Source organism: Acanthaster planci, linkage group LG18, assembly GCF_054643075.1.
Source record: "Acanthaster planci isolate LZ-2023a linkage group LG18, COTS_SCS, whole genome shotgun sequence".
In the NCBI taxonomy this organism is placed as follows: Eukaryota; Metazoa; Echinodermata; class Asteroidea; order Valvatida; family Acanthasteridae; genus Acanthaster; species Acanthaster planci.
The window spans coordinates 11,144,324-11,254,471 of record NC_141794.1 but is presented as its reverse complement, the minus strand read 5'-3'; the positions used below and the strand labels follow the sequence as shown (position 1 = coordinate 11,254,471).

At 41.5% G+C, this 110,148-nt stretch overlaps 2 protein-coding genes across 11 annotated transcripts; both read right to left on the bottom strand.

The window, feature by feature from the left end:
- Window positions 1–2,558: 2,558 nt before the first annotated feature.
- Window positions 2,559–92,445, bottom strand: LOC110978747 (high affinity 3',5'-cyclic-AMP phosphodiesterase 7A-like). Of its 9 annotated transcripts, none has more exons than XM_022233988.2 (15): window positions 91,911–92,445; window positions 33,214–33,274; window positions 20,066–20,155; window positions 18,875–19,029; window positions 15,976–16,039; window positions 13,791–13,886; window positions 13,226–13,323; window positions 12,972–13,103; window positions 12,461–12,552; window positions 11,531–11,612; window positions 10,933–10,995; window positions 10,360–10,456; window positions 9,174–9,254; window positions 6,222–7,592; window positions 2,559–5,328 (listed from the first exon to the last, which is right to left on the bottom strand). In XM_022233988.2, exons 1-15 carry the CDS (start codon window positions 92,064–92,066, stop codon window positions 5,123–5,125), a joined length of 2,844 nt encoding a protein of 947 aa, XP_022089680.2. In that variant the 5' UTR covers window positions 92,067–92,445; the 3' UTR covers window positions 2,559–5,122. The 9 variants fall into 9 exon arrangements, with proteins under 9 accessions (XP_022089680.2, XP_022089686.2, XP_022089681.2 ...); XM_022233994.2 differs by lacking the exon at window positions 91,911–92,445 and adding an exon at window positions 75,222–75,368; XM_022233989.2 differs by lacking the exon at window positions 91,911–92,445 and adding an exon at window positions 64,581–66,316.
- A 1,424-nt stretch (window positions 92,446–93,869) lies between these two features.
- LOC110978750 (myosin regulatory light polypeptide 9-like) lies at window positions 93,870–101,864 on the bottom strand. 2 transcript variants are annotated; one of them, XM_087148758.1, is made up of 5 exons: window positions 101,727–101,864; window positions 100,404–100,623; window positions 99,541–99,702; window positions 98,292–98,506; window positions 93,870–97,406 (listed from the first exon to the last, which is right to left on the bottom strand). In XM_087148758.1, exons 2-4 carry the CDS (start codon window positions 100,585–100,587, stop codon window positions 98,322–98,324), a joined length of 531 nt encoding a protein of 176 aa, XP_087004884.1. In that variant the 5' UTR covers window positions 100,588–100,623; window positions 101,727–101,864; the 3' UTR covers window positions 93,870–97,406; window positions 98,292–98,321. The 2 variants fall into 2 exon arrangements, with proteins under 2 accessions (XP_087004884.1, XP_022089689.1); XM_022233997.2 differs by having other exon boundaries at window positions 93,870–97,388.
- Between the last annotated feature and the right edge of the window lie 8,284 nt (window positions 101,865–110,148).

Sequence of the window (110,148 nt, the reverse complement as noted above, 5' to 3'; positions counted from 1 at the left end):
GGCCTGATTTCAGCCTTTTTCCCCCATGATTTTCAATTACAAATTTGGACCAAACATAAGGAACCTTTTCCTGCATACTCAAAATTTCAGACAAGTGTCAGAGCCCACATACATCTTCAAGATGAAAAATGTCGAGGTCCCTGTCACAAAAATGGACTCTATACGTGGATTTGAGATTGGAAAACGGACGCTCCAAGCCTAAATGGAGCTGACATTTGAGAAATGGACACGAGCTACCCACAATAATGTTCCTGGCATGAATCCTGCGATCTGTCTGGTGTGCCCATGCATAAAGCCTCAATAGCCCTATGTACCGATGACGTACAGCAGTGTTTATAGCAGTGTGTGGTTGGATAGAACAGGAGTCATCGGTGCATACACCCCCCCCACACACTGTTATCATAAGCGCACAGACTAATCCTATTGGACACCATAACTAGCACAGCATTCATGCGCACATTCTTTAGCTTGACGTGCACATGCATTTGGCAAATCACGACACCCTATTGGTCAATGAGTCACGTAAATCACGGGTACCACCTGTCCACGAGTGTTGTGCCACCGCAGTAATGGCCTTCTAATTCTGACGGTCAAATTACACCCCGAGTGTGTTCACCTCTGAGTCCAAAAGGAAATTTTTGGGTAACCATCATTTTAAATCTTCCCAGGAATTACCGTCCACTACTGGAAATGGTGATATTGCACCTTGCACTTTTGTGATTGAATGTAACTTGTCCATCTGTCATTTCCCCTACTTGTGGCAAACAACGGCCATGTAAGTCGCACCAATAACCCCAGTGTATCCCATAATGCACTGCAGTAAATACGTTGGCATACCCATGCATCATCTGTACATTGGGCTGCATATACAACATAGCATCATGCGAGACACCTCTGATATAACACAAGACTTGTTTAAAATTACTTCTAGTGTAAACAAATAATATCGCTGGCATGTCAACTTTTTATGCAAGGTGCATTGACGGAAATCAAGGGAACTTGACGGAAATCAAGGGAACTTGATGGAAATCATGGGATCTTGACGGAAATCAATGTAACAGAAAGATCCTTTTGCTGAGTCTTGGGAATTTCTCCAAGTTGATTGCAGCCAGTGTTTGCAATTCTTGTCTTTCAAAAGCTAAAGCAAGGCTCACGAATCAAAAATCAGCTGGGACACCGTGCAACATGAGTGGATCCCTATCTAAACATAGGGTGAGCTCAGCAACAAGTGTGACCTTTTGAAGGGACAAATTCTGCAGAATTTGGCATGCTTCTGAACCAATCTTTACATAAACACTGTCTTGAAAAATGCCATGGAAAAAATGGAACACACAGTAAAAAATAACAGCAGTTTCAAATAAACGACAACAGTTGACACTTTTTGTGTCTAATGTAATAATGCTGGCAAAATTTCAAGAATCTTATTAGTTTTTTATCTCTACACTGTTCACAACTGTCTTGGCAGTGACTATTACGAAGCTTTGAAATTTGCTGCAGACCTCAGGCTCCTCTGAGTGTACACCAATGCTTATCCCGTCGTCGTGAAGACCTCATTAGAACTACATCATGGATGTTGTGGGGACCAAACCGCACAACTTGGTGCCAATTTTTGGAACATAAGAACAGTCCCTCAATGTGGTGAAGGCCTAACCATTCCCACTTCAAAATGGGTCAACCTCTGTCTTTTTTTTCTGACAAAACAAACACCAAGTTGTATGGCTGAGGAACGTGCGATGTTCCAGACTAGTCCAACACTGAGTGTCATGACATGTCTAGTGGAACTGTGTTTCCAGATATTTCGAGATTTGAAATGCAGATTCAAAAAAACAGTTTTAATACCAAACAACATTCTTCTGGATCAGGTGGCGACAAAAGTCATCCAAACTACCAATGGTTAATTTTTGACTAAAACCTGCCAAAGCTCCGCGGAAATGATTAAGCTCATCAAATTTGCTCAATGTTCTGACAAATATGGTTGGCAGGACTGCCAACGAAAAGGGTGCTGGGAATTTGGAGAAGATTCGGATTGGCCTTCCCGTTTGGTTGCGTCAGGCTAAAGAGACTGACAAGCCGGTGAGATCTTACGGGGAATGACACTATATCTGTTCGGCTGAGAAATTCCAAGCAGTTCTCGTGGCACACATGGGCAGTGTCTAGTTGACAGCCGGTTAATGACTGGCATACCACTGGTAGAGCAGCAAAGAACCGTTCATGAATTTCACTCCTAGCATCTCTGTTGACATGGCGTGCACTTTTACACAACGTGACCAGCAGCAAAAACGCACGGTACAAAAAAGTGCATGAACTTGTAATACTACAAAGGCATAATACCTCATCGAGACTATACAATACTTGTACGAATTTCTCTCAATATGTACAATCGTTTGATACAAAATGCCAAATATTACTTGTCAAAAATTCCTTGGAATGTATTTGATTTGTGCCACATCAGGCAACAACAGCCAAAGCGTGTAAAGAAAAAACAGTACATTCAACGATAAATGGTTCAACAGTTTTCTTCCACTGTGACAAAAAGTGCTTCATTTTTTTAAAAACACCAAACACTAAAACACCCAAAGGAGATACAGCCAACTTTGGCCGTGTCCACACTGCACACTTCAAGGGCCACCGCTAAATGCATGTTATTTGCAACAGTCAAACACATAGCCTTGTCCAAGGCAGTGTCAGTGGTTTTTTTTTTTGGAGGGAGATTATCAGGCCTGGCACTCAGGACCCACAGCAAACGAGCTGCCATGCACTATCACGGTGCACCAACCTTCGTATGGTATAGCTACAGGTGTACTCTGGGAAATCCCATATACAGCACAGTGTATGTGGCACAATCGTGCATGTTACGCATGACCTGTTAGGTTATGGACTGGTCGTGGGGCATGTACATGAGAGTGTGAGTCGAAGCTATTGGCACACAACACATGCAAAAGGCAGGCAGACCAGACCCCTCTAAGTGGGTGCACGCACCGTTTACAGGTGTACAGTAGGCTAGATTTACCCAACGCCTTGGTGAAGGGTATTGAAACCTGAACACATGCAGCTCCAGACTTAGACGTGGCCTCGTGTTGGCCGTGAACATTTGACAGACGTGTACGCACTTTGAAAAGCAACTGCGATATTTCAAGGGAACCACTTTAAAATTTTCACTGACACTGCAGTTTTTCTAAAAAATTAAAAATTCACGTGCTGTTTTCTTATCCTATTTCTTCAAAATCTACCTAATGCATGGAAATCCAACAGCAGCAACATGAATAGAAATGTACATGTATAACAGAAACCCATGTATCGAGGTAAACTTTGGAAACAAACACAATTGGCAGTGAACCATACTCAGAATACAAATCACATTGAAAAACTTCTGTCAATAGAGGGCAGCAAGCATCCTGGCCTCAGCCATGTGCAATGTACTGTTCCACGTTGCAGCCCTTCTGAACACTTACTTTTATTAAAAATAATGAACTCGACAAGACCACGCACACTGGCACCGTAGCTGTGGGGGCTACACAAGTGTTTAACGATAGTAGTTATGAGGACAATGCTTTGTCCCCACAACTTGGTACCAAACTTCTGAACGCAGGAAACTGTCCCCTCAGTGCAGAGCTCGCCAGGGCGTTGAGATACCACTCTCATGCTGGACTCATACTCAGTGTCTTTTAGTACTTATACTCAGAGCAGCGAATCTTTTCATTAAGTAATTGTTCCTACTCAAGGAACAGCACTTGTTCCCAACGTGGGTGCATTTAGACTGCCAGTTTGAGAAGAAAACAGTTACCAATTCCTACATTTAAATAAACTAGTTGCCAGAGAGTCCTGACTTCTGAAGTCAAACCTCATTTTGCTTTTACAATGTGTGGTTGGTGCATCAGTTTCTTTGTGGCACTAATGACATTCAAATGTGAGAACCGAGATCAAAACTCAGCTTGAAGACTCTGAATGAGTATTTGAGTAAACGCTTGCACCAAACATTAGCCAGAATTTGGCATTTTTAGAACAAACGACTTTCTTTTATTCACAAGTAAATGAATGACTCACCTACAGAAGGCTCAAGACCAAGTCTGTATTCACACACATGCGTATGTATACTAAATACTGAGACTTGCTTTCAAGGCTTCCGACAATTTCAGAAGACAAATTGGACAAATTAGACGTAACATTTTGATACCACCATGACTAAACATTTCTGTATAACTGTACTTCGTTTGACTTGACCTAAAAGCTGACATACGCTGATGATACCACCTTTTATCACATACACGCAGCTTTCAAAAATCACTCCCTTATTAAAATAGCTGATGCAAAAAGGAACCAAAAACTGCAGCACTTTTTAGAGTTGACACTGTCCAACCTGTCCTTGGGGGGGTGTTAAGATTTAAAAAATGCAGCCACGTCACACAAAAAGTTTCTGTAGCCACCGTTGACAAAAAAGAAATGAAATTTGGCACGGTGCAAAATTACTTTCATGAAAATTTCAAGCTATGCTTGCAAAAAAGCCTATTTCTTGCCTTTACGCAGTTCTGCCAACTTCCATATCCTCAAGAGGTTTCTTTGTCACTTTTTTCCCTTGCTGTGTGGAGTCCGCAGAAGAGAGTGAGCAAAGATTTCCACGACAACCAGGGAATACGCCACCAACTCCACAAGTGGACAGTAATTTGTGGCTGCGGTAAAATCTTAATGATAGGGTGCACGGCCAAAAACGACCGAAGACTGCAATTCTTGACCAAGTTACATGTAGAAATGCTCGCCTCAATGTGACATCCACTTTGCCGCTTCAGAGCAGGGTAAACTTTAATCGGTCCCAAACAACAGTCAGGAAGTTTGCCGAGGAAACCTCAAATTTGTTGATACCCTGCACGTGAAGACGTCTTGCATCAAAGGTGGCTGTCGACAACCAGTGACGTGACCACCTTGGTCTCAACTAAACTGAGTTGGTCAAACGGAACTTCCACAGTCACTCCTAGTCGGTTTCTCGGCTAGCGGGTATCTAAGATAAGAACTGGGAGCAAACGCTGAACATGCAAACAGCGCCCTCATGCAACAAGTTCCTCCCTAACGCAGACCGTTATGAACGCAATCCTGAATGCTGCAGAATCATGGCATGGCAATTGTCGGCCTAAAATGAATCTCCCTTTGTCGTCGGAGGTACAGTCTTGGACTGCATCTCCTTGGACTGCTTTTTATGCTGTGCGATGGAGGCCAGCTGGGATGAGGTGAAGTCCTGTATGACGGGGCCGAGCGCCGGTGGTACCGAGTACCAGCTACTGGTGGCTTGACCCAGCATCCGGGGTGGGGGCCGAGGGGAAAGACTAGGGGGGATACCTGGGGGAAAAAAGTACCGGTAAAAACTTTATTTGTAATTACAGGACTTGAAATAGATCAAATGGTTGACTTCTCTTCATTTTGTAACCAAGTTTAATAAATGTACCTTGATGAAAATGGATATGGTGCGAGTTTTCCCCATCATCCTTTGGCTTCAGTTTTATGAGTTTAGGCCCGTAAAGACCCACAGGCTCAACAGAGCTCACAGCCTTTTCCTGTTCAAGGGCCCACTTGTCTGAAGCAAAGGTCTGAATAATTTGAAGAGGTTGGGATGAGGCTCGTCTAAGACAGAGACATGGCCGCAATTTGGGGGGAAAAAAAAGGCCACAGTAGGGCATGAACCTCCTCCACCCGAGAGAAATGCCTGCTTCATAACCCCACAAAATTGAATGAATGTGATCAAGCTGCCGTCATCACACTGCAAAATAATGTATGCATGCAGACTGTGACATGACAAGGGTTTATTAAAGCTCTTCTATACATGTACATGAAGGAACGTTTGGTGTCACGTGAAATTTGAACTCCTCTGAAACCTGGTCTCTTTTGCCTAACAAGCAGATTAATCCCTGTCCACTGAGTCATGTGGAATACAGCCACTCAGCGGCTATTTCAGAGGGTCCAAAATTTCACACCACGTCGGCATGGATTGTGAATGAGTACTGAAAATGGCCAACTCACATGCACAAAAGTAATTCCACCATGGCCAAAGATTTATAAACACTCCTCACACACCTCTTGCGATTGAAAATGAGATGACATACTGAGGCATGTTAGCCAATCAAAATAATGCATGAAGATGAAATCATGGCAGTGATTGGCTGATGAGTGCTATGATGTGACCAGTGGAATCTAAAAGTAAAAAAATAAAAGGGGGCTGTACAGTACCTACTTACTCGAACTCTTGCTAATCCGCCTTCGCTGATCTCTCTCCTCCATTCTTTTCCGTATCCATGGCGACCCCATCTCAGCCAAGCTCCTCCCCGCCAATGGCCCCCTTCCCGGCTCCCGGTGAGGGGCCTCATCTCGCCTGTTCACGTGTGGGCTCAGCCTGTGCCCGCGATCCGATGCTGAGCTGTGCTCGTAGGAGACTTGCAGCTGGTGCGTGGAATGACTGAACTTGGAGCCTGTCGAGGAGGTCGTCAGTCGGCTGTGAGCAATGCTGCGATTGACTGGCGACGGTGACGGGACCGAATAGAGGCCGTGCCCTCGCACGCTGGTGGTTTCTAACCGTGGGGACCCAGGTTGAACGTGAACACTGAGGTTGTTATTGATACCAGTGGTGAGTTCGTACCCCTTGGTGTTTGACCCCTCCTTAAATGTCCTCCCCCTATCGGAACTAAATGGTTGAGTCCTGTGGCTACCTAACTCCTTAGACACTGTACTTGACTCAGGTGACAGTACTTCCTGGCGGGGGCTATTGTGCATTGAGATGGACAGATTAGTTCTGTTTGGGTCGACAGTCCGCACGAGCCAAGGGTCTTCATAACTGGTAGGTTTGGGAATGGCCTGTTCGGGTGAACGGTGCAACCGTAAACTAAACTGTCGAACAGCTTGTGTTCTAGAAACCACTGGGGAGCCAGGGTTGCTATGCATCTTCGAGGGGGCGGCCAGTCCATGTTTTTCGTCCCTCGAGACAGAAACCTCCTCTAGGTTTCCCACAGACAGAGGTCTCTGCCTCCGATAGTCTGATGACAATGCACTCCTAGATGGCATTTGGGACAGTGTTGGATTCTCTTGTGGTGTCACGCCCCTGCTTGACCTATTCTGCGGCTGGGCGCGGCCTTGAGTGTCTGTTTTTCCCTGAGTTACGCTAGCTGATGACGGCTCCTCAGCAATACTCTCAGTGACATGTGACGTCGTATTGTATACATCCACCGATCTGTTGTCCACATCCATTGCACTTGAAACCTGCACGTCTCTCAGCACAGCACCTGCTGAGCTTAACACAGTGGTCGCCATGGTGACTCCAGCTGTGGTGGCGTTGTTGTTGTTGTTCAACTGCGCTTCTTTCGAGGCGGACTCCGATTTGGCCGGTGCCGCTTCCTTGGCGTTCACCGCAGACTGGCCCTCCACTTTCCGCAGCTTGCTTGCCAGCTTCTGATTGGCCAGTCTATCGTTCTCGGCGGCTGCTTTCTCCTGCTCGCCAAATGCTTCCCAGGAGGCCTTGTTCTTGTGGACATTGGAGAGCATTAAATCCGAGAGCTCAGTGGGCATGAAACGGTGCCACTCCGTAAAGAGCGGTTCCACCACAAACTTCATGAACCCTGCCAGTAACGAAAACAGACAAACGTTCTAAATAATCTGACGCGCATTTGGGTTCCCCTTCAAAAGTCGATGTAAACCACTCTTCTGAGTGAGGTCACATTTCAAGAATGTTCAAACCCCACAATAGTTCCATTCCATTTTGCTAGGAATTTCGAGGAACTTTTGACAGATGAATGCAAGCGACTGCGATAAAAGGAACTCAAGATTTTGTACAACTGGCCACATTTGCACGACCTGTGACCTTAGAACACCAGGAGTCTCCCACTGTGAGGCTCCAATGGTATCAATATTCTCTAGTTTAATAGCATTTGTTTCGCGTAGTTTTAAAGATAATTGTATTTTGTCACTTTAATTCTGTGTGCTGCTGCTTTCACAGTAACTCTTTATGTAACTTCAATATTAGCATTGTACTTGAAGTTGTTTTATGTAAATTTTGCATTATGAAGTGCCATAAAATATATAAATGGAAAGGGTGCTAGATACAAATGTATTATCATTATTTTGTGGAACAAAGCCAAGCCCGTAAATTGTTTCTAATTGGGCACAAGGAGCAATGTGTACATGAACTTGGCCAAACTGTCTCAGGAGATGAGACTCTGATGAGGTCATAATTGGCGAGGCTGTTCTGCCATGAGATAAGCCCATGTTCCTGACTTCAACAGTCAGTGGTTCTACAGCAGTTCCATTGAGCCTTGTCATCTACTTGAAAACAACTCAATGCCCGGCCCATCACAAGTCAATCACAGGAAACTCAGAAGCCCATCACAAGTCCATTATACTGTTGCATATCAGTCCGTCAAAGGTCCATCAAAAGTCCGTCAAAAGTCCGTCAAAAGTCCATCAAAAGTCCATCAAAAGTCCGTTAAAAGTCCATCATACATGTACATTCATCGCATTCCACGGTAACGGACCGTCAAGTATCGCTCCCATTTCTCTCACTGCAGCATACAGAGATGTCATTTGACTTGTAATGACCGACGGGACAATTTTGTGCAGAATGCATCTTGGCACAGAAGGGGTTTGATGACCAGCCAATCTGAAGTCCATCAAAAACCCATCAAGAGCCAATCCCAAATCAAACTACGAGCCAATTTATCAAACAAGTTGGGCCACAAGTTGGTTTACACACCCTTGTATTTGTATTCTTGTGGGGTATTTGACTTTGTTCTCGTACACTTTCCATATCGCTCCCATTTAAACCCGACTATCACTCCTGGGTTGATATTTCAACCAAATGACCTTTACATAACCTTACACATTATTTTGCGACGTATAAATTACACACTGGAAATTCCATCTTTTTGAGCAAATGCCAAAACTCTATTTTCGTGAAATTCTTGTCTATGTGGGGTTCTTCCTTTTGTTTTGGTACCCCAAGAGGTACCTTAAACACATGCACTGGAGTTAACAAAAGAGGGATAACAGTGTTGAGGAGTGTTACTCAATAGAATCAAGCTTCAAACTTGGCTTTGGACTAGGTGACTTGCATTTGACTCATGAGGACTTGCAACTAACATTGCGAGGACATGTAATCGACGTGTGAGGACTTGTGTGGATGTGTGAGGACTTGATTCCCTGACCTGCTTGTATCTGCTGTATGGTGTTCTTGTAACGATCACAGTTCATAGTCAGAGGTAGTTTCAGTCCCCGCTCTCTGTCGCCTGGAGAAAGAGGGAATGGCCACAGACAAATCAGTGAAACACTGCTTAAAAATGACCACTGCTTAAAAATGTTGGCCGGAACAAATAACTCCATCGATCCAAGATTGTTTTGTTCGATGCATTCCACTCATCAAAACACAACACAGCCCCAGAGTGATTGTGTGTTTGCTGTGCGCAATATATTCCAAATATTACAATGAAAAGCTATTCTGTTGTAGCTCGCGTTCAAGCAAAATATTTTTCGTATCACAAAAAGGTTTTGCTGAGGTTTACCCTTACCACCAAGAGGTTATCAACCAAACTACGAATTGTTTTCAGAAAGCTACCCGAATGCTCAAAATCCAGTTACATGTTTGTGTAAAACAAACCAGTGGCATGTTCTTCACGCGTAAGAATTGGGACATCAAATTCTGCCTAAGGCAGTGCCGAAAGGTTTGGCTGAGGCAAGAATTTACATGTGTGTCTACGAAAGCCATTGAAAAATGACACCAGCCACTTCCCACAGGTGCGCATGTAAGTCCCAGCCACAACCTTGACTTCAGAAAGCAGCCTAGAAGAGGCTGGGCTCTGCCATCTGTATCACCAAACCTCATCCACATTCATGATTGAGAGTCAAATTCTCAATGATCCATTCAACATCACATGCTATATTTGCTGTTTAACGGGCCTACATCCAAGGATTCAAGCAGAAGTCAAATATATACAAGCATAGTAAACTGTTCCCGTGGAATAGTTTACTATGTGTGATCTTTATGACGCAATCACAGAACTGTCATCCAGGTGAAGTGCATGCACGCAAGCATCACCCTGGCTACACACGGAAAGATGGCAGCGTGCATGAATATTGATAAGTGTTTTCAGTGAATCCTCATATTGTCATGGCAACTGAGTATGTATAAGGCACGGTAAACAAATATAAGAACTAGTTTCTCAAATCCCAAAACCGAGGGGCACAACCGTGGACTGTCTTCCACAAGTGTTACAGCATATTTGATTAATTAATGCTTCACTTGAGGGCTTTTGGGTCATTGGGGATTTAGGTAGTTCAACAGACGAGACTCCGTGATTTGAGCGATGACAAGTTGGAGTTCGGAATGGTACATACCCTGATTGTAGAATTCTTCTGTGACCATTTCACTCCATCGCCGACTTATCTCCCATCTCCTGCAGGGATTACAGATGTCGGCACACTTCAGTGCAATCTAAAAAGAGAGAGTTCATAATTACATACATGTAGAGTTCGGAAACATCAATTTCAAAACAGGAAAATACTGTTTGTTCAATGCAAATAGACTGTAATTATGCGTCGGCCATCTTGAATTGAAAGTGAGGTTAACTATTCATTTTGGGACCCGAGAGTGAAAATAACTATGAAATAAAAGTTAGTGCCAGTTTACAGGTAGAACAATTTAAAATTTGTGATAAATAATAACTACGTAACGTTTTAAGCCACATTAATTGAAGGAATCTGAGAGCGAGGCTTGGAACCCAAAATAGTCTGGCATCATCCCATTTAACATGAAACTGAATATGATAGATTCAGGGCACAAGATCAAAGATGGCTTCCACATGAAGAAGGTATAGCAAAACCCCACCATTGGTTGACAACACGTACATTGTCTTCTGCTCAGGATTTAGTTTCAATGCTCCGGGCGGGGCTTAGTTTAGGGAGGCTTACCTGCAAGATGAAGTTTTTGTGCCCTGCATCTTTCATGTCAAAGTCATTGGCACTGAGGTGATTCTGTGGGAATGGGCAGATCAAAAGTTAACTGTAGTTTATTTACAATACTTCAGAACGATCTTCAACAATAACCACCAGATATAAGTGAAAAGAAAATTAGCAACAATAACAACAATAAATGATATTCACTTATGAAATGGAAAAAGAGAGTTAGCCCTAAATTAATTGTGGGCTTTCAGATCAGATTCATACGTATCTCTATCAGCAAATTTGTAACATTTCCACAATTTTCATGGACAGTATTTTCCTTTTTCTCTCACCGTGAGATGAAACAACAGTCCCGTCGAGAATAAGATGAAAAGAAAAGTAAATGCACACGGGACAATAATTCCAATAATCTTCCTAGAGCAGGAGCACCCCCTCATTGGTTGAAAAGAGCCATGCTGGTCGAGGGTGTTCATTTTGCTGGCAGCGACGTGTCTGTAACATGTGCATTTCGTAGTTGTTGTGAACCAGTGAAGTGCAGTTCTAACCAAAGGAGCCGCAATTGCTAGGAAAATTGCGCCCTCTCTTGGTCCAGCTTGGGGCTCATTACCTTGAAGTTTTGCAAGAATTCCTGCTGCCTGGCAATGTCTGTAGCTAGAATGAGCGAGCTGATTTGTTCAACGACGCAATCCCTAGGGAATGGAAGAAAGAAATGCACAACGTTAAGGCGCAGCGAAAGCAGCGATGACAAATCTTTAATTTGTGAAAGAAATATGTACTTGAACAAGAGTGAAAGAGCCAAATTTGTCATACAAAACTTTGCCCACAATTCTCAAACAGACGTCTCTTGCAAACTATGGACCCAACGTACATGAACGAGTCTACTAGTTGTTTTTACGCCTTGTTTTTCTTACCATTACTGTGTATTTCCTGGAAACTTCTCTAAAAGGTAGCAAAACTATCAAATAATGGAGCACTCGAACCTAGCAATTTATACTGTGAAAGATTCTAAACCATTTCTTTGCACACTCAGTAGGGGTATAAACTTCGTCACCCATGTGTGAAACGACTTGTTGATTAGCAAGGACTGTGAAGTCTGCAAAATTTCCCACACTGCAGGGAAAAAATGCACACAATTGCTGTCAAGATATGGAAAACTTCCCTGGTACATGTACATGTGTGTACTCATTCTTGAGGTGTAATCACAGTGCATGGGACTGAACAAGGCAGGAGCTCCGACTGAACACCTGGTCCCTCACCTCCCACTTTCAAAACCAACGACAGAATGTAATGCAGAGGGTGGGGAGCTGCCTACTTCACTACCGTGAGGTCAAATCTGAAAGTTAAGGATTTGGCTGAAGGTAATGCACGCGCATATGGAAGTTGCCTGAGATCGACTGTGACTGCTTCCCATAAACACAAGCCAACCGCGGCCGTTGGAATCAGACATGGCCTGCCCTTTCCACTCTTGGGTAGCCCAGCTATAGAGTGCCCTCAGTAGGACGTGCATGAACTCCAATGTATAAAAAAGTGATCATACCACAGCTTCTTGTCTAAGTGATCTAGCAGTTTTGACTCCCTGAGCACGGATATTGCTGCACGCCAGTGGTGATTTTCGAGCACCGATGAATTCTGCAAATAAAAAAGGAAGAGCAAAGATGTCTTTCAAAATCGCAAGTATTCTGTAAACATGCAGACTGAATTCTTTTACATAGCAGGTATTCACATATCATTCATATCCTGCAATTATCTTGTTCAACCATGGTCAAAACACATCCTCTTTTGGCCCGGGGAAGTACTTGGCGAAAAAAACCAGACGTCTGACCGAAACTTTCTTTTGAATATTCACAAGTTTCAAAAATTCTTCCCCTGAATACAGCCAGTTCAATTTTTCTCTTTTACCTTCAAATTTGAATATTCGCTTTCAACATTTGAATTCCCAACTTCCAAAATTGAATTGAATTCCCCAAAATTTACTCCCAACACAAATGGGTAAGAACTACAAACAGAATCAGAAATTTGTACCTTTTTCTGAGAAGCAGACAACTTACCCCATACAACTCTGCTAAGTGATTACTAGTTGCTATTAGAAACACCTGGTTGACCCCTGGATGGTCTAGGTCATGGGTTGCCGATGCCAAGATGGCCGACATGACCTCGATGGGTGTCAGAACCTCACGCAGCTGATGTAGGTTTCGAAAGAAAACAAGACAGACAATGCGAAATATTAAAGACAGAGGCCAGTTCGGAAAAACTTATAGCATAAAAGAACTGAAATATAAACACTTGTGATCAAATGTTATACCTTCATCTCTTGAAGATAACAGTACATAGCCTGTGTGACATCTGCAGCATGCAATGCATTATGGTAGGGGTTTCCATGATAACCAGTTTCTATGGCAACTGTAAAATAAACAAAGTTGGTCCAATTTCATCACAATACATGTATAATAGTCACAGTAACATTTCCACAACAAGTCACATAATTATGTGATTAAAATTGGTAAGATCTTGATTATTATAAAAGAAGTTCACATCATGTGAACATTAATTTTTGAAACTTCCTCCCAGCTAACTACATTTCAAATGAATCTGTAAAACATTACCAATCACAACCGTACTGTAAGTGTACAGACAGTGGTAAAACTGGTTTCAAACAAGAAAAATCAAGGAACTTCCAAACTCGTTTATCACAATTGGTACTTTTAAAATTGAAACCATTTTGATTTTGTGAGGCCTGTGAAACCTCAAAAAAGCAATAGTCGTGAAAAGCAGACGGTAACAGGATTTGGCATTCGGGAGACAAAGTTTCCCATCATCAGGCAGAGGGCGGGCTCACTCGGGAACAGTGGCGCTCGACTGAGACCCACCTAAACACTTCCACAAATTGGTTGGGTCCAGCTGAAACTTGTGGATCAAATCGTACTTCTGAAAGAGCTGCATGCCCAGAAACCTCAGGGAGTGGCCTGCATTGTAAAACACGCACAACAGAAGCCAAGGGGTGAGACGGCAGGATAATGAAGTATCTACCAAATACATGTACCGGTAACCAGCAGAGGTTTGGAGGGCCCCACGGTTGTATTGCCTTGAGCAGGGGTGTGAGTGGTCACTTCAAATTAAAGCTGAAACAGCCAGCAAAAAGCTGAAATGTAAGGAGTCCCTGTACGTTTGTACATGGCAGGTGCACAATAAAACTGAAATTCAGGGTCAACATATGAACCGAAAAAAAGCTGAAATAAAAAAAAAGCTGAATTTCCACACCTCTGCTTGAGGTACCCCTTAAAATGACCATTCCTTGTGTTCTGTCCCAACTTTAACATGTTAAAACACTTTGTTGGTAAACTGAGGATTCAACAGATTTTTAATAAAGGTTGTTTGAACAAAAACTGCGAAGATCCTGAAATCAGGAAAAATCCTGACAAATCCGACCTCTCAGACCCTAAGAAAGGTTTGCTGAAGACATGACACGAGAGAAAGATCATCTGAATGGAGGAAAGATGAGTACCAAGAGGAACGATTGCGGGTTGAACACTTTATCAAGAATGCCACTCAACATTTCTAACTAAAACAATGAGCCCAAAGTGGCCCATAAATAGATTTAATAGTCATAAACTTTTAGATTCAGATGGTCATGTTTTGGGAAAAAGAGAGATCTGTTTTGAAGACTTCTATTTTCAAAGCTCCCCTCATTCTGAATTTTCCATCTGTAATTTGCAATTTACAAACTTCACAATGTGCTGAAAGTCTGTTCAGTGAAAGAACCGACTCAATTGTGCACTTATTTGTAAATCCAATAAAAGCTCTCAATTAGCCAATGAAAAATACCAGCCCAGTCAATCGTTTCAATTCAATTTTGGCCTCGACAAAAACAACGAAAAGTTAAACAATACAATCTGAATTAATTATTTTTTAATTCCTAACTGCTGTTCCTTGAGCAATGCGAGTCAATTTAATAGGCTTGTCAATTTTATTTCGAGGTTGATGGTACGGTGGTGTGTCACCTGCTGGCTGAGTCAATTTAGCTCCGTGCGAGTGTTTTACCAGCTGTCACGCTCGGCTGGGTCCGACTCACTAATCGCGCGGAAATTAAAAGACAGAGATGTCAGACTGGCAGTCCGCTAAATGAGTCTTAACAAGCCATCCGTGAACTGTAAATCCGGACGGAGAGATTTCGGTCCTGCCGCTGAAGGATTTGGCAGGTAGGGTTTTTGTTTGTTAATTGCGTAGTGTCAGTCCACGTTCTGATGTTGATTTGTTGAGAAAATGCTCAGTGGCACACTTCATTTGAAAGCTGTTGCACACAAGGAACGGTGAACACGTCAGAAGATTTGGCTTGATCATTTTTCACAAGAGTAAATCGGGTAGAGAGGTGCACACGGTTTGTCCATTCGGGCAAGAATCAACCTGCTTGTCCCAAAACTGTCGAATAAATTCCACGCACGAATATTCTAGATGCATGGAATAAAAAACAAAACGTTTGGCGGACACGACCTGATGAATGTAATAATTTGAAATGATTACTTCTCAATCCAAGCAGGATGTATGCCGTTCTACATGTAATTAAGCCTCAAGTGCATGGCCCGTTCATCCCTCAATGGATTTGATCTTCCAACATTTACCTGTCTGGCTTCCAATGTTTGCCTTCGCTTCATTATCTGGTCACTTAGACCATCGCATGGCAGACATTTTTGTTTTCATGAGTGCTTTGCCTGCTAATTTGGGTTTGGTTCCATCAATGCCTCGTTGGACTTCACTGCATTTCATTCATAACTACCACTTACGATATGATAAGAGGAACATGTTAGCTTACAATGCGATATATTTAGAATTTTTTCTCTCCATTTTGAGAGGGGAAAGCTTAATTTTACAGGTCAAAAATGCTGGTACTCAAAACAAACACATTTCAATTTTCACTTTAAACGTGCTCATCGTTACAGATGGTAATGGAGCATTATCAAACTTAAGAAATGGGCTCTCTGTGAGCAGCCCCACTGAAGTTAAAAAGTCTTCTGAAAATGGCAGGATGGGAACGAGGCGGGGCGGGGGAGAACGTACCTCCAGTGACTTGTTCCAAGTGAAAGATGTTGAAATCCCAGCACGAGAGCCTAGTGAGAAGTTGCTGCAAAGCCAAAAGACACACACACAAACAAAAACAAAAAAAAAAAGGAAAAACAAATTACTTTCCTGCAACATCATTATTAGACAGTTGGACTGGTTGAACCAAGGGACCTCCTTGATAGACAGAAATGCCCCTAGCAACGAAGGTCCCAAGTCGGATGAAATTGGCAGGGAAGTGATCGCAGAGATAAAATCAAGTGTAAAAGTAAGGAAAAAACCCAAGTCGGACTTTCTGAAGAGAGCCTTTAGAGTGCTGTTGAAACTGAAACTCTAAGCGCTCACGCTCAGTAAGCCTGAAGGGATTCGAACCCGGGGACTTTGAAGTTGAAAGCAAAAATTTACCAATGCCTTTCATTCTACTGTATCTTATTCTCTACAGACTTGGACATCTTTACTTGAGTAATTTTGTAACCAATGAACAGAACTAGGACAACGAACATTTGAACAATGTCAAATTATTTTTCTCTTTGTTCTGGATATTCCATGAACTGCAGGTATGTGAAATCCAGTGTTGCGGTTGAATACATTTCCTTGAGTGTCAGTACGAGTACAGTATGTCACTACGACAACCAGTTTGAGTAATTCTGTGTTAGTGCAAATACTAATGCATGGAACTTTTGTCCAAATACAAATACATTTTTATGAGTCCAAGTGTGAGTATGAGTGCCAAATTATACTCAAGTACAAGCACTGGTATAAGGGTGAGAACTACAACACTGAGGAATAGGTACCGGCCACCTCACCGATGAGTTCCTCTCGTAGCTTTTACTGAGTCATTTATAAAATGAGGTCACAAAGAGAGGTTTCTAAGTTTATCAGTCAGTTCAGAGTTTGAGATGAGAACGATACGAAATCGGCATAAAGTGATGATTCGTGACCTAGCCTTTGATGTGATGCATCGAGACACTTGGACACAAACTTTCCTTGGAAATATACTCAGGTATGAGGTACTGTATCGGCACTAAGAAACCTGTGAGTAATGAGCTTGTGCCCTGGTACACTGCATTCGCATGTACGTGTAATTCAAGTCATTTTATCGAATTCATGTTGTGTTATCAAATCCAAATGTCAGACTCAAGGCCAAACATTTTTCAACAGGGAGAATTCTTTTCCCAGAAAAGATAAAAACAACCTCTTGGGTTTCATCCTCTTGCCTCTAAACACCGACAACTGGGTTGGTGTGAATGACTTGAAGAAAGTAAGATCTCCAAGGACAGCATTCACATGATAGCATACTATTAGAGTCCAAATTTTTGTCGTTTGAAATTTTTCCGGAGTCCAGAAATCAAAATTTCACATGATGGACCCTACAAACCTACCCGTAATTGTCACAATTACGAGATTTTCGAAGATGTGAAAGATTCTGTGAGTACCGGTAGATTGTTGCCACAATTTTTTGCAATTAAAATTTTTTTTAAATCCCTACATCAAAATTTCTAATCAGTAACCCTAAAAATCTTCTCCGACTTGTAAGAATCACCAAGATTTAAGAAGATTTGGAAGATTCCCCAACTACACGTACATGGACATGAACATGTTGCTGTCAAAGTTTTTGTTGCAAAAGAAAAACTTATTTCTTAAGTCCACAAATCAAAATTTCACATCATTAAACCTCCAAAAACTTCCCCTATTTACATGTACATGTAATTGTCCCAAACCCACCAGATATGGGGAAAATTTGAAGGGTTAAGAAGAAATGCGCATGATGGACATCCAAGGAATAAGTACTACCTAGAGTGTGGTGCATCTTTGAAGAAAGTGGAACATTTAGAAGATTAATGCAAGTCTCAAGCAACCACGTCTGACGAGATAAAATGTGCTAACGGAAATTTATGCCATGCTTTGATATTCAAAAACACACTACAGTACGTGGCACATTATGTCTCCAAATGAAATGTATAAAACAATATATTTGCAGCAAAGGACAATGCTTGGGCCGAACGCTTTGAAAACCTAGAAGAGGTAGCACTCTTGATAGTGGGTTAAATACAAAAATACAATTCATGTAGCATGTGTCTCATAGGATTGATGAAAGGGAAAAAAATGGGTAAGCCAATTAATGGGTAATTTTACCAGCAGGTCGTTTTCACAATCGTCAACACCTCCCAGCCAATTTCCATCAGTCCAACAACATCTAGTTACCCTCTGAAATTGATTTTTTGTTTTCGCTGCAGCTGTTTTTACGGCCTGACGCCTAGGAATCACATTGCCGTAGGGTCAGACAAAACACGGCGCCGGACGTAAAACGACAACAACGCCAGGCGGAAGAGCCTGGCAAATGGAGGGACGGCAAAAAGCTGTGATACACCTGAGAATTGGGGAGCTGAACATGAAAGGAGGGGATCAGGAATGTGACATTTACTCGCGCTGTTTGTACAAGGTCCACATTTGACAGCATTACTCCAACATATTCTGATTGCTTTGATATAATGCCTAGAGTTAATAGCCATTTCCCCTATCAGGGTATGAAGATTTCCTTCTTAATCAAAGTGATGATTTTCCAAAGTAATCTCATCACTTCTTTTATGATGGCGTCAACATTAGGCATTTTGCTTTGATCTAATCTCTGTATGTAATTGATACCATCGATGAAATCTCAGGAAAATTTCACAGTAAAAAAACACACTAGACAGCAGAGCTGGGGAACAACTATGGTACTTCTTCTTTGGTGCTGAAGGAGCAGGCAGAGTTTGGGAAGGAATTGAATTTTCTTGGGAAAATTTTACCCAAAGGATTGCTACTGTATCTCTACGGATCAGAGGAGAAAACTTGTTTTCCAAAGGGGTTTTGACAGGATCTGGGAGATTTCGGGGGAGGGGTGGGAATGGAAACTTACATTTGCCTGCCCACAGTACCAGCTATCAAGATGTGACGAGGATTCCGGGATAATTGGTGGCCGCGACTTGATGGCCGTGGCTTGAACAGTGACCTTTGGCAAGCTCAACTCTCGGGAATGCTTCAGACTGGTCCTCCTCACATTGTTGTCAATGGCTAGGATTGGGAACACAACAACTACGTCAACAGCCCGATTGAGAATACAGCAATATACACAACTAAAGTGAAATCCCATTCAGATTACTACAGTTTGATGAACAACCCAATTGAGAATACAACTGAATAAAAAGTCCAATCGCAAAATTACAGAACTGAATGAATAGCTCAATGGCCTGATTGAGAATGCAACTTAAATGAACAGATGATTGACACTAAAACAGAATGACCAGCCCAACTGAGAATACAACTGAATGACCTGCCCAACTGAGAATACAACTGAATGACCAGCCCAATTCAGAATACACAAAATTGCATAATAGTCCAATAATGACTAAAACAACTAACTTTTTCACTTCTTAAAGACACAACATCACATTATGGAACTGACAGGCTGACGTACCGTGGTACCATACAGTACGTCACCTTTGCCTTACATTTGGGTTCGAGCCCCACCCTGACCTCTCCGTGCCCAGTTCTGTGAATTTCCTTGGAACATCATCCCTGGGTTTTCCTCCCTACTCAAGACCTCCACAATTTCATCCTTGTTTTTTCCCCTCTCTCTCTGGGGTACAGTGCCAATATGCTATTGAAGAAACTCTTGCTTTCATTCCCAAAAGGAACGATATAAAAAAAAAAAAAATTGAATTTTCACAACCCGGATATTATATTACAGGCTGGTTCATACATGTTCTTCAAGTTATTCTCATAAAGCAATAAATTTATGTTAAAAACATGCTGTAAAATTCATGAGTTGAATGTGACTTTTTCAAAAATATTTGAATACTATCTACATCGCAATTTCGTGTTCATGTTTACTTTCAAGACAAGTACCAACCAGCCTTGACATAGACCCTACATGTACATGTGCACGTGTCTGAATCAGCTTTTTCATAAGAGCTCCACATCCTCTGTGTTTGAAAAAGTGGGACAAGTTCCATTTCATACATACGTAACAGTCACAATAACAAAAAAAAAATTCAAATCTTAAATTGGACATCTTCATGTCTCCTCCCATTCCCTGTTGATGACTTACCTTCAATGATCTTGTACTCACTGTCGGGAAGAGAGCCGCGTCTGCCATCGGCACGTGACATCAGCTGTTTGGATTTTACACGGACATCGCCTGTCAAACGGCAAATGAAAAAAAAAATAATAATAAAAAACCAAATGAGCTGTCACTGTCAGTCCGGGTAATCACTGCTCTGCGGATGCCGTCACCACGGCAACCGGGGAATTACTGTCTACCGCGTGGAAATGGGGGAATAATTGGTGGCTTGCCCTGCCAAGGAGCTGGATTTAACCGCTGGAGCCGTGTCTCTCTATTGAGGAATTACCTCTAAGTAAACTGCAGAGAAGGTGTTGTAAGCAGGTGCCGTACCTGGATAGAGCAGGGAAGCTAAAATCACATGTAACGGTACATGTCCGTGTATATGAAAACCATCCTCGCTACCACTTGAATTTTTCATCACTGAAAGATCCTTGTGGAAGTGTTTGAATGAACTTCCACTCGACCACAGTGCAATTTTAAAACTCGATTGACGGTGCATCCACCCTTTAGAACTCATTCTAGAGTTTTAAACAGAGAGGTGCTGGAGCATGTAGTAAAACTCACTCACTTCTGGGAGAGATGTAACCCCAACTAAGCACAGGTCTTGGGTTCCATCCACTTAGCAATTACATACATGTGCATGTGTGTGGCTACATGTAGCACTGTGCTCCAATTTGTAAATTTCTCTCAAATTCTTTTTGCCAGACCAGACTGGTCCCAGACCAGTTGGCAAGTCAAATTACAAATAGCATATTGGCATTCTGTTCTACAGTACATGTTGTGTACTCGAATCAATAGCAGATTCAAAGATGGATACGAGTGGTCAGGTAACCAGTATCCTTCCATCTGATCAATATTAATTGTGCTCTGACCTAACGCAGTGAGGCTTACTGGTACGTCGGCAAGTCATTTTGATGACCTAAGGGTCTGTTTTTACAGAATCTTGCATCTGTAACCAATCTAAGAACCGCTCAACATTTTTCACCCTCATAATCTCCATTTTTGCCGGGCTGCCAAACTGAGTGATGCATCAAAACAGAGAGCACGCAAAGTTTGATCTTTCTACTTCAAACTTACACAAATTACTGGCAGAAAATGGCCTTTAGACTGACTTGGAAGAAACAGGTCGCAATCAATTGTTATACATTAACTAGCAAATTCCAGAAAAAAAAGACAAACAAAAGCCTGTTATTGCTCTAGCAAGGCCTTTGATCTCTGCGCACACTGACTTCAACACCCTAACCACCTCATCCTCCCCTTTAAAATGCATCAGCCACAGCCCTTGGCTGACTCTCAGATCTGCCATGGAGTACACTTTTTGCCTGCCAAGATAAGAGAAGCTGACCATCTCAGCACAGCATGACACCACACATTCACTCTACAATGGCCCCGTGGCTTTGAAAAAAAAGAGCGCCCTGGGTTAACAAGACCCATAGTTGAATTCTTAGAAGCTACAGGTACTCCACCAATTCCACCACCTCCCATGCTAACATTGATTGCCATCGATTGTAAAGATTTCTGGTGTGCGTAGGGTACTTAAGGAAACGCTGCACTCCGTTGAAGAGAGGGGAAGAACGTTGAAGGCAAACTTCCCAGAGGCACACGAATATTCATCCCCAGTTGATATCAACTGCGGCCTTAGGGCTGTTGGGTATTCGCACACTGAATACCCAACCAAAAAATGGCCGGTGTCTAGTCCAAAAACTTAAAAAAGGTTGGATGGCTTCATGGCAAAATCTGTGCAGATTTTGTCATGCCCTGTCCACAAGGAAAGCTCAACTTCTCATCAAATTCAAATAAACTTACAGACGCAAAATCTGTTTTACACATGAATTTATCTGACACACTACCATGAGACTAGTCTCTTATTTCCAAGGTTACGGTTGCCAATATTTTCATACCGTCGTCTGCTTCTCTTACAGCAGCAGTAAGCTTCCCACATGAAGTGCATGCATGTTACACCTGTACATGTACAGGAATGTGCCTGAGACAACCTTCACACAGTTGTTCGCACATTTCAAAATTAAAATTCACAAAGCCTGACAACTACGGTACACGCACAAGTGACTCCATAGTTTGACAAGTCTGTTCTTACTGTAGTTATGCGCACATGTAACGCTCTCACATGTACATTTACTTCTAAATTCTACATTTGTTCATGCATTACTTTAACTCTAACTACATGTACATGTATGCCGCCTGCGGAAAGATTGTACCACAGAGCACCGGCAGGGTTAGGGATAATGAACGTGAATATTCTGATTGGAATGCCATGAGCTGAAATAATCATCAAAGCCAAGTGGAATTCTACGAAGAGAACGCTCTGAATGTCTTTATACGCATCTGCTTGCTGTTTAAACTGAGGTGAGATGCCCAACCTTGAAATACATGGAGTATTTTAGTGGTGGGAAGGGGGATGGTCGGAGGGGTGTTGGCCAATTACAGGCACACGGAACACTGCGTAGACGCCCTGTGCTCTCGGCAACACCTGCCTTGAGTATGCTCCAGGAACTAACACTTTCCTTGTTTGTTCCCAACCAGGAAAGCTGACAAGTGCAGACGCGCAATTCTGCTGCTGATTTGCATATCACAATTAGGCGTCCAATAACATACCTCTACATAATACAACGTAAGTATACATTCAACACCTCTCTGTGCATGTACATGTACACGTGTATGGATATACATGTACATGTACTATTACATGTACATTGTACATATGTATAGTACATGTACATGTATAATTAACATGAAAACTTAAATTTTCCTATAGACCTACTGGCAAATGGAGACCCATCCAACATGTAATTCCAAAGTGAAACTAAACTAACATTTGCAGCAATGTTCTTGGGATTAAAACCATGAAAGACCAAGGAAGCCTGAAACATTGCACTGTCCACTGCACTGTCTGTTTTCTAGTCTGCTGTATGTACATTGTGCAGTGTGTTCAGGTATGCAGCACTCACACAACGCATCAATGGACAGGTACATGTACGGCTTCCCAAAATTTCAATTTCATGTAACCAAATTTAGAATAAGTTATATTCATAAATGCTAGCCAAAATATTCCTAAAAAGTTACGTATGAAACTTGAATTGTTTCAAACTCCTTTTCAGTAACATGGATGAGGAAAGTAACAATCGTGTTACCAAATTCACTCCTAAGAAACCTGTTTTAAGCAAGTCCTGAGAAATTATGAGCATATTTAAGACAAATCCTACAACAAGCCGGAAAATACTTTGAAGTCTGCTCATTAATTTATGCTTTCTGACTCCGTGTCCAATGTGGACACCTTCTCCTCTTTCCACAGGGTACTATGAGCATGTACATGTAGACTGTGTGCCCAGGTCACAAGCTGGGCTGGGAATCGATTCTGACCGGTAAAACTAACATGGGTGCCTGCGTTGCCGTGGAAACCTTCCAAGTGAAAAAAATGTGTGGCGATGGTCGGGCAAAGCGGAGCAAATGAGGCAATTAAAGCAGACACGTTCAATGAAGAATTCTGCCTGGAATTCTAGAGCAATCGGAAGTTGGCGTTATCACGTGCATAAACTGTATGTATGGGAAGCATTCCCTATGGTGAGTGGTGCATCGAGAAAAACACCCTTAGCAGCAAAAACCAGCGGCACACTGAACAGTGTGTGTACGTGTGCTGTGTTCTGTATGCTTGTGAAGCTTGTGAGATTTTCTCATTTGACAAAAAAAAAAGTCTTACTCATGCCTTTTATAATCTTACCTTGTACAGCGCTTCACACGGTACAAGGAATTTAGTGCTTAATAATTCAATGAATGTTAGAATTTACAACTGATCGAGGTACATGTACGTGTATGCCAGGAAAAGCCTGCCTGGATACGAGTAGGACATCAAAGCCTACAAATCAGAAGGACAACGACCACACAGATATTTTTCCCCAAGACAAGTGAGCATAAAGCATCCATTGATTCAAGAAATCCAGTCGTATCGGGGGCATGTTCTGTGCCAGTAAATTCTACCGAAACTCAAACATTCCACCACAGGGGCTTTGGTCCATTTTGTTTACACTTAGATGTAGTTTCGCACTACGCAGTGTACAAGTACATTGTACTAGCACACTGTCTTTACAATGCGTGCACTCTCTTAGAAACGGAACCACGCTGCTGGCATTATGCGGACTGGAAAAGCTTTACCGAGAGGTGCTTCTAAGACGCATGCCGGTGTGTAAATATTGCATTCTGAAGGACCTGAAGTGATGCAGCGTGTTTATTGCGTACAGAGAGATCACAAGATGATCCAACTGACGGACAAAGGGCAACCAAGCCACTGGTTCTATCTTGCTATTCAGTGATGGTCCTCTGCCCCATGAGCTACATGTATAAAATACGGCTTTAACGGGTCACCATGTCTAATCGATTTTGATGTTTGCTCAGTTATTCCTGGCCGGGTTGGCAGGGCTCATTGTTAACAGTTGGGCTTATTTTTCGAAAAGGATAACAACTGTACCATTTGCTCTTCTAATTTGTAACCACTGGCTATGGGCTTTGGAGTGCCCCATGCTGTCAATGTTTGCACAGTGACCCTGCCGATAATCCGCGGCCTGACTCTTCAACTGTTATCCCGCAGGCCCACAATGGCCCACGCTGACCAATTCACGATTTGCCGGTCCACAATCTTACTCAGATGAGAGCGCTTGGCAGCCTTGGCAAGTGAGGGTCGGTGAAACTTGAGCAGAGTCACCAGTTCTGAACCGTGCAGTTCATTTTAATGCAGAATTATTGTCAAGCATTACCGGGTACTCTGTCAATGCCAAAACCGCAAATGACATCTGTCCATGTTAGAAGACCAAAATCAACTGGGCCTTTGAATCTTTAATGACTTTTCAAATAAAATTGAGACAGAAGTACTTGTAAAGTACACAAAAAGCATTTACCAAGTACTTTATAAAAGCTTCTGCCCTGAGAGTTTAAGGTCATACAATATTTTGATTGTCCAAAGCTTTACCTTTTTTTGGTTACGTATTTACCATCCAATAGAGGCTTTGTGCGGTAGCCATCTAGCAGGGCAGTTCTTCTGTTCCACAGGGAAACCTCCTTTGTGCATACCCTGTGGAACAAAAGCACTGACCTGCAAGAAGGCAGCCATGCAAACCCTCTACATGGGGCATTATGGAGCCTTCTGACATACCATCTTAGTGTCTGGCAGTGAACTTTGTACCCACACAGTAAGTTGACTACAACTTGGCTTGTACAAGTACACCTAATTAAGTCATTTGGATGAAACAAGTGCCCTACCATGCAATGAAGAGGAGGAACCACTTTTCAAAATGGAAACGGGCTTCTAGGCTATGCGAAGTCACAAAAAATTCACTTCTGAAAAAAAAAAAACTAGTTCCCTGCTAATCCAAGAACAGAGTTGCAGTTCCAGATTTGGCAATGACTGCAGCGGAAGTGAGATTGGAAGAAAATTCAACATCTGCAAAGTCATCACCACAGGTGATGACTACTGTGCAACACATACATTTGTGTTTGCCCCATAAGGTACCCCTTAAAATACCCATCTACAACTGTAAAAAGTCCACAGGGGCAAACGTAGGACATTCCTACGTTTGAAAAGAGACTGCTTGAAAAATACCAATGAGCAAATTCCTGATGAAAAAATTCTGAAATCAGCAAAAATCCTGACAAATTTGTTTTCTTGTCTGTAATATATTGTATGCATTATTCTGAAAAATGAAATAAATGAAATGAAATGAAAAAGGATCACAATACCATCAGTCCATAATTTGTACATGTGTATACCAGTACATGTATGTGTACATGTGCTGGTTCACGTACACAGACAGGAACAGTACATTGGTATGTACATAAAACATGTTCATTGCCAAATCTGACGTTTCTTTATACATGTCCATGTACATACATGTACACCTGTGCAGGCTTCCAATATAAGAAGTATCCATGTTCCATAAAACCATTCAAGTTGACACAACATTAATGCTTCATTTTTCGCCATTTACATTATACAGGTGTATATTGGAGAAGATCACATGGCAATGATAACATACATGTACATGTACATGTACACCTGTATGTGTAGGGCTGTACAGTGAGCATATTGCTTCATGTCCCAGGTATACATGTAACTTCACCAGTACGTGTACATGCTTTCCTTATCTTTGTTGTCACTCATCAACACGTATTTCCCTCACCCCACAAGAAGGTGTTTTGACGACACATCCACAGAAACATTTGAAATATTTGTTGTTTCCAAATGTTGCCGGCGCAAACGTGCCACGAGTGACATTCTTGTGATGTCAACCAAGCTGGCATGATGCGCCGGCCGCTCCAATGTGGACCACATGTCCGTGCAGAACAACAGAACTTCCACGCAGCATCCAACCAGCCGGGGCGGTGAGGGTTCGTTAAACCAATCCCGGCCGGCAGATCCCCAGCAATTATGCCATATTGGACACGATGCGGACAGCAGGTCCACGCCCCCCCTCCCATCCGACAAAAGGCAAAGCGCTTATCCAAACGAACTCGAGAAGATCGGGCAAGCCGACGTGAGATGTTGGCAAACATTCCCTGGGAATTCTTGGCTGATTTTTTTTTTCATCTGGGCGTGATGCGTTTGGCTAAGGCAAAAAGGACCCTGTTCTGGCCTTTCTATATATACAATCTTCACTCCAGTTGAGGTAGGGGCCCATTATGGTCACATCTCAGGGAATCCAACAGGAATGCCCTCCACGAGATCATTCAAGATGATGATAAATGTATCTTTCCAATGACACTTTTCTTCCCCTTGAAGGTCACCGGTGAAGCATGACCTCATTCTGAATAATGTGTTTAAGGTTGAGGGCAATTCCTCACAAATATGAAAATTTGGTCATGCTGTAATCATAGCTGTTACTAATCTCATTACTGATCGTAATTCAAAAATGAAATAATTTTGGATCTTTCAATTACTAAAAAAACTTTCCCATCTTTACATGCACAAACTGAATATGTGTGATGGTTATTTATTCAAATAAATAGAATAAACATAAATTATGTACATGTACATAACATGTACATGTAATAACTGCCTAACTGAAAAGGTGTTTTTCTCGAAAACGGTGATTTTTCATATGAATCCGTCCATTTGTCAGATATGCGACGACGTGTACATGTACAGTGTACTGTGCATGTACATTAACATGTAGCTTTCATTGTGATCGCCGCAGAAATCTTGGACATACACATGTGGATACAGGCCATGAATTCTGTTCTTCAAAATATGGAAATAGCTGTGAGAACATACATGTACAATATACATGTACACACGGCATGCAGTACAGTCGAACTGTACTGCAGCTGTACACCGGAACAGGTCAAGTCCAGAAAACACCGGCCCCTTATCAATGGCCTATTTAATTACCCAACATTGCTTGCGCACTTTAATAAGTAATTTCTGAACTTTACTTGCGGAACGTAACAACGTTCAAGTTTGCCCAATGATACGGTAACTGTGCTGTAGGTGCAAAGTTTAAATAATTGCATAAATCATCCTGGAATACAATGCATAAAGGCATTGCTTGCACTATTTCTGTTTTAACATTGCCTTGGTAAAATGTGTGCAACCTCAAATGTGACAGTCAGAACTGATGTTGGCTTTAAAAAATAAAAGGCTTAAGAATACAAGTTCAATTAATGTACTGGGCAGTATATGAACGAGACATTTATTTCCACATGTGTATGGTGCATGTTCATGCATCTTGCAACAACAAAACTTTGAATGTAGATTGCAGCACTACTTGACAAGATAACTATAAAAGCAAGAACAAACAAGTGTAGAGAGGTCACTTCTTCAAAGGCAAAGCAGGCTGTGGTGAAGCGAAGTAACTCTGTTTGGAAAAACTATCAATAATTTTATACTCGACAAGAAGTGACAAGTGGTACGGGCTGCTGAAACGTTAAGCTTTTGTTCTGCATAAATTTACATAACAGGAGCCCAAAGCAGTCTACGGGACAGTCAGACAGAAACCAAGGCACCAAAACGGGATAAAACTCAGGCCCCACCCCAGCCCACCCCCACCCCGATAAAACACTGCCACGACAAGTGACAAGCTCGCAGGGAAAGTCAACTCAGGATTGTAAAGTTTCAATTGAAGATGGGAACATGTTCCCATCGTCAAGACAATCCGCTACTCCTATCCACCTTACATCAAGTAGAAATTCCCTCTTCAAGGTTGCTCTGTAAAAGAAGAGTCCTGGTATTCGGTCCCTGAACTTTTGCGGGCGGTGCACATTTCTGGTAACTCCAGGCCATTCAGTGTGCCAAAGCTTTTACCTCAAACATGTATTTTTTACCGAATGACAATTTCTCAGCAAAGAAGAACACTTACCAAACACTGTCATATTCGGCTGTCCAGTTGGAATGCACACACATAAATGTATCATGACGGTAACTGGGAATGCTGAGCACTGGGAATGCCACATGTAGCCCACTCCGCTCTCATCCACTGCCCAGGGAACACTGCCCGGGTGCAATGCCAAAGCAACTCAGGCGGTAGTGGGTGCTTTTTTCCGTTCATCTCCCATTCACTGATGATTTGACCTTTGCGTGTTCTGCATGGGTGACCAAAATTCTGAGAAAAACTCGGCTGGGAAACTGTTCAACATCTACGGGGAGTCCCACAGTGTGAAACTCCCTCAGAAATCAGTGCAACACAAGATCGATAGCAGATACTATGTGCAGTCCCGGGAAAAAAAGTGTGCGCACTGATACATGTATCTCTATGGCAATACTGTTGACATCACATCAGCAACATTTGTCTACTTTGTTGGTACATGTATCATCACAAGGGTAACATCCTGTCCGCTTCTCTTCTGATGCTGGTACAACCCCTTTCTCCACGTTTACAGAAATAGCTGTGTTTCTGTCCAAGCAGCAGTCTGACTTTCTGAGAAGCTGCACCAGAAACAACTTACAGTCACCACCCACACATATGGCAGAGTACACCGCTGCCGAGTGAGTTACTGTCTGCTTCTCCGAACTCTTTGGTTGTGTTGGCCCAAACAGGAACTGCCAAGTTATACAGTCCTTGCTCCCTGACAGTTCAGGTAACGGAACGGTATCCCTCCTTCAAAGAAAAATACACGTCAACTACTGTTTTCCCTGTTTTTCTGAAAGAAAGAAGTTTCCAGTTTATACATGTACACCAGGGAGTACAACAATTGTATCCGACATGGGACACACAACATGGAGCTCATTACTTGGTATGAACTGGTTTTTTTTTTCTGAATAAGATTGTTTACCATTAGTGAAAAGAGTGAAAGTAACTTAGAGGATTAGGCAGAGAATTTCAACACCCCAAAACAATTGTCCTGAAATGTCAGTGAGTGGAACCACAGACTGTGTACGACATCGCAGCAACAAAGCAAGTTGGGGCTGATATATGTACACACATGAATGTTACAGAAACAGTGATCAAAAGAAACCAATTCAATACACACAGCCCGGACAGAAAACCACTGAGACGTAAAGCCGGGTGGCATCAGTTATGAAGGCTACCTCCGTTAGTTGTGATTCAGATGCACGGCTTTGCTCACTGTTGCATCAAGGCATCTGTATTTCCTACTCCAGAATACTGTTTGCAGCTCTTCTATGTACAAATAGATGTACATGCAAATGTAGAATACTCACCACTGTTGCATCTGCTTTTACATGTAGAGCCTTAGGAACTGAAACAGCAGCAAAACTGACCCACCTTTTGGCAAACACACTGGGCTGAGAGCATCTTTCCAAAATACGAACCTGACAAAAGCCAGAGAGTTGCATGCATGGTCCAAAGCTGCCTTTTGTGTTAATAAAAAAAACCCTCCAGTTGTTGCACCCGATAGATCAATGGCTCTTGTTCTTGATTACGTCAGTGGTGTTATCCAATCCCAGCAGCTATTGTGGCTGTTGTGCGTGTGGGCCTTTTGTCAGCTGTAACGAGAATCCAGGGTACACTGTAACTGACTGCTGGCTGGACAGAAGCCAATGCCTTCAACTGGTGTGGTGTTAGAAATCCCTCTCAAAAACCTCCCCCAACAGACAATTACCACAAAAAACCAGAACCGTCGGAGAAGCTGTCGACGTGGTGGAAGTTGTACAGGTTCGCTGGAAATGTTGCAAACACGTCACCCCCGAGGATGTTGTTGCGATCACCTGATATGCCGTCTCTTTATCAAGTTTTACTTGTCACGGTGTACACGTTGACTTCAGACTGGCCTATTGTCGTCAGTAAGCGTGTACCGTACAAATCTGGCTAAAAGACAATCCACCTGTAGTGAACTTGAACCTTTGCCCGATCCAGCTCTGGTTGAGTCAATACATGGACATGGGTTTCGGGGGGGGGTAGGGGAAGGAGAGGGAATCCACATACAAGCAGATTGCGCACAGCTGGTTGACAAAAGTACAGCTTACAGACTTTCCGAGTGATGACGCCATCTGCCACTTCCCACTGAACACGTGGGCCGGATGGACACACGGCACGGGCGTACATTCGTATCGATCGGACCGGTTGTTTCCTCTAACCCACATGCCAAGTACCGGTATGAATGCTCACGTGTACACATTTTGGCCAAGCTTCAAGCGTGATTTGCTTAACATGTTCGTCAAGCTGACGAGACAAGAAACCTGATCTGTGCCATTTTTCAATGTGCATTCAGCGAGACATGAATTGTACTCAGCAAAAGCCAACTCCTCCGTTAGTTTAGTCGAGTGAAAGAGACAACAATTTTGTCCAAAATGCATCACGGGAAAGACGGGCATCATGGGAAAAAAAGGCTGTCACACCACATGAAATGAAACACACTGCAAATTTTTTTTCACACACAAAAAAATACTGGAAGGTACATTGTACAAGTACATACATGTACATGTATGTACTGGTTATGCACATTTATCATACAAGTACATGTGCTACATGTACATTTGTAGTTGACTTTTTCTCTGCTAATAACCATTTTCTTATCTCTACAAGACTATCAAATGTACATGTACATGTACATGAACAGGTGCGTGTTCTTCTACATGTACATGTACTACCGTACGCACTTGTACATATATGTACATGTACATGTATTTAACCCAAGACGTATTACTGGTACAGAATGAAACAATGTCCAGTCAACCCAAATACACCTTGCATACCTGTCCGGAACCATCCACTTTCAGTGTACAGGTGCATGTCCATTCAGACACCTGTGTCTCGTGCCAGATCCTCTAAATACAGAAGGGTGCTGTTCCCCTTCCCTCAGTTATGAGAGAGTAAAAAACAAATCAGCATATTACTGTACATGGACTTGATAAATTTGCTGTCTCAAACCTCTGGTATCCTTTGGACAACGCGGTCATCATTTTTCACAGAAATCCCCAATGTGACAGCTACCAGTAAATAATTTTATTGCAACATGAGGGTTTCTTTTGTAAAACATGCACGTGCTATGAACCTTTTCCTTCATCAACCACATCTCCATGGCAACCCATTAAAACAACCAAATTAAAAAGCTTCCAATCAAAAACTGACACTTGCACTGTAACCAACACCAGCAGTTGACGTCATTATAATGTCACTGGTTTATGGCTGCAATGTGTCTCAGGACACCGAAACTAGATTTTCATAGACTGCATGGTTTGAGATGAGACAGGTAGACACAGATGTAACGGTACATGTAGCTACACGTACAAAGCTAAATAAACCCTCCTCCTGTTGCATGGATCTTAATACAAGTAGATTTGACACTTCATAAATTCCACAATCAATATGAAAACCACATGTACATGTAAATGTGCGTCATGCGTCATGCCTCAAACAGGGAATTTTCCTTGAGCTACAAAAGTACATGTAATTCGTATAGTACCCGGTATTTGATGACTATTGTATCCCGTTACACCTGAATGGTGTAATTTGATAAACATATCACTAAAATTGATTTCAAACTTTTTCTAGTTTTTTGGGCAGGTACAAGTAATTTGCATTAATCCATCACTCTTGGAAATTACAGAATTTGTTTTGAACTTACAAATCCGACGTGCCAGGGACAGGAAAAAAACTGGGCCCCTAATTTTTGGAATTACCCATATCCTATTTTATCTGTAGTGGCGGTACCTGTACATGGAAGTTATAAGACCTAATCGCTATTGCTATTTCTTCAATGAAGATGTCCCTCTATCACAGAGGTTTCTTTTTAGAATTTGGACTTTACAAGAATCAGATAAAGCTTCCAGTATGTGTTGCCATGGTAACCTTTGTAGCCTTCCCTTTTGGGTGTAACACTACGAACATCTAACAAAAGAAACACAGTGCACTAACAATGAGTATCGACGAGAATTTAATATCAAATCAGTGCTCAAGAATTTAATATCAAATCAGAGCTCAAGAATTTAATATCAAATCAGAGCTGAAGAATTTCAAATCAAATCAGTGCTCAAGAATTTAATATCAAATCAGTGCTCAAGAATTTAATATCAAATCAGAGCTCAAGAATTTAATATCAAATCAGTGCTCAAGAATTTAACATCAAATCAGTGCTCAAGAATTTAATATCAAATCAGTGTCCAAGAATTTAATATCAAATCAGAGCTCAAGAATTTAATATCAAATCAGAGCTCAAGAATTTCATATCAAATCAGTGCTCAAGAATTTAACATCAAATCAGTGCTCAAGAATTTAATATCAAATCAGTGCTCAAGAATTTAACATCAAATAAGTGCTCAAGAATTTAATATCAAATCAGTGCTTAAGAATTTAATATCAAATATTTCAGAGCACTGATTTGACTGATTTGGTATTAAATTCTTGTCGATCAGTGCTCTGAAATATATTTCAGAGCACTGGGGGAGGGGGGAGGAGGACAAATGTTTCACAATTTTAGAAATGAATCGTCATTTTCCTGGATGGAAATGTGTGAAAATTGTTCCCCTTTTGAGGTTAACTTTCAATTGGAATGTACTGTACCATGGACCTCGATTTGGGTTTGGTTTGAACCCACATTGCCATGTGAGTCCAGCAATGTACGGTAAGTAATACACCACAGCACTTTCCAAACTTTTTTTTTCTAAGTTATACAAACAGAACTCTACCTCAGAATTGGAAATTTACATTTTAAACTGTACAAAATGTTCTTACCGAGCATGCGAACGTAAATGGCCGCTTTGTCCGTCCGATCAAACGATATGCCTCCCCTCCTCTGAAACAAAACGAAAAAATCAGAATCGAAAACTGAAATTAATCATTTAAAAAATTCAAAATTGAACCATGAGAAGTTAGTCAACACATTTCAACATATATACGGTATGTACATGATCAGTACTGTGCAGGGAACCAATGGTATTGTTCTTTCCAATTAAACTTTCAGCAGACATCTATCAAGCCCATTTAAAATAAAATGTGCCAGGGTTTCACCTTCCTCAATCCTGCCGCAGATCCTTCAAAACCAGAATGGACTTTGAACTTTGACCGTTGAACGTTTGGGTTAATTTCTTAATGGGAAAAATCCTGTACATTTCATGCACCGGCACATCCAAAAGACAACAGAGGGCATGTACACAATTCTCTACATATATTGGTAAAAAAAGGGTGCAGTAATACATGTGTACATGTTTGTATACACGTGCCTCACAGAATGGCTTCCTGTGACAAAACAAGTTCTTTTGGGAGAGTCAAGTACATCGTAATTTCCACAAAGCACAAAAAATATTCATCAGAGGGCCTGGAGGACTTGAGGATCACTGATCCATACATGTACATATCAACGTGTACATGTACATCCATGCACTTTGAAATCGGCTCCATTTCTGAAGCAGACACTACAGGCCATAGCACACTTCTATTCCCCATCTACATGTACCACATACGGTACCTGTACAATGCCGGTAACCCTCATTGATTAATCAATTCCATCCCCGATTGTACTCAACTGGGACTTGAGTATGTCTCAGGGACTTTGGCTTCATTAAAGCCTGCTACATGTATGAAGTCAACAATCTCTGTCGGGCTTGACTGTGAAGCGAAGATGAACGCCGCTCAAGTATCATGAAGGAGAGATTTATGCAAGAAGCAACGCTGACCCCCTGCATACCGTATATCGGAACAATTACCAAACTGCTTTCGCCAATTTGAATACTGATTGGCACTGCATGTTATGCAAATAATGTGCCTGTTTTGTACACACTGATTGGGAAGGACACCTGCCAAGGACTCTGGGATATCTTAAGGAAGAACTCAGCACACTGCACAACCCTGGAATCCTGATCCTACCGAGAATTTGTGTCACACTGAGATACATGTACATACATGTACATTGTCCAGTGTCATGTACATGTACAGTGAACATGTGCCATTACAAATGCTCACCTGTGTTGACAGTGATTTACACTACACATGTACAGTGTATGTATAATGTCACACTTCACTAGATTACTGAAAATGGGTCACTTGGGAGACATTCCCATAGGAACGTGCACAAAATTTTTCAAACTTTACTGTCCCATAATTCAATATTCCCTAATCCCACCTTAACCAAACTTTGCATGTTTTCCTTTCAGACCCTAATCTATCATCTCTCAAAATGTGGACCATCAAAATTTTCCTCCTTTTGGTAGTTGAAGCATTAGGAGACCGATGTCTCCCGAATGTTGAAAAATTTACCACAAAATGTCTCCCAAGTGACCTACAGTATTTGGAAATATACACGTACTGGTACAATGTAGCTTGGTAACCCACCAAGTTTTGCTCTTCTCCTAAAGTGGCCACCCAGTTTTCAAAATCTGGTGGCTACAGTAAGTTTAGCAGTTACAACAATGTACATGTATGGTGCTACATTGTACATATAGTGCAGTACAGTGTACATGTACACTGTATTTTTACATGTATGTGGTTACATCAAAGAATATTCATTTCACAAAGGCAAAGCAATATCTTCATGATGCATGTAAAGCTGTCCACAAATGACAGAAAATGCTTTAAATCTATTCAAAAACATAACAAAACCAACATGTTCATGTGCCGCTAAGATGCTCAATCACCTAGGAGACATTAACTCAAAACAAGTGAGAGAGTCCTTGGGTTATAAACATGTACCTGTATAGACACGTACATCCCACACTACATCCATGCCTGTATTCGTATCAGTCTCCATCAAATTTGAAATTTAAAATGGGGTGAAAACTGAGATACAAGGCATTAGCAGGATTAGAGACACTGGACAGCGGAAATTGGGAGGGGATCGGGGAACACCAGAAGACATACATGTACCAAGCACAAGGAGACCCATGCTCATGTGGGCCGACTCAACGTGGCATGAATTCTCTAGCAAGTGGCGGGTGTATCAGTCCTGTGGTCGGGTCTGGGCACAGAGCACAAGATAAAGAGCCTACACCTGAATGACTGAACCCCTTGCAAGTTCCACGGGGATGGAGTTGACAAATCGGGAAAAAAGAAACTCATGGACCACAACCCTGATTGGAAATGGTGGCTGATTGTAACACTTTGCAGTCAAGGTCCAGTTGAGACCTTTACTGAGTTTAATCTAGGTCAAGTACTAGAGTTCATGATCGGGTACTGTTCATGGGTAGTATGCAGGACAGCCTTTGTGCATGTACCATTTTGTACCTTAACATGTAACATCATCAGTACATTCAGATCACACATGTATGCAAGTGATAGTTCAATCCTTCAAGCTCGCTCTAAATGCAAATCACTATGGCAACATGGCCCACAGAGAAGCTATAATGTAGGGCTGATGTTTCTATGAGGCCAGCTTATGGGGCCCATGTGCTCATGTATCATATCCTTGTGCATTCCTATCACATCGGACAGAGCTGCACCTCTGTGGAGCCTCTTCTAAATGAAGGCGAAAGCAGCTAAGCCAGCACCAGCAGTTTGAGATTTCAAACCGCGGCTTCTGTGGTTGCAATTTATGCGCCGCAGGTCCCCAAGAATCAATGTGGAGCAACAACGACGGGGTAACTGGCCAGACGGAAAAGCCAAGGTTTCATGACCTGCATATCAAGCCACCGTTTTCAGGGCGATTCGCTTGTGATCCGAATGAAAGCCAACACTGCGCTGTGGGGAAAAGCGCAGACCTAGAATTGAAAAAAAAAGAGGCTACAATTTCAAGGCAGGACCAGACAAGACAAAACATGATGAGACGGACAGAGCACAGGATAAGACGAAACAGGTACAAGCAACTGCAATGAACTAACAAAGTGCTGGCACTAACATGCCTACTCGCAAGCTGGCGCCACTAAAAATGGACTCATCACAATGCCCACTGTCTGCCCCGAGCTGAATTGCACCCCCAATTGGCAAAAAAGAGACAGCTGGTTACAAGCGAGTTCTTGCACGTGTTCTGCGTGTTCCGCAAAGACCATACATGCACATGCGGGAGTAAATTAGTTATGCGTACTCAGCCTGCTCCGCATCAAACGCGCATGTACTTGCACACCTCATGGCGCGTCTATGCAGTGAGTACCCCAAAAAGCACGCCCTCTTTTGTTTCGCTGTTCACTCCTGTACATATACCGTATAACCTGCAAGGTACAGTACATGTACAGTAAATGTTTCAACAAATGTCTGATGCTCTCTCAAAACCCTCCTATGCACGGATGCACATTCCATACCAAATTTCTGATCGAGCAAAACCACTCCAAAGGTAAGTGATGCATAAAGAATTACAACAAGTGGAAGGAATCGTTGATGGTCCATGACTGTTACAAGCACGGCATATTATGGAGCTTGACTTGCGAACATCCAAACGGACAGTAATAATCTGCCTGTGAAGTCATACAGCAAGGTCTTGCTGACTTGCTCTATCACTTAACTGAGCACAAGCAAAACAATCTTTCTTCACGTGCCAGTGAAGTGATTACATCATTTGAGCTCAAAGATTTACGTTGGCATAGTAACCGGATGATGCTTCCAAACATGGCAACCACCACTACCTGCTGGTCCTCTTCTGTGAGTCCATGTTCATAAAAGAAGCAACAAGCATGATGGAGAACTTTGGCAGTGATTCTAAAATTCTAAACTTCCAAGGCTTAATTCAGTTAATTAACCCATCAATTTTGCCCAGTTTACCAGGAACTCGTTCACTGTACAAGTAAATGGACGATCCAGTTATTATGCATGAAACATGATCCATTGCTACCGAATGCGCAGTGACATAGGTCAGTATTACACTATAACACTTTGCCCGCAAGAGCTGTGACTGTCCCCCCAAAAAAACCAAAAACACACGTGTACATGGTCAGTCTGGGCCTCCACTTCTGCGACTGGATATAGAGGTTATTGATGACTAACAGACCTTGCTACATGTACAGAGGAAAACTGTAATTGCCTCTCTCTGGCACTTGACAGGATTACATCTGTCACACCAGGTTGTCAGTGAGTAGAGGGGCAAACCGCTGATGACAGTAATGGCACCATTCCTTCAGATTGTTTATGATGTTCTTATCAAACCCACTTGCAGAGGCTGGTCCACTGAGACTTCAAGACAGCCCATTACTTGGGCGGTCTGCTCAGAGGCAATTACATGTAGTCTTGTTTCCAGCTGTTTATTGGGTTTTCAATCTAAAACAACTTCAATGACAATGCCACACTGGGGAATGTCCATGATTTTGTTTGGCAAAGCACTCGTCAACAGCAAAATGACTGATCATCAACGGTGTAAGGGGAAAGGGGGGTTAATTCCAAGGCAATGGAAATCAAACTGGTGATTTGGTCCTCCTCCTGTTATTTTGGGAATCTCCCGGCAAAATTCAGGAATTATCACTCACTGCTTCTTGACTGCTTCTAAACTGCTGCATTTTAACAACGAAAACCATTCGACTCACAATCGTGCTGAAAATGCATATTTTATCGTGTACACTTTACTTTCAACCGATAAACTGTTGATTCAATCATACACACAGACTTCAGCTCAAATTGTCCGTACTCCTTACACTGCCGCATTGGCGTGTTTATTCAGTGCAAGAGCTGTTCAACAAAGGCCAGTCCAAGTGACTTTTTTTTTTCTTTTTTCAACACGGGCAGAGACAGAGTCAATATTTTTTCTGGAAACAGCTAGAAGTTTGTCCAGAAGGTGCTTCACCTTGAGCGAACTTGACAAAGTCTGACAGCTTTTTATTACTGGTAACATTTTTTGGCATCCCCCATTCAGCCATTGGGCGCTAAAGAGCTTCTGAAGTTGTGTAGCACACATCAAAATTAAGTCTCATAAACGCGCTCCACATTTTAAACGCACATACCGGTACATAGGCCTACAGATGTAAATGTACATGTACATGCAATCAAAATGCATAATGCATGACTGAGAGCACAACATGTTCTGTATGATATTTCTCATTGTGAAAGCAGTGTAGCAATCTTGACTGATAATGTCCTGGTACCAGTGGTGTAGCCAGGGGGAGGGGGGGGCACGTGCCTTCCCACAAATTCCCAGTGCCTCCCACTGAGAAAAACAAATGAATGGATACTGAATGTGAACAAGTCTAACAAAAGCTCGCCTCCAAAGATCCCCACCACTGAAAGCTGGTGCCTCCCATAAGATGCTGGTGACCCTTTGCCCCTCCAGTAAAATCCTACCTAAGCCACTGTCTGGTACATGTACATGTACTGTACACTGCTGTGCTCTTTCAGTACATAATGCTGACGTCTCAATCTTACGAAAGAGATTCTGTGCATGTTACAAAACAGAAGGAACAGTCACAGAACGCAACAAATATCCAGCTTAAAAGAGAGTTCACAGTTCAAGAAAATGAGTCCTTGTACCGAGTGTTTTTTTTTCCTTTACACAGGAACCATCCTACAGCGTACCGTGTACATGTATTAAACGTACTCTCAGAAATATTGGGAATCAACTGAAACAGGAATTTATATCGGTTTGAACAAAAACCATGTGAAAAAATAATTACATGACAGCCTTACAGGCACAGATGAATACCGTAAGTCTGTATCTTTATGTGCTCCCTCAGCGTGGTTTATAATCACCTGTTCAATGCATTAATTCATGCCGTTGAACTTACTTGTCTCAAAACTGAATGTTGACAGCCAAGAGAAGGTGGCCGACAAACTCGGCCGAACCCTTCCAAATCTTCTCCAGGCAACGCGCCGAAATCGACATTAGTTATCCAGCGTATTCCAGCAAACGTGCAGAGAATCCTGGCTGCTTGGGCCAGGAACGTCTGCATGCACAGTCTGCAGCTCAGATCGGCAAACTCCAACCAAATTTGTCTGTTTGCCTTCTAGACCTATTTTAAGGATGTTAACGACATGCCCACAAGAGCAAGATCTAAGTGTTCATGTGAATGTACATGGACTAGTATCTGTGTATGTACAATGCACCTTGTTGGCAATGCACTAGACTCTTTCACCAGCCAAATACAAAATCTCTGGAACGAAACAGACAGCAAACAGCACCAAAAAATACCTCCCCAGTTTTGTTGGCATTACGTCTCTGGACTGAAACTGAATACAGGTGCGCAAATTTGCTGAACCAGACGCAGATTGCCGAGGGCCGCATGAGGCCCTGGAGGGATGAGCAAATAACAAAGGGGCAAGCCGAGGTCGCGACATCTCTGAACAACAAGTCCGAATAAACTACAGACAAAATGAAAGAATAGAAATTTAGACAGCCGGTCGATTATCCCGGTGCATGAAATAATGCATACTCAGAAAGTTAATCTGTACAGATTATCATGAAATTAAACAATTAAAAAAAAAAAGGTGAAATACAGCCAAGACTGGAGGGGAACCATTGTATGTATGCACTTGTAGTAGCCAAGTTATTGTTTGCGCGCCCTCATTGGACAAACTTGTTAAATGCAAGGTCAAAGGTTGTTCACCAATTTTTCTTCCGAAGCCTCATGCATGTCATGTTTATCGCTCTGTTTTGTGTGGAAACTTTGCATTAAAAAGTCAGTTTATCCTCGGGATATTAAACCGGCTTGCAGCTTAAATACAGCCTATCATGTTGTTACTAAACAGTACTGTCTTTTCTTAACCCTAACCGCCAAGCATATTGTTTGGCTTACACGACACAGTACTACAAAATACTAAGTAATAGTCTGAGCCTGAAGGACCTAACGCTACAGATTACTACTTCTGGCTAGGTTACTTCCATTGTTACTTGTACAGAGAACAATAAAGCCATGCATTCATAGTGCCACAGCACTGTATGGTACATTGTCTTATCTATTGTATCTTATGGCTTCACAGAACAATAAAGTCATGTCCTCTGACAAGCGACAGTGCTGAGTACTACATTTTACTACAAATAGTAATTTGTAGTATTATGTAGGGTTAGGGTTAATACATGTACAAGGAAATCTACTTTGATGGCGTCTCCCTATTGCAGGGGTGAGATTGGAGGAAATCGAAATATCTACGAAGTAATCAGGGTCTATGATTTGTGTTGGTGTAAAGGTAGATGTACCCCTTGAAATACAGTCTTCTAGTGTTCCATGTCAACTTTTACATGTAAAAACACCATAATGGTAAACCGTGGTTTTACAGATTTTGAAGAGACTGTTTGGAAAAATCTCCAAATCCTGAAAAACTTGACGACAAAAATCCTGAAATCAGGAAAAAGCCTGACAAATCTCACCCTGCCACTGTGGAACAAGTACGTGTACATTGTACACACAGTACACATGGACCTAAATCTGAATCTTGATGGCATTTTTCTATATAGACGTCTTGAGTCTCAAGCTCTCGCAGAGTACTGGGCTTACATATGTACCGGTATACAGTACATGTACATGGATACATACGTGTTCATCTTCAACACTTCTTACAACCTTGGCAAAAGACGCAACCCTTGCAAATTTACTATAAATTTTCAATTCTAAGCAGCTGGTAACAGCCAAATGTCTCTGCAGAGGAATACATGCGAAAGTATACATCAGCCAATGTCCATAGGCAAGACACTTTATTCGTACTGCTCTTTTGTCTCCATAAGGCAACACACACACCGTATCACAGTAAACTTGCCTGACTAACTGGCACAGGACCGAGTCCACTGCAGCGGCGGCAGAATGATTTTCAAAGGGGAGAAGTTGTTAGACTATCGGGCATCAGCATTAATAGGCCTATCCACTGAGCCCCCACCCCATTATATAGCCTAGGCCCTGCAAAATGTGTGTGAGGGGGGGGGAATGCCCCGTAGTCGAAAAAGTAGGGAGGCAACTGGTCACCCTGCCCCCCCTTGCTTCCGCTGCCAGTGGTCCATAGGCAGTCCACTACAGTCTACCACAGTGTATGTACTGGTTTCACCGTACCAATGAATGCTGCATTAAATGTTGCTTTAATCCCCGAAACCAGACTACCGGTAGTGTAACCAGTATCTAGCATATACACTGTACCGGTACATGTACATGAATGTAATATGCATGCTTGGCCAAATGAGGCTTTCCAATGAGTGAACAATACGTGTGGGGTGAAATACATGTCTGGTCAAACTAAGGGGCGCGTAGAAATTGACACAATTTGTTGCACGTACCGTACCGTGTACACTGCACCTTCTGGTACATGAAAATCATTTTTCAAACAGAATTTAGACTGAATGTTTGTGGCGCATCAAAAGATGAGGAACTGCTGTACAGTATTTCACTTGTTAATCCCAGCACACTGCAACCGACAAAACAGCGTCCCCGCAACAAGCTCTTGGTGGCTCACTTGAAAGTCAATTGTCCTGCCAAGAAGCTTTAAAAGAACACAAACAGGTTGGAAAAAAACAACCCACCGCCCAGCACTTCTTGGCAAAGAAAGCAATCTCAAGATGTGCATAAATTGTTCATTACAAAGGAAAAACGAAGCCTTGATTCACATCCGTCAATCCTCTTTTCCCGATAAAGCTCTATCCTTAAGGACACCATGATTGACCTCTTCGTTCCTGCCTGCTCCCCGACAGTCCATTTTCGGCGACGAGAAATGTCGGGTGTTTTTCCACAAATCCATCTCCCGCCGAGACGGCCACTGCTGGATATCTCCGAGAAAACTTCAACAGGGGTTTGGAAAGGTTCAACGTTGCGGGGGCTTCGAGAGCAATCACACACTCCGGCGGCCGAGAGGAGAGAAAACCTGACTGACGAGGGGCTTTCAGCCCACTCAGAAGTGTGGCGCGGGGTTTGCATTTCAGCATGGCAGACCGAAGATGAGTAGCGATCGGAAACTTTGCTATGAAGCACGGCTTGGCATGATGTGTTGACTTTGCACACTATAAAGCGCACGATGACAGCCAATGACAGCTGTTTGAAATTATTCACAATACTCTCTCTCCATAAAATACTGCTTATCTTTAGCAGGAAAAAAAAAATTCCTAAAAAGATGGCATATATACATGTACATCGGCATCATTGACACATGTACATGAACATGTAGGAAGCAGATACGTGTTTTTTGTCATGGTTGATTTGTTGGTTTTGTATAAATTTATATCGACTCAGAGATAGAATGGCCATTGAGACGACAGAGTGTGACGACTGCGATGTGCTCTCTGACTTAATACACTGAATTATCCAAACAAACGGAAGGTGTTTATTGCCTTTTTCTGGACAGCACTAAAAGCCCGTGTCAGGGAAGGGACAGGAGCTGCAATAAATGCTCCAATTACCTACAACATCATAGTGTCAGCAGTAATTGTACTTCAGCTGGTTTAAAGTCATTAGAGAAATGGCGGCAGGTACTCTGAATAATTCAAACACAGATGCAATGTACGTAAATTAAACACCCCAGACATCTACGGTACATGTAGGCAACAATTCTTTTCTCAGATGTACTCTCTTCAAGAGCAAATTTATCTTCTATTCCGGTGTACTGGTACATACATGTACATGTGACATCCAAGCGCAATGAAAACTCTCTCCGTTTTTCTGGACATTGGGGGGGTCTCTGTGATGTCATTCAGGGAAGACACTGTTCATGTTCTTCTGTTCAATCTGTGCATCCAAAATCTCAACGAAAACGATTCTGTGAAAGGGTGTTTCCCTTTGCAATAAATGGAAGTTGATGGTATTCAAGTGTCGGCCATCTTGACTTGAGAGTGAGGTTAACCTTTTCAGTCTGGGAACCTGAGTAACAATAGCAGCAATGATTGAACGAAATACAAATATGCATTACCATCTCATGCTACATGTAGCTTATGTTTCATTCAATATTTTAATAATTCAAAAAAATTTGTTATAAATCTAAATATTTTAGACGATATTAAAAAAAGTGAAAGTGAGGCTTCTACTAGAATAGTCTGGTACGACCCCATTAAACTGATTAGATTGATTATTATGGGTTCGAAATAGATGTAGGTCCAAAATGGCTTCCCCAGGGTCTTTTGGCGTTAGCATAACGACCAAAATGAACCCAAAATTCTTTTTGAGATACCGGTAGCAAAGCCACAAATAAAGGCAAATTTTACAATTTTTACAATGACAAAACCCGTCCGACTTAATCTGCTGGTTTGACTGCTCAGACAAGAGGGACTTTGATCAGGTTTTGACAAAGTGGGGGGAAGAAAATTGACACAAGTGCTTAAATAAGATGAGTGGACGTTGGCCAGTGGAACGTTGTGAGCAGCCTACAGTAGACAGATGCTCTTAGTTTAACCATGCTCATTTGTTTAGTTCTAATATTTCCCATATCGGCATTGTTATCTTTTTTTCCCAGGTTCCAAGCTGGAAATGGAGTCGTGCCCTTTGTTAACTGCGCATGCAGAGTAATAAGCTGCTTCAAACGTCTGGAGGAACCAGAGGAAAAACTGTGGAAGTTGCTGATTGATAAAAATCTGGCTCAGATAATGTTGGGGGGTGTGCGAGTTTGTTTCTGCATTCAATTGGGGACCCTGAACAATAGAGGACAATAAGGTCCCCGATTGACAGAGGGTCCCCGATTGACAACTGTGTACAAAACATATGGGTGGTGGACAATAAGGTCCCCGATTGACAGAGGGTCCCCGATTGACAACTGTGTACAAAACATATGGGTGGTCTTCTAAAAAAGTTAAAGTACAAACAAAAGAGGAACAATAGGGGGTCCCCAGCTGCAGGCAAAAACACACTGATATACACTGATATGTTACTGTGTAAACTCTGTACATGTACATGTTTTCTGCTGTCTAAGAAGGAATGAGGTTGTTTTCTTCTTGTAACTTGTGCATTTTCTTGATTACCAGACTATTACAGAGACCTGATTTCCAGGTTCTAATTGAAGACTTCATGTACTTCCCTCCCCATGGTAATCCAAGATCCATTTCTCAAATGAGAGTCCATCAAGCAAGCCTGCATGGCCGCAGCTCTGGTTTCTTACTTTCAGTTGTAAAAAGATCCTGCATGTAAACAGATTGATGCGTGCGGTTCCAGAACGGGCTATTCACAATGGTGCACCTCCAAGAGTTTGCAACGCGTTGACCAATCCCAATGCATGAAATCTGTTGACCCTTTCCAAGTACGCACTGCGTTGACAGATTTCGTGCACTGTGATTGGTCAACATGTTACAAACTCTTGGAGGCGCACTGTTGTGAAACGCCTGTGTTGTGTTTTATGGTACACTGTAGTTTCATATTTGAGGGAAGAACCTCCGCTCTTTTGAGGCCAGTGTTTAACATTATAAAAGGTTTCTGTGTATTCTCAATTGGGCAACATGCATCATGGGAGCCCAATTACTGTATAATGTCTACATGCATGCATCAATCTTCTCTCTCCCTGCCATGAAAGTCAGAGTACCGTGACAAGAAGGACCAAATGAGAACTTCCATATCCAGGGATGTGAGGGCTGAAGGGTGCCGTCTGTTTGCCAGTCTGGGTCCGATGGTACTTGAAATTTTCCGGACCGTGCAGACTATTCAACATACATGTAAAGGGAGGTCTGGAGGGGGTCATGTGATTTTACATGTAGAAGCTAGAGACTTGATGATCAAACAAATTCTGACGATTAATATCGTCTTCAAAATTTGGTGATGAAAACCACATGGGTGATTTCCAGTGACATGACATGTACCCGTATGTAATATAAAAGAGACTGACACTGTCTCTTTTTCCACAATTTGCAGGACTGAATATCAGTTATCAGCTACAGTATTTCAAGAAAACAGGTGAAACTCAAGAACACCTAAAGATGGCTGTAGGCTTTGTGGCATCAAAACAACATTCACCAAGGAGACAGAGTTTTACTTGTACATTCAAATTTTGATCCATATTTCGGTCCGAGTGTGAAGCAATCTGTCTGCTTCTTAGATGGATTTTTCAATCACTATGTCATTACCTCCATCACATTTTTGACGAAAATTCAAATCACTGTCATCAATTGATGAAAATGCACAGACTACCTTAGGAGACAAATTTTTAAGACGATTCTCCATTATGATGTGCCTTCAAAGTCTTGTTTCTTGTTACAATGGAGTAAACAGAGACTAGTCAATAATACCTTGAACAGGTAAAGGTAAAAGTATTTGTCAATTTTTCTGTCATTAATACTTCAAAAACTTTTTAAAAAAAGTATCAAAATTTTATACAGACAGGAAACACCCTATGACTCTGGGCTAGAAGTGAAAAACTCTTCTTTTGTTTCAAATATCCCCAGAACCCACAAGTATGTCGCTGCCACAAAGACAGGGATACAACAGATCTGTGAAATGCCACTTGTGTAATTCACTGATGACACGTTTTAAATTTTTACGGCAATAAAGAGTGCCAAGGCATGTTAAACCATGGGCCATGCTTGTTGGCTAATGGGTATTGATTAACTTCCGAGCAGGCGAGAGCAACAGCGAGGGGCCTGCCCCCTTTTTTTATCTGAGTGAGTGGCCCCAACTCAATTTGACGGCATCGCCATGAGCCACGACACTCTCTGTGTGGTTTTTCAAGGTAGCCCTCCGCTCAATAGCACACTTCAACATTCAAGAATTTGCTGCGAATGTCCAATCATGTTCGATTGGGTCCCTGGGCAACGGCACAGCATTTGAAGTGGAAACGTGTGTCAACTGAGACAAGTTCCCCTGACCTTGTCTTAACATTCTCCTCATACACATGTACAGGTACATGTGAAAAGACAGGCTATGACCCAACAATGGCGATGACAACTACATGTACACGTAACTCCGAGTCGCCCTGGAAACAAACCTGGCACTGTTTAAAAATGCAAAGGTGGTTGCATGAAGACTGAGGAGTTCATTAACGCAATGCTAATGCACGTACACAACACTGGTACCAACCAACAGCGTGACAAATAAATCCTCAATCTTGACTGACGAATGCTGCCGGAAGCTACCACAGTGATGCCAAATGCAGAAACACTTAAAATGAATAAATTTGTTAATCTGATTTCGAAAGATCTGCTCCAGACAAGGGGCTCTGCGACAGGTTGCAAGCAATGGGACATTCAAACACTGAGGACTGAAAATACATGTAAATATAATCTGACATACCAGAACGTACACTGTATTTACAATTGAATACATCTATATGTACCTAATTGAAAATAGGGCCCAATTCCAACAAAACCTTTTTTAGTTCAAAAGAAAAAAATGAATAATTTTTTAACGCATTGCAAAAGAAATCAATTAACTCTCCTCCGCCAAAATGGTGAAGTTGGTCCTTTCCTATAATGAGGTATTCAAATGTACATGTACTGGTACCGTACATTTGTGAACAGTAAACATGTTTAAACGTTTAATTGGCTAATGCCTTGTTCCCGTCATTGTTGTCGTAAAACAAGACAGGTTTGCTGCACATCACTGAATGCTCCATGTACATCAAACGGTTGCTTAACGAATTGAAAAATGTACAAGTTAAATTTCCTTGTATGCGATTGAGTGCATGCACCTGGTAACCAGAAGCCTTTAAACGAACAAGGAAACAAATTTTTCTTAGAACCATTTTTTGTGTATTTCTGTATTCATCTTCCATGTATGAAGACATGATTTCTGGATGAGTGAGGGCGCTTTTGCTTTGATGTAAATCCAGGAAGACATGGTTCAGGTTGCATGTTTTCATGTTCAAATTGTGAATCCCAAATTTGCTATCTGGGAACATTTCTGTGAAAAGGAATTTTGCTGGATTATTGCCATATTTTACAAAGCAATAAATTGCCAAAGAAAATAAGATCTGCCATAGCAGTGGTTAAAAAAATCTTGAAATTTTCTGTGCACAAATCAGTGCAACATTGAGATTCAGTGCCTTGGATGACATCATATTTCTGCTCATGAATATGCAAGTATGTATTAGCATAAAACCAAAAAAGCGTCAAAATCTGGGTTAAAATTGTAAAACAAAAATTTAAATTGAAGTTAATTGAAACCCAAAGATGCAATTTCAAGGGTTTTTCGTAAAATTTATAAAAACTATTTCTACTTCCTGGTTCCTTTAATGCCCTGAAAATAAGAAATTGACAGACGTTTACATGTTCAAAGAAAAACTGACTGGCATAGTGCTAATGCAAGGTCTCATTTATATGCTGCATGTACATGTACATGTAGGCTGGAGTTCTGTTGAAAATGCTTCGCACAATTTGTACAAAATTGTGCTGAAACATTAGACACAGCTCCATGTACATGTACGATTGCAAGTAGCTGGCAACCCCCTACGTACGGTACTAGCGCGTAGATAAAGACAAAGAAAAATGGATGTCATCTGACAATCCATTGAGCCAAGCCAAAGTTTGGCAAATGCAAAGGTCATCTTGATGTCTCTTCAACGTCCAAAGGGGTACTCTCCCATGATTCTGCGAGGGGTCCGTCTGCTTCCACAGCTTTCAGAAAGAGAGAAAAAATCCTTCTGGACAGCCTGTGATTGTAAAGGGATGAAAATACGCGGAAACGCTATCTCCATACACAGCTTGAACTTTCCGGCGCGATATCACCGGGGTTTAGAGTTTCGGTGTGTATTCCCATGAAAAATTCTTATCTGATGCACATATCAAATATGCTCCCTGGGTACCGAGGGGCTTTCTCCCGATGCTTCTAACGGGATGCTGGATCAACAGATCCCGCAAATATTTCCGAGGCGATTTCTAGTGATTTCCCACCCTCTCTTGTCGAAGTCGACATCAAGCAGCACACATGTACCAGGTACATGAATTTTCAAAGAGAGTGCTGCGTATTTCCTTTAATCCATGGCACAAATCGCAGAAAGATTTAATTTGTGATACATAATACACATTTTCAATTCACCCATTTTGTAGGCTGGAAATCGACAGAGCATGAACATGTATGTATGTGTACATGTAACAAAAATCCAACTCAACCATTCCACTCAAATTTACCCCACACCTGCCACATCCACATACACTGTACAAACTGTACATGTACAATTGCACATGTAAATTTTGTGTCTCTCAAACTCAGAATTGACGCTTATGATTTTGAAAATTTGGAATAACTGCACGAAGACAGTCATTTCTGTACTTAAGCACACAAAACAACACTGATTAACAGGTTATTAGACAGTTACGACATTAAAAACATCCTTACAATCACTTGATGTGTGCGCACAACAAACTGGTATGACACCACTGAAAAAAAACTTCTTGATTAAAAAAAAAAGACTCAATTTCAAATCATTTTTCTTCACCCGCACTGCACGTTTGTCAATTGACATGATATGTTTGCCACATGTACATGTACTGTATGTTAGGAAAACTCCATCCAATGCTGAGTGCACATGATCAATTTCAGTGTAACGGACATGACATCGAACAGTTTTTATAATTCAAATCATCGCACAGTTGAATTGGCAGTCTCCAAACAATTTTCGTTGAGTTTACTGGGCACATGTAAATATCAGTGACATACACGTTAAATTTCACACGATTTTATTAAACGGCTGTAGAGAAAATGCACTCATTGTGAGCGTAACGGACATGACTGACGTGAACATTTTCACGGAATTGCCCATACTTAAACAAATATACCAATACAAACACTAATACTGCATGTTGACAGATTATTGATTCCTAACAGGGAAAGACAAGGGATCATGTATTATGTACATATAATGCTTATTATTGCTACAATTTTAACAATACACTGTACTTTGTGCGCCAACCACTCACCACACTTGGAAGTTTTGCCAACTTTTATGTCAATATAGATATATGAAACAGGTTTATTGAGTTTTATTATTACTCTCTGTCCCTGAAGCATATTAAAATGATAGATTGCAGGATTAATTTATAAGTACCTCCTCTGCATGTATGCTTACAGGATAAAGGTAAACACCATGCATATTTTGCAAAGACACAATTGATCTGATGGGTGCTACTTGACGAATATATCCATTCTTTGTATAGGCCCTACAAATTCATAAATTATTTATTTGATTTGATGCTGAAACATTTATTTCAACGCTGTCATTCTTTACGATGTAACCAAACACGTTCCCATTACTTAAGTCCTGAATATATCTGGCCATTAAATTGAGTAACATCAAATAGGATTATACATTTGATAAATTACATCTACCTGACAACATTTACCGTATGTAGGTTTAAGGTATAAAGCAGGAACACTTTTGTACCCAGTCTACAGACAGACAACAACCCCACAATCTAACATACATGTACTGTGGAACAGACAAATGAAGAACAAGACAAAAGAAACAAGTGTGAATCATCTCTCACAATGCGTCTTTCTCAAGCTTACCGCTTTGTGCCAGTGAGCAGATACATACCAGAAGCTGTTTACGTTTGTACTTGCTCTCAACAGTCACTTTGGAGGTATAATATTAACCTGTTCAATTTTTATTTCGAAGCTTCGAAGATTGGTTGGTGATAAACAAATGTGGACTTCTGTTACTTGAAATAACGTTTACTGGTCTGTTTATTCACAGCCATGACACACATACCGTACATGTACGTACATACTATGATCATCATATTTTGGGCAAAAAAGTATCGGTGCAAATTGATAAGAACAAGATTCTCTGAAAAAGCATGTTTCTCTCCACACGCACATCTCTGTAAAAATAACTTCAGAGGCACATCTTAATTTGTACCCAAATATATTTTTACAATCTCAAATATGAGACTGATTTGATATACATGTATTTACAATCAAGCAATGTAGCCCACAACACACTTTTTTGGGGAATTCTGATCATTTCTGGCACCTGCTGCCTTGGGTGCTCTGACCTGACCTTTAGGTCAAACTTGAGTAGACATCAATGAACCCCCCCAAAAAAACCAGTAGCAAACTAGCAATTGCACATCCTCAGGGTGTACTGGGGATCGATACCTTTGCAGGTGAACTGGTGAGGAAATACATACATGTATGTACTGTAGGCCAAAGAACTCAGAAAGGATTTCCCAACTTGGGAAATAAACATGTACAGTGAATATGTACATCTATGTACCAGTGCATGTTGTAAATGGACTTGGTACATTGAGTCCAAAAGACCTTTTCACTTGCATTTCATAGCTCTGTTTTGACACCTTTCCCTGTTTTGCACACATGTACATGTATGAAGGTGGACATTTGTACATGTGCATGTACAAGTACATGTACATGAAAACCGGTACATTGTACATGTGTGCACAGCACAATGCTAAACTAAATGGCTTGAAAAAAATAAGAGATATACTGTGCGTGTATATATTTACATGTGTACCAGAATTGTTTGAGATTTTCTTTAGCAGACACCGGCATGCTACCGTAGAAGCCTTATTTATGCAGGAAGACACTGGTACATGCAGAGTGTACAATGTGACAAAATGCAGAAAGCACATCACAAGCCTGTCTGTGGTTTCGCCAAATGAACTTCTCCGGGGAAACTGAAATGAATACCAACTTCACACTCAGGCTCTCTCAAAATCAGTTGACTCCAACCCTCCCATATGGGTGCCATATTTCAAAATCAACTGTATTGATTGGGAGTATTTTTGCAGGATTGAGACACTAGTTACACTCGGCTTGATGCACCTTGAAAGTTGACAAACCCAAAACCAAGCAAGGTACGGTACGAGTAGACTGTACATGTATCACTGATGTCCTGCAAAGGGGAGGTTTTTCCGAGGGTTCAGACTCAGTTCAACCAAGAACAGCTTCCATAGCCAGGTACCGTAGTTGGAGTTAACAAGGGCCGGACTGAAATGTTGACTTTTTCAGGCCTTGAACCTGAAACCTTTTTAGTGCTTCATGCACAGTATATCAAGTCGTTGTAGTTTGGGATGGACACCATGGTGATCTACAGAGACCCTGGCCATGCATGGCCCTCTCCCCTTCATATGAAATTATAAAGCCTTTTGGAAAAAAATGGAAGTCTTTCACAAGTGCATACATGTAGCTACATGTACATGTACAATCCTAGGTACATGTGTTGTTGGTGTCCACGTTTTAAATACATGTACAAATTTTTAAAAATGACGTCAACAAGTGGGGAGAATATACATAAAGTCATCCCGCTTTGTGTCAACTCCATAAAAAGACTTCTTAAGTTTGGCAAATGATCCCAAGTTTGCCAAGAGTTATCAGTATTCCACACTACTCTGTCCATTCATTAATGGTGTCCTTGTAACTCTGCGCTAACCTTACACACCCAGTGAGGACCTGTGAAAAAAAGATGTCCACATGATGCAAGAAGCAAAGACGTTCTGTGGACTTACCCATGTCCACTGGACATTTCCCCTTCTCTGAAAAAGAAGCTTAGAGGCATTTTAGGGTTAGGGTCATCTGTCGTAAAAGAAAAAATCTAGCTCGAAATAATTATTCCCAGTTCAAGGAAAGTGAGTATTTTCACCAAGTTTTCTCAACAGCATGAAAACAAAGGAATGGCCACACCAGCTACATGCATGTAACGTACCGGTACAGGTGAGTTTCTGCATTCAATTGGGGACCCTGAACAATAGAGGACAATAAGGTCCCCGATTGACAGAGGGTCCCCGATTGACAACTGTGTACAAAACATATGGGTGGTCTTCTAAAAAAGTTAAAGTACAAACAAAAGAGGAACAATAGGGGGTCCTCAGTTTGTGCACGCATCAGTTCTCCCAAGAGGAGAACTACATGCACAATGTGTATGTAAAAGTTCAGACCCCGCTCTAACAAGTCCAGGATTTGTCAATTGCAGTGCCGGCAGTTGGGAAATTTCCTTCAAGATTACTTTTTGAAGACAGGGCAGCCTCAAACCACAAATATGCATGCGAGGTGTTGCACATGAGAACAATCCTGGCTGCGTCGGGCTGAATCAGGCCGGATTGTATGGGGGGTGTCTTTTATCAGACGCTTGCAAAAGAGATCAAGCAAATATTACTATCATCCGTTTAATCTGCGCTTATGCAAAATGACCAGCACCTGTGTAACTGGCAGCCAGTCCCGTTGCCATTGGCAACAAATCCACCGGAGAACTGGATCGCAATTGTATCCCAGAATATGTTCACCGCATATTGCCATTAATTCAAAGCATATGTACGTACAGTACATGTAACTCACCCTATGCCTCAGTGACTTTACTGTGGGTGTCAGATAATTCGTTTGCACTGTAACATTTCAGACTAGACCATAAACGTGGCCATGCTAACATTTAATACATGTACCTGAGGGACAGTGAACAATAGATCACATCACAGCCAAGAGTCCCCTTGAGAAGTGATCACATGTGTGCATGTGTACTCCTGAGAGTCTGATGTACATGTAATCACCATGATCTGCCAGGGCAGGTGTGTACATAGTCGGTCTCCTTCTGATATCGTAATTAAAAAACAACATAACGGCGCGCAGGCCCTCAAAAGCTATATATCAGAGAATGACATCCAAACAACGGCTCAGATAATCATATGAAATGCAATATCCGGTATTGATCTGTGACTGATGATGTCCATGCCAAATGCTGACCAACTTATTAGTCGAAATATGTTTTTAGAAGACATGCACAGGCAGAAACAATCAACCCAAGTACTATCTGTGTAAAAAACCCTAAAACAGTACAATGCAACTCCTTCGAATGAAACAATGATTGACAATCCTGTTTTTTTTCTACAAAAAGGATGAGCTAGGAGAACTTTTATTCACAACCACACTGTCACATGTAGGCCTACATGTCACATGTATGTCCCAGGGCTGAGTCAATCCGAATAATTCACTATTCGAATATTCAACATTTAATTCAATCGAATATCCGAATATTCGGTCGTACCAACCAGCAGATTGTTGATGAACAAACTACACACAAAATCAGTTGCAATAACACACACAATTGTACATAATGATCAATATAATAGCTTCTCACATCTAGGAGTATCTCCAGCCATGATTTAACAAGATTTAAGAGATGAACAATACTTCTTGCCCTGTTGTAAATTTCTCATCCTTTTAAATTGTTTAACAAATAATTTACTTTTGGAATCATTGTAAGATTTCTGTCGCTTTCATTTTAATCTGCTTGAGACATGCCTCCATATGCAATTTTTCTCATTTAAAAACCAACGAAAATTTTCCCTTCCTTTTCATGAATTTTGCATTCGAATATTCAAATTCCAAAAATAATATTCAAATACTGATAATCAATTGAATATTCAGTTATTCAGATATCAGCACAGCCCTACCTCTCCCCCCCAAAATGGTAGTTTAAATTCTAATAGAGAGGGCAAATATTGGAAAGGGGGGGATAACATAACATCCCCCGCCCTTCCCTCTGGATACATGATAAATGTACAGTACATGTGCTGTGCATGAGCCTCCACATGCACCACTGTTGGCAGGCTTGAGCTGGAGCATAGCCCCAACAAGTGGGGTCAGTGCCCCTTGTATTCTTTGACCGGGACTTTAAGCTCCCCGTGGGTGGTGCAGGATACTTGTATTGATTTGTTCAGCTCTTTAAGGAAAAACTCAAGCAGAAACTGAAAAAAAGAGAATGGTTTGTTCAGTGGAAATTCTGTCCAACTTTGTAGTGTAAGGAATAAGTCACAAACACGGCTTGTCGACATGTATTAAGGCTGAGGAAACATGAACATATGTAGATTGAAAAATGTGCCCATTTACATGTACACTGTACCGTATATGATAAATAATGTGGACCAATCTCAGTTCCCTGGTACCCAATTCCCTGGTAACCCCAAGGAGTCATCCAAAACTTTCACCCAGCGGCAGTGCTGTCTCAGCTCGTACATGTCAAGCCACCCAAACTGGGTTATTACTCAGTAATGAACGTTAGAGTCCGCCAGAACTCCTTACTGAGCGCGACTCTACGTGCTCCACGGCCGCAGCTGCTTGGGCTGAAAAACCAAGCTGTCGTTAACTCCCCCAAGGCAAAGTCTTGGAAATTCAATACACGGTCAGCTCGATGAGAGGGAAGGGGGGGGAGGAGAGCAGGGGAGAAAAAAGGAACCAGTGCTCAGGAAACTTGGCGAGGAATGCCCCGAGTACTGAGTCAGATTAAAGCACGCCGTGACGATTTGCTTGTCGCCATGGTTCTATCCGGGGATGGAACCGGTGGCTCCGTTTCTCCTCGGTCTCCGGTGTGGAAACCGTATCTTCAATATGCCACTCAGATTGGAGATGGTGTTACATGTACTAAGGAGTACTTCTCGGGGGCACAGCTTGTCGCCATGGAAATCGACGGTTCTACCTCTGCTGCTCATGTTGTGTGGGACTGAGAATTCCTTGCAGTGACCAAAGATGATGTGAGGAGCACACTTTGTGCATGTACATGTACTGTTCATGACAAACAATGTATGAGTACCGATATATATAATGTACACCACATGTTGCAGTTTAGCAAGTACACTCAACATGTACAAGTTCAACACTCAACATGTACATGTTCAACATGTACATATTTAACATGTTCACGTTCAACATTGAACATGTACATGTTTAACATTCAACATATACATATTCAACATTGAACATGTACATGTTCAACATTCAACATGTACATGTACTGGTACATGAACCCTAACATGAAACTAGTACAGTACATGAAAATGCAAATTTAAAGCTGAACTGTTTCCAAGTTCCCTGCAAAGAATTCCAAATATTTCCATTTTCATTTCAAACCAAAACTGACTGATTGCAAAATACCGAGGTGCAGGTTATCAACAGGACAATGCCTGTCATCGTTGCGAAGGTCGAAATACATGTATACCTATACATGTATACTTATCCTGTGATCACTCCGGTGAACACTTCCCATGAAGGGAGAGACCCAGCCGAGACAAAACAAGGCAGTGACAGAGACTCCATCAACTCTAAATCTGCCTAAGCACAAAAGGGATGAAAGAATGAATTCAGGCATGAAAACTACTCGGCAAGGTATTGAAGGCAACTCAATCTATTATTCATACACAACTTAGGTTTCTTGGTTTCTCAGAAAGTTATTCTATTTTCGCATTTTTCTTTTCTTTTTTTCCACCACTCCGACTGACTGTGGGACTTTCACAAATGGAATATGACGTACATGTACTTGCTGAATGAACAGCATACAAGACAAGTTCGTGCTACCTAGTGTTAAACCAACAATTTGAAGGGTTTAATCATCCTGTCACATTTAATTAAACACAATTAATTTGTAGTGATTGCACGGTGTAAGGAAAGGATTGAAGCAGTTAACACGATTAATGTGCATGCATGGAACATTATCCGTTTTCTGTCACCTGTATTTTAATTGCATGTTGTGTGAGTGAACAGATTTCACGTACATCATGCAGACTAGTCAATAAGAAAAGAGAATTAAACTTTTAAAAAATTGTTTTTTCGCTTTGCAAACAATTTTGCCACTGGTAACATGCATACATGTACATGTACATTTTTAAGCTTCAAATATCTGCACAAGATATTATTGCACCAGTTACAAATGACATTCAGACATAAATAGGGAATCATTTCCCGTGGTTCACATTTGGGTCTTACTTTGAACTACGGCAACATGTTTGCCATCTTTACAAAATTCTCACACTGGCTTGAAACCCAGAATTGCAGAGCTGACAGTCGCTTTCTTTTTCGCCCGGCAATTCTGCAGCTCATTTTGAGGGGGAGTAAGAGTTCGGGCGCTTGACATTTCGGTAAAGTCACACTGTATACCCCCAGCGCGGCCCACAGCAAAATGTCAGCACGCTTGCCCCAACATATGAACAGAAATGCCCAGCCATGCCATTCCCTTCACAAACAATCCCTCCCGCTATTCAGTGAGAGGGCTTTGCCCTTTCCTCGCGAACCCAACGCTCCTAAATGACTCCGACGTGTCGGCAGGCAAGGCTGTAATGAAGACATTTGGAACTTTTCTTTCGGCTTGTCAAAATGGTCGACTCGACCTACATGTACTACCTGTGGCACAGGAGATGAGTCCGTGTCACCCCCCCCCGACTCCCCCCCCCGGGAGAATTTGACATAGTTGTCTTTGCTGCCACAGCTCGGTGAAGCTAGCAAGCGGCAAATAGCCTTCAAAATTTATGGCCCCCACGTGCTCTAAACGGATTAATAAATTCCTCATTGATTGCGCTTCCTTGTTTAAAGTGTAATTCTTCTCAGCCAGCCGGTGCTCTTTTATTGATAAAAGAATCAAGTCAAGCAGATAAATGTGGTCGCCTCGTAGGCAATAACGGCACATCAGACTCAGGCCAAAAAAAAAGGGTGAGATGACGAATCTGCCGACAGGCTGCGATAGTCCACCAGATTAAACCCATCAATAATGAAAGAAAAGAAAAAAAAAGGGGGACGGATTTATTTGGACTTGATGAATTTTAGAGATTGGGTGGACGGCTTCAGCCTCTCAGAATGTACAATGTACTCGCGCATATACGTGTACGGATTTCAATAAAAAAAAATAAAACTTGGACGGAACAGGAATCCTGACCACATTTAGAATCAAAGCACACGTACATACATGTGTGTACAAACAAGAACCAACACAAGTTGGGCAAACAAGCCACATGTACTGTACCAGTACGTGTATGTGTACATAAGTGAACAGTAACGGTACAAATGCATGCGTGGGCTGGGCATTTTAAATACACGGGAAAAATTCACACTCAGTCCAGGGAAATGCATTACGGGTTATGCTGCCCACACACGACATGCTGGGATCCATCTTAAATATACATGTACCAGAGAGGCAGGAAATCATAATCAAATTATGCAAAAATGCAACACAATCTGGGAAGAAATCCGCAGAGATCTTGATTACCTATGAGAAAGGCAATGGCTACTGGTACATGCATACTGTTCCATGATAATACGCAGCACACTGCACACTTAACGATTTTAATGTCTGCATGGCATGCATTCTGGGATGCGTATACACGTACCGATACTAGTACATGTACATGAAACGTAACAGCCCAGAATACAACAATGTACTACTTAGTAGACAAATGTAGCATACAGCGTTGTCGCTTGTACGAGGACATGACCTTATTCCTCTCTTAAGCCACAAAATACAATAGCTACTTACACAATGGACCATACAATGCTCTGGCTCTATGAATGCACAACTTTATTGTTCTCTGTAAGTAAGTCTCTGTAAGTAACAATCGAGGGCCTAGCCTAGCCAGAAGTAGTAATTTGTAAATTAATTTTGGATTTTTGCCCTGCCCGATGTGTCTTTTAACACTGTATACTCAGTGTATGCCCCCAAAGGCTTGTGAAAAAACCACAAACGTACACGGGGGGGTAGGACTCGAACCCACGCCCTCCTGCTTACTAGTGCAGATGTCTCAACCACTCGACCACAGAGCTTACTGGTGTCGGCTGGCTGGTTCGAATCAGATGTACATGTAGCAGTGGGTACCGCGAACAACTATTTCAAAGATGGATTTGCGCCGGGGAGAAAATCCAAAATTAATTTACATCTCCCTGCCACAAATCCATCTTTGAAATAGTAATTTGTAGTCGGTCCTTCAGGCTCAGAATACTGCTTAGTATTTTAAAGTACTGAGTACTGCAAGCCAAATTTTATGCAGAACTGTTAGGGTTAAAGGGTACATGAACATGTAAAGTGTAAGCCCCTACACGGTAATCTTTCCTATTTGAAAGGCAGCGTAAAACTTCATGAAGCACAAGAACTCGCGTTGGAGTTTTAAAAAAAAGAGAAGCAAAGCTAATTCTTTCCATTTTTTTTTCCTCTTTGATTCAAATCAGGTACTGATGGCGGAAGCGGCTCTATAGATTTGTCCAAACATGGGAAGGGGGGGGGACTGGGAAGGCTGCAAAGGTCCTTAGGGTGAGAGGTGTGCTGTTCGTGCCCACACTGGGAAATGAGGTCCTTGTGATGATCGCCTCAAAGGACATCAGGCGATATCACAAGCACACATGCACATAATATGGGCGGAGGAGGTTATAGTACAGTATCTCATTCTGGCAATGGTGTTGATTAGAATTCTGATAATTCAAAGATGCCAAGATGGAGGTTAACTGAACATGAATTTAATTTGGTTGTAATTCAGTCAAGTAAAGATCCATTAATTTTTTCCAATGTGGCATACCATCATGTATGACTCAGGCAAGGAGGCACAAGATTGCTATCAGGAGATACATACATGTATAATGCAGAACATGTTGTCACAGTTTACCGGTACATTCTTGTTCTGTAAAGTACAATTACACATACCAAGTGAAGTTTAACTTTTAAGTTGAACAGCCACATGTACCAGTGCAACTGTGTACCGGTGTGAATACCGGTACCTTGCCATCAGTTAAACCTTTAAATCTCAATCGCTTTACGGGTGCTTGTACTATAGCGCATGCACGCACATCTCTGTCATGTATTCATTGGACTGAAATGAGTTTTTAAAAATGGCTGCATGCATTCCTTCCAAATTGACTTGATCTGAGAGCAGTATCTTAACCCTAAAGGCTCATGAGACTTTTTTCTTTGTTTCATCAACATGTACAATTCTGAATGTCAAGTCTTCATGTGCAATCTACATGTACATGTACATGTACATGTATGTATGTGCACGTACATATAAGCCTCACTGTCATGAAGTACATGTACATGTACTGCAGTACCGTACTCATATTTTGTTGACAGAAACTACACTAAGTATGAAGCACCACACCTGTAGGCCTACAGAGTTTGAATGCATTCAACACAACAAAAAGGACCTTCATATATCACAATTATGTGAAATCCTATTTTAGAGTAATAGAAATAGGTAACATTAGAATTTATTGCAAGGTGAAATGGATGAAGAAATGACAGTCAAATTAGCACTGGCAGTGGGCAGAAAAGGCAACTCAAGTCTTAACAGCTACTTGTACCAAATATTATTGTTACACAACCTTCCACAGCCCGCATTACTCCATGAGTACCTGGTGCCTGCACTTCTTCAGGGACCCAGACATCCAGGACCCAGATCTAATCTGACTGAGGCTGGAGCTCCATTGATGGACCTGAATTCTTGGGGCTGATTGCAAAGGCCGGGCGACGACAAAACGCTAACAAATGCCTGCCCCCACTGAGTACATGTACTGTCTCCCCATCTTTGCTCATTTTGTTAGCGGGCCTGGACCTCCATTGTCCAATGCCACAAAAGAGGGGATTGGGAGACGACGGAAGGGAATTGGCAACATGGTAATGTATAGGGCCAAATTACACGGTTGACTTCAAATAAGACTGTCCACTTCTGTTGATGACCCAGCACACAAGCTTTGTATGGACACAGTTAGAACGCTAAGCCTTGGTGTCAAGAAACCCGGGCTGCAAGGATTTCAAGGAGATGAGCTACAAACTCCAAGGACGAATGTCACTTAAAAAAAGTTCGCATATGTAACACAAAAATCAATGTACATGTACCGTGTATGTTTCCAAACTGAGTAACGACTTTGTAAAACTTAATGAAATGAAAACAAGCAATCTCTGAGACGGCCATTTTTGCCTAGCTAATAACACTGGACTGGTCCAAGATTTTAAGGCAGACACCTACACTTGATTGGTAAGACAGACACCAACTATATGCACATGTACCCAGGAAGGAAACAGGAAAAGAATTCAAGTGAGTTTTTTTACATTTGTACTCTGCAGATTAATCCAATGTCTCAAAAGATCCTAAGTCATTCAGAAATGCTAATTTTAACCAATTCTCAATTTTACTTGATACAAAAAAAAAAGAAAGAAAGCAAGAATGCAGAGTTCCGATGCCCCACAGAAAAACAACCTCCATCCTACAACTTCAACACCTGGTTCCAAAGAACTTGAGTACACCCCCATTCCTTTTACTAACATTCTTGTTTTACAACTTGGGGGTGGGGGCTTGGGGGAAGAGAACCAAAACTACCATGAGGTTGAGGCTGTTTTTTTCGTTACAATGCACTGTGTTCCAGAACTGTACTTTCCACCAACTTTCCCGATATCAGAGTGTTCAAATTCAAGCCACCACCTGGGCCAGTTTCATAGAGCTGCTTGAGTACAAACTCTGCTTAAGCGTGAAAAAAAAAACCTTACTTAAAAACAATGGTTACCAGCTCAAATACAATCCCAAAATAACATACATCACAAGTTTTGGCTGGCTACCTGATTTATCAAGCAAGGTTTTCCTGCACTTATTTTAGGCTTAAGCAGCTCTATGAAATGGGCCCAGCTGGTTACCCTCCCTTGGCTGTTTCATCAAACAGATGAAAACAGCCAACAATGGCTGAGATTTTTTGAAAATGAAATTCAGTTTACATAATTTTTTCTCTCTTTCTCCCTATTTTTTGGCTTTCCTGTAGAAGAGCCTACGTGTACCACAATTCTGGATCCTTCAAGTCTTTAGAAATTTGAATGAAATGCAAACAGCTATACAACCACCGAGCTGTACATGTACAGCACACTGTCTCTACGACCCGCGTGTCAAAATGTTCATTCCACATTTGACCACGATATGGAGTCATTGAGAGTAATCTGGGTGCCTCTACATGTATTACAAAAGCCCGCAATCGTGTTTGGAGACTTGGAGAAAATGACTCTCAGAAATTCTGGAATGTTTCCTATGCACATGCACGCGCCATTCGGAGTTTGCTCGTTGACTGGCTGTCTGACCGGCTGTCCTCTATCAGTCTATATGTTCACTGTACAGCTCACTCAACAATGACACATCCAACGCCCTGCACTGAGCATAGAGCAAGGAACAGTATGCACTGAGTTACTGCACATGTGCATGTTCCAGTACATGTAACTTAAAGAAAATATAAATGTTTCGAAGAAACTGCAACACTGTTGCTCCTTATACCTGGGATAACATCACAGTTTAGCTCATGAATGTGAATCTAATCAGCATAATAAAGTCCAAACAGCGCTGAAATAAACTCAGAAACAGCTGCATGTATATCAAGATTGGAATGTGGGCGCACCGGTACGCCCATGGACGGTACATGTACCTGGGCTCAAAGAGGCAATTTCAGGGTTTCCTTCCTCACACAGTATTTGAAACAGGAATTCTACTTACTGCATGAACCCTTTAAAGGATTTTATTTCCTATTAATTGTAAGGTAGGCTGACAGTCACAGGTATTAAGATGTACATGTAAGATAAAAGCAACTGCGCCCACTCTCCCCCAAGTACTGCTGTGTCGGTATCTGCCCAGTAATCTAAATCCTATTAATACCAGATAAACGAAGCAGGTGACCATTATCATCAATAGCACACCATCCTTGTCCTTCTGGGCATTTGCTGTGTGTGTGGGATTGTGTCCGTTCGTAAACAGGGAAATCTAGCCATATTTGACACCTGACCCTTGTATGCATATTACGATATAGACTGGCTTTCCTTAGTTTTCTGTTCTGCTAGAATTTTCGTTTATCATTGAATGCAACAGAACAGGAATCAGTTTGGGAAAAAAGTGAAAAGTAAATCTCTTCTGAGCTCAAGCAATCATTTAAATGCTTTGGCAGTGTGTGGCATTTGGCTGGTAACCCTAGTCAGTGGTAATTGTGTGGCCAAACTCTTTCCGCTACCACTACAGCCATGCAGTCTTGTAAGTGCTCAATTCCTGGTCAGTTCACAATTACGATGTTAGCTTTAATTTCTCTCATTCCCATGAAATGATGACACCATTATTCGAATGCCATCTGGGGACGGTGAAATGAAAGATTCAAATCCAGGCCACATACCGGCAGTGATATAAACTTGTAAGAACTTGACAACAAAAAGGTCCCAGGTCAAAACAATGTCATTCTGAGATGTTTGCATATTCACGTTTACATGTACAGTAGGTACATTGTACATGTACTGGTGAATTCACATCATGGATTCCCACAGTAAAACAGAATGCACAAAAACTCCTGTGCGTTCATTTTAACATCTCAGCAATACTGCCAATCACACAACTTCAATCGCCAAAATTTTGTCTTCTTCGCACGCACCGCGAGCAACGTTTCTCAAGTAATGGTGACGTCGAAGAAGTTTAGTCCGGACATGCCGGAAGGCATTCCCAATGTTATGACAATTACGATGTACATTGTACATGTATCTGTGCTGTGTAATTGACACTTGATTTCATCCAAGTCTAGCGGTTTTCACGTGATGTCACTTGACCGGCAAACGCAGCTCAAGAGGCACTCCCAGTCCTTAGTGGTATGTGCATTTTCGAATCTGCGTCCATCAGTTGGCAATTTCATGTACACCAGAATACCAGTATATATTGAATGCTGCCAGTCAAAAATCATGTGACTGAAAACCTCTACTTACATGTATATAAATTCCTATAACAATTTATGTAATAGACAACCGATGACATCTGACTGTCATACATTGTGCCGGTACAGTACATGTAGAATCTATGTATTTTGTACGGTCCCTGGATTTAACTGCACTGTCCCAAAACCAACGGTATGAGGGTACCTGCATCACCAAGACTTGTTTTCCAGGAAAACATACACATGCTGACAAAACTTGACAAATAACAACATAATCCCGCACCGAGATGGAAATAATTAACATCCACTCCGGCAGTAAAGCCTGTAACCAATGTTACTGGAAACGTTGCGGGCACAGGCCATTGAGTATGTACATGTACGACACAGAACGCTGCCTTACATGTACATGCCTTACTGAAAGATCAGGAACAGGCTAGAGCTGATCTGTATCTTGTGACAGCCAAAACTGAAAATTCCCACCGCCACAGGGAAAGTGGCTTTCTAAGCAAAAGTCAATACCAGATTACGTGAGTGAACTTAGAGTCGGGGGTTTGGGAGCAGTGGAGGGCCCGGGTGCATTCACGGTTCACTGAAGGTAAATTTAAAGAAACCACTGTGAAAATATCCATCTTTGTCAATCACATGAAACTGAATTTGCTGCCAAACATTCATATACATGTAAGTGAACAATGTTCACTTATTGTACACATCAAAATGAAAACTGCACAATCTGCACTACAAAAAGTGGCAGTAAGTAAATTTGTGAGGGAAATACCTGACCAGTAATCACTGCACACTGAACATGCACCTGTATTGCCCCTACTTTCAAAACGAGAAATTTAGTTGATCTGACGCTGGCAATTTGGTGAAATCGTATTGACCCAATCTACTGACATCAGCCCAATGACGATGATCTCTTTGGGGCCACATTTATCCAAACTGCTTTTTTCATTTTCTCTGAGAAGAAAAGGAAAGTTCACTCAACTTAAGTTTTTCTGGCTTCAAAGGTATAAAAAAAATATATGAATGTAAACAGTGTGGTGCTCGGTACACTCCAGCACATGTACAGCTGTTTCCCTCCTTTTTTTTCTTTTCATGGAAGGACAAATTTCAGGTGAATAAAAAAATCCTTAATTACATTCCACTTGAGGACTTGACAGTACTGTTCAGGCAGTTTGAGTTACATGCATGCACATGTACAAGCACAAACAAACTGGTGTTTGCTTTCATGCAGCGTATATGTACAGTGCACTGTAATTAATCGACCCTCCAATTTATGAATTCTGTTTTTAAGCAGAGACCAATTTAAAATACAATTTTCTTTAAAGTTGATGTTTGCATTTCAGTGAAATTTGTCACCTTGTGAAAATGGTAACAATATGGAGTTCATGTACCTCACCTAAGTAAGTGTTTGTCTTCCAATCATAACTGTCATCATCCTCACAAGCCAACACATGCCTTGGAGATGAATCAACCAAAGAAACTGCTCAAAATTGTTTAAGCAGCCGGGTATCTGTCCACAGCTAACATTCATCTTCACCCTGACTCCCTAGGGTGTGTTGCAAAATCATATTAAAATTGGAGGATTCAGGACTGCTAGGGTTAATCAAGGAATAGCCCTCGATACATTTTTCATCTCCATATCATTGATGGACTGCAGACTACCGCATTATAAAACAATGAAGAGCAACTGAAGAAAAATTCCAACAGTGAAAGAAGATAAAAGCCTAAAAGATATGAACCCTACATTTCAATAATAGGTTTTGCCCAAGCGCGTCAATTTACACATCGTAAGGAAAAACACAAAGGCATCATACACGTACTGTAGCAAAACACTGCACAGTGGAAATTAAAAAACTGGAAAATCTGTAATACCCCAAGAGCTCGGCGTAACTTAAAAAATTACCGACCACCTCGAAAACAATCCCGCATCTTTAGAAAAAACCAACTGAAGTGGCCACTTACCCCATCTTCTTCGTTGTTCATATTTTTCCTGATGACCATCAATGACCATCCCATGGGCAACTGGAAATGACCGGAGATATCCAAGGATGGGGAAGTACTCTGTCCGCTGGACAAGCAAGACCCACAACAACTCCACCTGGCACGTGGATATCAATCCTTAAATGTACATGTACCGTATATCTAGTCCAGTGCCTCCGAAAAATGCACTTTTGAAGGGGCCATTCTAAATGATCTTGTACTTTCCATGCTTGGAGTGTATTCAAGAATTGTACTCTGTCAGGTCCCAGGCCAAATGAACACTGAGTATTTATTACAAAAGAAAAAAGTTTCTAGAGAAATGATCTGCTGGTTCCAAGAATCAATGACGTTTTTGCAGCCCAGACGTGTGCTCAAGGATGTCAAGCAAATGGGCAAAGTCATTCCCACTGGACAGACCTGATCCAGCGTGAAACATTTCTTGACTGGATCAGCTACACGATGGCCCTGAACCGCAGAGAGCAAGGACCTGATGCAACTGCCCACGCAACCGTACCATCCCCTGGTCGGAAGTACAATGGAGAAAATTTTTCTGGCTTCTGACGCAGTCAGTGCAAACACACAGTGAAACCTGAAGACCCCGGCCGCGTACGGTCTCCCTACCTGTACCTGTGGCCTCTCCTGACAACAGCACACAAGGATTTAACAGTAACACACACACACACAAGCTGAGCTCCCTAGCAGAATCGCATCTCCGATCAAGCGACCGTAGTCAGCACCCTTATCACGTCGCCATGACAACCGGACATTTCTGAACACTGAGCCAGGAAGTGGTTTCTACAGGCCCAGTCAAATTCAAGGCTCAGTGGGCCCGAGAGCCAAAGCAAGCACAGAGAAGCAGGAGGGGGGGTTGGGCCGTACTGAAGTGACGGACGATACAATTCTGAGTGCATGCAGATGCTGATGCTGTCTTGCTGACCCAAACAGCTCACTGTAAAGTAATGTTGAGGCAGGTGGTCAGAGGACACCTGCCAATTTGAAGAACGTGATGGGAAGTACCAGTAGATTTCAGCAATCTACAAACATATCATAACAGTATATGATTGCTTTCAGTGGTCTGTAGAGCCCATCCAAAATACAGGTGTACATGTATTTCAACCAGCCCGGCGGTTACCAATCTACTCTGTGCGACTCTCCAGCCTTGTTTCAATCCTCAGTCACGGCGACAGATGTCTCTGGTTATCTCAGATCCGTGAAAAAAAAAGAAACCATTGCATTCGCTGTACGTTTCATATTCAACTACGTGTACAAGCCGAGTGAGTGTAGGCAGAAAGATTCCTTCAGTGAACGTGTACACAAATACATTTCATAAGTGCATGTGTAGTGTAACAAGTATCCACAGTGGCCGACAAATCCTACTGCAAAAGCTCTCTGACGACTTTGGCGGACCAGCACATAATGACAGTAAATAGCTCACTGCTCCACTCGCCTGCCCCGACCAGTGAAGGAGTAACCGGGAATGCAGGCACACTGACATTTGCGTTCTGACCACGTTCTGCCACCACCGCCGGCCAACTGCCAGGCACAACAGGTCCCATCCAGTGCAGAGTGGACGGCCCAGGGAGCCCCTGACAACTAGACCATTGTCATGGATTGTGGCAGGGGCATCATTGGTTACTGTGACTCTGTTTGTTAATGGGATCAAGCCCGAGGCTACCTACATGTACATGTAGGCTGTACCCAGCATGACCGGCATACAGTATGTGGTTTGACCACTGAATGAGCATTGATGCTTGCCTGTTGATGCATGAAAGAGTTTTCAATGGCCCAGTGCCAACCATGGGGATCAGTGGTAAAGTCATTAATACAAAAAAAACCACAGCATATACAGGGTTTGCAGATGGGACAAAATGAAGGTCGGTTACAATGGAAGAACAATTCTAGTCTGTGTGCTGATGCCCTTTTTTTCAGTTCTCATTGGGGAATGGAGTCTACTTTGATTGTGGTCTCCGTCCATGTACATTTTGTTGAGAATTCTGTTGAGGGTGGGTAATGAACAAGTACGGGGTACACTGTGTTGGACACCAGACTCTAATCAGAGGAGGGAATCATGGGTGATAGGACAGAGCTCAAGAAAGCCTCTGTGAGACTCTGCAAGTCAGAACACAGGAGAACAGAGCTGGGCAGAACACAGAATATCTTCAGAGGGCACCAAAGCAGGACAACTGAATACATCATGTAGACAGAAGGATATAGCACGGGAGACAATCCCGGCAGGACCCAGCTCAAGAAAACGATGGGAAAACAGAGCACAGAAGACCACATGACAGCTATTGGTACCGGTCTGTGTGGGACAGCAACAGCAGATCACAACAGCAACAATAGAGCCGTGTACAGCTCTAAAAAACAGTGCACAGCAGACGAAGTGACAGAGAGCAGAAAAGATCAAGGCCGGATAAAACGATGCTGCTCCAAAATGAAAGGATATGCAGTACAACCTGAATGAGATTGGAAATTAAAACACATACAATAAATGTATTCCACCAAGACAATGTTGTATCACAAGAAATACGATCAAATATAAAGTATATGTACACTGTACATGTGGCATCAACACGAGGCAGTCCTCTTTTGCACAAAAAGAACGGCACATAGCACCAATTAAACAAAAGTCACACAAGAGAAACTGACGGCACAGTCACCAGAGGGCGCTATTTCAAGCTAACTGGTCACCCTGGCCGGGATGGAACTATTCAAGACAGTCTCAATGAAACAATGAAAGAGGGCGCCTGTCAAGTTTAGTGCGAGGCTACTTGAGGGATTCTTGAGAATTTTTGTTTCCCCTGAATTCCAGCCTGGTGAGCTGGTACCGGAACACTGACAGTGACAAGTCACAGGCAGGAAAACTATACCAGGAACATCAAAATGTACATTTGTACCCTGCATGTACATGTGTCTTGCATGAAGCTTTTAATCTATGGATCCAGATATTATACACGCCCGCAGGAACAGGGGATGCTGTGGGTGCTGAAGCACCCCTAACTTGTGCTGGTGTACAAAATAGCACCCCAACTTTGACCACATTAAGCCACAAATATATGATCAAACTCATCAATGTCAGAGATTCACCGAAAAACCCTCGATATTTATGATTTTACAACCTCAGCACCCCTTAGGTAAATGTTTCAGCTTGACCAGTTACACATTTGTACATGTATATCTTTCAAAATGAAAGATGTGAATTGTGGAATGTACATGTAGTCAACATTGTCAAAAAGCAGCATGCATTTCAAAAATTACATTCCAATTTTTTGAGATGATACCCTTTACTTTGTGAAAAAGCCCCTTCAGCAAAACAACCCTCTTACCGGACTATTACAGCATAACTGACCCATACGGATTGACCCGATAACTATGGTACACACTGTGGAAATTATCTGATGAACGCATGTCATGTATGTATAAAACATGGGGATGAAGGCAAGATCGCTTTGTACTTCAACAAAACCTGCACATGTACTGAAAGGTGCAACTTCATTCAACTGATAACTCCTTTACTAAAACAAAGGGAAACATATCCCGTACATGTATTTCAATTTATCTGCCTTGGTTGCCATGCCATGGTCCAGTCCCAATATGACCCATAATTCAAGGCTGCCAGCTGTGGTAATAACATGACTATAACCACCAATTGCCGTGGAAACTCTTCCACCGACAACTTAATAGCAAATCTGTCATTGTCAATCATGCCCCACAATGCAGTACACCGGCGGCCGGCCCGAGTGCACCGCGCTCATTAGCATACATGTCTGGCCAGACCAGCAGCGATCATTTAAAGATTGATATGGCTGCATTCATGTCTGCCGATACTCATTATCCATAATTCAGTGAGCTTGACAATCGTCACTTGGACTTACAGTTAAGCCCAAAATTATTCAGACCTTATGTGGAAATTGATATTTTCATATTTTAGTGTATGAAATGGAGGATTGAGAACACTTTGGTTTTATTCCATTTTATTTATGCTAGAATACAAATCAATGCATCAATTTGGGTTTCTTTAGTGTCGACTTTAAGGTTACATAATCAACGTTTTTGGTTCTTATGCATGTCTATAAGTATGCTTACCCCATGACTGATTACGAAATTCAGGCTTTTGTTGGTGTCTGAACAAGTGGTTATTGGTATGAATGTCATTCCCCCAATTTTTTTACTTACTCTTATGCGATCACATTTAGCTGTGTTGTAATCAATTGGCCTAAATTCAGTGGAGTCAGTGCTTTCATTCTCACTTCATGGTCAGCAGCACAACCATTGACATGGCAAAGAAGAAAAAACTGGGTGACGACCTTCGGCGGCGCATTGTGAATGGTCACAAGGACGGCAAAGGCCATCAAGCTATTTCAAAGCAATTTCAAGTTCCAGTGGCAACAGTACAAAGCATAATCAGCACGTACAAGGAGTTTCGCATGGTCAAGAATCTCAAGGGACGGGGTCGGAAGCCAAAGATGACGCCAAGACTGGCCCGAAAAGTTGTGCGAGAGGCCAGCAACAATCCTCGGATCACTACCAAGGCCATACTGAAAAATTTGAGCGGCTCTGGGACCAACATATCAAGACAGGCACTCCAGCGGACATTGCACAATGGGGGCCTTCGTGGATGCCGGCCAAGGAAGACTCCACTCCTGCAGCCCAGGCAGGTAAAAGCCCATTGAACCTTTGCAAAAGCACATATTGACAGAAATCCAAGCTTTTGGTCATCAATGCTACGGTGTGACGAGACAAAAATGGAGCTTTTTGGGCACAGGGATGTGGCATTTGTTTGGAGAAGGCAACGTGAAGTGTTCAAACCGAAGAACACGGTCCCAACAGTCAAGCACGGTGCTTTGGGGATGTTCCTCCGCCAGTGGGCCTGGCAATCTTGTCAAAGTAGATGGCATCCTAAAAAAGGAGCAATACGTCGAGATACTGGAGCAAAATGTCAAACAGTTGGCAGGAAAACTTGACATAGGGCAGCACTGGATGTTCCAACAGGACAATGACCCCAAACACATGGCAAAAGTTGTCAAGAAATGGTTCAAGGAGACCCATGTGAATGTTTTGGACTGGCCAAGTCAGAGCCAGGAGAGCGATGTGAATGTTTTGGACTGGCCAAGTCAGAGCCCAGATCTGAACCCAATCGCAAATCTATGGAAAGAGCTTAAGGCTCAAGTTGGAGCAAGAAGACCTTCTACCTCATCGACTTGGAGACCTTCGCAAAAGAGGAGTGGGCGAATTTTCCTATCGAGGTCTGTAGGAACTTGATCAGCAACTATCAGAACCGTTTGGAGGCTGTAATTGCAAGCAAAGGCTATGCCACTGGTTATTAGTCATGGGGTATACATGAATACGTATGTACGTGCATAAAAACCAAAAATGTTGATTGTGTAACCTTTAAGTTGACAATTAAGACACCAAAATTGCTGCATTGCTTTGTATTCTACCATAAATAAAATGGAATAAAACCAAAGTGTTCTCAGCCCTCCATTTCATACACTAAAATATGAAAATATCAATTTCCACATAGAGTATGAATAATTTTGGGCTTAACTGTCCATATACATTGTAGGCTACATTTTCCTATTTTGAAACAAGCCTATGATGTCACAACACTTCATGTGCTATGATGCTCATTGTAAAGAAAAATTCAATAACTGGTCGCCTGTACATGTACATGTAGCGTGAAAATTATCAGTTGGACTTGGGCTACTTTTTTTTTTGAAAGTTTGAAAAACAAACTCTCCAATATTCTTACAGAACTTAATCAACTGAACTGTCAAAATATACACGTCTGAATGTGAGACAAAAATGGGAAAAAACATGAAGCACACTGTAAGTAAGTAATTCTATAAATTCAGGGTCCAAAAATGCAACTTTTTTGTGTCCCTGTTTCAACTTATGTGAATGCAATTGACATGGAAATAACTGTTTACTGAAAACGACTTCAAACTACAGGTGCACGTACTTTTATTTGTCTGGCAGGTTATCTGCACTTTAAAAAAAAAATTCAATTGAACTTATAGAACAAAATTATACCGGTATGTCAGATGTGACACAGACACCCAAAAAAATTGGATCCAAAATTTCTAGAATGACCCAAATACACTTGTATGTACAATAACATGCAAAGATGAAGCCACACCATACATGCACCTGTACATATGTAGGCAATGAGTTATGCTCTGGTATGGTTACTAGCAAGGACTGTAAACACTGTGTGTAAATGTATAGCAAACATACTCTTGCTGTGTAGGGTACCATACACACATACAGCAAATGTACTGTACATGCATGAGAAGGGGGGGATTCAGTTCTGACCAAAAAGGAACATCTGAAATTTCTGCCCCCGCACAGAAATGTCACAAATATTTCTGAGGATTGGGAGTACTCTTTGAACTCTAAAAGACAGAAAATTTCCCACTGTCGGCATGAACCTTCCCCTCTTCTGACTGAATGAACATGTATGGAGAAGAATAGCTGGTGCTAAAATACAGGTGAACATTGAGAATTCACAGGTCTGCACTTTTGCAGGAAGTGGTTTGTCTCAGACTATTACACTGGGGAGTAATTTTCCCTTCTAAATCATCTAGTCCCTGCGTTCAGTCTTTGGAAATAACAAAGCCACATCCCTCTGGGCATCACGCTCTCACAAACCAAGCTGTTCAGTTTACCCTCTCCTTCATTATAACACATCGCACAACCAGTTATTCTGTTCCAAGCCTTGACTGGCTAACAGCAAAAACCATCCCAAATATTAAGATGAAACAAACATGTACATGTACATTAAGGCTGTGCTGAATATTCGATCTATTATCAAATATTTGAATATTTGAATGTAAAATTCATGAAAATGGAGAATTTTATTTGTTTTAAATGAAAAAAAGCCACGGAGGATTATTTAAAGCAAATCCAAATGAAAAGTGACAGAAATCTTACGACGATTCAAAAACTAAATTATTCATTAAACAATTTAAAAGGAATAGAAATTTTCCACAGGGCAAGAAGTTTTGTTTGTCTCTTAAATCTCGCTAAATTATGGCTAGAGATGCTCCTTGACGTGAGAATAGTGATTCAATGTTATGTACCATTGTTTGCATTACTGGTTTGTTCATGAACAATCTGTACGACCGAATAATCAGACATTCAATCAAATTGAAGGTCGAATATCTGAATAATGAATTATTCGCATTGACTCAGCTTTAATGTACATATGCTTGCATCTACATACAGTGTCCAATATGTCCATGTGTAACTCGAAAGGTATTGGTGAAGTTATGTAAACGTATAAGAGACAAAGCTTGTATGAACTTGAATGTTTCTATTACAATCCCCAGTTAACATGCAATGCACATGTTCATGTACAATACATGTACGAACATACGTGCAATGACAAGGCAAAGTCGCAATTGAATATATTTGACCTTTAACTCAAATTTAAATATTCCGACCTACAAATTTCCCACAAAAGCAGAACCCAGCATGTTTTCGGAAAGCGTAAACAACGAAAACCTTCACGGAAAAGTTCCAGTGCCAGACCTACACTGCATTCAGCTCATTTAATGTTTATTCATAACACTTTGAAATTGCTGATTTTAGAATGCAATATTGAAAAAAAAAATTCTCCTTTTTATTTCATTGATTTTCCAAAAAACAACATTCTGCAAAAAAGTTAAGTTACCAATGACATATACATTTTGTATGCTTTATCTTTTATAGGAAGCACAATGCCCTTTGTCAGTGACAAGAAATATGCCCTCCAAACCTTCCTAAAGCAGTAAATACACATGGGAGTGATTCACAGTACAGTGCGTCCCCTGCATAATTTACCCCTCAAGGTCAATCTCTGGCTTACAGGTAGACAATGGGGAGTCAGGGTGGCGTAGTGGTTCTTTCCTCACCTGCCACCTCTGCGGTCCAGGGATTTGGTCCAGGTTTGAATCCCAGCCTGGTCCACATGTGGATTGGGTTTTCAGTCCCTACCTGATTCCATGGGTTTTACCTAGAATATTCCATTGGGGTTTTCTTCCCATCTCTAAAACTGTAACTGATTCTTACTATCTCCTCTCTACAGGTCTCTTCAGGCTTGTGAGGTACAGTGCCTGGGGCACTTTTGATGAATCCTTGGTGTCATTACCAGACATGCCAGAAATGATTAATAATAATAATAATAATGGTAAGTACAGAAGTCTTCAGTGGCTGCATTGCTTTAAAGATGGGGGAAATCTAAAAAGTGGGGCTGATGCAAGTCAACGAATGGAAGAAATGTTCAAATGACTATGCCGTCCAAAGACAAGAGAACTTTGCTACCTTTGCTTGTGAATGAATGAGTGACCAAGATTTAGAGTCATGCATGTTATTTTTGTGTGATCAAAATGTCACAGAGTCCCGATACATCTATGTCAACCTTTTCCCACAATGCATTGCACACTTCCATTAATTTGAGCACTTCGATTTTGAAGGATCTGAGAATTTTGAAATTTGAAAGAAAGAGGCCGCCCCCCCCGAAAAATGTTCTGCCAAGCTGCAACACAATTCCACTGGCACAATCCAGCTTCGCTCGCAAGTGTAGCCTACATGTACACCTGCACCCAAACTTCATCAGCCAAGCACATCTCAGTCAAGCAAAGAACCACTTCCAGACATTTTCTCGTCCCCCGATGAAGATGATGAAAGGCCGGCCGAGATGCGCATCAATGATTAAACCGCAAGAACACCCTGGGCCTTTCTGAGGTTGAGGATTCCGAAAAGAAGGGGGGTTGGGAATGATTGTTGGAGGACAGAGGCGCTTGACAAGCAAGTCCATTTGACTTTATTAAATTCTCGGAGATGCTGTCAGCGAAGGAATAATTATGATACAGTGCATACACAAAAGCACGACGTACCGTTCTTGGATGAGATGTTAAATATATTGCATGCACGTACGGAACATGTACATGTACAATGTAGCCATACTGGTACCGTATAAAAATGTTCTGCAACAAATTCAATGCCCAAAAAACTGACTTACACACTGTACAAGTACCACAAACTCAGAAAATATTTGATTTCTGTGGCCTACACGTATTCATTAACACAGATCAGCAATGGGTACATTAATTACATGATGCAAAATTGCAATTTTTTGGGGTTGGAAGTCACATAGTCTTCCTGTAGCTACATGTACAATGTACAGGTGTACCCTGGTGCTTGTGTGTAAAAGTAGTTGATAAAAAAATTCACTTGAAAACTCATTAATTGCACATTCCAACCTCTAGCTACATTTTAGTCAGTACGCTCAAACCATCTTCAGAGCGAGGGGCAAGTCTGTGAGTGGATTCTAGATGCTCATGTCCTTTGCAGTTTGTCTTATTGAATCAGTAATGATGCTTACTAACACCAGAATAAATGTTAGTGCTACCCACACTGTACTATGGTATTTGTATATACATGTACATATATATACAAAAATATACCTTCGTAATCCTATGTGTGTACACTGCATGTTACTTGTATACATTATGTAGAATACATTGGACAGTATACAATATGCTAGTGTCCCATCAGGCTTTCTCTAAGGAGGCAGGGAAGCTGGCATGTACAAAGAGGATTGAGGGCGCCGATATTTATAATTTTTTGGGAGGGGCGGGCATACAGCATTATATCTACAGGTGCATACAAACACCGATACATGTACAAGTGTCTTGGAATGTTTAGAATTACATGTACAGGCAGGCAACTTTGACAAAACAAAAAAAGCCCAGGAAACTCCAATATTTCCAACATTTTGTACAGTGTTTTTCAATTCCTAATGGGACCAGTGTCAAGTGAAAACCAGGAAATCAACTGATCCCAGGAAAAGTTGCATGCCTGCATGCACACGTACAGTGTACCAGTCGACAGAAAAAAGATTAGAATTATAAAAAAAAATTGGCGAAGGTCCTAGTGCACATGTACTAGTAATCTAAAGAAAAAGTGTTGGGGAGGGTACGTAATACGCACCCCTTCAACACCTCTCCCGATTGCTTGATTCCTTCCTGCATACTGATGCTCATTTCAAAGCTGTGCCATGTTACATCTACATGTACACTTCCACTTAAATGTATACGTCGCTACTGGTGCAGACATGTCCAAACTGTACATGTACATGTAGGCTACATGTACATGTACAGTGTACACATGTACACTGCACTTGTTCAAAATGACTCACTGTCGCATGAACACATGGGAACATACTAGTAGGCGACACGTGCAGGGCTCACAAATCGGCGAGGAAATCATCATCATGGTGTGATCCGGCGAAGCAGTGCATGAATGTGCAGACGATGTACATGTGCATGAGCCTCAAAGTCCACAGTCTGTGTCACAGATGTGGCGATAAACAAATATAAACACAGTTTGAGAGGGGACAGTCAATTTTAGCTCCTAGAAGTACCAGCCGTTGAAGTTTCCCAGGCAAAGCCAACAAAACTAGCCGGTCAACTTCCAATATGGAGGGGAGCTAACATACACATACACGTATCCGCATACAAATAATGTTATATTTGCTTTACCCACAACTTTTGTTTGCCATTGCAATTTCAGGCACAGTACCCGTACATGTGTAAGTGTATTAAATTTAAAGAGCTTGAAAATGCTGTCTTGACTTACTGTCTGATGGCACTGACAAAGTCCTCCCTGAAAATTACAGGTAGCACCAGTCCAAAGAACTCACAATTCCACCTGACAGTGGGCCAACAATGTCAGTGTGCATGTTACAAGTTTCACACTATGCTCCTTCAATACTTCAATGAGCTTAAACAGGCACCACACAGTACATGTACAAGTCATGTAGGTGTGCCAGCCCTGACAACGGGGCCAGACAGTTATTTGATTGATGCCAGCCAGCGACATTTGAGGTCACTTTACCCATTGGTTCTGTCCCTCTGACGTTGCCCATTCCTCCATGCAGGAACCCTCTCCTCAAAGCAGCACTATCATGACCCAACACTAAGCACCCATGACCCAACACCAAGACACCTGCCTACCATCAGACCATGTTGCCAGTACATGTACAGGTAGATGCACCCTGGACAGACCAGTTTCCTCCTGTCCTAGCCACACACAGGTACAAATAATTCTGCATACCAGCAAGTTTATCTTCTTCGGTCACGCTCCACAGCAAAACTACTCTCATGGTTGCTTTCCTTCCCCCTACAAGTTGGTCACCAAGAGCCCTGACCGTGACCTTCAACTTGACCTCCTGGCTATAATTTCTCAGGCCTGCCAGAGGCTCTCATGCAAAACTCATTATTAAAGCATGCAGGCAATACCGGATTTGGAGAAGCAATAAGCATCACGGTGGCATTTAAAACTGTTCTGCTCTAAAACACAGTGTTTATTAATTCAACACGCTCTAGCTATCAATTTGTAATGTTCAGAACCTACACATGTTATCAGGTACATGTAACACTGTACAGTACATGTACATGTACATGTACATGTCCAAATCCTATAACATCACTGCTGGATGACTAAAACACCCATCCACAGTACATGTATATCACCACTCTAAACATACTGTGCAGTTTTAACAAACAAATGGACAACAAAAACAGTGATGACAAAGTTCTTCCTTGCTTAAATGCAGTGTAAGCATCGGAGCCGTGATATCGTCAGTTTTCGCGAGGAGAAATTTTGATCCCAAATCATGATTTTTTTCAAGTTTCTTTTTTTTTGACAAAATCAACTGGGCTATGCAATGCTTACAACTTGATGTAATCATTTTTCACCGAATCTACTGAAATCACCCAAATCACGGTGATCTTTGTGGGATAGTATTCAACTAAACCGCATTTTGGTTTTCACAAAAAGACAATTTTGTCTTCCATAGATTTAACGTTGGGAAAAAGATCAAAACCGTGGGCAAAACTGGTTTTGTAGTTTTCACAAAGAGACAATTTGACTCCAGAAATGTATACCAATGTAACAATATTGCACCTGGCATGCGCTGTGGCGAAAGTGTGTATTGTGTGTGCCGTTTTCTTGACGAGACCAAAGGTCACACGAATTTTATCATTTCACAAACAATCTTGTTTGTTTACAAAATAAACAACTTAAATTAACGTCTAGAAATATTAGTTTTGTAGTTTTGTCATGTAACATCATCTCTTTCATGGAGTAGCATTGGTGAATTTAAAGGAACGCTAAATTCTATGAAATAAAGCGTTTGAAAAAGAGACCAACTTCAAATGCGATTTTCTCAAAACCCATGTTTTTCAGTCCAATGAGAAAACTGTCTCTTCATGAAAACTGTGACGATATATACATGTATGCCAAAGTGGAAAAAATGTATGTACACATGTACATGCTCAGCATATTGGGTTTTTATCAACCCAACTGTCCTCAATCCTTCAAAAGGTGAAGGATTGAGGATTGTAAATCTCAATTTAGGGTTCTTGGTCTTGTACCTGCTCCAGCAAGGTCTTAAACTCTGTCAGTGAAAGTCCCTTTACAACCATCTTCTACAACTTTACTTAATATTTACATTGAGATTGTACATGTCAGACTTCTTGTACCCCAAATTTATAATCATTGAATGTGCTACTCAACCTTGCTTTTGGAGTTAAATAAATTTCTCATCTTTTGAGGGATCTGCGAGTCATTCCGAAGGGATTTCTAAAACCCCTTTGGAGATTTCTTGTGCCAATAAAAGGAAGACATTCAGAAATTTACGCCAGTTTCCAAAAATGCCAACGACAAGCAAAACAAAAAAGGAGAAAAGATACCTCTCCAAGTGGTGAGCCATTAGCGGCTGATGTTTGTCGTCTGCTGTCATGGGGCCACGGGTAATGGCATACAAGGGCTCCCTCGTGTGATGGCTTAATGAAAGGGCATGAACAATTCTTGCTGGGCCAACGCGAGGTAACAAGATACCTCCATTCTCCGCAGCATGCATTCCACAAGATCAGGTATCCACTGTACTTTGCCACAATTATGAAAATCAGCCAGGGAATCAATTTGTTGGGAAGAGGATGAGATTTTCTCAAGGCGACAAAAATTAACCGGACATTTTTAGCGGTATTTTAAAATTATGCTCGAGATCGAGTAAAAAAAGGAAAAGGATGGAGCCATCCATTTAAAAGTTGGACATGTGATCTGGTAATGACATGCATATACATGATGAGTAATAAAAACCAGGAAAACATCAAGCGTTTGAGCTAATCAAGTTCATGTACACTCTCAGCGTACACAACCTGCTTTTATTCCTGTTTCCTAAAAAAATGTTGGCACATTTTGCACGAAAACTTTTGTATTTCTTTTCAATGCACATGGCACCAGTACATGTCCTCGGTATTCGATTTCCTCAAAATATTTGCCTAGCAAAAACGGCCACGCAATTTTTTGTATGCACAGCAATTGCCTACTTTTGAATGGCCGTTCTTTTTCACAATGCACTCTCAATGTACTCATGAAAGAAAACCAATAAAACAAAGAAAGTCTTCAACATCATTTTCAGAGCAGGTGGGCTCAAGGGCCGTAAAATGTTTGACGTGGGTAACGTACATATAGGCATAGAGTACCTGAAAACACCTGCGCGCGGAATCTGCTTAAAACGGCTGTTCATGATGAACATACATGTAAATGGCTAAACACACTTAAATATCTTGCCCCTTTTTTCTGACGAACTAAATTGCACTGTTGAAAGAATCTGGCCTTTATTTTGCTTGCAAAAGTGTGAACACTGGTGTTGGCTTTCTTGGGTGGCTGGCGATAGCTTCCTAGTGAAAGGATATGCTGATGTGCCGGTACCCTAATGTGGAGCACTCTGATTGCTTGCCTCTAGTGCCTAGGCGGAGAAATGTTTTTACCTTCAATTTCATTATAAGTGAAATTGGAAACCCTCAACATTCTGATTCGAAAATTCTTGATTTTAGAAAAGTCTCGACCCGTTACAAACTTCCGATGAGATTTTTGTTTTGGCTTGATTTTTGAATTTTTTCTTAAGTCTAAAATGAACTCTTTAAAACTGCTTCCGAAATAAGAAAATTATCTTCTTGCAAAAAGCCCGACCCGTTATAAACTTCCAATGAAATTGGAAGCTTGAGGTAATAATATACCAGAATTTATCAACTTCAAAGAATTTCCTTAATGCTTATTTGGGTTTGGGGGGAATTTTTTCGTGCGTGCCCCGCCAGCATGGTCAGGGAAGGCTCAGCTGAATTCTTGCCCAATTTCCAGATACTGCTGTTTTGGAATTATGGACGAAATTTCATGGCACTGAACGTTCCACAGGTTCAACAGCATGTATTATGAAGGTTATACAAGCATTTAACATGATGAAGTTTTTTCAACAAGGAATTTGGCAACAAGTCAAGTGAAAGCAAATATAAATATATTAATATATTAATAATATTAATAATATAAAAATAATATAAATTAACATCTCCCTAACGCAAAAATACATCTTGAAAATGTTTGTACCGGTAACACTATTTTTCATCTCTAGAGTGTCTGATATGCACGACTGCTCAAACTGAAGGTTTGGTGCAAAACATGAACAATTGCTCACTACATATACACTTCGTACACCTGTCCATATGATATGTACATGTACGCTCTCACTCTCTACAATGCGTGCTCACAGACTGTGAATTGTCAATTTTCCATCCTTCCCGGGTTCAAATGTTATAGCTTTCGTAAGCCACTTGAAGCAGGTGAGTGGGCGAAGTGATTGGCAAATGCACTGAATGAACCAACCTGCCCGAGCACAAAATTGCAAATGTTCTGCACACCATGTGCTCCACACCATGTGTCAATGGCATACCGGTATGCACACTGTTAGCCCTGCCGATATACATGTAATGAGTATTGCCACATTTGGAAAGACTTGGTTAATAATATGACGCTATAGTCAAATTCCATACACTCAGATGAACACTGCATTTACTGTTGACGTCACAATTTAGTGCTTCATTCATTAAGCTGTGGGAGTTTTTATGGACTCTTTCTTCACGTTTTCAATAAATCACCAAGATTCGCCAACCTTCAGAGTTTCATTAACCGGTAGCCGTTCGGTAGTTCTAGGGAATAAAACTCAGAATATGCACCCAGCAGACACACTGTACAATGGTTCATATTCAAAAGCAGATAACTGGTTCTCTTTAAGTAGTCACTTACTGGTACATGTACAATGTATGCATGATATGTGCCAGTGCTACGTGCAATTTTGTATGGTTTTCTAATCTGTCCGCTCTACATGTACTGTACATCTGCATGTACTTACAGAATCACACCTCATTCAATGTCTCCAAGAAACTGCACGTACCGGTAACCATTAAAATATGGAGTGCCCCTTCCATTAAAATGTAAATAGAAAATGCTGTTAATGTTTAAATACTTTTCAGCCTTTCCTTGTAGCATTTTCACAGACCAAATACTCCCCTGAGTTGCTTCAACTGTACGTACACCCAACTTGATTGAAACAAAAGATACATGTACATGTTTCTAAAACCCTGGAGGAATCTCGTAGGGCCTCCAACCCCTAGCCTCCCTTTCAATGTTGGGTCTAAATGTATGTGTGCAGTCTGCACTCGGGCTGGACATGACAACATGAAATGAGGGAGTTGGGAGTTGGGGCTGGAGAGTGTATGGCTAGCCACCCCGAGGTGAAGAGCCCCCCAATTGGCAAAAGAAACACAGATGGTTTAATTCTGCGTGTACGCAAAGACCATACAGTAAGGACTGAACTTGTTACACATACTCAGCGTGCTCTAGGTCAAACGCGCCATTGATCTCCATTATACACGTGCACTTATGCAGTGAGTACCAAAACACATGCCCTCTTTTGTTGCGCTCAGGGTGGATTGCCAAGTGTCCCAACAATTTTGTCCAGGATCATAGAAAAGAATCACAAATTGGAAAATCTTATTAAAAAAATACTTTGCCGCTTGTCCCAACCACACGGGTGCAACTGCTAAATTACAACTACACTTAATCTTGTGGCAGAACACCTTGTTAATGTCAGAATGGAATTCAAAAGGTCAAATGATTCTATATTCTATTGAGGAGCAGACGTGTATTAAGCGGGATGCTCGTAAAAAGTGTCAAGTTGTTATCCAAGGTATCCTCACAATCAATGACTTTTCACGGTACCACACCTAAAGGTCACGACGACGCGCATGATTCCTCTTCGTCTCTACGGAGGAATCGATACTGTATTGAGACAGTGAAAGTGAGGTGAAATGGAAGGGGGAGGGAAATCGCAGTGAGTCCCTGTGCCGCACCCGAAAGGTACACTGTACCAGTACATGTAATATGGAGGAGCCTCGTTGCTAGGCAACGCATCTAACAACCAGGCACACGATCCCTTGCTTTTGTATTACAACCCTGCGGCCAATATTTCATCGTTAGTTGGATGACAGATTAGTGAAATCGGGGCATGTCCACCTACATTACATCTACCGTATTCTCTGACAGCATCTACTCACTAGAACGCAGACTATTGCCTCCTACATTATTTGACTTCAAGCGCACTGCTTATCCACTTGCCTTTGTTCCTAGTAGTGGGTATTTATGTGTGTCACAGGAACAACGTACTGAATCCTCCTGAATTAAAAGTGGCTTATTCTGGCGTTCGAAGTAAACAAAAATTGAAATCATTGAATAATTAATATGTGGGCGATTCTACTGAAAAGTACACACACAGCCAAATATGGGGAATTTTTTTTCATTTGTCAGAACTTACACCTACTGTACGCACATGCATATCAGTATCTCCAAATTTGGCATCAATTAAAAGGAAAAAGACCCTCTCATTCGAGTGACGTGGTAGAGAATTCCAACATGAGAAAGCACACTTTTTGGAAAAGCATACAACTAAATGAAATGACAGATTTTTGGTGTCAATTTTGGTAACTTGTCTTTTCATGCAAAATGAAAATACTGTGGATTTTTTTAGGGGGGGGGGTTCCTCTCTGTCTTACAAATCTGCCTCTGTTCCTATTGGCACAAAATATGGCCCTTTCTCAGAGAGGGCCACAATGTCCAAAGAAACAGAAATTCACTTTCTGAGTTATTTGGGTCATTCAATGAGGTTGAGTTGTTAGCAATCCATGTGCCACTGGTCCAGAATTTATTTTAAAAATTTTCCCAATAAAAATGCCTTTTCTTTCCCTTTCCTTTTCTCTACTCTAAACTCTGTAGACATTATTCATGTGTAGACTATCTTGAATAAGCCATTTGCGAGTTAAATTTGAAGAAAATCTGGTGCAGTGAGTTATCTGATTGCACATAAAAATTAACAATTTGAATTCCCAGACTAAAGGCACTGTTGCTATACCTCGTAATTCGGGTAAGTGTTCGCATTGCGACCAACATCTCTGGAATGGACTGGTTCCTTTGACAAAGTCAACTGCTTCATGTACATGTACAACCATGCATATTACCTGGCACTTGTGCTGTACATGAACATGTACATTATGTACTACACAAAATGTACATGTAAGCAGGAATGTCATCGTACATTTTATCTACATTTACTTGCACGATCTTATCCTTTCATCTTCAAACCCGTATCTCTTGTGTGCTCTGCATTTGGGCCAAATCATCAACTTTCTCTTTACAAAGTCATACAGGTACATGTACCCTGTACATGCACGTGTATGTTGTCAAATGGCACAGTACCGTAGGGCCCATTTACACTGGCGGAGCAACACCTGAAAATGGTGAGCGGTGCGATGTTCTGCATTTATGCATGAGGCCAGAAACTAACTCTCCACCATGTACAATGTACAGTACGTGTAACTCTCCATAACACCAGCAGCGCCCAAGAGGAAGATTCAAAGGCTTGTGACCAGCAAATATCGGTACTATGCAAGTCACTCCATGTCGTCACTACCTTCACGCCTACCAACACATATGACAAGGCCGCTGATTGGACAGAATGCAAAAACAATATTCTTGAAATATCGCCTCAGTTTTGTAACATGGCCATTCACTGCCCAATCGTGCGCAGTCTGTCCAGCGTGAAGAGTCCCATAGAAAAACCACTGTGCTTAATTTTCATACATGTTCACTGTACATATTTATTGCACTGAATATCCTCTATCACTCGCTTTACAACTCACTGATTACTTAAGAGAAATTTGATAATACTCAAATAAAAAAGAAATACATGTACGAGTACTGTACATGTACATGTAGAATGATATTGAAATTTCAACCGGAGTGGCTGGTTAAAAAGATGTTGCTTCTTTTTATGCATGATTTCACATTGTACTTTTTGTTAAGTACATGTGCTCACAACAGCCCCAAATGTGCTACGGTACGGGTGAAAATCATATCCCAAGAACAAATTCTGTTGGAGTGCAACAGCGTGGAACACTGTACATGTACGAACACGCATGTGATTTTGATCAGCATTCGAGTACCAGCACACAGCATATGGTCTGCATGCAAATGAGATGACATTTTGAAGGGGGTTCCACTTGCACAAGCATGGTAATGAATTTATCCTCACGCAACATTGATCGTCCAGACCTCCAGGAAATGTTCACGTACTGTTATGTGTATCTCATCAGCATAGCAGTGCAGAATTCAACATTTCCATGGCCATTTTTCAGTTCGGGTGCCTCCAACAAGGACACGAAATCAACCATGTCAACACAGCTCTGAATTGCTACATGTAACTACGCACTGTGCATGTATATTTGTACATACTAGTACATGGGTACATGTAATCCCAGAAATTAGGGGTCCGAAAGTGTAACATTAATGTGTCCCTGTTACTTCTGACATCTTATTTAACATGGAAATATCACCGGAATTGATTTCAAACTATTACCATTTGTTTGGCAGGTAATTTGCATTATTTCATCACTCTTGGAAATACATGTAAGAAAATGTGTTCTGAACTTACAAAATCATATGTCAGATGTGACAGGTACACTCCCCCCAAAATGGACGCCTAATTTCTGGAATTATCCACTTGAAGTTTGGGTTATACATGTACACGTACCCGGAGTTCTATGGATACCTGTAAAGGTACCCAGTACCTTGAACCCAAACAGTCCCAAATCCTCCGATTTCAATATGATTTTGAACATATCGGTATACACTCGGGGGGGGGAGGGGAGGAATACATGTAGACTATGGCGGACATGAGAGTCATACATACAAATTTGTGATCCACATTGTGTACAGTACGTGTACATGTATGTGTAATGTGGGCGATTCGCAATAGTGCGCCGCCAAGAGTTTGCAACGTGTTGGCCAATCACAACGAGCGAAATCTGTCGATCCTTTACAAATGCGCATTTGGTCGAAAGATTTCGCGTACTGTGATTGGCCGAGGCGCTGCAAACTCTTGGTGGCGCACTATTGTGAAACAGCCGTATTCAGGTTTGTGAACAGCTGCGCATCAGCACATGTACATGTATGGTACATGAAGCCTACATCACAGTGCAACAGTAAAGCATGCCTGTATTAGCGCTGAGTGAAAAACACTGTAATAGCGCTGACGATACTGATTTCCATTATACCTCATAGTCAATATTATTTCCTGGTGATACTTGTTCCAGTATATCACTGACATGACCATCAAATTGTCCACAATTGTGTCTGCTCAAACGGTTGCATTAGAAAATAAACTACCGGTACCCGACACTTACACGTACATTTATATTGATATACACAAAATTTCTAGGAAAGATTTTATTGACTGCTTTCTGAAACAGATCATTTTGTTTTGTTATTATACAAATAATGAATGTTTGTGAGTGCAACGGTAAAAATAATTGCATGAGGCGACAGATGAAACGGTCTACATGTATTCCATGAAGCGAAGCCGAGTGGAATAGACCGATTCATCTGTCACCAAATGTAATTATTCTTACTTTTGCACAAATGCGAAACATTCACTATTTGTTTTATACGACACCTGTTAATCCTCGTCATCTGACTTCCTGAGTACAGCTGGATCAATCAATTGATTCAAACTGGAAGTTGCCCACTTGTGAATCCGTTACTTTTTTGACATGATATTCGGAGCTTGTTTGATCGTTTGGCAGCATTTTATCTGTTTCCTTATGTTAGCATCATTGATCAGCATTACATGTACTTACAAAAACAAGTTTTCATAATTATTTTGTAGAATTGTGAATGGCGGGACTTAATCACTTGTCATTCTGCCATTGAGAAACTTGCGCCACTAGATGCTGCAGTGCAATCAATGTGGAGGTGTTCATTATTCATTTCTAACGCACAGTTGTTATTAATTTTTTGCGCTCTGTGTGCACGTCGGTACAAACAGTTCAGTGCCATGTGATCAGTGATTCACCAATCAGATGACGGGGATTTAGGCAGGTGTTGTATAAAACCTCATGGAAATGTCTGTAAATAATTCTGATTTCCTTGAAAATCGGTTACCATTTAATATTTAATACATCAGCACCACAACCAGCATGGACATTACCGGTACTCTGAAATGCAGTTTTGCTCAGTAGAATCAACAGAAATTGGCGAAGTTTACAGGGAAAAAAAAACCCAAAATATGATGGATTTTTTTTTTCTTCAGAAAACTCAGGTTGGGAAAAATCGCCAGTGCGACAGTGATATCAGTTACACAGGTACATGTACCGGCCCGGCACTGGTACAAATGTATACATCTATATTTCAAAAAATGCATGTAGGCGACTCCAATATTTGCAGACAATATATTCTGGCAGCCAGTGTTCTAGTAAGAGCTTTTGATCCACAGGGATACCTGAGTGGACCTTTTGTGCTATCCTTCCGTAATAAAAGCAGAACTTCATCAGAGACAAGGCTGCCATCTTGGCCTTCATAACGATGATAAAATACAGTCGAACTGTCCACCACTACACTGGAAGATACCGTATTAAATGGTGAACTCTGATTTGATAATCATGCAACGCCGTTGCCATGGTTTGATCAAACCACATCAAGGTGTCACATCTGCTGAAACCCCATTCACATTTCAATGTACCATGAATAATTAAAAGATGCCGGAGAAAAATTAGATAAATGCATTGTCAAAATGCTTTTTTGTCATTTTCTTGTCAGAGTGAAAGCTGTCATTAGCACACAATTGAACCCCAGGGATTTATGAGAAAGACAATCCATTAGTGACGGGTTTGACTACGCTCTTTGAATTCAGTGCTACATGTACCTCATGGTAATCCTGAACAACTTGACGAGTTGTCCACGTTGAGGCAAGACAGAAACAGGTGAATAATATTGACACTGCGGTTGGGAGGAAGGGGAGCAAGAAATGAGTGACACGCGACAGTGTTCAGGTGCATTATTTATCAGGCAAACTCACTCTGTGTACACGACCATCAGTAATTTTCCACTGCTGTAATGTGTACATTTATTTGTCATTAAAAAATCCAGGGATGCTCAAAACTTCTTGCCAGTAAATCCAAATTGTGTGCAGGTGTACAGGACCAACAGATGCTAGCACCTGCTATCAAACAGAGCAGAAGAGTGCAGTGGTACTGGTAAGAAAATCAACTGCAGACGACATGTACATGTATGGTACATGTACATGTATTAGCCATCTGTACATGTATGTAGATTTCAAACTTCATTTTCAGTGAGTGACAGATAAGCAAAGAGATTGGTCCCCAATCTCCCATGTATGCAGGACAAGGTAGAAATATATCAATGTACAGACCTACATGTATATGTACCAGTAGGAATTCCATCAGGGTAAGACTACTCAATGCAACGCACTGTACACATATAGTACATGTACATGTACCAAGAACTTTATGTACATGTACAAGCTCTGAAAATAAAAATGCTTGAATGATCAAATGTGAAACAGTAATCCAGTAAGTTTACTCCAAAACAATCTTACAGACCGCTAAAACGTGTATGGCATATCTTCTGTTGTGACGACACACTATGATTCCTAGAGTGGAGATTAACATTTTTCGGATGTCCCTGCAGTCCACTTTTTCCCAGGAGCCAAACTTTTAGGTGTTTTATGAGTACGTGTAACTCTCTGCTGTCATTCCGACACCGATTTTGTGAAAATCCAACATACTGTTCTTGCGCGGCACACATTTTTACAAGATGGGTCGGCCAAAACGGTACACTTTTTCCACTGCGGTGCTCAAGGCACACGGGCTGGCAAGCATACATATATATGTATATACATGTATGTACTAACCTTGAACTTGAAGTGACTGAAACAACAAAACTATGTACACGTACCGTTCACGTATGTTTGACCGAGTTCAAACTTCACATTTGTAAGGACAAGGAGTGTTTTTACAAGCACACTAAGCATAACAAACACAAAAATCGAGCCAGGTGAGCTTTTTTTCGGGGGCAAGGGAGGGGCCTGAAGATGCAAACTGACAAGTTTGCCATGAACACCAACTGGGCTCTGTCTTCGTTATGAACTTTGTCTGAATGATGGACATTTTTTGTCTGTGTTCTGTCAGTGACGCTGATTGGTGGCATGATGTACACAGCTCCAGAAGCACAGGAGACCAAACTGTTCTGCAGACAGACCAGCATACCAGCTGCAAGTACTGTACATACATGTACCGGTATAGCTGGATGATTCTAGAAGCGAGGGGCACATTTTTTTTCGTGTCCCTGTCACATCTGACATGTGATTTTGTAAGTTCAGAACACATTGTGTAATTTCCAAGAGTGATGAATTAATGCAAATTACATGTACCTGCCAAGTAAATAGTCATAGTTTGAAATCAATTCCGGTGATATTTCCGTGTCAAATAACAAAGGTCAGATGTAACAAGGACACAAAAAAGTCACGCTCTTGGTCCCCTAATTTCTGGAATGACCCAGCTGCTACTAGCATCAAGGAGATGTGCATACATGTACGTGTGTAATCCGCCAGTTCAAATAACACAACGGTGGGGTGAGTTTAACCAAAACAGCAAGACAATACTAGCATCAGCAGAAGATTCAGTAACGATACGGACCATTGAAACCGGTGATTCACAGTACAATGTTAGAGTGGGGAGGCCATTCTCCAAGTTTACAGTCGAGAAAGACATGGAATTTATCTACTGATCTGTGATACATGTATGTAGTATAAGAATTGCTCCAGTCCAGAAGTCTGGGAACGGCGTTATGCAACCTCTCAAAGATTTACCGTCTCGATTAATTTCAATACACAATTTACAGATCTTCCGAACCCAAACCCCAAACACTGAGCACAAGTGAAGTTTCAAGCGTGACGCCAGCAAAAGAGATTTGTAACACCAGACTCTAACACACCGCACTGCAAAAGTGGCCTCTCAGTATGAACCTCTTGGTGGCACACTGTTTTGTGAATCGCCTACATCACATCAAGTTTACTGATGAAGATTCTCATGATGTACATGAAGTCTGATGCCAAAGAGACAATCCATTTCTGTTGGGGGGGGAGAACAATGCCATCCCTGGTACCAGTAGATTGCTTCGTCTCTCTAAAAGCAATACCGGTATGAGCGTCATTCAAAGGCAAAATACCACATTGTACACAGGAGCCCAGGCAGTATACGATTCAACAACTGAAAAAAAAAAAACGATGAAGCAAAATTCATTGCCCCTAATTAAGTCAATGTGGTTCCGAGGATCATAATTTTTTCATAAACTCTCCTTTTCGACTGAGAGGAGGGTTCACGCTTGGCAAGTCGCACAAATCAAATTAGCCGGGCGAACCTTCTGATGGTCAGAATTGACTTGATCATCATCAATCACGGCAAAGTGAACAAAACGCTGCAATGTCATTCTTCAAGTTAGTGGTTACAATGTATTATCTTGGGGTTTAAAACAACATTAATTCCTCTTCAATGTTCTTACGGAGTGTCATCTGCTAAATGCACAGAACATGTACATTTACATGTGTACATAAACACAGGCACTAACTATAATCTAAAAAGTTAAAAGGACAAAAAAAAAACACAACCAAAAAAAACCACAAAGTGGCATGATAAAAAGAAGGGAATTTTTAGAATCTCATTCTGTCTGCACTGAAATGATTCAAGCACACTCAAACTATCACCTTAAAATGAATTTAATAAAATGCCAGTGTTTTATAATTCCTAAATCAGCATCAATGAGCCTCAAATCTAGGCCAACTTTTATTCCCAATCTATGGCTGTTTTCGACCCTGAAAGCATGCAGAAAATTCTGCAATTGAGCAATACCTAAATATCTGAGCCCCTTCTGGTATGCTACATACTGAGAATGTCTCCCCACTGTACATGTAAGTCCTCAGATGACACAGCATAGGTAAACACACAGTGAACAAATCTACATACCATACCATGGGATCAACACTCTACAATGTGTGTACCTGTAAGGCACGGGCTTTAACCTTGAAGACTGATCACAGAAAATTTCCGGCAATCCGTGGAATGTATAGCTGCTGGGCATTTCAACCTTGTAAACTTCGTAGAGTATGCATTTAAACTTGTACATGTACACGCACAGTACATAGCATCCCGTGTACTTGTACCTGGTGCCGAGGCCTAAAAATGTGGGACTTCCATCTTGTGTGCCATAGCCCAGTGTTGTGGAAGTTCAGTGCTGCTTGAAAACTGTTGCTGCATTTGTAAGCCCAATTGGGTTGCAATTTTGCATCTATTTATTTTGGTCGTACTGAGTATGAGTTTAAAAAAATTCCAAAACTGATGTTGTAAAATGCAATGTGGTGATACAAGCATACATACATGTGTACATGTGACCCACATGTATGTAGTAAGAGTTAACACCAGAACATGTTCACCTTGTGCAAATTAAATACGTGTACATGTTCATGTACGTATGTACCTTCGTGTGGCAACACAATCACTGGATCTGATGTCCCATTTTGCCTCAAGCATGGGCCAGCCTTCTTTGAAACAACACAAAGGGGTTTGTTTTCTAAGGCCATCCTCACAAATTTCAGATTATGTACATGTATGTGAGTACCCCTTCACCACGTTCAGGGGACATGTTCTTTTGTTAGGGAAGTTGAACCGTGTTGTGGGGACATTTTTGAGTCCCCACAAACTACATGTACGGTAGGGGAAATACTGAGTGTACGTCCCCACAACTACGGTGCGGGTAGTGGTGTACATGTTCACGTTCACAACTACAATATGTGCCTTTCAAAATATAATGCAAGGATGTGGCTAGCCCCTTCCCCCCACCCCCGAATGAAAATAACAGCAACAAGATAAACCCACCTAAAGACCTTGCAATTTGTTACTAACCAAGCAAATGAAAACCCGAGCACCCGTTCGTGCAGAAAAAAAGCACAATGCTGCTCTTTGCTGGATGGTTCCAGACACACTGTAAATGTACACGGCGCATTTTCTGGAATTGCTCGGCTAAATGGATACGCTGTGGGCCAGGGTCCATGTGTACACTATCACAGAAGATGAGGCTGGCGACTTCCACACTCAATCAAAAGGCAACAAAACTGCTTTTGTCCCAAGTGCTGTCTTGGTGGTTGCATTTTGGGATTAATGTTTGTGCCTGCTGTCCTGTGTGTTTGCTTTTGTTACCAGACAGAGAGTGGAAAAACATTAAAAAAAACTAAATTTGCTGAATGTACGCCAAACCCCGTGGGTAAGTTCAAAAGTGATTAATATCTTTTGAATTTATGCAGTGGTCAGCACATCATGATTTCATCACAGTACACAAAAACTGCATAATGAAATGAGTGCATACATGTATGTACCATGTTTCTCAAGCACACCGCAAAGTGTAACAATATCCACTATTTTTATGCCTGTCTTGAACAGAACGCCATATTTTCACGAGCTCAGAACAATCACATGACTGGGTGACGAAACACAAGTCTGACCTCACCGATGGTGGACATCACTAGTCCCATTTCTACAGTCCTAACAAAAACGTGGGGACTGCTAACCAGACTTTTCATTCCTACTGCATTCGCGATACTTTCACCATACAGCTGACAATAAAGAAAACTCCAGTGGGAGAGGTGAACTGGCAGCGTGACGATACAATCAACAATTTTTGGTTGACGACTGAAGCTCATGTCTTTGTACAAGTTCCTCAATATAATGTCTGCTGAACTTGACACATAGGCCTACATGTACACATATGCAGATTTCCAACCCAAAATGGTTTCTACAACAAAAAGTAATCCCTTTTGTGCAAGACATGTGCAACAACTGATGTGGCTAGGCAAGTTGTGCAACTTTTCTGTGCGGCAAAGGACCAAGACGCTCGTTTCAATGAACTCCTAGAATTTTGGGAGAGGATAAAGCTACAAAGAATTTAAGACAGAGGTATTGTACAACAAAAGGATTATTGCCTGCTGTCAGGGAGGATGTGATGCTTTTATACCCTCCGGGATGCAGAGCAACCTGCTTTACTGTATGAGTCCCTCGGGTGTTAAAACATCATATCCTACATCAAGACATGCAAGAAGCACACTGTGTGCCATGTTTGCTCAGCCTATTTTGTTTCTCAAATCATCAGAGCTGGACTTCATTGTATCTAAATGGATGAAATTTAAAGGAAACATGATGGAAACAGTGCAATAGTGACACAAAACTGTAAACACAGTGAACAATACGGAAAGGCAGGAAACAAACTCCAGAGTGACAAGATTTTTGGGCACAAAAAAAGACAAAAAGAGCATAATTCCACAACATTAACTCTGCATTGGTCCTTTTATTGCATGAAGAGCAAAAAAAAATTATGTGTTGACGTTATTAGATTACACCAATCAATATTGCATGGGAAACAACAAAATTGTTACATCATCAATGTTGGCACTGGCTAGCCTGCATACATTTCTGAAGATCAGAAATTGTATGCCTTGTGTAAGTAGTGGGCATACATGCACCACACGATTCACATTAAACTCCCCAGTTGAGTTCATTTTTTGTATCTTGATTTGGCAATATTTATCAAAATTTACTGGGATCTGGGCATCAAGTTGTCAACAAAGCTGGCCGTGAATACAAAAGGATGACAGAGATACACAGTCCAACGATTATGGTACAAACATGTAAGAAGTTCAAAGGTTGCGGTGCGCGACCTCATTATAATGGACTAAGATCGGGAAGATCTGCTGTCGGAAAGTTTATCAAACCCACACTGAGATATTTCATTTTGAAATGAATGGCTGTGCAGAGCTAAGTAGAAAGGCAAATGGTCAAGGGCAAACCCATGCATCCCGGATCAGGTTTGTGCGAAGCTAGAACATAAAAACCACACAATGCAACCGCAGCGGCGTTTCCTGTGCATTGGCCTACGTACATGTAAATGTACAGTACGTGTACGATGTATGTTGCATTGTGCACGGCGGGATAACGTCCACAAGAGGGGCCCACGGTTTTCCAGCAAACTTACCTCGAGTCTCGGCAAGCTCTTGAAGAGAGAAGTGCTTGAACTGAACGAGATGGCTCCTCTGCGCTGTAGGACGTGTTTAGGAATCGGCCTGTCCAGTGGCAATCGCGGTAAATAATGACAAACCGCCATTGCTATGGCCAAGTCTCCCGACACCATTGCTATCCTTGATGCTTCTGATCATGTTCTGATGAACCTGCCACATGTGTCTTTCACACGCTATGAGGGCGTTGGTACCCAGCGACCTAGCGACTTCCAATACAGTCTAACAATAACAGCGGGTACCAGTGTAAACTATGAAAAATCTGACGATCTCACTAAACCACACCGGGCTTATAGCTCTTCGCTCACTAAATCAACGATTTCTCCCAAGAAGGCCTGCGTTTTGATTTTATCCTTATCATATCCCTGAAACTACGTAAATACTACATGCTTTATTGCCGTAACTGATGAGAACCACTCATCCAAAAACTAAAAGTGACCCGAAACATTACATCACTCAGTTTTCAGGAAGGAAGTGAGCACCGTTGAGGGGAAGTAAATGAACCCGTGCGGTTCCAAATGAGTTATCACCGACAATGGATCTGTTGATGTTGACCAGTACCAGGCCGTGACTCATTGTATGAACACAAAAGGGACTTTCCCAAGACAGATTTTGTGGAAGTCTGCACCGTTCCTCGGGAGCATTGGAAATTAGTAGAAAATGGAAAGAGGAAACCAAATCTTGACGGACTCATGAAAACCAAGACTTGAGTGCAGAAATAAAAATTGAAATCTTTTGGAAAAAAGGAAGCTCTGTAGGGTGCTATTACAAAATTATTAATTTATTTTGAGGGATCGAGTGCACCTTCCATGCAACCGTTCCACAAGGAACAATTTTTGTAAAAATCCGAGATTTTCCTTGCTTGCCCAATGTTCCCCTTCCCAAACAAACGTGTATTTTTTTCTGGTCATGGGTGCCCAGGGTGGGGGATGGGGTAGTGTGCGAAGTAATTTAATTTACGGTGGATTAATAACGAACCGGGTCCATACTTGGGATGATTCATATGGTTGTGTACATAAAAGACTACGACAAGGGACGGCAGTTATCTCCTCCCAAGAAAAAAAGTCAAAAGGGCCAAATCTTTGTTTGGTTTTTCTGTTTCACTGTTGAAATAATTAACAATTATGTACAACGAACTATTCATGAATTTGAAAGTTTCCAATAGTTTTTATTTGCCGCCAGAAACTGTCCGACGATGCTGTAACCCTGACATGGATTATTTTCAAATTGCGGAGAACGTCATTTCCCACGGAGTTTCCTCCGTCCGTAGGCCTTAATATTTGAACTGATCCGGATGTAATTGTAAATGAATTCCCCCAAAGATTTTAAACTCCCCCGAGCGAGGAAATAATCGGAAGTCTGGAGGAAATGACCCGTTTGGGAGAAATGGACGGGATGAATTTCGGAAGAGATCGATTGGCAAAAGCATTTAGTTTCTCGCAAGTTCATCGTCCACAGCGCCGTCGGATCTGTCGAGTGGTAACTTTAAAGGTCTTAGACGGGCAATTGTCCCAAATTACAGTTTGATAGGTTGAGGGTCACTTCAAATTAAATCACATGCAATAGAGGGCGCTCTTTAAGCTATCAGTACTGTCACGCTGCGTCCAAATTACTTGAATCTGCACCTGCATTGAATGGCTTCGCGAATCCACTAGCTGGCTGCCTCGCCTAGAGACTCACATTATTCCCTGTCACAGCCAAGTTACTGGGACTCGGCCTCAGGCTGTGTCCGATCTGAACGTTACGTTCCGGCTCACAGCCATCCAGTACAGCTAAAACCTGCAGAGGGCCAACATTTGTGTCAGGTTTACGCCGGGAACGCTGACTAAGGCCTTGCCAAACTTCCCCACGAGTTGGGGGAGTCAATCAAGCAAAAACAAACAACAACACAAAAACAAAACCACAGACCCAGAGCAACATGAGCTCCAAATTTACTACAAACCTTAATTTAATGCCTTGTGAAACTACAGGTTACATGCCATAAGATACAAAACACTTTCTTCCGATGAAAAAAAAAGTTCTGATAAAACTAAAGTGAGCGATGGTTTTAGCCAAAATGACATAAGCAACAGTAAATCTACGATTACAGTAATATAATGTCAAGATAATGACTAACTTGTAAAACTGATGCGGATATTAGTTGCTGTCTGTACCACAAATTGATAACTCCTTTCACAAACAAGTGTTTTCAAGGATCCTTCAAATCAGTGATATTCAATTTCGCTACTATAAACTACTATTTTCATTCCATGTGAAAGCAACTTTAAGTAAGGATTACCTACCACAGCATTGTCAATAGGAATAGCATCTGGCAATGTGAAAACATCAGGAATGTCGTGAAATAGAGCCACAGCTCTACCTAACCTTTTGGAATGACACAAATTTACCTATTTTTCTGGAATGCCACAAATTATTTTTTTTCAATTTGGCGAGAATTTTTGTTATTCAGCAGTAGACAAAATCTATACATTTGTACACTCACTATTTCATGCAAAAGTCTCACGGTCATCATGTTGCAATACTAAATGTACACATATTGATGCACTTGCCAAGCGGCGTTACACAGAGGCAGAAAACAACTAGTTTAAAAAGGGGAACATTTATTTTGGATGGGGAATGATGTGGTGTCAGCTTCTGTTGAATCTACGAGTGGGAAATCTCTCAAAAAACCGTTTCTTCTTTTCCTCTGACTTCATCGCTTGCAAAAGCTTAATTTGGAATTCTTTGATGTCTCTGTCAAACAAAAACATTTCAAAGGGTGGAATTTTGTATGCGTTCAACTCTTGCTTGTTCTCAAGAAAATCAACCAAGATGGAGCCACAGTTCATGAAGTCAGTGGGCTTAAGCAGGAGACAATTACGAACTCTAGGTTCAGAAAATTTACCTTTGAGCTAATACTTCGGTATTTGATTATTTAACCCATGGAGACCAATACAGGCGATTCACAATAGTGTGCCACCAAGAGTTTGCAACACGCTGGCCAATCATAATGCGCGAAATTTGTCGACCATTTCCAAATGCGATTTAGGTTGACAAATTTCGTGCATTGTGATTGGCCAACGTGTTGGAAACTCTTCGAGGCGCACTATTGTGAAACGGCCGTATCCTTGAATTTAGGATACTACAGAAATTGTGTTCTATGACAAATGCCTGATATAAAAGAGGCCATCAGCACACACACCACACTGTTACTGGTATATAATTTGTTAGAAATATCTACCCTGCTTATATGCTGTGCTAATTGTGACTGGCTCTAGAAAAATGGGTAATAAATCTCCAGATTCAGATGATGAGTTTTTGATATGGCTGGATTGTGCACATCAAAATCTACAATTTTATGTATGAATGACCCATGTAGTGCACTGCGTTCTGGAGGTATACGGACATTTGTATGTCCACATTTTCGGATTCAATAAAAGCCTTTTTCGAGAAAAAGCTCCACTTGGAAGCCCAATGCTATGAAGGATTTCCTACTGAATGATCAGTTTTTCATCTTTATTCATCAGTATCCATGTTTTTAGTCACAAATTCTTAAAACAAAAATGTAATAGAAGCTATGAAAGGAAAAACACAAAACCAAAGTTTTGAAGAAATGTTGCCCTCTCCAAATAGAACAGGCCATAACATGTTTTGGCACTGCGCGACTTATTACCCCTTTCTGCAGAGCAGGTCACAATTTTGGTAGAATTTAGACTAAACGGTTTGCTCCGTGAATAAATACTTGAAGTTGTTTAAAAAGAATACTAAAATGTCTAGCAATAGATCTGCATGAACCAAAAGGTCAAAAATAATTAGAAAAATATTGTTGAAGCAAGGTGTTTTTTAACTAGGTAGCTATGATTAAATCAAACAAATTAGTGATTACAAATTATGTTAAATACAGTCAAGGTGTATCTAGACAAAGGACCTGATATGCAGAGCTGCCCGACTGGGGATTTTGTTCAGCACAATTTACAGCAAAAGATGTTTACCAGTCAGAATAACATGTGGTATACGCAGCCAGTAACTGGTTCACTGATGAGTTGTGCCTAAACATATGTGACCCACTCTGTGAAAACGAGTCTTAAGTCGGCAAAGCCACTTTTTGAGTTTTCATTTGTATTGGAAAGAGCAAATTGAGTTTTTTGTTTTTATGTATTACTCACTTTGGTATTCTGATGAAAGTGGATACTCCATGGTGAAAAATGCTATGGGTTCCTATTGATTGACACAGTCCAAAATTATTCTAAAGGACTTTTTACTCCAAAGTGGCTTTGGCGAGTTAAGACTCATTTTCACTGAGTGGGCCACATATTTGCTAATTAATGTTCTCTCCTCAGCAGCTCTAAGATATTGGCACTTTGCAGAAGTGACTACTCAATAAAGGTCATTCCCAATACAGTGCGCCACCAAGAAGTTAACATAGAAAGGCCATTTTCGACATTTACTGTCGACAATAGCATGGCCTACTTGCTTTACCTGTATTTGAGTGTATGTTAGTAGGCAAATTAGTTGATATCTACACTCTGAAATTTATGCAAGTCAAACACTTCCTCAAACTTTTCTTCAACTGCATTTAATGCAGTGAAGAACAGAAAGGATGAAGGAACCTAATACTCGAAATACACTTGTAAAGCAATTACCCAAACAAACTTTGGGAATAATTCAAGATCCCAATGCACGCAGCTGCCAAATAGCACTTGTTGACCATTTCCCACAATGCAATAGTAAAAATTGATGTTTCCATGGCAACCTCTTGGTGGTTGCACATTGTAAAAGTCTGCCCTATTGTGCTCAAACGATGCTTCGACAAGTACATATTAAATCTAAATCAAATTACGTTTACTACGGGCAACATGAATGGATCGGTAAAAACTACCTTTTTTTACAGGAGGGAATGAGCGGCCCATGCAAATTCTCTTTAGGAATGTTAACGGCAACTCACAGGACTACAGAATGGTAATGACGGAGTGCCGTTGGTAATATCACTAAAAGATGACAACGGCATTTGAGCATGAAGTTTCAATGTCATGCAATTCAGGGGAAATTGATTACACAAAATGCCGTTCATCTCGAAGGGCAAGTTGAATTGTTTTGAGTGCGAAAATGCTCCTGCTGTCCGAATGCAAGGCCCAACTCTATACGTGTGAACCACAGACTGAAAATGGCTTGAACCTCACAATGAAGCCCCTTTCTGCTAAACCTCATAAGTTTTGTAATCAAAAATAATCAAAAGCATTTTTTATTCAAATTCTTTTAAATTCTGAAAAAGAAACCCACCGGTCCACTTTTTTAATTAAAATTTCATATTGTGTCTTCAATAGTCAATTAACAAATTGGGAACAAAATGATCAGAATATGTGAAAGTTTCACATAATTCTTTCTTACATTTATGATTCTTATGCCTGATTGTGTTTTCTGGCAGTTCAGATGATGTGTATTCGTGAATTGGTCCACCCCTGCATTTGCATGACAACCTGCAGAGAGAAAAAAATGAAAAAAAAAAAAGAGAAATTATAGAGCTTTTTCTTCTTTAGAGCAATTCCACACGAAAGTGGCACTTTACCATGCTGTTACCAACCTCATTATTTTCCATTCATAAACAAAACCCAGGTTTTTTAAAATTAAAACAAAAGAAATTGTGATACTTTAAAAATATGTTTCCACTTTTATTTTCAAGACTGGCATACAACTTGGACTTCGACAAAAAAGGAGGAATTTCCAATCTGTACCGACCGGCAGATTGTTGATGAACAAACCATATACAAAATCAGTTGCAATAATGCACACAATTGTACCTTGTAATCAATAGAATAGCTTCTCACACCTAGGAGTATCTCCAGCCAAGATTTAGCAAGATTTAAGAGATTTCTCTCTGCACGGTGCACCGGCCAAAAAACAAAACCTGTCTTAGGGCAAGGCTACCATCTTGTGGGCCAGTGCTTGTGTTCAACTGGGTCGGCACAAAGGAGGTTTCCCTGTGGAACAAAAGAACCACCCTGGCTGCCAAGCAGTGTTCTAGCCAGGACCATTTTAGTGCCGGGTATGCCAAGCAGTGTTCTAGCTGGACCATTTTAGTACCGGGTAAATTTTTGGATTGCGAAGCGTAGTGAGTGCAGTTCTCAATGCTTTCTGATGCTTGAAATACGATCGAATTGGTACATTGATTTTCAGTAATATTTCAGTTCATTTTATTTGAAAATCCGTGCTGGGCGGCCCAGCCAATTTGAATCCGAGAGCCGGGCGGAAATTGGCAGTAACGGGTGGTGCCGCCCAACGCCACCCAACGTGGCTAGAACACTGCTACCAAGTAAAGCCTCCATGTGGCTCTGCTACCAATTCTTCATTAGATTAGCACCTACCATTCTCAGCTTGTGACCATGAGCGTTGCTTCACGGGTTTGTGTCGTCGTCCTTATCCTTGCTACCATGCTTCAGAATCCGTACAAACTCCCGGTAGTTCAGCTGACCTTCTTTGTCGATGGGAGCCTCTCTGCACATCTCGTCCACCTCATCGTCGGTGAACCGGTCACCCATAGTAACCAGGAGTTCTCGAAGGTAGTCTTCATGGATGCGGCCTAAGATGAAAAGTGGGGTTACAAGTTGTTAACGGGTCGAGTATGGGTCAGCGTGGATCCCTCGCATGGCTGTTTGCTACAGTTTGGCACTGTGGCAAACACTGCCTTATGATGCTTGATTAACCCCTAACCCCCCCCCCCCCCAGGGTGTACGTAAAATCATATTAAAATTTGAGGATTCGGGACTGTTAGGGTTGATGCAGATACAAATGCATGTTGAACAAATGATTATCGAGGACTATCAAACAGTCCTCATCCAAAACTACCATTTTGGATGGGAATACCTCTGTGCCTGTTAGGAGTTTACTGCAGAATAATACCAAGCTCTCTGTAGTGACATCATACGGCAATGTATTTTTTAAGACTTTCTTAACTGTGTATTGTTGTATAATGTGAGATCTTAAATGTGACTGTCTTTCTAACTTTTATCATGCTCTGTTGATTTGTGAGTTTTTAACCCCTTGACGACGGTAATTTTTTGTGAAACCCGACTCCAAGAATTCCAGCCTCGCTTGGCCACAAAGGCCACCTGCCAAACCGCAAATTCTCAGTTTGTGGCCCTGCATTCTCTGAATTACACAGTGAAAGGACTCATTGTTCGGTGGCATGCAGCTCTACTCACGCTTCCACATTCACTGCCTCTTTTCAAAGTGGGGACTATTGTGAAGCTGGTGATTATGATGCAAACTCTGCCTTTTCATTTCTTGGCAACACACAAAGGCCTATCACCATATCTACAAGAGCCAGGGGCTGCCTTCTTTCACTGTGTTCGCTCGAGTGTGGGCCGAGAATAATAGCTGAAAAGCGGGCTGAGGATCAAAATTTTTACGGCGGCTCTTACCGTCTCCCGGTGCGAAGGGGTTAAGGAATATTATATTGTTAGGTGTTTTATCTGTTATGTGCATGTGAACCTCTTGTGAAATAGGCACACAATAAATTTATTTACTTTACAGTATTGACCACAACTGGCAATACAATGGACTGCCATAGACACGACCATGACTTTTGTCAAAAATAAAAACAATAAGGCGTGCCTTGCCCATCCTCATCAAAGCAGCCAAATGCATTAAGGATGACGTCCTCCGGGTCAGTGCCGTTGAGTTTCTCTCCAAACAACGTCAGGAACATGGTGAAGTTGATGGGTCCGGGAGCCTCTTTCATCATGCCCTCCAGGTAAGCGTCGGTGGGGTCCTTACCTGGTTCAGAAAAGGAAACAAAAACAAAAAACAAACACAATGCAGATTAACACAGGCCTGTACATGACAGGATCCCCCGATATAAATCTCAACATCGCTTGTAGGCAAGACAGGCCAGATTGAGAAGGGAATAAATATGAGGCATAAAATGTGCTTTTAAGACCGGCGACTACTGCCCGAGCTGGAGGTGAGGGCATTATCAGCGTTCAGTCTCCTGAGCCAGTCTTAAACTATCGTTTATTTATGACCATTGCGAAAAACTTACCCTTTTTAGTCAGAGAGATAAAAGAAGTCAATATATGATGGATTTCGAACGATTTTGTGCTAGAATTTTTACTTTCATTTTCCTGAACTTCCCCGTCCATTTTATGGTGCATTCCTTGTGCAAATTGTTCAAAAGAATCTCCTTACGTGGACTTGGCGCACACATGGTGAGCTGTGCACACACAGACTCTTGACTGATCAGAATTGATTAAACTGTCTCGTACGCGGGTACCAGTGCGTGATTTACACAACGGGCATTATCACTTCTCAGTGGGCAACATCAAATGTTAAAACATGGTCAAGTTGCGCGTTGTTGAATAGGGAGACTATCTGAGATATTTATGAAATCAATGATCATTGGTCATCCGGTCGTCAATCTCCTTGGTAAACAATGCACACAATATGTCCTGGGTACCGGGTAAAAACAACCAGCATACCTAAAGATGCAAGCATGTCGTGCAAATCCTCTTTGTCAATGAACCCATCCCTGTTCTGGTCAATCATGTTGAAAGCTTCCTTGAATTCCTGGATCTGGGCTTGGTCGAACATCGCAAACACGTTGGATGTGGCGCGCTGAGCACGCTTCTTAGGCTGCTTTCCTTTTGTTTTTCTGCTTGACATTGTGACTGGTTATTGGTTTACCTGTGTGCTACAGAACTGAAGGAAATGAAAGGATTATGTTGTTCAGAATTACATGTACGGGTGGGAATTTACTTTTAATTTGAAAAACGTTTGGAAAACTTACGAAGAGTGTTTGTTTAAACATGTAAATGTACCACCCTTACCACGGTGCCATTGAAAACTTTAAACACAAAAAATTGTATACAATGTCAATAGCTGACACAAAGTTCTGGTGATGAATTCATGGTATTCCTTTGATACTGTTATGCCCCAACTATAGCATAAGTCCCAACTATACTTGGGACAGTCTCAACTGCAGTGCTGCAGCTGGGCTGGCCCAACTATTGTTGACCAATGTCTGTGGGAATGTCTCAACATTATCCAAGTCAATGTGTCTCATGCTTGACATAATTCATGACATTTGTAAACAACATGACTTTGGTACATGCTGGGCACATCATGCACACAGGACCTCTCTGCTGTAGTTGGGCCACACGTACACTGGGGCTAAGTTTGCTCTGCATTACACATGCACAAAAAAGTCCCAAAACATCTGAAAATACCCCAACTTTCAATCACTATTTCTTTGCTTTGTAGGTGTCGATGGAATCCAAACTTATATCAAAATGTTTCTTATGACATCCTCTCCAACATGTCCAAGATCAAGTCAAAAAGAAACCAGAAAAAAATCGTTGAAAAATTTATGAGCCTCCCTAACCTAAGACTTTTCTGAAAAAACCTAAGTCATTCTAGTAAGTGAAGAGTAAGTAAATGCTATAATGGAATTTTCTCAGCAAAATTTCACATTTTAGGACAAGTTGTCACCCTCTGACGGCTGTTATAACATTTCCCTGGAAAATAGTGTTGTCCGTACGATAGTATTATAGCCTAACCAACGTTGGGGCCCCATGGGCATGTCACTCACGTACGTATGTCATTGGAAATCTTTTCGAAACTGACACAGTGACAGTAACACTCCGTACACATAACTTCATTTTGAACTCCACATATCACGTCACCGAGGAGGTCCAGCATTCAAAATCAGGACCCAAGTCTGCTTCAGACTTCATCAATGTTATTTGTTATCAGCCCAAACCCATCAAGAGACATCTTCATGGAGAATAAGAGAAAATACTCACCTATGTTTCAACCACTATGCTCAGAATCCTGTCAACTTCGGCCCAGCCCTAGGTTAGTATGGTGACTGGTTCCGGAAGTTAGCTTTTCTGCATTCCATTCCATGGAGTCATGAACCAGACAGCCCACAAAAATAATTAATGCATGACGTATTACTATTAACAGCGCCCCCTTATGCCTTGTGGCAGGATGGAGCCCAGTGAATTGAGGAGAAGCTCGTTTTCAGTCAACCAAATTTTAGCGGTACGTACGCCGAAACTTTTCACGAAAGGAAAAATTACCAGCAGGGTTTTATCATAAATTATGCTGGTTATGAAAATGCTTGCGGATACGAGCTCCTGGAAATAGGCAGCCGGCACTAACAAAGTATCCAAAATACTGTCTCCCAGTTGCGTATCGGCGTGAAGGGAAGACTGACAGGGGCATCCCCCCACGTGGATGTCCATGTCCGCGGGTGTGGCAGGTGCGGGTGCCTCCATTTGAAATTTTGAAATGAACGCAATTTACATACAGTCAACTCAAGAGTCTTGTTATAACTAAGTTAACTCAAGAGTCTTGTTATAACTAAGTTAAAAAGGTTCACCAAACCAATGCTCCCTGCCTGTATCAGAATCAGTCAAAACCGTCAAGATTAGGCTATAGGTGATTTGAAAGTTAGGTTTGACTTTGAGCATCAAATGTTTATGACACTAGATTTTCGAGAGTTGGGCTTCAAGATTAAAAGCTTGTTTCATTATTCGGGAATTAGTGACGAAGCCCCATCATTAACGAAGCCAAAGTTTGAGAAATGGCTTAAAACAAGCGTCTTTAGATTCCAAGCTGTCAATCAAAACATATTGCCACTTCCAGCCAATAAGCGACTAATGCACTCACAGGCAGTGACCAAATGAACCGCAATGACTCACTTCAATATCCCTCCTCTTTGCAGAATGTAGGTCGTCTTGAATTGTTCTAATATTGCGGTATTTACTGAGGCAGAATAAAATTGCATGATTTTTCTGTCATCATAGTTTAATTAAAAGCGATATTTTAAGCCAGATAACTTATGAAGGCGTTCATTTGATCTCTCACTATTTAGGAAAATTTGGCCGCGTAGGAACACAACAATGGCCTCCTGTTTTCGTGCAAAATTAACTATAGGTAAAATTACGAGATGCTGTCGGCTTCTGCTCTTAGACTGAACCCAGCATAAGCTGGTAACTTCTGCTTGTGCTCGTCGTTTGTTCAAAAAAGTGCATTTTTCCAGCAGTTCCTTTGACTGTTGAAATGGACCAATACCTCCAACGCGACAAGGACTTTATGGTGTAATCCTTCAGTGTCAAGTTGGGGGCTCCTTTGTAGCATTTCGCTGGGTAGACCACCGAACTGAAAAAGTGTCCAAGAGGGAGATGAAACTCCACATTTAAAGGTGAAGGACCACTGGCGGCCGGGCTCCCGTTGCTGGCTCTCCTCCCCTCGGAAATCGACTCTGACTCGCTCAGTTCACGAACCTCTGAAGGCTTTTTTTTCCCGGGAACTATCGCAAGTAGAAATTATATGGAACAGAAACTGAACGGCTTTTGTGAGTATTGGAATGAACCAAACTGTAAAAAAAAAATCCTGAACATATTAATGGCTTAGTGACTGCTGTGTTGGTTGAAAAACTGTATGTTTCCTAGAATATAATGAATACATCAGTTGAATTATAAATGGAAGCAACAAAGCCCGTGACTCGAACTATGAAGGGAAGCATCCAGGAGTTAGACTACAAGGCTTGGATTTTAAGCCATTTGCTGTGGGATCTGCGTACTTTTTGTCGGATGATCTGAGTGATGACAACAGTTTAAACTTTGGGACAAGTCCAAACATCAAATTGGTAAGTCAGAAACAACTGGCTCAAGGGTAAGTGCAAAACATAAATTTAGTAAAAAAAAAAAACTTCTCTACAAATGGTTCATTTTTTGCTCTTTAATTAATGGCATAAAATTCCCCTTGCTTCTCTCATAAACAACATCTGTAATCGGGAAACTGAATACCTGAATATTAGAAAACCAAAGTACACGAGATAGGTTTTGACACTTCGACATTTTCATTTCTTGGATGAATTAAATTTTATTTCCAGGGTATAATTTTAATAGAGAAAGACACATGGCAATGGTATTTTAAGTATTATGTATTCTAAATACAGTTACAGTAAATGCCTAAACGGCTCTTTAGTTGAGCTGTGCAACTGCAGTCCATCTCACTTCACAGAAGGTGTCATTACTCAGGTGTGCTTTTTAGGGCATTGATGTTTAAGGCATTGATGTTGTTGATCCTGTGGCGTTGTCTGCAGTGAATAGTGGACGTGCCGTGATACAAAAGAAATACGCAGCTGTGAATTCTTCATTATGAATGCCACGCCACTATAGAAGTGAACAATGCAATTCCGGGTTTGGGCCATAGTCGCGACCTTTTAACCTAAAAAAACAGAATGTAACAATTGTATTGGTGTTTTTTTATCAGGCATTTAACGGTGTGTTGTTCAAGTAGCAAGAATATTTAAGTGATAGGCACGCCTGTATCGCCAATGCCCCTAAAATATTCCAAGAGTCTGGTGACAAGTTGAACTTGAGAGAAATGGGGTCCATGTGTGAAGGTTGTGGCTGTGATATATTATCACATAGAGTTAATGTGGACAAAACACGGTATAACAAAACTCCTCTTCAAATAAATCAAATTTGCAGCCGACAGCCTTGTAAGTAAACGTGGAGAATCATCTTCACGTTCACCTTTTCGTCCTGAAAAGAAACCGCCACAGAAAATGGCCAAGTTTGTGTAGAGTTTTTGGAAAGTTCAACATTCTTCGAGAAAAGCCTCAAATCCTCGCAAGTCGTTCACATTTGCTGCTCGTCATCCTCTTTGGAATCATTCCAGCAACTCATCGGCAACATGACATTTGTACCAGTGGACTGCAAAGCTACTTTGATCTTTCGACAAGAACTCGAGGGATCCTTCACAACAATTTGCTGGATCACATGGTCTTCACGGGGGCAGTTTTCCTGGACGACCGTGCCTTTTCTGGTCAGGAAATGGGCCATCTCTTTCAAATTTTGAAATGGCATTGTGCACAGCAGTCTTGCTACAACCAGCCCTCTCGCTTATTTGACGTTCAGGACAGCTCTGTCGATGGAGGGTCACTAGTATTTTGAAATTTGTTCATGTCTTCACAGCTTGTGCTGTTGTTCAGTTGGCACGTCAGTTTCTTCCCTTCTCCAGTTTCCTTGATGTTGAAGGAGCGTCATTCGGGCTCCTCGATGCAGGCCGAGGAACAGGCGTTGACGGTGTGGATGCTGAATTCCCGGATGACGTGGTCAAGGAGGCAGGTTGAGTTGAGAATGCGGCCGTGGTTGTCGGTAGAGAAGCAGTAGTGACGGGGTTGGGTTGGGCGAGGAGTGCAGGCACGCTGACGGATATAGAAAGCCTTGAAATTCCCTATACTGCCAACGTCATCAATATTGCCACTATATATTGAGGAAATCACTGCACAATCTTGTCCATTCCAACTATGTGGTTGACATCAAATAGATTAATCTTCAATAATAAAACTATACTGCTCTTCGAAACTCTGAAGCAACAATAAATTGAAGTGAAGACAAGTCGATTCTTGTCTTGCCCGCTACAGTTAACAATTATTGACCGGAGATTGCTCACTCCCTCGACGCACTCCTGGGACAGTGGGAGTACGAAACCTGTATAATTTCAAGCCGTAAATGAAATTAAAACGAAACGATCGCCAATACTTTTTAAAGACGCCAGAGAAGCCAGTTGCTGTGGCAACATGTCCTACCGTGACGTTTTTTCATCTCAGTAGGGCAGTATTGCGTGAACAATTTTTAAGTAGTGTGGGAACTAGGAACTCGTAGGTTAGGCAGTTGGAAACACGTTCCGCCCGGTATTGTTTTGTACCATTTTATTTGCACTCATTCATACGAAGTATCGAAAACTAAATTGCACTGTATCACGGTGTTGCAAGAGATGCCGACCCAGCAGGGCATGAATGCCCCTCAATATATCCATCGATCAAGTTAACGTCGATTCACCGCATCTTCTTCTCCTCTACCAAATTACTGCTGACCTTGTTGCGCTTGTTCTTGACACCTGTTGTGTTTTATCCGCACCTTGCCTTGTCTTGGCCGGAAGGCCCAGAGACGTTACAACTTGATACATGTACAGTGTATTATATTGTTGCTCATGTACATGTATATACAGCCACACTTGTATCGCCAAAACATTCGGTCAACAGAGGGCGCATTTTACTGAACGATAGCCTTGTTCGGCCAGCACAGATCAAAATAATGATATCGATTCTTGGTGATGAACTTGACATGATCCATTTCAGAATCGAATGCACCGTAGAATAGATAAAAGTGAACATTCGCGAAGATATGTGGGCAAATACAATTTTTTTTCAAGCGGGAAGAATTAGGGGAGGACTTAAAAAGGGATCTTGGAACCAGAGGGAAGGACGAAGGCGAAAATTACGTTAGGGAAATAACGGTCATCCACGCTGGCGCCATGGCTTGGAGTTAACACAGCACAGTCTTGATTGGGCCAGCATTATCCGGTTGCCATGGAGCCCATTTCGAGGATTAGCTTGCTGTCCTCCTGCTCATCACATGTCCAACTTTCTTCGCTTTTCCTGTCATTGTAAGTAATCTAGGTATCGTAGTTGTTCTCGCGTGCTACATTCGCCATAAACTCCATTTCCTCGACTGAACGAGGTGCAGACCAGGCCTCACCCCCAGTTTGCCGTGATTCAGTGAAGCGATCATAGCACGCGTTCCACCACATTTGCCACCCTGACGGGCAGGAACAGTTCCAAGTGGGTCGAGAGGGGCGGGTAAAAAAGGACCCCAACATTACTAGGAACACGAAGCTGCCAGCCAATACCAGTATGCCATGAATCCAAATTATGGCATTCATGACGCTTGATCAGTTAGTGAACCAAAGTGTCTGCGGAAGATTAAAGGAACACGGGCCTCGACAAAAACGTTACTTCGAAAGGTGTACTCGGCGAATTCAAGAACGTCACGTTCACTTTGTTTATTAACAAATAAAACTACCGCCGGCTGAAAAGCAGGTTTAGCGTAACAATTCAATAAGCTTTACTTTTGCTTTGGCAATATAGTTTCACGACTACTTCACCAACAAATGAAACACTGCAATAAAACGTCCTGTGCGTAGCTGATTGCCAAAAGTGTTTTCTTGCTGCCGGCAACAGCTTAACTGGGCGAGTTGTAAGTCAGCTCTCTCTTCCAAATCGACTGCTCACGGTTAGGCGATGGACGGTCTTCGCAAATACGGGAGGCAAGCCCGTTGCTATAGTTGTAGTTTTACTAATTACGTGGAAATTGTTATGTTAGTGGTGCGTACAGCACACATCTCGCACATTAGACAGTGGTAATGGTGTGCAAGCCCCTTCACTCAAGGCCAATGAGCAGCCATGACAAGTGCATCATAATTGTGTCTACGTGCACTGCGATCGGCGAAGTAATTACATCATCTGCCATTAGTACACAACTGACCTTCGCAACATCTCCTTTCTGACATCAGTTTCCGTTCGTGTATTTCACGTGTCTTTCGATGAAAGGGACTTCCTGTAATTATTGTTTGTGTGTTTTGTGTCCCTCTTTTGTTTTATTTCTCTTGGCGACAGTCATCTGATGACGTGTTGATTTGTTAAGTTTGAACAACGCTTTTTGTTACGGGTACATGCAAATCCTGCGAGTAAGTTCGCCTTCATGCTTCTTGGAAAGGCCTTTTTGCGGTGCATTATGTAATAAATAGTTGACAAATTCGCCAACTGCGCTGTGCACGGAAAACTTGAATATTTCCAACTGTTTGTTTATTTTGGTTGAAAATTCAAAATTGCTTATTGCGAATGGGTGTTAGGTAGTCAAAATGACGGTTTTATGTGGTGCAGGGAACGCCTTAATCAATCAAATACCCCCAAGTTACGTACGAAGAGCACTTAAAGGATCCAGGAAATGAATTTATCTTAGAATCACTTTTTTGTGTATCGCTGTACTCTGCTTCCATGTATGAAGACTGTTTGGATTTGTTTTGAGTATGTGAACTGAACGATGCACTTTTTCAAACATTAAAAATTGACAAAGCATTTCTGGACAAGCGAGGGCGCTTTTGCTCTGATGTAAATCCAGGAAGACATGGTTCAGGCTGCATGTTTTCATGTGAAAAGGATTTTTGCTGGATTATTGCCACATACTTACACAGCAATAAATTGCCAAGGAAAATGAAATCTGCCACAGTAGCGGTTAAAAAAATCTTGAAATTTTCTGTGCACAAATAAGTGCAACATTGAGATTCAGTGCCTTGGATGACATCATAGTTCAAACATTTAAAATCAGGTTAATTGAAACCCAAAGATGCAATTTCAAGGTTTTGACTAAAATCTTAAACATATTTCTATTTCCTAGTTCCTGTAATCGCGACCTGTCTGCGGCAAACTCTTGGTGACGCGCTGTATTGTGAATCGTCCGTGTTAACTGCCCCATCTCAATATACCGTTCATGTAGAGCAATAATCAGCCAGAACTTCATCAGGGATCTGTAGTTATTCTCGTTTTGTTTCATGTTTAAGCATTTGGCTGAAGTCTTATGCACAAATGCAGCCTTAGAAAAAACCACTCATGGATTAATTGATTTCAAAGCCACAAAGAATCCAATCACTCAATTTTAACAAAATGTTGATGACAAAGTCTTAAAAAGCTAATATAAAATTCAATAAACAATACTTGCATTTCGCGTTTCACACGGGCAGCGTTTTGTGAGATTTTAAACCATTTAGTATTTCTATTAAATTGTTTGAAGAGGCGCCAACCCAGTGTATCCTTGGTAACGACACAATTTGTTATCAAATTTCTGATCATTATTGGTGCGTCAGGAATAAGTTGTGTGGAGTACTGAGATGCTGTTTATTCGAAAAGTTTTCCACAAGTTTCACCACCACAGAAAATATCAACTCAGTTTAATTATAAAAATTAATAAATGTATCCGAATAAACTAGCTGTTGCAGTTTTTCCTGTTTTTCTATGTGTGGGCGTAAATAGTACTTCTGAATTGTAGTTTTTCATGTAACAATTGATACAAGGGAACGCAAAAGGTTGTAATTGGGTGAAAATTCTGCGTAAGGCTCGGATACGAATATATATGGTCATGCAAAGATCCAAGATGGTGTACTTTGCACGAAATTTATATTCCAAAGATTTATCAAATTCACCGAGTTTTACACATAATTAGGCCGATCTTAGGCAAATTAAGTAACCGATCTTGGGTCCACTAAGTGTCACTTTTTCACGTACGAGGAATCAAATTACCGATCGAATGTATACATAGAGGTGTTTTGATATCACTGACTTATAGAAGGTGCAGTTAGCACCACATACTATGCAATAGTACAATATCTGCGTACAAGATCGGTAAGGGCGCATACGAATAGTAGCTTAAGACTTTTTCCCGTTGTAAAACAAGTGCGCAGGTACAGGCTGAAGTTGAAATGTGCTACCATCACTATTACTTTACAGCGGGTATGAAGGTACTACGAAGTGTTTAATCAATCAATATCTGGAAATTTTGATCCTTAGTTACACATAATACCTTTAACTGTACTAGAATTTCAAATAATGGAAATTTTTCACAATTTTAAAGACTCCATGATACATTGTTACCTTTATCTTACAATTATTATAACTACATTTAATGTAGTATAAGAACGTGTGAGAGCTATGTTTTACAATACTGCTATATTTTACAACACTGTTATTACGTAAGGGCAGAGTTAAAAGTGTAATGGCATAGCATGAAGTGTACTTCAAATTGTGAAATAGAGCCAAATTGATTTAATTCACCAGTAGAATAGTAAATCTTCCTTTGAGCAAAAACCACTCTTAGATTGCCTACCATTCGTATGACCCAAAAATGTACAGTTTCCTTTTGCCAGGGTCGTATTTCCATTTTAATACTGTTTCGTGGAGGTGTTTTGTACGGTAAGTGTCCCAGGTGCTATCAAGAGAGGGCGTAGTTTACATCAACAGAAGGTGCTCACGTGAAAACTGCACTTTACTGGTTCACGAAAAACTACAAAATGCATACGTTGCGGCAACAAGATAAGCACTCTCCACCAACATGACTTTTTCAACAGATGAGAGAGTTCTTGTGCTCAAGGCGAATTTGGTGTTGTCTTTTTTACGCTTATACTGAATAATTTTTCGGCTTTTCGTCGTGTGCACGGCAAGAGGACAGGTTTTGGGCAAATTTCAAACAATTCACAACGACCGACAGCAAACGTGTTGTACTAACGGCTGGCCACTGCCATACAGAGTGATTTGAGATAGTTCTACGAGGCAACCCCGACCTGGTGGTCGTGTGCGTTTTAATAGGTAGG

What these genes read in the sequence shown, in the direction of transcription:
- LOC110978750 (XM_087148758.1), bottom strand. Translation starts at nt 100,587, where the DNA reads ATGTCAAGCAGAAAAACAAAAGGAAAGCAGCCTAAGAAGCGTGCTCAG. An exon ending in CGACATGCTTGCATCTTTAG is followed by an intron (nt 99,703 to 100,403) that starts GTATGCTGGTTG and finishes TTTCTGAACCAG; the next exon opens with GTAAGGACCCCACCGACGCT. An exon ending in CTTTGATGAGGATGGGCAAG is followed by an intron (nt 98,507 to 99,540) that starts GCACGCCTTATT and finishes TTTTCATCTTAG; the next exon opens with GCCGCATCCATGAAGACTAC.
- LOC110978747 (XM_022233988.2), bottom strand. Translation starts at nt 92,066, where the DNA reads ATGGTGTCGGGAGACTTGGCCATAGCAATGGCGGTTTGTCATTATTTA. An exon ending in GGTACTGTGGGCAGGCAAAT is followed by an intron (nt 16,040 to 18,874) that starts GTAAGTTTCCAT and finishes TTGGCTTTGCAG; the next exon opens with CAACTTCTCACTAGGCTCTC. An exon ending in GTTATCTTCAAGAGATGAAG is followed by an intron (nt 13,104 to 13,225) that starts GTATAACATTTG and finishes AACCTACATCAG; the next exon opens with CTGCGTGAGGTTCTGACACC.